This window comes from Homalodisca vitripennis, chromosome 1 (genome assembly GCF_021130785.1).
Source record: "Homalodisca vitripennis isolate AUS2020 chromosome 1, UT_GWSS_2.1, whole genome shotgun sequence".
Taxonomy (NCBI): domain Eukaryota; kingdom Metazoa; phylum Arthropoda; class Insecta; order Hemiptera; family Cicadellidae; genus Homalodisca; species Homalodisca vitripennis.
Window position 1 is genome coordinate 128,164,318 of NC_060207.1, and position 115,364 is coordinate 128,279,681.

Consider the following 115,364-nt stretch of genomic DNA (forward strand, 5'->3'; position numbering starts at 1 on the left):
TTTTCCTCCTGGTATGGCAAAAATGCATGCGATGGGTAGAAGATAATCTAAAATGGGAGGTTAGTAAAACAAGTTTACAACAACCTACTTCAAACCACACCCTTACAGTTAAGGATATGTACAAATTTTGCAAAGAGAATATTAAAGGTATAACATTATAAGTACCTAGTACACATTGAAACACTTCAGATTTGATAATTATCTACCAATAAAAGGTACAAGGAGGTTTCATAAATTTCTTAGCATTACAGAAAACATAATTAGGTGCTATGTTACGTCAGAAACAGTGATTTATGAAGATCATAGTATCAGTAAGATTTCTTCAACTACAGTAAGAATAAATGACATTGTTGCACGCGTTTATGATGAACAGTGGTGGCTTGCTGAGTTGAAAAAGTAAGTTTGGAAAAAATAGTGTATATGTAAATTTTTATCAATCAGCTGGACCACGAACATCATTTAAAAAAATCAACCAGTGATAGTTTGGATTCCACTAAAGAATGTGCTGAGAAAACTTTGAATGCTTGAACTTACCACATCTACTGTGGTAGATCATATTTTATTTCACAAAAGCTGTCAGAAGAAATAAGTGTGTTACTAAAATAATTACATGAGTTAGAATAAGGTGAGGTACTTCAACGTAAGTTATGTATGTGTAAAGGTTTCAGATATTTTATTTATTATATTATATTTAACCATTTATATAAGTTCATGCATTGATAACACACCTGTAATTTATCAAACATAGCCCAATACCAACTTTATTTGAGTAATTTTCATTATTTTAACATTGCATTAATTTTTTTCTTTACTTTTGAAAATTCATAACTTTGCTCCGTCATATATTTAAGTTGAAATTCTTACACTACTTTAGAATTTTATATGCAGTATAAAAATAAGATTTTGATACCATGTCCCACAAGATATATAGAAGAGATCTTTCTATAAAACATGGTGTTGATTTCAAAGCTCTAGCATAATCCAATCCAGAGATAATCAATTTAACATTAATGTCTGCAAAGCCAAAAATCCCCGGATCCTCATGAACCAAAAATGGCCGTCACGCATAAACAGTGAAAGATAAAATTCTTCAAAAATTATTTTTGAATCTCATATAAAACGTGAATGCTGGAAGTACTCGAAGTTGCACTCATAGTTAAAATCAAACTGAGAGACTCAAAAGTTAAGTGTATGGTAAAAATATATAAAAAATTAAAATATTTAAAAATGGTTTTAAAAGCAACCAATTTAGTTTTTATTGGATCACTTCATATGGACTGACCCAAACGAAAAAGTTATAATAGTATAACTAAACACTTATATTTGTACCTAAATTAATTGCGGCTACCAGGCCTGCAGAGGGTCATATAACTACTACCTCAATGGGTTAATCTGTCTATGTAATGTTAATATAAAATGTTTATTATGAGCTTCGATGATGTTTATTATCAGTCAAGTAAGAGAAAGAGTGCATATATTCCACACTGTTTACTCCAGGTGATCTGTTCATTCTCAAACATGAAGAAGTACTTATCCTTTGATGTAATTACCGCTTACACGTAAAATCTTCTCATAGGTCTGATATTTTTATGGCTTCAGAGATGTTTACAGTTAATTGTGTCCTTGACTCCACCCAGCTTGTGAATTTTTCTGCAGTACTCTGCTATTAAGAAGAATCCTTCAGCATTGGTGTTCTTCAGTTCATCCAACTTGCAGCCATATTTAGCTAGGATTAGTATGTGAGGACTTGTTTCCTTTAACAAATGTTTTAGCCCCATTAACCTTTTTTTCTAAGCTCCTGATATTTTGGTGAATGGCAGTTAATTTGCTAGCTAAACGTGCTTTGCTAGAATTGTGTTAAAAATATCTGGTTTTGCATTTTGTGGTTTTTCTTTTGGCAGGAAATAAAAATGGTTTGGTGTGATTTTGAACATTGGATGTCTTTTGGCACAGGGGTAACTGGGATGTTGAAATAATCCTCTCAAGGTTTGGCAAAGTGATGTTCACATTGTTTTCTTGTCCTCTCTTTTTGTTACATCCTCTGTATTGCTGGCTTTTGACAGTGACAATGAGCGACATGTCTTCAAGAGTTTGTTTTTAAGTGAGCTATTTCGGTCGGAAATGTGGGATGTTACATCATTGGAATGAAAATATTTGGAAAAAATTATCTTCATATTGGTGAATAAGAGGTGAATATAAATTGAAGCGTCTTCTTGACGGTTTTAAATGAGATGTTTTTGACCATCCGGCATATAGTCCTGACTTAGCGCCGAGTGACTATCACCTTTTTCCCGGAACTGAAGAAGATGCTAGGAGGGCAGAGCTTCCGAACAGACGACGCGCTGCGAGACGCCGTGAAAACCCATCTCAAATCACTGGCGGCAAACTTCTATGAAGAAGGTATTAGGAAGCTTGTACCCAGGTATGAAAAATGCCTCAATTTAAATGGCGATTATGTTGAAAAGTACATAACTAATAATGTACCTAACTTTTGATAATAAATTGATTTAATTACTCTCCCTAGTTTTATTTTTATACCACATCGGAAGTTGAAAAAACAACAGCCCTCATATAAAAGCATTTTTGCCTGGTTTTCCATTTGGTCTAACCTGAGTACAATCTCAGTAGTAAGCATTAAGGATTGAGGTACTAATGGAGAGATGCTTTCTCTTGAAGTCTTGATAATTTCTTTCATGCACCTTATCCTTTTGAAAAATCAGTAGTCTTCTCCAGATGTTTAACTGTACCACGACTGGATACTGACCGAGTAAACATGCGTGCTAACGCAACAGTGGTCGTGCTGATTCGTTCACTTTCCTTATGGTAAGCAAAAAGAGGTTATTACCTAAATGGCCCTCACTTATTTACTGGCTCGATTTATTCTGTTGTATATTTTAGTTTCTTCACTATTTTTGTATACAGCATTGTTACCACGAGATATTTAAATGATCAATTTGTTTATGTGTTCTGCTGTAAATTATAAATGGAAGGAATAAAGTGATTTATTGATTGCTTAGGGTCATTATTTTATGTGAAATGTGTTATGTTAAGCGCTATTTTAAAATGTTTGAGCCAATAAAGTAGTTTTTTAGGATAGTAGATTTAATAAATGTTTTAATATTCTTGTGTAAATTAATTAATAGTTATTATAGTTTTAATATAGTCAGTGTGGTATTAATCATAAAAAAGAGCAGCAGTTAAAGTTGAACGCAGAGCACAAAGGTTGACGGGAAATTGTCATCGGCAATTCCTAGATCTGTTGGAGTTCCTCAAGGCAGTTGCTTGGGACCCATTCTCTTCCGCATATATACCACAGATTTGAAGGATCAGTTGATATACTGCTCGCTAAGTTCTTATGCTGATGATTCACAGCTGTTGTCTTATCGAACTGGTGAGTCAGCTGAAGCTGCACGTAACGTCAACAATGACTTGGAGAGAGTAAAGAGGTGGTCAGATGATCATGGTCTTCGGCTAAACTTCGATAAATGTTCTGTTTTGTTAGTAAATGGCTCATATTTGAATGGCCAATCAGTAAAGTGCATGGCTGAAGGTTCTATCCATGTGGACGGTAAGCCTTTGTCTTCATGCAATACTTTGAAGGTTCTTGGCATCACTCTTGGTTGCCAACTCGACTTTTCTTACCACGTGAAATCCATATGTAAAAATGTAACAACCAAGTTGAAATTTATATCTAAGCTAAGCACAATACTCTCAGTCTCTTCTAAATTAGAAATTATAAGATCAACTATTTTCCCATTAATAACCTATCCTCTTCCAACCTTTGCTTTTTGTTTAACACGGGAAAACGTGATGGTTCTCACCTGCTTACAGAATAGGGCATTGAGATTTGTTTATAGTTTGAGGAAGTTTGATCACATAAGCGAGTACCAATTAAGTGCTGGGGTAATGTCGGTGGAGAGTTGCTCCCATCTTCAAACCGTTAAGCTGATTCATAAGGTTCTTCAGACGGGAAGGTCAGAATATCTTAGGAGAAAGCTGGTTTTTAGGTACGAGGTGAGTCAGCGCTGTACTCGACAGGATGGTCTATTACACCCACCAAAGACAAGTTTAGAGACAGGGAAAAAGGCATTTAGATACCTTGGAGCAAAAAAATATAATGCTCTACCCACTGCAATAATCTACCTCAGCCTCTTAAAATTTAAGAAAAGTGTTGCAGGTATTTAAGTGGTGTCACTCGTAATTTTATTATTGTGTGATCTATGTATAATGTATTTTATATACTTTGACAAGAGTTTCATGAAAAGCAGAGTTTGTACTTTGATGAACGCTCGACCAATAAAGACATTTTTATTATTTATTACTAAGTATTTACATATTTGTCTTGCCTGAAAAGCAGTTATAGTAATAGCCTTTTAATTCAATTTAGTGTTTTTAATCCAAAATCTCAATTCCAAGCTAAAATAAACAAGATGAAAATTAATTCAAGTAGTATAATCCTCCCAGTAATAATGTAAGTGGTTTTGTCCCCCTAGTGACTTTGGAACTAAAGTGGAAATTTGAATGTTTCAGAACTCGTTGAGAAATGCGTTTCAGAAAGTAGGAAGTCCTGTGTCCATATATATGAGTCCACATACTCCTGGCACACCATTCAAGTGGGGTTTTGTTGAGTACGCAACATTGGAGTAAGTACTGGTTTGTTTTCCAATTATGATCATGTACTTAAAATGTCATTGCCCTTGGTATAAATAAATAAAATGACAATTCTATTTATTTCCATTTCTGTAGAACAAGAAAAAGATTTTATATAGTGTTAACATAATGTTTCTGCCAGTTTTAATTCAAAATTGAGTGTAATTTGAATTTCTTATATATTGTTGAAATAGTGGTTATTTTAAATTCGGTTCAGGTTGATGTGGAATTTTTATGTCCATAGTGTAAAATAGACAATACAAAATTTATTGGCCATTAATAATTTTCAATAAAATTACACTTGGCTTCGTCAAATATTAAAGCTTAAATTACTGGCCTATTCTAAGATTAAAAATCCTTATAATCAATCTCACAGTTAAAGAAATATTATATAAAGGCCTATTTTTAAGCCAAAAATACAATTTATTACTGAACCTGACATGGTATTTGAACAGCAAAAAGTAACAAAATAAACATTTGAATGTCCAAGGTTGTATGGTAATTCATGGTTTTACTTAATCTAGCTCTATCTACTACATTTAACTTATCTTTATTCCTTGTATTCTAGTGATAAATATAATTTCTTTTCAAAACCACATGTGACCTTTTCTTACATCTACTAATACCTCATAAATATACAGATTTATAACAGTTAAAACACCAATATTATTACAAAGATTTAAAATGATCTCACAGAGGTGTATCTGCTAAGATTCTCACAGCATTCTTTTGGATTATTAGCACTTGATCAATACCTGTACCATTACCCCAAATTATAGAATCACATCGTAATAATGCTTTCAAAAAATGTAAGGTAGGCTATTCTTATATACATTTGTGACACTATTTTTTTTAATTTACACAATAAATAAATAACCGTAGATAATCTTTTACATACATTCTCAATGTAATGTTTCTAAGAAATACTGTTGTCCATTATTATTCCTAGTAACGTAATAAAATCTTTAAATTCTATCATAGGCCTATTAATATCCTTAAGAGTTATTAACAATTGTTTTGTTTTTTCTGCATTTAAATAAGGATCATTTGCATTATTCCAGGTAAATGTTTCATTCATGGTGGTCTCTACCAAGTCTTTTTTAAGTAAAGTAAATCTGTGTGATTATTTAACAAAGCGGTATCATCAGCTTATATAGTAGTACAACTAGAGACATTAAAGCTTAAATCATTAATAAATATAATAAACACAAAAAGCCTCAACGCAGATCCCTGTGGCACACCGACCTTTATATCAACCACATGGGAGTAAGCTCCATTTACCATGACAACCTGTTTGCGATTTGCAAGATAGGATCTTAACATGTTCAGATTACTTGCTTGAAACCCATAGAATTCCAATTTATCCACCAGTAGATCAGTCTTAACACAATAAAATGTTTTTCTCAGATCACAAAGTGATCAATAAGTAGGGTGCATTAAGAAATGTTTGCATAAAAGAGTAGCCCTCCCTTTCAAATTTCACAGTTATTAAAGAAATGGGAGATTAAATGATAAGGCAAATTTACCGAAAGCAGGTTTTGTGTAAGAAGAAACTGTGAGAAAAACCGTCTGTAAAATTGTGACTGAAACTAGATTATGTATTGATGGCTGATTAATCAGTTTTTTGTTTTATTCTGTTCTGTTTCAAAGTAAAATTGCTGAACATTTTAAAATGATTTACTGGGGGGGGGGAAAATTAGTTAATAATTATATTGAGAATAAAAAACAATGTTGGAATAATTTGCTTGTTGTTTAAACACTTATTTTGAAATAACTGTGAATTTGTACAAAAGAATCATACAAGAAGCATAAGAAACCTTTTATTAATTTACTAATAGTTGTAACTAGAATAAGCACTACAGCAAGATGTATGGTTTAACCCATTTGCCTACTTTGACCACCTAGTTGTTGAGCTATTAAATACTTCACCGATACCATCTCGCCACCAGTAGTTCACTGTTTTCTCACAAGATATCAGCGCTATTGAGTCTTAATTTACTTTTGTGTGTTGTATGGAATAATGGGAGTAGAATAATTTTACTTTGTAAACTGGCAACTAGCAATTGGGGAAGGGGAATATAAACAGATGATCAGTTTAGTGACAGCTAACTCAAGTACATAGACAGACAGTGAGTGTGAAGAATGGTGTGACGTGGAGTAGCAGTGAAATTAATAGATATATTAGTAATGATGGATCTACTTTAAGTGACTCTGACAGAGTGATGTGAAGTGGATTCTAATGATGTCGAGGAAGAATGCAACCAATTTGGTGATTTAGAATTTAGTGAAGATTGAATTGGAATAATAACAATACCCATTCTGATCGATTTTTAATATTAAATTAAGATAAACACATTTGGTATGCACATCAAATTCAAATTAAAGGTCTTTACTTGTAGAGTCTAATGTAGAAGTAAAAACTTTTAATTTGATGTGTATACCAACGTATGCTTACATTTAAAATTTTCTTCTGACTCCTCGTGGGCCATGCCTGTGAGGAAGTAGTAGGTCACTGGATATGTGTTCTTTTGTCCAGTTAAGGTCAGGACACACATAACCGCACCGTGCTTAACACGTGAGACGGCCAAGTGTCAGTGTGGGCCTGGCTCAGTCACTGTGAATCCACACATGTTAGTATGCTGTCCGAGCGCAAAAATCTCTCTGTTTGTACTAGGGCATATTTCTTTTGGATTTTAAAGTGACAGGTGCTTAAAGTAAACGTTTAGCATGTTAAAAAGTAGTGACTTAGTCATTTTGTAAATGTTTTGATTATAACTGTAAAATTTATACTAGAGTATAATGTTTTTTCATACTCTCAAACCTTATGACTGCAAATAAAATATTTTAATTTTAAGAGTACACTATAGTTAGAAGAATAAAATAAGTATGAAAGGTCATAGAAACATTTCAAAAATAGGCCCTACAAAATACAAGAAAGATAAAAAAAAATTTTCAATACATCCAAAATAAATATAGCTTTCCGAAAAATAAATAAATTCTTGTTATTTTTAAAGAACCAACGATGGTTTGGTGTCGGTGCAAAAATGTGTGGACTAACAGGTTGAAAACTGTGCTGCAATTCTTTCACCATATTACAGCCGACACACGGCTGACTTGTGTGTCGGGCGTGGTGTAGATATGTGTGTCCCGGCCTTAAGTCTATCAACTATTGTAGTTCTATCTTAAATCGTTTCCAAAAATATTTAACTGTCCCGGGACTTTTGGACACCTTATATATATATATATATATATATATATATATATATACAGGGTGTCCCAGAACTCTCTACCAATATTTTCAGGTATTATTCCTGGACTAAAGAACAAACCAAAATTTCGTATTAGAACTTTCAAAAAACTCAATCCACCCCCCCCCCCCCCCACCCCCCCCCCCCCCCACCCCCCCCCCCCCCCACCCCCCCCCCCCCCCACCCCCCCCCCCCCCCACCCCCCCCCCCCCCCACAGTGTATTGTCGTGAGTCATAGTTTATGTCTTACTAATTTTTCTACAAATCTTTCCGACAAATACTGAAGCAAATATTATTATAAGGTAATCTAAATGTGAATCTAACTGTTAGTAAATAATCAAGAAAACTTTAGTTTCTTACTGAATGAAGTAAAGGCAAATGCAAGCAATGTGAGGTTATCCGTGTGTTTTGTTTTCGTATTTACACTCGCTTTGTTCTTTCTTCTCGACTTTCTGTTGATATTCTTTTATATTCTTTACTTATTATTTTCGCGTTTAAATAATATGGTAGATGATATCAAAAGTGATGCAATTCGCAATCTTTTATGCTGTTTTGACTCCAAGTCGGAAAGTGGACAGAAGATTTTGATACACACCTGGGACCAAATATTATTATTATATGAACGATTCTAAAACGATAATGTGCGAGATCCTGTATATGATTCAGACCATTGTGCTTTAAAAATTACCACACTAAGATGAATCTACCTGAACTAACAAGCTATGTAGCCAAAAATTTTTGGATTTTATACATAACATTCAATATTTTTTAATAATAATAATTTTGAAAATAAACTTTATATTTGTATACATTTAAAAAAAGTATGTATCTCTATTTTTAAAAAGATATATAGTATGAGTTTTATAACATAATTACTGTAATAACACAGAGACTTTTTAAAAGCATCATAAAACCCCCAGGGAGCCAACGCCGAAAACATGTGAATTAAGGGCCCATGGTACAAAGTGATAAGAATATAAAATAAAATAGCTTATGCTCTCATTTAAGATTTTCTTAGCTGACTCCTTGTGGGTTAATCCCATGATATGATGATAAAAAACAACCACTCCTTTAGATATAGCGAATTGATGTGTAAAGTTTTACTACTTTCATGGATCAAAAAATATATTGATTCACTCATACTTTTATTGACAGGCTACTGTGTATATATTTTCTTTGCCCAGCTAGAGGCAACATTTTTTTAAGGAATATATTTTAGCCTATAAGGTTTATTAAAATTAAACAGTAAGAAACAAATTTTTTAAAATTATTTCTGATTGCACAGCTGTATTTCTACTGATTTATTGGTACATTCGGATTTGTCAAACGTATTTTACTTACATATGTCAACTATTGACGAGTTTGTGAAGGTTATGTATTGATATTGTCAGTATGAAATTAGTTTTTGATATGAATGAACAATATTGTTTCAGAGATTATCCGTCTTACATTGAGATTGGGAATAGTTCTGGATCAGTTTGGTTTGTTGACCTCCAGAATCGCTTTATTCTTTGTGACATTGAAGTATTTGAGCATGAAGATTTTCTACACCTTAAGCGATTTATGTTGTGTTTAATTCCTATACTTGTGAATAGTCCATAATTTTTTTAAAACCGTATTTTTAGAGATAAATTGGTTTCCCTGTTAATCGTTTTGCTGGTTCCCAGTGGTATGTAACGTAACACCTGACTGCATTTTTCTACAGGAGTAATCAGACTTGGTCAAGGCTCAGTGGCACTGTATGACAATGTTTGTGACTCAGGTCGGAGCATTGTATTAATATGACCAAATCGGAGATTTACAGTATTCACAACAGCATAATCATGTGATATTGTTATACATTTCAGTAAAAAAAATTTGGATACTAACTAAAACAGTAAACAATTAGAGTCTAATGGCTTCACTATGAGGCCAAAAAGAGAAGCATAAAGAGAATGGATGGTCACACAATACTGATCTGACCACAAATACAACCAGAAGTGGAACAAATATCATCATCGCCAACAGAAATGTACAAAAATGCAACAAAAAAAATCATAAACAAAACTAAATTAGTTCATACAGAGAATATGCGTTTTCCTTCCCATAACATAATAAGGTAAACATTCTTAAATATCCAGGAAAATCTACAAAACTACTTAATACAAATATGTTTCTTTTTCTTAAACAGATTATACAATGAATATTTACACTTAATTATAGTAAAAAGTAGTGCGTACTATTCAGTTATGATTATATTGAACTGAGTCATATAATATAATTCAATGAGATTTGCATTTAAACTCACACGCTCAGTTTAAAATACAATAATACTGAAAATTACATTCTTCTCATTTAGTTCGATTCCATTTTAATGAAAAACAGTGGCGATACACATGTATACGTGTGTTATTATTAAGGTTTATGCCCCATCAAATTTACAGAATTTTTTAGAATAAGATTGTATTTTTTAAATTTGATCATCCCTAACTTGAAGGTTAAATAGATATTGTTTCTTCGCTATCAGATTTAATCCAGACATTATTTTTACCAACCGGTTTAAAGTTTTCTAATTAAAGTGATAAAAATTATTTTGTGTTTAAGGCTGTAAGAATTGATTCAAAGGAAGAAGGACACAAGGATATAATGCAGAACGACCTCTTTTCAGTAAAACCTTCTCTATAAGGTAAGTTTAACAGAAATAGAAAATAATGCCAAGATTATATTAGATAAAAATAAGGGTAAATTCAACTCTTAAAGATAAAACATTGGAGTAAATTAAAATGAAATAAAGTTTTTAATGAACATTAAAATACTTTCCAACAAAACCTTAGTTCAGATAAAATTTTGAAATTTTTAAACTGCCTTTGTTTTTGTCCAGTAATTAACTTTAATACCCAATGAATTCTTATATAGGACTCGGAACTAAATGTTTGGATAGTGGATGTAAACTCCTATGAAAGAAGGAACTCTACAACCAGAAGAAACTGAACTCTCTCAGATACCTGTATCAGTTGAAACAATCCAACCAACCGTTCCCAAGCCAAACTACTGCTGAAGTGCCAACCACCAACATTGGCCCACCCATCTACTGAGAGTCGACAGACAATACCAACTATCGTTAATCAAAAATGTCCTCACAAAACCCACAAAATATAGGCATTTTCCCTTCTTTTCTACCAAGAGATAAATTTTCAACTGTAAGAATAACAGTAAGTATCCAAGTAAAATTCCACACCCCTTTACTTTTTGTATTTCCAAAAATAATCTTTCCTTTTGTGAATGAATAGATATTAACAGGGTAGTCACCTAACTGGAATAAACCGGGATTTTAACAAACCAGGAATATCTTTATAGAATTAATAACAAAAATTTTACAACATCACTGGTAATTTTTCACAAGGGATGAGTTCCAAATACTTCCAATACTTTATTACCAATATTACCACAGTTTCTTCTCACTTAATAAGATACCAAAAGGAACACGTGCTTGAAATGCACTTGGAAAATACAATTTTCCATGAAACTATGACTAGTGAAGTGTCTAAGCGAAATTCTGATTCTAGATAAGTCTATTTAACGGGAACAATCAGCTATCTGCATGTGTGTAAATTACAGATTGCCAACATATGTTTTATTGTTGTACTTTTTGTATGTAAAATGTAGATAGATAACCCAAATTAACAAATTACCCGTAGTTTTTAGAAACAATATTTTGGTTATATTCCTTATTGTCTATATTTATTTAGCCCCAATGTCGCGAGTCTGCTGCGTCTAATTATAGATAAATAACTGATTGCAGTATGCAAATTAACAATTGCTGAAACTTTTTTAATTCTTTGTTTATTAAAACTATCTAGAACCATGCAATAGCAAAATAAGTCTATTAAATAAAATAAAAAATTTGTTTACTTGACTGTATTTTTATTTCTATATTCGCTAGCGTAAACTGCTGTATCAAAGTATGGACATCAGCCGCTCGGCCAGTAAACAGATGATTTGGAAATTTTATTATATCATTACATCATATTTTGTGATAGCTATATATTAAAAAATAGACTAATAGGCTAATAAGACTAAAGAAAAAAGTTGAGATATAAATTTTCCTAATTATAAGTAAACTTGGTTTGTTATTTTAAATGTTGGTATTATAACTAACACTAATATATTATATGCCAATATCCCATACATTTTTATGTAAATGGAAATATTTTCTGGAAGCCCATTTTATAATCTGTGCTTATATCCTATTTAAAAATGGAAGGAAGAGTTTATGACTTTCAGTTTTAAAATATATATCTGTCTCTTAGAACAACACAGAAAGGAAACTTATTAAAATTATTATGTGTCAACATGATGTTATGTTGACACATTAAAAGACAGCATATGACTATACACAAAGGATCTTAAAATAAGTGGTAATTATGAATCATTATTTAATTTTTTACTACCACTAGTAAAAATAGTTAGACCAATTTGTCAATACAGTTGATGACGAAAAACTGTACATCGTGACCCTTGGGTGATAAGAGTTAAATATAGTATTTTTTCAGTGTGTTTATATTTGTGAATATTGAGTTTCAAGCTACAGTTCACCTCACCACTTAGTGCAGTGGAGCTGAAATCTGACCCTGTCACAGACATAACTCCTGGAATCTGGGATGTCATAAATCGTCTGAAGAGATAAAAAAAATTGGTGATTAAGTTCCAATCAATTGTGTTGGCAATCAATTATTTTCTCTTTATGAGACAATGATAATAATTTCGTACACCTAGAGTAACACTATATTTTGTAGTCTACGTCTCTAATGTCAAATCAATGTAAAGTGCTCATTTAAATCTTCATTTACACCCCGAAATTTTTTTATTTATTATCAGACGAACATGAATTCCATAAGTTCAAGTCTATGACCATCAGATTTCAGATGCTGCACTAAGAGGAAGGTGAACTGGAGCTAAACTCAAGATTCACATGAATCAATGCTACTTCTACCATACGTTATGTGTTTATATTTTGAGATTTGAAAATGGACTAGAGAGTCAGTAAAAACCTAAACTAACAAAGAATTTTGGTTGGTCTCCTTGATTAAGATATATTAACGCATAATAATTTTATAGATGCATTGATTTTTACAATGTTTGATATAATTATGACAATGAAAAACATGTTATACAAATTCATGTATTTTATTTTTAATTTCTTTGCATGAATGATTTTAGTTAAAGTATAGTTCTTAAGCTTTGTATTGTTTTATGAACTTACGTACACAGTAAATTGTTTGTATAGAATAAAATGTTATGCTTGCTCTAAATACATTTGTAGATTTGAATTTAAACACATTACTTAACTGAAACTTTTAGAAAGATGTTCTCAAAACACATAATGTGAGACATAAACATTTGTAACTTGTCAAAAGTTTACACAGCAGACAATAGACGAATCTTCTATAATATGTTTATTAATTACTACAAAGTACAGTGGTACAGGTGTTCATTACCTACGGTACAGCATCAATACTATTATAAGGTTTCAAACTTATACTGATTTTTCTTCCTTTAATCTTATCCTTTATAAACTAAATAACATTTAGTCAGTAAGGCTTTAATAGCTTTTTTAACCCTCTAATTAATGTTAAATTGGGTAAATGCAAATTTGTAGACCATACCAAGAAAAGGAAAATAAAAAAGTTAAATTTTGAAAATATAAAAAGACTTAGATGATTCATGATGGTATTGTTTTGTAAAACTTTTGCAAATTCAATATTTTTGTTATATAGTGTAGAATGTAAGCTTTTGGATGATATATCCATGGCTTCACACGCAACCTTCAAAATCGAAGTCATTATAATACTTAGTAAAAGCACTAAGGATGAAATATGATGTAGTCCTTTGAAATTTTTCAAACGTAAGTAAGCATACATCAGGTACATATTATTTCAGTGTTCATGCTTAAGAGAATCAGAATTTAACTGACTCTTATTATATCTTATTTTGCACATGTAGGAAAATTGTTGGTTGGAATTAGTTATATATCCAATGCCACAGCTGAGTCTGCCTTGTCGCCTCGATCAAAAATACAAATACATGTCTCAGAAACCTACATTGGTAAAAAAAATTACTTCAATCCTTGTCATGTATTTTTGGTCTAAGCTATTTCCAGTGCCATAGCAGTTTGCCTTGTCCCGACAATATGTACATTCATAGGTCTGAGAAGCCTACTTTAGTTAATAGGTGTCTACTTCCGACTGTACAGAATCATTTATGGTGCCACAGTTGAGATTGCATTATTGCTCCGATCAAAAAACCATATGCATATGTAGCTCCTCTTGGGAATCTACTTCGGTCAAACAGCGACTACTTTCAGTTCCTGTAATCTACTTTCGATCTAAGTTATTTCCAGTGTCATGAGTTTGCCTTATTGTCCCGATGAAGATAAGATACATACATAGGACTGAAAAGCCTATTATGGTTTAGGAAGAAACCCTACCTTCTTCCCCCCCCCACCCCCCCCCCCCCCCACCCCCCCCCCCCCCCACCCCCCCCCCCCCCCACCCCCCCCCCCCCCCACCCCCCCCCCCCCCCACCCCCCCCCCACTCTTCTCTATTTCCTCCTCTCCGTAAGCATAAATTAACAACTCAAGTGTATCAATATGTGACTTTTGAAACAAAACACAGAATTTAATCTCTCATCACTGTTTACAAATTGCTTTTTTTCAAAACCGAGAAGGTTAACTTGCAGACATACAAAAATACTCTCCACAAGTAAACAATGGCAACTGAGCGATACCAACCCTACAGATAATTTCTGCGCAGAAGTAGTACCAACTGCTGCAACACAAATTTCCTGTGAATTGCACGCTGGGTATATATTTAAACCGATTCCGAGAATTTTTTGAAATTACGTCCTGTATGTAACTAGCATATTTTACATGAATACCTGTGAGTTAGCTAATAACTTAGCATCAACAACAGACAATATTATTTATTTATAAATTCATGGAGAATTGTAAAAACGTCACTAAACTAATAATACAAATTGACATTTACAAAGTTTAGATAGTTTACAAATCTCTTTCAAGATACTCCTCAATAGTGTATAAGAGATTTTGAAGCTGCCACTTCTTAACTTCATTCTTGAAATCTTTTGCTATACACTTCGTGATGTCGTCTGTTAAGTGGTTCCACAGCTTTATGTATGAGAGCTTCTTCTAAAACAGAGCCAGTTGGTGCACAGGAAGATGGAAGTTTGCTGCACCTCAAGTGTTGTAGTCATGGATTGCTGGAACTTCTGGGTAGCCCGATATCAAAAACAAATGTTGTTGTCCCCAGAATATACAGAGTTACAACCGTTAGTATTGACAGATTGGTAAAGGATGGGTGACAGCTCTCTCTCAGTTGCAAATCAGCAAGTGCCCTCACTGGCCTCTTTTAGACCACTAAGATGCAATTTTAGTTGCCTATTGAAGATTTTCTCCACACTAAGAGACCATAGCGGAGATGGTTTCAAACAGTGCATGGTATGCTGTTTTACTTGTTTTTTTTTTAGTCTTGTTATAATATAGATCCCCGTATTCAGTTTTCTACATAAATTGACAATATGCGGTGTCCAGTTTAGTCTTGGTCCATTTTCACTCCCAAGTATTTTGCCTCTGTTGCCACCTTAACACTACCTAGCTATTTGTTTCTTTTTCCTGTCCATTATGATTTGCTGGATCTTAGCTTCATTGACTACCAAATTGTTGTACTGGCTGTTCTGATTTGCTGGACTTTATTATGTTGAGTATGTTAAAATTTCAACCACCATCTTTCTATTGGTCAAGTAGCTCTTAAACCATTCTGCTGCAGTGTCTTTGTATGCTCAAGGAGGATAGTTTTGTCAAGAGTTGTTCATTGTCAAGGGTATCAAAAGCTTTGCTGAAATCCAGCAGTAGTGCAGCAGTTGCATTTTTTCCTTCTAATTGATCAATGATGTGTTTAATGAAGCTAAGCAGAGCAGTAAATGTTGATTTTTTTTCTTAGTGAATCTATTAATTAATGGGTCTAACTGTTTCTGCTCTTAAGATTTTACTAGTAACCATATGATTCTACATCAGCTTTGTTCATGATTAACACGTTAGCTGCCAACCCCGAAAAATACGTTTTAGCGCTAAAGCGCCAAATTTTTAAAAGATAAATTGTTGTAACCTTTTGTTATTTTTCTCTTCTTTGGTTACTAATAAACATGATTTTATGATTTATGTATATTTATTACGCTTATAAAGTGTCGTGCACATTGGCCCGACAGAGCTTTTTACAAGGCGATATATTACATAAATCATTTGCCGTCGGGCCTATTGGCCCGACGCCTGATTCAGGGATATTCCGTTTTGTTGATGTGCAGCCTGAATAATTCCCGCGCTTTAGTTCTCTGTCTGCAATTGCATCAGCTTACTTCTAACCCGCCTTTTCCACATAGCTGAGTGCCAATTGACGCGTTTTGTTACTGGAATCCTACATTGTGTTTTTTTATAAGTAATGTTTCGATAGTTGTGTGCGTGTATACTATTGATCGGTAAAAATGAGTGGCGATAATCTTCTTACGGATGAAATCGAACGTATGATTGAGAATCCGTCTTCTCCGGGTGATTTGTTTGCCGAAATAAGTGATGATGACAGTGTGGAGTCAATGGTGGTTAGTGATATACCGGATGACACTGATAGCGACCTAGACTTTATTCCTGGTACTGATTCAGAATATTACTCTGACGACAATCAAGAATCAAACGTAGAACTTAATTCTACTGATGCTAATGGAACAGTTACAGATATCACAGGTACTTCTTTGATTTCTACAAACGCCAAGGACAATGATTTGGGCTGGGAAATGTTTGAGGGTAAGCAGAAAACGTTTCAGTTCACTGAGACAACAAAATTTAATTTTTGTTTACCGAACAACAGAAAAACCAATAGATTTTTTTCGTCATTACTTGACAGATGAAGTAGTTGAACTTATGGTTGTAGAAACTAATCATAATGCAAATGAAGTAATTTCAAAGCTGCGACTAAGTCATAAGAGTAGGCTAAAAGACTGGAAAAATACCAATCATGGGGAAATGAAACAATTTATTGGCCTTCTTTTATATATGGGTTTAGTAGGACTTCCAAGAATCAGTGATTATTGGTCAAAAAACCCTTTCGTATAAATTCTCAGTTGTCCGAAAAATAATGAGTAGAAACAGGTTTCAGTTACTCTTACGTTTCTGGCATTTTAACGGTAATGAAAACCTCAAAAGAGATGGGCGAATAGGTAAAATAAAACCTCTGCTTCTAGCACTAAACAATTTATTCTTCACTTTGAAAGTAGCAGAGCAAGATTTAGTTATTAATGAAACTATGGTGCCGTTTCGTGGTATACTAGGTTTCCGGCAGTATATTCCTGGAAAGGCCCACAAGTATGGGATAAAAATATTCAAGCTGTGTGATAAAACGGGTTATACTTATGCAGTAAAAGTATACATGGGGAAAGGTAGTGTAGAAGTGACAAAAGACAGATCTGTTGCGACTAAAGTGTTACTGGAACTCATGACAAACTTTTTAAATAAAGGCCACAATTTATATACAGATAACTACTATACATCAGTAGAATTGGCTGATGCTTTGTTGTCAAACAAAACACATCTTGCTGGTACCGTGAGAAAAAGTCGTAAAGGCCTACCAAAAAACCTTTTAAAACAAAAACTTAGTAAAGGTGAAATGGTTTGCTCCGAAAATAAAGATGGTGTAGTTGTTACCAAGTGGAAAGACAAAAGGGAGGTACACATGCTTTCCACATTCCATAGGCCGGAGTACGTCGCCCTTGACCAAAAAAAAGTTGGAGGGCCAAATGTAATGAAGCCATTAGTCATCGTTGACTACAATAAGGCGAAGGTTGGGATAGACGTATCCGATCAAATGTCATCATATAACACTGCAGTACGGAAGACAATGCGTTGGTTCCACGAACTAGCTGAAGAACTTCTTCTTGGAACTGCAGTGGTAAATAGTTGGTTGGCCTACAATAATTTTCTTAACCACACTACATCTCATAATAAAAAAAAAACAAAACTTAGTCTCTATCACTAAGTTTAAAGAGGAATTGGCCTGTTCCTTGATGAACGTGCAGGAAGAGCCACGCATTCCAAATGTGACCACCACTACTGGGCACCACTACCTGACGTCATCTACTTTTGTTGGTGGAGGAGTACTAAAACGCCGACAAAGAAAGGTGTGCAAGTTGTGCTACAAAAATGTATCAGAGGAAAAAGGACGTAAGGTAGCAAGAAATTTGACACAAGTAACTACGTTTTGCAGTGAATGTCCAGAAAAACCATTTTTGTGTGAAACATGCTTCAAAATTATACACAAATAGTATATCTTCATTCATCTTTTGTATAGGGTAATTTTGTATTTACTTATTTTTCTTTACTTATAAGATTGAATTATTTGGTGTAAATAGTAAGGAAAGCAAAAAATATGAAAATAAATAAGATACAACTTTTTATTTACTACATTTACTTTTTGTGAAACTTATGAAATAAATCTCTTTTTACTGTAAAATAACAAATCATATATTTTATTCTTCCTGACAGCAATAATAAGGCTAAAACCTTATTATTTTATATTCTAACACCGATAAAAATACCCGTCAAGCAATGTGGCCCGACGAAAATGTCCAATGTAGCAAGCTCATTCTTATCACTAATAACGAAAATAAACACAACAAACAACGTTCTATTAATAACAGAACTCTTCATAGTTCAATCAGTTTCAGTTAGAGTCGTCAGGGTGCAGCACAGGCACGAAGGTAATCAAAATGGCGGGTACCGTCATTGTTGTGCTGTCGGGCCACTTTACCCGACGTGCAATCTCTTAAAGACGTAGAGCGTCGGTCCATTTGGCCCGACGTGGCAGCTAACGTGTTAACTCTGAATCGGAATAATATAATCTCATCTGGATAACAGTGTGCAAGTGGGGGATTGAAGTAGACATATACTTGATAACAATCATGATTATAGCGGCCAAGCCTCGGGTGGCTCCCAGTAAAAAACTAGATTACTCCTCCTGATATGTAACACTAAAAACCTTCAATTTTATATAACATATTGTTTCTTATATACTTTAATCTTTTAATTTTACAAGATCTTAACTTCTAACACTTTTAAATAAAAAGTCTTAGTAATCATAAATTACCTTAGGTAAAATTAGTTTTCCTTTATTTTATAACAAAACTTTATTACAGTAAAACAAATTTACAAATTGTATTGTAATTTATTTAATTTATTGGAAGGGTCCCCCAACATAACATGTAAAGATTAATTAATAGTAGTTAATAGAATTAAAATAATTTTACAAAATGCCTCTGTTTAATGCCATAACACCCATTATAAAAATATTTAAGGTGTGCCTTATTGCAAGTGTTTTGAAAAAATTATAGTTTCAACCTGATGGAATATTTTTATTTTACTATACACTTAAAACTGTTTATGAAATAACAAAGCTAAGTTTAATTTATACAATAAAACTATAGTAACAAATATATATATTTGAAGGGTGAATCATACCATCTGACTGCAATGTATAGCGGCTGAACTGAAAAACATACCCTTGTTTTAATGAAACCCGCCTCCCCCATATTTTGACTGCAACAAATTCGGGAATATAATTGTTAATACCCAAAAGTATCCCAAAATGGCACTTTTGGATGGAGTAGGAGTACTCTTTGAAAGATTTTCAAATGTAAAGATAAATCAGGTTGTAAATCATTTCAAAGATCCTTCTAATTAATCATTTTGAAAAAAGTTTTAATTTCTTTTGCTTTCTGTATACATAGTGAACTAAAACGTCAAAGTTTCACAGTTTTATTTACTGTTAATCGAATAAAAAGTTTAGCAAATCCAAATTTTTATCAAGATTATTAAAGCAGTCACTTTTGAACATTAATCAAATTTGTAAAAGTTCAAATTTAGGATATTTAAAATTTATAAGATTGAAAAAAATTAAAATAACAATGTATGCCTATTTTACAACTACCAATACCTGTATTAAAAACTAAAAGTTTTTGTATTTAAACTTAGGCTTTATCCGACGGTTGAGAAATGTCACCAAAAATACAAACGTTTGACATTTTGGACCACCCTTGTAAAGAAGAAGTTAAATAAATTAAAACCTTTTCTCAAAATTATCAGCGAGACCTTCAAAATGAGGTACTGCTCAACCTAACTATACATAAGAAAATATCTCACAAATTACCCACTCCCCAAAGTACCATTTTGAGATGTTAAAATTTATGTTCCAAAATTTGTTGGCATCGAAATTGGGAGTTTCGGTAAAACAAAAACAAAAAATAGGTATTTCAGTTCAGCCGCTACACATCGCGGACGGGTAGTCTACCTCACCCTGTATAGTACTTTCAACAATGAGTGCATACATTCCATTTTACTCTTTGATGCAACACCTACAGAATGGGTGTGCACAAAGTAAGAAGCAGAAGGTTATGATATAGAGGCAGTAGTATTACTCACTTGTGCAGTAGCATGTGTTGGAGCCAGAGTTGGTGTCACTGGATTAGACCGAGTCCCATTTGTGGGGAGGTGGACACCATCTACCTTTACAATCCAGTAATCGTCCACCTAATACATACAACATACTGGTCAAGTATCCAATTTACTTTTTTGTATTTAGCAGAAAATATGCTATGTACAAGAGGATTATGTAAGTAGCATGTTGCTATAACTTTTAAAATAAATTATTAGGAAATGGGTATACAGTCCAATAATTTTACTTGTATAGTTTTTTTTATATTTTTTTAACAATCACTTTAATAGAAAGGTTTAAAGATATTGTAATACATTACCAAACTTGTGCAACTATCCAATACATATTAAATAATAAGCTATCACAAGAATGATTTTTTAAACATTTTATATAACTAAGAGAATAAATTATTTCTTTGCTCTAGTGTGCCCACACATTTTGTCTTTTTGTGAATTTTGTCTAATGAAGTGGTTAAAGTAAAAGCAAAAAATACAAATTGTAGTTGTTAATTACAATTTAATTGATAATTATAATTAACATAACCATTTATAACTGATTGCAAATAGTACTTTCATTTTTGTTTGTTTTATAATTAAATGTTTATAAATTTGGTTTGGATCCTAATTAAAGGCAATGTGAAGTGATTCAATCGTTCAATTCATACTTAATACCAATTTATAGGGATGTATTGAATAATTATAATTGAATTTGATCATAATTTCAATAATGACATATTTCAGTTGGATTTTATTAAATAAAATATAAATATATATATATATATATATATATATATATATATATATATATATATATATATGATATAAATTTCACTTTATTTAATTATATTAAAACTAACTGAAATACTACAATCAATTAAAATAACTAATAACACTGTTTGCTTAAGTAGAATTGTATATTAAATAAGGTCAAGTCAGCCTTTTTCACCATCATTATCAAAACACTAAGAGTCAAGCTACTATTTCGTGTTGATGTACTGGAAATTTATCTGAAAGCTCAGAGATTGTGACATATCAATCTTCTCCAACTGTTTCATTGAGCTTGTCAAGAAGTTCATCACTCACCACTGATGTCCTACCGCTCTTTTCTTCATCATGGATGTTTGTTCCTCCACTTTTAAAAAAACAAACCCATTCACATACACTCCTTTCACCCATGACATTAAACCCATAAATGGTAAAGTTTCCTATTAAAAGCTGCCACTGAATATTGTTTTGCTAAAAAATCATAATTACAGCATGCACTTCTCATTTCAGCAGGAACTCAATTGCCGCACACATTGTGAAAGTTATAGAAAATGACGAGAGCTCATATGACCTCCTTCCTGCTGTGGCTAGATGCCAAATGAAATGCTACACATGCCATTTTATGTGAATTTGTACCCAAATGGTGATTACTTTGAGAATAGCCATCATATTAAAATGACACATCTGTAACACTTCATTATTAAATAACATTGTTTGATTTCAAAATTATATTAAAATAAAATATTTATAGGTTAAAATTTATGACATATTGCTCATCATACAATTTTAATATATAGGAATAATAATAATTCCATTATCTGCAGCATTTTGTGTAGCATTGTATTGCAGAACCCACTTTATCCGTAAGGCAACTACTCTGAAAAATAGTAAGATGCTCATTATGTAATTAATTAAAACTTCAACCTAATGTTGAATAAAACAAAATTAAAGTTCAAAATCAAATAAAAATGTAAATTTTTTTTTTTTTTTTTATTTTATTTTTGTAACACATAATTTTACATAATCATGGCCCCACCAAGTCAACATGACTTATCGGTGAGGTCCATAATGAAAACCTAAAAAAAAGCAAGATACAAAATTACAGTTTCATTAATTATTTGTTTTTGATCAGTTTATAGTTCATGCTTTTTCAAGAAAATGTTATATTGCTCTTTGTGTGGCTGTGGTGCTTCTATAACTCCAGATTTTTATAAATATTGGCATTTTATATAGCATTAAGGGGGATAATACATACATTATTCAGAGTATAAATAGATAATAAATTATATAACTGGATATATAAACAAAATATATAAAATATTGCCCATCAACAAATAACATTCTATAAATAGTTAAATATAAGCAACAAATCTCTAAACATTCAACAACAATAACAAAAATATCAATAAATAACATGAACCATCAAACAACAACAATAACAATAAATATTTAACATTATATACATCCTAGTTTTTGACAAAATCTGGTTGATCACAGAAGTAACGAAAAATTTACCCACTCATTCACTTCATTTGTCTGTGCATGTGTGTGTGTTTAGATGTTAGTGTAGCTAGATGTAGTTTTAGATGTAGTTCATGCTAAGTAGTCAGCTCAATGTGTGTCGTAGTAATTCCATCTCTGCACTGCCTCTCTAAAAACCCTGAAGTTTCTCAAGCTTTCAATTTCATCTGGAAGTAAGTTTAAAATAATATGGAATATAAAACTCTGGGTAACCTCTCACCAAACTTTGTGGCCATTCTCGGTATAGAATATTTTGTGGAGAGTCGTGTGTTGAAAATCCTTGTTCTTTTTATTTTGTGTTCATTTTTATTAAAAATTATCCATAATATTTCTGTATATATATAACTGTTTGGGATTCATTAAAGTTTTAACCATTTCATTGTTTCCAAATAGTCTTATCAAACACCTATTTTGCAAATTCTTTATAATGTTTAAATGGGATGTAGCAGCTGCACCCCAAATACCAATACCATATCTAATGTTGGATTCCACCAGCGATTGATATGCAACCATCTTTACCTTATTTATTGGTAACTTTATCACTCAACGTACATATAGCAGCAACACAAGGATTCAACCTTTTATGAAGATCATAAATGTGTTCATTAAATATCATTTTCCTGTCTAGAGTCAGTCCCAAGTATTTGAATTTATCCACTAGCCTTATATTATCACAGTCACAATTAATGTTAATATTAGATTTATGTAGACAGTCACAACCATGTAACTTAACAATAATTTCTTCATTGGCTGACATGTTCTTGGGGGCAAAAAATGCATCATGGCTGTCTTCTGTCCGTTTATAATAAGTTTTTTATCATGTGCCCATTTAGTTAAAATTTTAAAAATCTCTATTTAGTTTCTCAGTTGCACTGCCTAATTGTCTATGTCCACTTATAATTACTATATCATCAGCATAGGCTAAAATTGTGCAATCTGTTATCAGCTCAAATAAACCATTTAAATAAATCAAAAACATTATTGGTCCAAGTAAACTACCTTGAGGCACTCCTAATGTTATTGGTTTTTAAATCACTATATTCATTTTCAACTTTCACAGTTAAATTTTCTGTTTCTTAAATATGATTCAAACCAACTTAAAAATATTCCTCTTATACCTATTCCTTCAAGTGATTTTAACAGTTCTTTGTGTTCAATTGTATCAAATGCCTTACTTAAATCGATGAATAAGGCGAGTGCATGGCTTTCTACTATTCATAAAACCATTTACTTTGTTTGCAAATGATTTTAAAGCGTGTTCAGTTGATTTATTTTTTTGGAACCCATACTGGTTGGGGTTCAATATGTTGTTTTCTTTCAAATATTTATTCAGATAATTCGAGGACATACCTTTCAAATATTTTTTCGATGGTTGGCAATATAGCTATAGGTCTATAATTACTAAATTGTTTCTTATCTTTACTCTTATATACTGGCCTTATTACAGAAATTTTTAGGCTATCAGGGAATACTCCATTTTGTAATGAGGTGTTTATCATTCTAGCTATCACATGTGCAATTTTTCCAGAAACATATACAACATCTTTAGCTCTATTTTGTCACTACCTGGGGACTTGTCGATTTTTATAGTATCTATTATATCCCTTATGGTTCTATAACTGGCAACGGGTATATAAAGATATCCATTTACATCATGATCTCTATGGCTTATCTCGCTATTTGGCCTATAGGGGCATGTATGTGTTAGGTTTACAACTCCATTTAAAAAGTAGTCAGCAAAACCATTCACTATATCATATTTGTTCCTTGTCTTGCTCATAGCATCCATTATGACTTCATCTACATTTTTCTTTTTTTTCCTTCCAAGCAGTTCATTCACATTGGACCATAATTTTGTGGTATCCCATTTAACATTTTCCAAATTGTCGGTTATAGTAACGATTTTTTGATTTTTAATAGCATTATTAACTTTATTTCTAAAATATCTATATATATATTCCTATTTCTCAGATTAGTCGGGTCACCTTTCCACAACTTTAAATAGCCTATCTCTCTCTTGTGTCATTTTAATTAAATGATTATTCATCCAGGTTTTCATTCTTTTAGGTCTAGTGATTTTTAGGTTGACCTCCTTCTTAATTAAACAATCATTATAAACAGAATTAAATTTGTTTGTCAATACTTCAAAGCTATGATTTTATGTTCACAATTGTATCTGCTACGATCAGCTCATTCCAATTAATTTTGTTTAATTTAGATTTAACTAGGGCTTCATTGTACTTGTAAATATGCTTTTCAACTCTTTCTTCACATCTTTCCCATTCTAATTTCAATGTGATTGGATAATGGTCTGACATTTTTGACAAGATGATTCCAGTTTGAATTAGGTTTGCGTTGCTTCTCATATATATATGATCCAGACATGTTGCTGTTAAATTACCCGCTCCTCACTTCTTCTCGAGTGTTACAGAATATGCCTCTCTGAAGTCCCAAGGTCGACCAAAACAGTCTCATACTGCAGTGTGCCATAACATATTATCATTTATGTCTATGTTGGTATCACCTATAAATATTAAATTGCTATATGATTTTAATCTGGTTAATACTGTTTCAAGTTCATTCAGTGTTGTATTGATGGGTATACCTGTACTGGAAGTTGGTGGTCTGTAAATAGTGTGGATGCAAAATTTATCTGCGGATTGTGTACTTATAAATTCTAATTCCAGTGTTAAGGATTCATAAGGTTTGTGTGAATATTTATTGGTGTGTATTGTAATTTTTTTGAATTGTAAAAAAACCATCAACCCTCCACCCACTTTATTATGTCTTAATTTGTAAATCAATTTATAATCCAGGTAATCTAAACTGAACAAATTTATTTCTGATTCATTACAAAAAATTTCAGATAATATTAAAAACATCAAACATTTTTATACCCAAGTTAAATTTCAACTCAACTTGAAGACTATCCCAATGCTTCCTTAAAGACCTAATATTTACATACATTACAGTGAGATTCTCCTTTCCAGAAGTGCCGTTATCAATTTAATGTAAACCACTCACTAAAACCATCATATCTACCTGTAACCACCCTATCATCCTTAAAGTTGTCTAAATTTGAGTTATTTATGATGCTTCAACAACAACAAAAAACCAAAAATATATACATGCAATAACTTACTTTGCCCCACATTTCTAATGAATAAAAATGTATACACTGTAAACCTATTGATAATAACATAATCTAGCCTATTTCTAAAAACATATATAACTAACATGAAAGTAGGCCTAGGTCTGTTATATATATAGAACAAAAATAAAACTACGAAGCAAGGCAACGGTACAAATAAAATAATAATGCATAAAAATGTGTGCAAAATTGGAAATATTCAACAACCATTAAACTAAATAAATAAACAACAATAATAACAACGCATAACAAAACAGTTCCAAAAATAATCAACGAAAATATATAAAGAGAATGAATAACAATTATAGATAATAAATCTTAAATATAACTTATCGATGTGTGCAACAAATACTAAGCTTAACCTATAAATAAAGATCTGTACTAACCTATAATTTTGAGGAGTTTTAGAAGTGCGTAAGCCCAGGTCTTCACGTTGATATAACATCAATTATTATTTTATTCAAATCAGCCCCTAAGGGCTTAATTTTCTTAGATCTTCCCTGTTTTTAACAACAATGACATTTCTATCACCCTCCCTCTTTCTGACCAAGACTTTGCCACCCTGACACCACACAAAGGCAAACATTATGCAACTTAGCTTTTTCCTTAGTGTCTCTAAGTAGGTTACGGTTAGAATGGGCACAGGTTTTCATTAAAGTTATACTCCTCTTATTTTCTTTATCTTTCCGGCCTTCAACCAAGTGTCTCTGTCTTCCTTTGAGAAAAACTGTATGAGGCAGTGTAGGCGGCTTTCCATCCTCCTGTGCTGTAGGCGATGAGCACGGTGAATAATACTTTTGTCGTAAGGCACCTCAATTGACTCCGCTAGTTTACGGACCGTTTCTGCAACATCTTCATTCCTAGTCTCTCCGTTGCACTCAAGGCCGTGGATCTCCAAATTACACCGACGACCATATTGATCCAATTCGGCGATGTCACTCTCCAGTCTTAGTACATCTTGGTCACGGTCTTGTGCTTTCTTCTTGAGGCATTCAACCTCCTTTTTCAGAAGAGAGTTTTCTTCTCTAAGACCTTAATTTCATCTAGCAACAAGTCATATTTTGATGACAGAAATGAAATTGACTTTTCTATAGTATCCAAGCTTGACTGAATGTTAGGCAACGTATTAACTTTTTCCAAAATAGCTCTTGATACTCCTAGGCTACCAACCTCAACAGAGTCTTTTGAGGTTATGTTCGACAAGTCTTCCGTAGTGGGTTAGAAGCAACAGAATCATTTCTCTTCTTAGATTTTCTACACTGTTTGACAATTCCAACTTTCTTGCATCACTTTGTTCATGGATTTCCATGTTTGAGACTTGACAGAACAGTCTCCAAAGTGGAATCCTCTACTGCAGCTTTTGCAGACAGCATGGTCCCTTCTTTTGGCAATTTTTTATCACAGTTGCCACAAATATCTGCACCTTCACTTGACATTATATTAAACTGATATCACTTAAGGTTAAAGTACAATAGTTGTAAAAAGCACCTTCAAATAAACGTGAAAATAAACTTTTTAATTTGGAAAGTTTAGGTTAAACAAGCCTCTGCAGCCACAGCCACCAGAATGATGTTAAAACAATTAAAACAAAAGACCCAATGTAAATGATAATATTATTAAAATGAAAGATCACCAAATCTAAAATGAATCTTTATGTTAATGTGCTTATGTTTACTTTGTTCACACAGGACAGCTTGCTCAGTGTGAGGAACATGGGAGTCTGAGGGTGGCCAGGAGTAATGTTTGTTTCCGAAATATGCGAAGTGGCCTTGTGTTCACCTGTCACCGGGCATTCTAAATATGTCCCATAATGCTGTAGTCAACAAACTCTCATAATAAACTAGTGTGTACCAGACACACGCTGAGCATCATTCTCGTAGCCTAGATAAAAGCTGATTGTGTTGGAACCCTCCCCTACCGGTGACGTTTCGCTGCTACCGGCAGGCCAGCAGCGAGCCCTGGGATGCTAGTGTGACCTTGTCTTGGTAAGGAGTGACAGCTTACAGACTAGCTATCTCCTACATTCTCCTCCAATTGTACAGAGATTCCTGTCGAAACTTTACACCACCACCAGTTCACTACACTTGATGTCACAGAGTCCCAGGCAGCAACAGAACTGGCGTGATGCACCGTTTCTGTATGTTACTGCTTCTTCTATGCCGCTTTTACTGACCGTACTCGATTTTAAAAATACGTCTCATGATTATCTGCGGTTTCAATATTTTTTGGCTTATCTTGGTTAGATTTATTTTTTATTGAAGCAGCAATCAACCATTTTTCATTTCAGTAAAATTTGTCTTATACCGTTTGAGTGAAGAGATTCTAAGAATATAATATAAGACATATGATGAATTGATCTTCATCATGGTAAGAAGTTCATGAAGAAGAAGATGCTGCTTGTAGTAAATATACCGCAGTCCATATTGTTGCTCTGCTGGGGACAGTCCAACGTAACACAAGGCGCTGAGCGTGTCCCAACATGGAAAAAGCTATCTGTAGACTTTTCACACTAAATTCTACCAGTGGGATCCATATTCTAACATGTTACTATTACTGCTGATGGTGGTAATAATACAATTAATTGTATAAATGTACCGTATTTCACCGTGGGTAAATCAGCGCTGAGTTTTATGAATTATGACTCAGCTCAGTTGAAGAAAAAAACTTCAGGAAGAAACATAATTTTTTCAATGTATAAATCAGCATTTTTTTCATACAGCCTTTGCAGGTATCAATCAGGTTCAACTGGCTTTTTCACACAATGGGTGTCGACAAACTCTCGTTATAAGTGAAACTTGCAACCGACCGCTATATTACTTATCTCTCATCTCAGTAAATGGACTCACCTAAGCCACATGATTCTACACCGCCTGCACGATGGACTATTAGTTAGTTAGTTGATTACTAAGAAATACTTCATTTTGTGACTTGTTCAATTTTTTTCTATGCATCTTCTAACTTTCTTGCAATATCCTGGATGTAATGGATTAGGTTAGATTACCTGTCAGATAGCTCCTTTATTCGTTCTAAACGTTCTTCTGTTGATGTGAAACAATCTGAACCCCAACAGAGTAGAGTTTCTACCGATTAATCAGCTCTGAGGCCAAGGCCTCTGATGCTACAGTTGCTCTCCGTGATATCGACCGATCTTCTCTCAGATAGAGGCGTCAGCGGCTGAGTGAACATAGTCACATGATGCCGACCTTTGTGTTTACTGTTAGTTAAAGTTAGAGCGGTTTTCTGTTAAGAATTTCCTCTCGAAGTAAGAAATATTCCCTTCCTATATCTTCTGTTTTATGCCTTATCGAGATAAAATTTTGTTTAATTCGTCCTTCAATAGCTGTGGAGGAACGAAGAGGGGTCGAGGGGTATGGATGTCTTGATGGTAGTCAGGAGTAATGTTTGACTGAGACAGCTCAATGTGTCGGTAAACAGTTCTGGATTGGATAAGTTTAATCTTATCCCATCGCTATTAATTATGTATCCATGTTATTACTTCAATTTTCCAATTATATTAGATTTTTTAATTTTGAATAATTTAGATTCCAATATTAAGTACTGTACAGATATTTATAATTAAGTTTTTGAAGTTGTAGTACATTATTTGCATCTACATTTTTCCATACAGAAATCCCGACAATAACACATTTTAGCAATCAGTAATTTGCTACGCTCTTTTCCATGAATAGACTTATTTAAATATTCTATGCACACAAAAATCTGCTTTGAAACATCCACTAGTCGTTATTCTGCAAAAACATGATTTTCCATGCATATTTAAATTATTTCCGTTGATTTTGTTCATCATTTTGAAATAAAATACTTTGAAAATAATGGTATCAGAATCGAGTGAAAAGAATTGTGGTATTGAGAATTCTCTGAGAATTGAGATATTGTGTATCTAAATAACCCATTCCCAATATATACACAAATAAGCTATTTCATGTAATACAGAGTGTTTCAAAAAGAATATTGATTTCGAATGCATAATTTGTTTAACACTAAGACATATGTATGAAACTTTACACACATATTTACGAACCTCTCACATTCAGATTACGGATGTTCAATATATACTCCATCATCTGTAGGAGTGGTGGTACATAAACGTTATCTGTAACGAACCCCACAGAAAGAAGACACAGGGTGTCAAATCCGGTGACCGTGGATCCCAGGTGAGACATGTCAAGTCACCAGCTCCCTGACAAATCAATCCAACGGTTCGATAGAGTTTCATTCAGATATTCACATATTTGGCGACTACAGTGAGGGGATACCCCATCTTGTTGAAAAATGAAGTTGTCTTCATGCAGCCTTGGAAACAACCAGTTTTGTAACATACCAAGATACTTCTGATCGTTAATCGTGTTTCCATCAGAGAAGAATGGGCTATAAACAGATGATCGGACTATCGCACAAAACACATTGACTTTGGGCGAATCTCCTATATGTTCAATGGCTGCATGTGGGTTCTGTAGGTCCCAAATTCGACAATTGTGTTTGCCCACCTGACCACTAACATGGAAAGTCGCTTCATCACTGAAAATGATGTGTTGTGCGAAAGTGTTATTGTCAATAGCATCAAGAATCTCGTTACATAATGGCAAACATTTGTGTTTGTCATCAGGGTGCTGAGCTTGTAACGGCTGTAACTTGTATGGCTTCATAATCAACCAACATCTCAAAATGTTAAATTGTTGTTGTAACACCCAACTGCAATGACGTGTTAAATTTGAAGGACTATGTTGGAAAGCAGTTTGAATTCATGCAGCATTTTCAGCAAGAAGAAGAGGCCAGACCAGGACTCTTTCCTTTACATACATTTCCTGTATCCACAAACTTTCAATACCATTAGTGAATGGTCCACCCATTCGGAGGATCAATTTAGTACTTCAACCTGAAATGTCTTTGCACTGAAATCACAAAATTGCACTTTGTAAACTCGAGAACATAAAATGATTTCTGTTGTGAAGTAGCCATTTCATGCTTATGACAGTTACCAAGCAAAACAGAAGAGAACTGACATCTAGCGGCTATAAATATAAACTAGACTATGTACTCATTTCTCCAGTACCTAAGCTACGATCTATAGTCTGGACAAAATGATCCTATGTAAAACATGTATTCTTTTTGAAACACCCTGTATAATACTATTATTTATTATTTAAAAACCAAAACAAATATTTTATTATGCTGAAGCAGGTATTTAAGGGGGTCAGTGCATCCTATCCCGGTACTTGTTAACTTGTGTTCCTTTTTCAAGAAAACTACTAAAGATAGTTGACTTCTGTTTTTTTTTACTTGAAAGATCAGACCTTCTAACATACATGGAATGTTTTAACTAAAATTTGGGCATGTCCTGATTTTTTTAAATTTAATAAAATAAAGTATTTAAAATTTTTTTATAAAAATTAAACTAATTAAAAAATTTTTTTGTCAATTAATTAAGATCAATTTTTAATTCCAGTGGTGTATCTAAGTTATATCTATAAGCAAAAAAAACTTCAAGGTCGTACCATCATTGGCTATTGAGAAAAAGGAACAATAGCGTTAAAAAATATAACTTTTGGAAAATCACAAAAATATGAAAGAAAAACACATTTTATTACATCAGGGTTCCCACTCAATCTAAATACTCAAATTCACGGCTAATTCACGGTTTTCACGGTTAAAAAAATTAAAATTCAAGGTCGGAAAGTTTTCATAAACAACGTTACCGGTACAAACAAAATCGTGTTGGAGAGGGGCGAAGTTGAGACGTAAACACTACAGACGCGGCAGAGCGGTAAAATACAATATAAAACTTCTTCCCATTTGACTAACGATGTCATTGGTCGTGCAGGAATTGACGGGAAACGTCTAAAAGAACGAAATAAACAATAGGCTTCGGTTACGACGCAAGCAATGAGCGGCGAGCGCTCCGATTTTATGTGCGATTTGCTACATAATGAATATAACAAGGCATATTATTTTTACAAAACATCATCATAACAGTCATCAAAGCAATGACAAAAGACAAATTTCATTATAATTAGCATGCACATAGCTCATAATTTTTCTTTAACTTACAAGTTTGTTGAAATCTGAAGAGAACTTTGTTGACACAGGTTAGACAAGATGCAGGGTGACAGGATTCGTGTTGGCTAAGGCTAACTCGTTTGAGTCCATGAATTACACTTGCGTGATTATTAAATTATTTTCTTGTTTTAACACATTATTATTATTATTTCGATCAATTTCTTCCACAGGAAAATTTTCACATAATCACAGGTTCACATTTTAATTAGTACATAAGAAAAGGCAATTTTATTGAAATTAAAATAACATATAAACGTTAAATGTATAAAAATTATATACAACTTGTTATAAGAAAAGTTATTTGGTACCAGTTTATACAAAAAAAATTATATTTGTACACATAAATAAAGAAATTGATAAAAATGTCTAGAATAAAAAGTGAATTACGATTTGCACTTTTTTGCTAAGTTCCTGTATCTTATCGTCTAACTCAGCTGCCCTTTTCCTGGCGTCGGACAAAACCTGGAATTTTTGTGCTTCCAATTCTTTTTTTTCTATTGCAGCTTGCTTCCTCTCTTTCTCAGAATTAATTTTGTCTTTCATTTTCTTCTCGTTGTTTTGCCAAGTGCTCCGAGTAGTGGGCGTGGGAATTTTTGGCAGCATGAACTAATTCATTAGTGATTTCCATTGCCTCCAATCCTCCTGCTGCTGATACGCCGTCACAAACTTTTCTCAACGCGACTAAACTCTCCTCCTTCAAGTTTTCCACTATACACTGTTTGTTGACAGAGAAGCCTCTTTCAACAGAAGAATTTCCGTGAGAAAGTGTCAGAATGAGTTGAATGAAAAGCTTTTAAATCTTTATAATCAATTCTCACAATAAGAATAAGATTGGAGTGCCGAGCTAGGGGAAACAAATCTTTCATGTTGAGACATGAAACCAGCTGTTGTCCGAGGATGGGGGAGTGGAGTACACGATGTACCCCTCCCCTTCCACTCTCATTGACAGTAGACAACAAAGGTTATTTTTACCATAACATCCTGCACCACATTACAATAAATGAACCTTGTACGATATATTTTTCATCTGCATGAAATGATTAATAGCGTTAACGTAGTCGTATGGAACCCGACAAAATTATACTTGGACGACTTCCTCGATTTGTAGTTTTGTAGTAATAAAGCTTAACACTACAAAGTTACTTGACGTTTGTTGTTTTCCTGGTTAGAAAAAATGCAATGGTTTTTTTTCTAACGTTTTTATAAACATGACGTTTCATTTGTAATATTTTACTAATACATTATACAATTTAAACACACATTCACCATAAAAGATTTAAACCGTGTACACTCGTAATATCCATGCAGCTTAGGAATCATAAAAAATATTATTGATAAGGAAAACGCATATCACTACCGTTTAATATCTAAAGAGATGAAAAATTAAAATTGTTTTCTCAAACGACCTTACTGGTAATTAAAACAGTTATATAGGCCTATAAAGTTATGGTCTCCGCTGCGTTAATTGATATGTGTCGTGTAGGTTCTGCTCCGTCACATTATTATACTATTTATTTACGCAAGACCCTAAATTAATTCAATTTAATTGTCCACCATAAATTAAAATTTTTTATAATTAATTACATTGTGTTAACAGTCATTACACACAACGATATAGATAATCGTACTGAATAAGCATTTTTCTCATTAATATTTAAATAAAATAAGGGATTTAATAGAATGAAATTAAGTTAAAATGTAATTTAAAATTCCTTACATTAGATTAAGGATTTGTATACTTTTTTAATTTTATGAAAACAATAATAGACTATATCTGATACAATAAAACTCCAATACGAAAAGTGTTTACATTAAACGACAATCTATCAAGTAATTAAATTGTGTTATTAATCTCGCGTTCAATCAGAGTAATGCCTTGTTTACAGCCAGCGCGTAGCGTAGCCAAGGCCCGGAACCTGGCGACAGACAAAGACAGGCTCACGTGATTTGAGCCGGGAAGCGTCATCTCCCACCGGCCCTTCCTTTTCCTCATTTGTTTATAAACCATATTATCAGTACAATCGCTCAGATAGCAGCACCTGTCAAACTTCGTGTCTATCCCCTACATTGCGTGCTACTTTTTTACTTTGCAATAGCGAAGGTCAACTTTCCATATGATCGTCTGACGACGACCCGTGTTGATTTTATTTATTCAAAAGTTGTAGAGATTTTCACGGTATGTAAACAAAATTCACGGCTTATTTAAGGTTTTTTTCACGGTGAAACGAAATTTCACGGCTTTATTCCCGGTTTTTCACGGTTTTCACGGTCGGGTGGGGACCCTGTACATAGAAAGGTAAATATTTACATTAGTATTTTCCTGGTGCATGTGATGGTTCATCCCCCTCTTCCTCTTCAAATTTGTCATCTAACTTCCTTTTGAGTAAATTTTTGCCTTGCCCTATTTTCTTTTCCAGTTCATCCTCCGCCTTCTCAGCCTTCCGGATGCGCTGTTTGTCCAGTGTTCCCATGGTCCGAATCAGATGATTTCCTGGTTTTAGGCCACAGCCCGTCAATATTTTGCAGATCCCAACTCCTCCATCATTAAAACTACACACTGCCAAGTTTACTTCTAGTTTTAGTGTCCTTAGCCGCACAAAAACTCTTTTTGTGATGTAGCTCCAAATAATATTGTTGAAGGACTCATTTGTATTTTGAGTCTTTCCCCTCAAACATCTAGCCAGTAAACTCTTGACTGACAAGTCTTCAAATATTGGTTTAATAAAAGACATGATGTCAGGTGGCAAGTGGAAGTGTTTGGTATGGTCGTAAGTTTCCTTCATTTTCACTGTCTTGTGGTACTTACACCACGTCTCATCATCATCAGGACACAGACCATGCTATGGATCTTCATTTGAAGATTTTATATGGTAATATTCTCCCCACACAGCATTATACATATCATCAACTGTTTTTAAGCAGTTCCTCCTGATGGCTAGTCCATAATAATTTTGGATCATGAGCACAGCAGCATATGTCAAGTGCCCTTTACCTCCTATATACTTTTCGTTCGGAAGCTTTTTTGTTTTTACTTTTAGAGCTCTCAGTCAGCTGGTAGAAGCAGACCAGGTTTGGTTAGGTTAGCCAACACGACAAAGAGGAATAGTACACCCACAAAAACATAGCACTATATTATGATATAATAAGCAGCGCGACATCCGTAGCATGTGAGGACGGTTTTGCTCGAGTTATAGCTGGAAAACAGCTGACATACTCTCCTAAAATTGAATGTTTTGTAACTTTACAGTTAAATTAGGTTCAATTGTTATATATTGTTGGAAACAGGATATTCTAAATTATAAATTTGGAAGATAAACCAATTTTGGAAAAAAATTAAATTTTTAGATGCACTGACCCCCTTAATAGGAATGCAGAATTAATATGATATAGCTTTACTTGTTACTGTGGTATATCTTTCTTGTTAATGGTTTAAAAGATCAAACATTGTTAAAAAAAAAATTAATGCGGGAAACATGAGGAACATCAATACTAACACAATATTTTTCAAAACTAGGAAATAAATGTAATAATGCCATACCTGCTCTATAGGCTCTATTGTCAACGATTCTCCTAGTTCTGTCTCCAAGTAGTTCTTCGGGGTTTCATCTGCCAGTTTGATTTTTATTAACTGAAAATTACAAAATAATTACTATATATATTTAATTTCACACTACAATAACTTTATACAGGGTGATTATAAAGTTCAGCCCACACTAATTCTCATTTTTCAACAGTTGTATAAAAATAAGACACCTGATAAGGATCTAGGAGAATGTTGCCAGGTACAGCAAAACCTCTGATATTCAGAATAATGTGGTACCTGGTAATCCGGATAAGATAATTGTATTTTCTGATATCCCTTTAAACTGGTGTAAAATTGGTACAATACGGTCAATGACTATATATATATATATATATATATACATTGTACATGCTCATATTATATATGGGCAGAATGCCAGAAATTAACTTAAAAAATCATACTTAGGCTAACAATAGTTCTTAGAATTAGAGAATAAATTTTTAAGATTAGGGATCACATTGGTTGATATTCATAATAAAATTTGTGACCTATTTATGGTGGAATTTAAAAGATATTTTAAGAATATATGAACAAAAACAATAAAGACTAGAAATTTACTAAATGTTATTACAGGTATCAGGGTGAAATGACTAATGATGTGGATACTTATCTTAAAACTTAAAACTGTTTGTTGCGATGTAACTGATAAATCTAATAAAATGGATCAAATGTCTTCCAGTGATGAAAGAAATGAAGAAAAAAACACTATTTTGTGACAAATGCACCTTTGCATGCCTACAGTGATTTGAGCCTTAGACTAGGTCTAGAATTTGGATATTACTGTGTTACAATAAAAAAGTATTTACACATTTTAAAAATACAGCTGTTTTTATTGATTTGAATTTTGTAGTTGAAGCTGATGAGTTGACTACTACATCTTTGAGACAGACAGTTATTTTGTTTCTTAGCATTCATTGCAATCAAGTATTTGTTTTGTTTTCCTTATTTTATTTTGTCTATATTTTATCTCCTGGGAAAGAAAACAATTACATTAATTTACAATTAATTAATACACTTGTAGCTAACTTGAACTGATAACAAAAGGCAGAGATGGATGGAAATGATTACTTATTTTTTTTCCTTTGAAAGGATGTTAAAATGCTTTTTGTGCACACTGATAGGTTTGTTGTCCCCTCAATAGTGCCGGACTCCAGCAGTCTCCAATTGTCCCTAAAAAACCCCTCCTCACCGAGGACACTAATCTGGAACTGTTTAGCACATTATTTTGGGCTATGAAGCCACTAGGGCTTTCCTCGTTGGGGGAGCCGAGAGACTTTCCTCAAGAGAGTTAAGGGCGATCGAGGTTGACCTTTTTTGCCTAAAGTACAAACTGAACATAGTGCCTTACACAGTTCTCAGACGTGGATCTCAGCTCCGTACAGGACAGATTGTACTTATGACATCAACAAGCGGCGTTTGCAAGGAAGCGGGCCTCTGACGTTGAGCATAAGCCTGCCCCAGGGCTGCTACAGAGTCAATCTTCACCCCAAGATACTTGGTAGCAGGCTTGGTCTCCAGTTGGACATTGCCCATTTGCAAGGGAACACGGTGGAAATTCTCCTCTTCGTAATGACCACTATCTCTGTCTTGCTGATGGCCAGAGACAGACTATGGCCCTGCATGCACTTGTGGACTCTAGCCATAACCAGGCTGAGCTCCAGTGTTGCCAAAATTTCTCGCTGCAATCAACGCAGCAACGTTGTCGGCATAGCCAATAAGGAGGCTCTCTTCTGGCATTTTCGAGTCTCAGCAAGCTGTTTTAGACACATTAGAGAGATCGGACCAAAGATTCATATCCTGTGGAGCTTCGGAAGTGATGGAGACTCGACCTTCAGTGGTATCATACAGCAGGATGCGATCCGTCAAGTACGACTCAATGATTCTCAGGAGATAAATAGGAAGGTGTGCTCTAGCGCCCACTGCATGTCACTCCACCTGGCAGAATTAAAAGCGTTTTTCACATCAATTATTACGAGGAGGACCAGAAGGTGCGACCAGTGGTTGTGGTCCTCCGCCCTCCACACTGCCTGCACTACCTCCTGGATGGTGTCGATAGTAAACCGTGCTGTTGTGGTGACAAGTTATCTGCAGCGACGATCACTTAGGTCAGTCTGACATGAATGAGCTTCTCCATCACCTTTTCTCAACGTGTTGAGCGTACACAAGGGACGAAATGAAGAAGTCCCTGGTGCAGCCTTAGCCTTGGGGATCATGACTAGGAGAGCCACCTTCCATGCAGAGTAAAAGACACCATCTGCTAAACACGCATTGAAAAGGTCCAGGAGAAATCTTGTATTTACCTCCACAATGCGCTTAATGACCTCAGAGGGTATGCTATCGAGGCCGAGCGCTCTTCTGTTACAGAGAGATCGGGCAGTGGCGGTAAACTCATCTTCCCGAAAAGCTGGGAAGGCTCCAATATCTCCAAACTGGTTGCACTAAGTGGGAAGGAAACAATCTGTCAAGGATAGCGGACATGGCTTTAGGTTCCGCTGGTGGAGATCAGATACCTAGCTTCTGGGTTACAATTTTGTAGCCCATACCCTACGGGCTATCACATTATCGATATCCTGACACAGCTGTTTCCAACACCTGACTTTACTCCAGTTTTTGGCTCCACAGAGTTCACGCTTGGTGGAAACACCGCCCTTTTGAGAATATAGAGTCCTGACCTGGCAGCTATTTCAGGACGTAGTGGCCTCGAGAATTAGTCTCTAAAGAACCCCACTAACTGCTCTGGCATTAAAGTCGCCGCAAACAATGGCCCTCTCGGTTGAAACCCACACTCCTCACCCAAACGAAACCATTACTCGAGCTGGTTACCAGGACAGGTACCTTTCCGAGGTCAAGAATCTAGACTGCGACGGTGCCAGAAGGCTTTGAGAACCACTCAAGTGAGCGACGGTGCCCCACTAAGTAGCACGAAGTCAGAGCCTCACTCAGAGGCAAACCGGTACAACAGACTGTTTGCTATTTTGCTCTTCTGCATGTTCAATTGATGAACTCTTTCTTCTGAGACCTGAGCTTTTGGAGCGGTTGTTTATAAACCTCCCAGCGACTAAATCCAGAAGGAAGTCTCACCTGTTCGCCCTTCAAGCCGACTTCCGAACGCAGGACGCAAGACTCAGTGGCGGTGCATGTACTGCCCTAGTGGTCCTGGCCACCGCGCTTGTAGCAGATACTACTCCAGTCACGACCGCTGCAGCGATTAGCTACATGATCAAAACCTAGGCATTTAAAACACCTGGAGGCCGTGTACATGCTTCTTTTTTATGAGTTCTTGGAGACGAAAACACTGTTTTTTTAAATTTTCCCCATTCTCACGAAGATTCCCGTCTTATTCCCGGTTTTCATGGTCGGGTGGCCACCCTCCAGGGTAATGATTGTAATCTTCTGTACACGAAAATTGGTCTTTGATACTAAGGTCTTTATTCGGATGGTGTCACTAAGGACAGATTTGACAGCATTTCAACCTCCGCCTCGGTCGTGAGTTTGACCAGGTCCCTCATCTCCAGCATCAACGAGTTCAAGGACGCGGACTGTCGCGTTAACACCCAAGATGGATTGAAGGTCAGCGCTGAAATTGGACTTACTCCCAGTGGCTTCCCTGAGCTCGACGAGAAGATCACCGGCATGGGTCTTCCTGAGGCCCTTCAGTATCGCGCCCCTCTCATCAGACTTCGCCTTCTGGCAGATTTCCCCCAGCACATCGGCATAGGATTTACCCTCCGAAGGGCTGATTAAAAGGCCACCCGGATGTTTCCTGAGGGTCTTTTTCGTAGGTTTCTTCTTCTCCCTTTTGCCAGCTTGATCTTCAGGTTGCTGGTGAGGGGGTTTCTTCCTGGGCTTCCTTCTGACAACCTTGGACTAGGTCTCGGTGTCCGTCTCCGCTGGTTCTTCTGCATTCTTTTTTTTATGTACCTCAGACTCGGCATGACTCGAAGCTGAGCGATTAGATGCGGGGGTTAGGGGGCGCTTCTGCAAAGACAGTGAAGTCTGCGTCAAGCAGGAGACCACCTCACAGGACTGCCACGTCTTCCTAAGTTTGAGGACGTGTTGAAGGCTGGTTTCAAGTATAAAGATACACTCATACACCTCCTAGCTGATGTTTTTCTGTCAAAGAGTCGCAGCCTGCATCACCACCAATGTGCTCAAACATTTGCGGAGATGACCCTCCTCCTCCTCCCTAGCCATAGCAATGACAACCTTGTAGGGCATTGGTTTTGCTGACGCCCTCTCCTGGGGGGGGGGGGGGGCCTGAAACCGCGGATTGCGCAGTCACCGAGGAAAGCGGTGTTTCGCTAAGACTCACCGTCCGGTTGGTGTTGACAGGCGATCTCAACACCCGCCACCTGCGTTCAAAGGGATTTACAATCTCCTCAGCATTTCTAACTGGAGTTGGGAGTTCCTCCTGTCATGAAGTATTTGGGATTAGGGAACCCCGGGATGGTTCTTGTACCTATTGAACCTTTTTTATTAAGTAAGCGTCCATAATGTCTGGTTTTACCCCCAAGATTCGGCAATTCTTCCACCCTCCCCCTACTTTAGTCAAAGTGGTCAGCTGCAGTCGCACTTAATCTGCGCTAAACTGCCCCCAAAACACAGGCAGTCCCGATGAACAGTGGCCTCAGCAGAGCCCCCCCAAGGTATGACCCTTTTCCCAATATCAAACCGGCACTACTACGACTAAGGAGATTTTCGCCGGCTGATAGGGCAGCCAGATCATTGCTGGTTAAGTTGACCTGGGTCTCTGTACTATCTGGCAGCATGGGAAGTGCAATAAAACCCCAGTTTTTAAGCTGTACCCCCTGCCCAGATGTCCAACATCACAAGGCTGAATGACACAAAGCTAAGCCCACAAATCGACTGGAATGATATGGTGTGGAAAACCAGGCTATTGCTATTAGTCAGAACATGGAATTTTGAAAAGGATGCGAGCAAAACAGATAGCAACTCCCACCCTTTTAGTCGCATCTTATGACGAGCAGGAATACTGCAGTCTATTCAAACCCGGAGCCACACAGGGGACTTATAAAGAATAATAAGTAAACTAATAAGTAAAACTTTTCATAATAATAATAGGAAGAAGAGCAGATTTTTTTCTAACCAAGTATTATACAATTGATACTCAAGTAAAAAACATACTTACAAATGGAGGAATGTCCTTTAATTCAGTTGGAATTGTAAAAAGTTTATCTGCAGTTGTTATTTCAGAGTTGCCAAAGTCAATGTACTTTACAGTGAGAGGATTCAAACAGATCACTTGCACACGACTCCTGAAAAATACAATGTAGTAGAATTTTCAATTCATAAAATAATTATTAATCCAATTAGTGGTTGAAAAACAACACTACTATGTGTTGAAGTTGTAGTTCTCCTTTGTCATGAACTATGAATGTATGAAAGAAATGCACTCGACTCACCACGCGTAATCAAACTCTGCCACACACAAGTCGCCAAGAGCAGGGCTGCCACTGATAGGAGACCAGTTGGAGATGGATTCTAGTTTACTTGTCAACATATTAAACTGACTTGCTGACTTAGTGCGCTGAACATAGAAGATATACTTCATTGTAGGCTCCTTGTAAATGATAACTACCTGGAAAAGAAAATAATATGGAATTGAGTTTTGTAAATCTTTTTTAAACCATTTCAATTTCTTCTATTACTACTGAAAATTGACTTGAACCTATAAAGCAGTTTTAGTGCACCTCCTGCTGTACCCTTACTACAGATTTTGTTTCCTGTTTCTGAGAGTGTACAATAAGAAAGTTAGAATCATTAACTCTCACCTGTTATTTGAAGTTTATTTTTGATGATGGAAGGATTGTGAAGGAAACAGGATTTTTCCGGACATTTGCCATAGTTCAGTGAAACAAACAATCAGTAACACTACGTTTTGAGATGTGGTGCAATATGATCTCTTCTCAGGTAAATTTTATATGGTAATTTTTAGGTCCCTGGTATGAATATAGATATATTCTTATTTTGAAAATTCCTCTGGGCTACTGGTCTATAAAGCAGTGAAAGATCCCATCATGGTCTCTAAAGTTGTAAAATATTAATTGAAAGATCCGGTCAAATGTAACAACTGTTTTGTGTAAACAATATTTTATGAAAGCACAACCATACATTTAATTAATTTAACCTATATTTTCAATCTGTTTACATTAAAGAGTGTAAATTTTCTAAGGAGTAACATTAGTTTTCACAATTTTTTTTTAGATTTCAGCGATTAGGTAAGTACTTATCTACCTTAGAAAATGTCCTAAGACATAAGATAGTCACAATTTGATTCTGAAGAGTCCCTTTGAAGCAGTCAGCAAGAAATATGACAGATGACAGTTTGCTGGACTGTGCTTTTTTAACTAATGTGCCAATTCCTGCTCTAAATGATCTAAATGATGATATTAAACATATATTCAGTTTATAAAGAAACAAATATTAAGTAATAGATGTAGTAGACAAATTTACTATCTCACTTTTACTATAAATTTAAAGACTCTGTTGACAGAAAGAAGTAGGCTTCTGTAATCTGTTACATCTATTTTTATTTTCTTCATCGGGAAACAAGGCAAAATCAAATATGGAACAAAAAATACTATGAACAACGTAAATACAATGGCCAAAATGACAGTGCCAGGTTACAATGTATCAAAGAAAGAGTGACAATTCTTGCATGCAGTAATGCCATGGCAAGTATGAGAATGAAATTGGCTATGATAAGCAAGTTGAAAAATCCAAGAGCGTTTAATAATATTTCCAAAAATGCTTTACCAGTGAATTATTAAAATTAAATAAATGCTTGGAATAAGTCAGAAATTAAAAAAAAAAAATTGTACCACAAACCTAACAGTTTTTGAAACCTAAAAATTTTCCACAGAAAGCAATATTGCTACTCGACAATGGTAGGTGCCATCCTGATGAGGATAAACTTAAAGATAAGGAAATAAAGCTCATGTTTTTGCCTCCAAATGTGACTTCCTTATATCAGGCTATGGATCATGGAACCATAGAGGCAATGAAGAGGAATTATCGAAGAGACCTGTTTTCTTCTTTAATTGTAGCTATGAACCAAAGACAATACATGGTGTAAAAATTGCTTCATCTTAATTCGAAAGACATGGTTTACTATGTGGCCCAATTATGGGAGGGTGTTGTAGCAAACACCATTGCTAAATCTTCGAAAGTTTTGCAAAGATTAAGATTCTTAGTGTGGAAAAATTTACAGAAGGAGACCGAACCGGACAAAACTAGTCTACTTCCATTTTTACAAGTGCCAGGTTGTGTAAACACAGCAGAAGAGGATATGAATGAGTGGATTTCCCAATACGAACAATATGAAGTGACAGATAAAGAAATAGTGAACATGACTAATGGATAAGGAGAAGAAGACGATGAAGAGGATATGATGTTGGAGTTTCACATAGCAAAGGACACAAAGCTTCAGAAATGGCGTTAAAGTATGCACAGCAGCTGAAAGAAACATTGTCTACCGAGGTTTTACTTTTGAGGAGACTGCAAGATTTGGCAGCCAGAAAACAACAAATAGTAGGATAACAAAAGACAATCATGAACTTTTCTATCCAAGCTTAAGTTTAGTTTTGTAGTTCACTGCACTGTATGTGAGTGCCTACTGTAAAACATGTTTTATTATATTCCCTTAAGTGCATTTTGATGTGCAAATAAATTTAAAAGCCCCCATACATGATTCGACCATTCCGCAAACATGCCTGTCAAGGCGTCCGATGCCGGATCTGTCGTTCCCACACACTACTCGACCTGTCTGACTGTGAATTAAAAAAGACAAAGAGTTGTTTAATTTTTACGATACATTTAGAAACTTTTCTGAAACCCATCTTAGTTATCTTTTAACAGAAGTAGGTTTCTCAGAGCTGTGTATGTATGTATGTATATATTCTTTTTTTTATCAGGAAAAAGGCAAAATTAACTCTGAAACCGAAAACAGAAAAATTAACTAAGACCTGAATAGATTACAATTGCCAAAAATGTACACTTTTGAATATATTTTCTTGATGGTGGAAAGAAGGCAAATGTGAATTTGACGTCAGAAATATTATTCACTCTAACCATGAGTCCCCAAACAGGTGCTAACCCTACAAAATTGTGTGCAAAACAGCGGGTAACTGCTAGTTAACAATAAAAATAAATAACAAAAATACAAAATTTCAATTGTTTAATGGTTCTGCATGTATCTAAATGGTTAAGTGTTGAATGTGCACAATTTTAGGTAAGATAGTAGGCTAAAAGGCAATCTCAATAATTAAACTGAAATTTTCAGGATTTACTATGTTAGTAAACTAGAAACTACTATGTTAAAAGTAAAAGTAAAAAAGTAAAGAATGTCTTATTTTACCAGGCGAAGTTAGGGCTAAGAAGCCCTCTCTAACACTTAACCTGGGGACCAACGGCTTAAAGGTGACTCCCGAACCACCACCAATGGCCGAGCAAGCGGGCCGCTTGCAAGGACAGGATCACTCAGCGGTCACCTGTCCAAGCAGCAGCCACGCTAGGCGTTGCTTGATCTGGTTATCTTGCGATAACCGCCGTACCCACTACACTGCGCCATTGGCGCTATGTTAGTATTTGGTTTAAATAAGGTGATGATAATTTTGATGAATTTTACAGAGTTCCCACTCAATCTTAATCATCAATGTCACGGCTCTTTCACGGGTTTTAAGGTACTAAAGTATTAATTTCACGGTCGATAGTTTTTATAAACATTACGAATAAAAAGAGAAAATGATTGTGTTTTTGACACGGAGTGGTTGATTTCAGTATCTAGTGCCAAAACGCGCCACGAACGCTTGTAGTGGCCTAGGACTTGGCGTATGTTGCCGGTTCTCGCGTCTCAACTCAGCTTAAATACAGGCGTGTTTAATTTCTCAGACGCGGCGAAATGGTGAAACTATTTAAAACTTTTCCTTATATCACTAACGATGTCAACGATTTGTGCAGAAATGAACGGATGCATCTACAAAATGTGAATTGATTTTTAGATCTTGGGTATGACACAAGCAGGGGGCGGTATGCGTCCAACGGTATGGTTTGCTAAATAATGAGCATAAAAGGGGATAAAATTTCCCGCTTGTATCATATCAGAGCTCTTACTATTAATCGGCCCGTAGAACGGTTCACACGAGCGAGAATCACGCAAGCCTAATCGCGGCAACTCGCGACGATCGGTCCTGACGCGATTTAGAGCGATTTCACACAGGCCACAAAACGCCGACAAGACACAGATAAGGCTGTTGGCTGTGGCAGCGATAATGCGGGACCCTTTTAGACGGCCAAGACAAGTTTCGACGTTTTACTACGACTCAAGTTCCCCTTCCCCGCCTCACTCAGCAGTAGACTCTTGATGAAACAGCATCAATGAAGCATATCTTTTCTAATGCTTCGCTGTTTCGTGATTTAAGGCAACACAGAAGAGACTGAAAAGTGGCAAGACAGTTTATAGTTATTCAATCTTGAGTTCCAGTATCTATCTAAGTCAGTTTTACCTAATGCTACTGCACTCAGAGCTTAGGAAAGACGCCAGAATTTTTTAAAATTACTAGCCAATGTCGGAAAAAAATCATTCAACGAACAAGTGTGGAATACTACCTTGTTTCTTGGTTCCACAACAAAGGATTACACCCTACTTCCATTATGCGTACTAAGTTTAAGTCGCACATTTTTAACAGTAAATCAATGTTAATATCATCAGAACTGAAATGAAACACGCCTGTATTCAAGCTGAGTTTAGACGCGAGAACCGGCAATGTTATAAGTGCCGAGTGTTGGACCACTGAGCACGCTCATAGCGCGTTTAAGCACTACATATTGAAATCGGTCCCCTCAGTGTGAAAGCACCAATGTTCATCCATTGTATACAACTCCATAAGTCTAACAGGCAAGCAGTCAGCGATAGAGAACGAAAAGCTGAGTTCTGTGTTTTGTGGCCCGCGTAAGACCTGCCTAAGTAGCGTATTGTATCTCATTATGGAACGGTTTACAAGAGCGAGCGCGACCCGGCCGATCGCAGCCGACTGCAACGTGCAGGCACGTCGATCGCAACAACTGCCCACCACTACAGGATCGCAGCCGACTGCAACGTGCAGGCACGTCGATCGCAACAACTGCCCACCACTACAGGGTCGCAGCCGACTGCAACGTGCAGGCACGTCGATCGCAACAACTGCCCACCACTACAGGGTCGCAGCCGACTGCAACGTGCAGGCACGTCGATCGCAACAACTGCCCACCACTACAGGATCGCAGCCGACTGCAACGTGCAGGCACGTCGATCGCAACAACTGCCCACCACTACAGGATCGCAGCCGAGAGCGGCGACGACGTAGATACAGTTGGAGGAATTTAGCTGTGCTCGTGCAGCCCTAATAATACCCTTTCTAAAAACGAACGCTATCTGTGTGGCGGGTTGCGTTTGCGTGCTAGCCGCTGAGATGAAGGCGCAAGAATCTCTTAACGACTTTAAACTCACGATTTCGATTTGCCGATTAAAAACAACAATATAACAACTGAAAAAACAAGGATAAGTCCTATTGGTGTTATTATTTGGTATTCTCTTATTATTTAATTTACAATCACTTCAATAATATTTAATTAATTTAAATGCTAGAATATAATTTTCTAATAACAAATGTTACTTACAATGATTGTTTTTTCATTGGAGTTCTTCAATTTCACTCAAGTTGTCCTCCTCTTCTGGGTCACTGTCACTGCTGTCTGTATCCAAACCAACTGATATAATAAGGGATTCTATAATATTATCAATCTGGGGTTCTGCGGCTGCATAGTCCCTTTCAATTTTCTCTACGTGCTTGCACTTTACTGACCACTCTTCTGCGCCCATACTTGATATCTTGTCTTCGCATAGAGCTTTAGCTTGATACATAGTGAAAGATACAACCCTTCATTTGAGCCATTTGACCAAGTTTTGTTAGATACGTGAGACGATAATATATAAGATTCGTCTAAATAAATTATGGGGCGTTTTTGCTCCCTGTAATTTTTCAACGCTCTCAAGTATGTTATCCTCTTCTCTCGAATTTCTGGCTTTTTAATTAATAATTTCCTATTGTTTGCCGTCCTTCTCCAAGTAAATTCCAGGTCCTTTAATACCCACCTAAAACTTTTCTCACAACCCTGGAAATATATTTTGTCCCTTAGCGCCTCCCTCAAAAGTTTTGCAGTCGGTATTCGATGTTCTTCAACATGCAAATTGTCAACTATTCTACGTCGTTGACGGTTTTTGTTTGGTGTAGTAAAACTTGCCTCACACGTGTTACTAACCTTCAACTTGTTAAGTTAACTGTTTATTTTAGTCACAACTCGCTCTGACACTCCAGTTGCTGCAGCAGTTCTTTGGCGAGCCTTTGACAACGGAATTTTAACAGTTTGATGGTCTGCCTCTTTCTTCATAAATGTATAAACATTACTCACAATTTCGCGAGCCTGACTATGAATAGGCTTTTGACTTTAACTCAACAGACATTATCGGTAAAAGCGAAGCACAAGCTACACTCAGCACTGTCACAAAACAGATTGATTGTGGCGAGTGTGATGAGTTATTTGGGCCAATACGATTCCTGAAAGGAGGGTTTTAACCATGAGTCAAAGGAAATGTTTTCGGGACGCAGCGCATAATGCTACCCCACCACCCCTCCCGCCCATCACCACACACTCCAGGTCACGCGCACAGCTAAAGTCCTCGAACTGTATGTGGGAGCATTGGAAGGATTCAGATGGGCTGCCAGTCGATCGCTCATAGTGGCGGGCGCTCCACTCTTCTTGTAATATGAATGACGGTGTGTTCGACGTAGAATTGTTTTTAGAAGAACAATCCCACCATCTTGGACATCACAATTATTAATGTTTCGTAGCAATAAATATTTGTTTTTATATTATTTTTATATAAACATAAAATGTTAGATATCATAACTGATATCGAAACACTAAAATGTTGAAAACTACTATAAAAAATTTGCATGTTTTTAAAACTGAAAACAGTAAATTAATTACTCCTGCAGTCAAGTATGATTGTAATCCCATTAAAATTGTACTAAAAATTTATAAAGGTGAATGTTAAAACAACAAATATTTACTTAAAAAAAAACAAAAAGGTAGGTCTCATAGTTGATAATGACTAATTACTTTCTTACGTCCCATGTAAGTATTTTAATTTCAATAATTTTTATTATCAAACCTTTTTAGTAGATAATATTTAAATAGGATTGAATGTAGGAGAAATTTACTCTTTTAGCCAATTAAAAAAGAATAGTTGGATTTTTTTATTAACTAATTAATTTATATGTTAGGATAGAATAAATCAAGAAGTTTATATTTAAATAAAATTCTTTTAACAGCAAATACAATAACATTTATCACGCAAATTAGTACCGAAATTTAGGTGTAATTTGACATGCTCCCCTTAGTAAATTAAATGCACTTTTCTTGTCATGCAAAACTACTAACACTGGTGAGAAAATCTACTTTTAAAGTACTATAGTTGTAAAATAAATAAAAATAATAAACTGTCAGGTAAACAATTACTGAACCTTAGAATCTCTGAACCTTAGAAAGTATGGGTATATTTTTCTAAGGTTACATATCTGATTATAAGTGGCAAAAACAATCAAATAAAAATAAATAGAAGTTTTTATTTAGTGGTAGGTCCACATATATCATATTTAATATTGCAAAATAACCCTAAAAATATTTACATTATAGTGTACAAAAAGTAGGCTAATGTTTATACATAACTGAGCATTTATGGAAGCCTCTTCAATCGAATCCACCCAGATCCGTGAAAATTTGCACGCCCACGAGGTTTACTAGTAGCCAGTGTGAACCGTTCAATGCTCCCCCCAAACACGTCACCGGGACTTCGAAACGGATGCGATCTAGTAGTAGTGGCGGTTGTTAACGATCGTCGCTCCTACACGCAGCGCAGCGGTCAGCAGCTCGGGCTCGCTCGACTAAGCCCCTCCAGTAAATAGCGCCAAGAACGATCGCCACGATTAGGCTTGCGTGATTCTCGCTCACGTATGAACCAGGCCTTACGAAAGAGTCACGGTGTGATGCATGTTCATTCATTTAATCGCATATCAAAGAGATTTTCACGGTTTGTACAATAAATTTACTGCTTATATTTAAGAGTTTTTCATGGTGATGAAATTCATGGCTTATTCCCGGTTTTCACGGTCGGGTGGAGACTCTGAGATTTTTTTAGGTAGAAATTTATTTGAAGAAAATTAAAAATGAATGGGTTCAAGATGTATGTAAAATGCTGTGCACACTTTAAAATCAAAGAAACAAAGGGTGGTTTCAGTTATATTTTTTATAATTAAAAATTAATAAAATAATTAAAAACTAAATATATACAATATTTTCCATATGGCAAATGAATAAGTCCATCATTATATAAATGTGACAAAACGTTGTTTATTGATATATCTTTTCTATTATGTAATAAATATATAAATGTATAGTTCACAAAAGGTCCAACATAGCACATAAGAATATTCTATCGACACGCCTAATGCGTTGTATTTATTTCACTAGGATATTTTGTTTGCATTCATAGGAGGGGATAGAGAAACAATTGGTGGCATGAAGCATGTTAACCGTTAACAGTAGCCTCCATGTGAACAGAGGAAATATCCTCAGTCTCTAAGTGCTTTCAAGGAACTCTTGTCAAACAGAACTGAAAACAATATTGTGCATCTTATATTAACCTATTGATTTGTTGTTTACTGAATAAATTTGTCACACATCGAGATATCATCCATTTCTGTTTACCTACACAGGGAGTCCACCAGTCCATTCTAATGGTTATTTTCAAACGCATCACACCCAGGCCAAGTTTTAGAAATTAGCACTCATTCTGATGCTACAATATTAAATTATACTGCTTTTCATAATTGACATATTAGATTTAACTATTTTTACTACTATAGTGTTAAAAAAATTTATAAACTAGTTTTTCATAGATTTTGTATTTTATATTTGTTTATAAAATACAAAACATTAAATCCTTTTATTAAAATTTTAATTGAACACTAAAAAAGGTTAACTTTCATTATTAACAACAACTAATAATTGACATGGCAACAGGATTTCAGAGTTTTCATTGTTATCATTATAGTTTATCGTAATGTATTGTTGATTTGTATCTTTTTTGTGCATGCTTAACATAGTGTTTTAGGTTTGGACCACTGAAGAAGAGAACCAACTGTTTCTGGCGGGAAATATTGTGCTTCTACACTACTTTTCTGCATTTTGATTCTAAAGTTTAGCAGGATGGCTCATTTTTGTACATTTTCTAGTTGTTATAAATAACATTTTAATACTCACAACTTCCTTTTTTCCAACTGTTAATGGAGCAGTCACTGCAGTTGTTGCCTTTGTTTTGGGAGTCTGAAAAGCAAAAGATTTGGATTGTGATTTACTTGATCCTTTATTAAAATAAAAATAACTAAATCCATTGATACCTTTAATCCATTGATATTGAGGTAATACTCCTGGATGGATTTAATTAAAAATGTTAGAATCATAGAGGTTGTTAAATAGTATGAAAATATATATTTTTATATGCAATGTCAAAAGCTTTATTTTTAAGGCTTTGAATTATTATGTAAATTGATTTTATAGAGCAACTCTGCTTAGGTAAATCTGCTCTCCACCATGTGATGGTATGATGAAGAATTCTACTAAAAATGACAGAAATTACAGCCTGAGGTTTTTTCCGATATTAGGTAGCATTTAAAAACATTTCATACAAGTTTGTGTTTTATCACCAAGCCTCTGAAACCTCATTGTTGACAGTCCATGTTTTCATTAAGTTTCAAGGTGGAACATTATATTCAGAGTTATGAATGATCACGTCTAACATAGATTCTCTCTCGGTCAAACTGTCACTGCCGTTCAATACAGTTATTGTAAGGGTTGTTTACATTCCTCCTGGCCAAGTTCTCAGTTCCTACACAAATTATGGTAATTCCTTTGATTTAATAGATGTACATTATAATAATTTTATAATCCTTGGAGATTTTAACATTCCGACAATTAATGGCACTGCCTTTGATTTTTCGGTTGCTAAATCTTCAACTAACATTATTAACAATATAATGTGTGAACATAACCTTTCTTCATACAATAACATTTTAAACTGTAATGATTTAACTTTAGATTTGGTGTTTGGTGTTATTTAACTTTAATTTACTGTAAACTTAGAGACTATGATTGGGGACTTATGTACAGTCTTACCTCTGTTAATGAATGTTTAGATTATTTCTATAGTGTATTGTTCTCTTGTATCAGTCAGTGTGTTCCACGAAAGAAGGTGAGAGTTCCAAATAAATATCCAGTATGGTTTACTCGTGAAAGAATTATGGATTTAAAATTAAAAAAACAAATGTGCTAAAAAAAGGAAGTACTCTCGTCATCATAATGAATTATTTAAGTCTTTAAGAAAGACTGTTAAGGATAAAATACAAGTAGCACATAGAGATTACATTTCTTCGGTAGAGAATAACATAAAATTAAATCCTAATAATTTCTGGTCTTTTATCAAATCAAAACGAAATAATGACCATTTGAGTGTCAGTGAATTTTAATAATATGTTTTGTTTTGATGATAAATATACTGGAGATAATATATACCTGATGCTTTTCTAAATAATAAATATATAAATAGTAAATATTTTCTTTCTTCTTTTCTTTTCTTTCTTTCTTTTGCAAGTTACTTTTTATCTGTTTATGACCCACAACCCTCCTGTTACAATCTGGACCAGTTCATTAGTATTCAATCCTTAGACAATTTTTTTATACCCAATTTTAATTCTAGTGATGTAGTGAGTACCATAAGAGAGCTGAAATCAAAAAGGTCTTGGGACCCAGATGGAATTCCAGCGTATATTGTAAAAGGTTGTGGGGAGATATTAGCAAAACCACTGTTTTATTTTTAATCTTTCACTTTCGTCATGTGTGTTTCCGGACAAATGGAAGGAGGCCAAAGTTACTCCTATTTTCAAATCTGGAGAAAAAAATAAAATTGAGCATTATCGTACTATTTTGTTGATAAATTCATATGCAAAGGTTTATGAGCTTCTTTTGTATAAGCGGATGTTTAGTGCAATCAAGTCTAGGATTTCCTCTGAACAACATGGGTTCTTACCCAAACGCTCTTCAGCAACAAACTTAATGGAGCTTTCTTTGAATATATCAGCTGAACTTGATAGTGGCGGTAGACTAGATGTAATATATACTGATTTTTCAAAAGCATTTGACAGGGTAAATCATGATATTTTGCTGCGCAAATTATTTCTCTTAGGATTTTCATTTAATTTTTGTATATTTATGGCGTCATATTTACAAAACCGAACTCAGTTTGTGTCAATGTTAAAAAAATCTTCTTGTGTTTATACAAGCTCCTCGAGTGTTCCTCAGGGCTCAAATTTAGGACCTCTCTTGTTTTTAATATTCATTAACGATCTCCCCCGTTGCTTTTCTGACTGTAAATGACTATTATTCGCTGATGATCTTAAATTATACAGGCCTATAAAAGATGATTTTGATGTTAACTTATTACAAAATTCTTTAGACCAGTTGTATGTTTGGTGTTCGACTAATAAGTTGGAATTGAATGTAAACAAGTGTTTTGCCATGTCATACTCACGGAGGAAGATTCCTGTTTTTAACATTTACTTCATAAATAATAAAACTTTAAAAAATTTTTCTAAAATTAAAGATTTAGGTGTAATTTTTAGTTCTTCATTCTGTTTTAATGATCATGTCCACATGCTGGTGTCGATTGCATACAAACTTCTGGGCTTTGTCAAGAGAAATTCAAGATATTTTCACAATACTGAGACAATTATGACTTTGTATAAAACTATGATAAGAAGTAAATTAGAGTATTGTTCTGTTATCTGGAATTCAATAAATGTGTTAGAGTGTAGCAATTTAGAGATAATATAAAACAAATTTCTTAAATTTTTATTTTACAAACAACATAATTATGTATGTCCTTACGACATGTCCACTTCTAATTTAAGGGAAATGTTTGAGATTAAAAAATTGTCCATAAGAAGGGAACTAGCCTCAATAAGCTTTTTATGTAAGTTACTTAATAATTCAGTTGATAGTTCGTATTTGTTAAGTCACATAGGTTTGCATGTACCACAACATATATTTAGAGAATTTAATTTATTTGCTTTACCTAGATGTAGAACAGTTTCTCATTATAATTTTCCTTTGTACAAGACTCTACGGTTTCTTAATTTAAACCAATTAAACTTAGATATTTTTAATGATAATTTGGAAAAGATTTTAAAGATATGCAGCAACCTTTTATTTTGATTTAATTTATTGTTCATTGTAGAAGTGTATGTGTACAATGTAGCAAGTTGTTATTTTTATTTAAATTGTATAGAGTTCATTTATTTATGTTGTGTAAAGAAATTTAAATATTAATTTGTGTAACTGCCAGCAGTTTAGTTTAGTTTAGTTTGTTATGTAAAGTTCATATTAAGAGTACATTAATTTTAGTTAGGATGGCTGTTTTGGGAATAATTGAAGGTTTTGTACTTTGTTTGTGCTATATCATGTCCTGTAGCTGTCATGTAAAATTGAAAAAATAAATAAATAAAATATTTATGCTTGTCCAAGCATGATCCCTTGAAACTGTATCAGACATTCTCATCTACAATCTGTGGACTAGAGGGCGGGTCTCAGAAACGATTTTGGGAAAACAATCATGCTACCACCCACCAGTGAAAAGAACCCAGCAAACATGTTCGCCTTAGGTTTAGTGATGCATGCCTGAGCATATCCAAAGAAATATTTGGAGGTTACCCTAAATCAAACCTAGCATAGAATGAGCACATTGACAATTTCCTCAGGAGAGCAAAATGATCTTTCATTATCCTTCATCAACGATTTGTTGGATGTCAGCACAACAGACTGGCAATAGAATAAACTCACAAGTTTATAAATACTTGTGATCATAGTATTCACTCAGAAATCTAAATTGACGCGTTCTTTATGAAAGCCCTGACTGTGTAGTGCCAAATCAGAAGTTTTCAATTGGGCTACTAGTGAGTTAGGAAGACAAAACTAGAATATGAGGATATCAGGATCTAGCCATCACACTCTCAGCTTTAATTATTGCTTGGGTCAATGTGAACTCATGTCTCATACATGATGCCTACTAATTAGTATTGCAATGTTTTGTCAAGACAAGAAAAGGAAAACATTAACAATATACCTATACATAAAATGACTGAACAATTTAAATTTATTAAAAAATCCTAGAGATCAGGAAAAAGAGGACAGTTGCTGTTAATATCAATTTTTTTAAATGCTGCATGTATGTAATAGTACATGGTACTCAAATACGACAGCTGTCCAGAAAGTAAGACGTTTGACTTGGTACAGCAATGGACACAACTAGCGCCACGATCTTGGCATTAGAGTGTTCACTCAGTACACAACCAGCTGAGGTATGTTGTGCATTGTGCTTTATATACAATGGAGTGTTAAAATGAGCACTGCAATTGAAGATTTTGCCAGTTGCAAAGTGCAATCTGTGATAAGGTTTTTGTTGGCCAAAAATAACAAAGCAATTAAAATTTATCGCCAAATTTGTGATGTGTAAGGTCAAGGAACAATGAATGAAATCCGAGTGAGGCAGAGGTGCATTGATTTACAAAAGGACGAACCAGTGTTCACAATAAGCATCGCAGTGATAGGCCTTGTGAATGGCCGCAGTGAATTGGTTGTGAAGATCAACAAAACAATCTGTGAAAATCATAATTTCCCTATTACGGAAGTCTAAGAACATTTCTAGCTGTGTTGACAGTTTGAAAGAAATCAATGAGAATCATTCCCTGAGTGTCCCAAAATACAGTAGCCTGATTTTTCTTGCTGACAGCGTTTGCAAACACTTCCTCAGTTTCTTGGGCAAATGCATGTGTCCCCATTCCATCGACTGAAGTTTTGTTTTACAGTTGACATGCTTTACCCAAGTCTTGTTGCCAGTTACAATACTTGATGACTTGAATTCCACTTTTGTCCTAGTCTTCCATAAATGTTAGTGCTGCAACAAGTCTTTGTTTCTTGGTCCTCCATTAAGATTTTTGGAACCAACATAGTAGTGTGTGGTAATCAAGTTTACCAACCACAACTTCATGACTTTGTGAAATTGTTCTGGGAGTTTCGTAATTGTGAAATGACGATTTTCATAGCTTGTTTTGACCCTCCGGACTACACCCCATTGATCTCTAAAGTTGTGGCAAATCCTATCTTGGTCTCTAAAGTTATATTACAGCAAACAAATCCATATGTTTAATTAATTAATTTACCATATGTTTAATTTATGTTTTATATTTTTGGTCTTGAAAGCATACAGTAATCTTGATAGTAAAAACACTTATTTTTCAACCATTTCTGCAACCGCTACTAAGCACAGAGTAAGAAAATATCCAGATAAGAAAATTAAAAGATTTAGTTAATACATATTTTTAACTATAGATTTGAGCAAATACAGGGTGCAGCAGAAAGAATGCCCTGATTTTAAAGATGTGATGTTTCAAACAAGAATGGTGTAGAGTGGTGGGGATAGTGTTATTCGACTGCTGTGTACGTGCTATTTTCAGTGGTAGCCATGTCTTGGTTGATTGTGCATGGTTCTCTTGTGCTCGAGTGTGCATCGTGCTTTCGTGGTCGAGGAGTTTATTAAAAATGGCTGTTCACCGATAGGTAAGCAGCGATCGTTCTACATCCACTTTGCGCTTGATAGGAATGACCCCGTTGCTGATAAAAACATTATTTACACAAGAACTCAGAATTTAGAGAAACAAGTTCTGCGATTAAAAAGATCTTCTGGCCTCATATTGCAACAAGACCTGAAAATGTCGCTTTGGTAAGAGAATGAATTCAGCAGTCACCACAGCGCTCAGCGCGAAAACACGTGACGGGCCAACACATGTTGGATCACAGCATTTGCAGAATTCTCCACCGAAATCTGAAGATGCATTCAAATAAGCTTGTGATGACTAAGGAATTGAGTGACATAGAGACTTCGAAACCCGAACAAGATTGTGTCAAGACATTCTTACAAATGTGCACTACACAGATGTCATCCTTTTTTCGGACAAAGCCCATTTCCATCTGTCCGATGCACATAATAAACAAAATTTTAGATATTGATTTGAACATAATCCCCGAGAATTTCACCAACGTCCTCTTCATAGCCCAAAAGTAATTGTTTGGTGTGCAGTTTATGGCGCAACTTCATACACATCTCGTCGAACTCTTGACACCCTCAGAGACATGTTTCCTGGACACATATTTTTATCTCTACGAGGTGATATCTTGACACCTTGCGATTTCTTCCTTTGGGGATACTTCAAATCTAAAGCGTTTAAAAATCATCCCAAAACCGAAGATGCACTAAAGGAAGCGATAAAAAACGAGGTTGCTGTTATTCCGCCGGAGGTGACAAGCAGAGTAATGGACACCTTACAAGAGAGACTTAATGAATACATCAACAATAAAAAATTCCAAATTATTAATTGTAGGTTTTTATAGAAACCCAATAGCAAATAATGAATCAGAATCAATTGAAAAACTCAATAAAATGTTTGAAATTTTATTAAGAAAAAACTATAACATTGCTGTTTTAGGAGACATAAATATTGATGTGATGGAAAACAGCAGAAATGCTAGGGATCTAAATAATATGTTAACGGCTAATGGGATGAGGTATTTGGTGGATTTTTCCCACTAGAATCACAGATAGATCAGAAAGTACGATAGACAATGTGTTTACGAATATTGAAAAGAAATATGTTTGTGTTTCAGGGTTGAATACCCAACTCTCAGATCATGATGGTCAGCTATTATTTATAAGTTCAGATAGTAATATCTCTAAACCACCAATAATAAAACTAGAATACTTAAGATTGTTTTCTGAAATAAATACTCATTAGCTTCATACAATCATTAGAATGTGAATCGTGGATAGGGATGTATATGTCGGAACCTGGACTGTAAATATGATATTTTCTATGATTTATTAATGTTTTACTTTAACTCTCATTTTTCCTAGGAAGTTGTGTAGAAAACAAGGGAAAAATAAACCATGGATAACTTATGATCTGAAATTAGAAAAAACAAAAAATAATAGAATTTAGCCAGTTAATCAGAAATTCAAAAAATAAATGTATGTCTTCAGAATTAAGGAAGATAAATAAGTCTTATAGAAAAAAAGGTTTACGAACATAAAAAGAATCATTTTAATGAAAGGCTTAAAGTCTCTACTAATGTAAGTAAGACTATTTGGGAAATTATTAACAATGAAGTCAGTAATAAAGAACCAAAAATTAACAATATTAAGATAAAAGTAAATGGTGAAACCATTGACAATCCTTTGAAAGTTTGCGAAAATTTTAATAACTATTTCAGCAACATTGTAGAAAACAGAATTCTCCCAAAATTAAATTTTGATACATCTGACAAGCCCTGTTTTACTGAAAATAGTCATGTTGTTAGTACAGAAAAATGTTTTCGATGTAAGCCGATTGATGAGGGGGAAGTAGAAAAAATAATTAACAATCTAAAAAAACAAAAAAAGCAGTGGTTTTAATGAAATATCGATGAGTCTAATTAAGAAGGCAAAAAAAACCATTAATTAAACCAATTACTCATCTTATCAATTCATCTTTTATTTTAGGTAAATTTCCATCAAAATTAAAAAATGTCTAAAGTTATACCTTTTTACAAAAAAGGAGACAGAAGGAATGTTGAAAATTACAGGCCAGTATCACTCTTACCTTCCATTTCCAAAATATTTGAGAGAGCTATGTGTAATCAACTTGTAGATTATTTGGAAACAAATAATTTAATTCATAATTGTCAACATGGTTTCCGTAAAGGGAGATCAGTGACGACAGCAGCCACTTCCTTTATTGAATCAGTAATAGATGCTTTGGATTGTAATAAAAAAAACTGTTGGACTTTTGATAGATCTTAGCAAAGCTTTTTGATTCTATTTCTCACTCCAATTTACTAGAAAAATTATACAAACTAGGCATTAAAGGCAAAATCTTATGACTGGATTAAATCCTACCTTGAAAACCGTAAACAGTTTGTTGAATTAACCTATCTTGATGGTAAAAATATCGTAAATCATTACAAATCTAAATGCAAAACTCATAAAACATGGTGTCCCTCAGGGATCAATTTTTAGGACCAATACTATTTGTTTGCTATTTAAACAGATTTTCCAGAACTCTGTTGTTCAAGTGGCATTTGCTTATATGCAGATGACACAAGTATTAATATAAATGAACTTCCTGGAATGATATAGAAATTAAATTGCATAAAATATTAACAGACCTTTCACAGTACTTTACCAAAAATAACTTATTGCTTAGTCTTGAAAAGACTAATCTCATCTCCTTTCAAAAAAGAAACATTAAAAATAAATCTGATCCAAAAATCCGTACAGGTGATTTTGAAATTAATCAAGTAAATGAAACAAACTTTCTAGGTTTGAAACTGGACTATAGCCTCAGCTGGGACGCACATGTCCCAGAAGGTTTATGTCAAAAATATCATCTGGTGTTTATGCATTGAGCAAATTAAGACACCTATGTGATCATAATACACTGAAAATCGTATATTTTTCTTACATTCATTCAATTATCAGTTTTTGGAATCTCCTTATATGGTGCAACTAGCCAAAAAAATCTTGATTCTATTCTAAAAAATGCAAATAAAGTCTATTAGAATTATTCAGAACCTGAAACCAAAAACCTCAGTTAAAGAACACTTTTCAAAATTAAACATTCTTACAGTTTATGGCCTTTATGTTTACGAAGTAATTGTATCTTTAAAACAAAGATATCATGATCAAATATTTAATAGTGATTTTCACATGTATAACACCAGACAAAAGTAAAGATTTTGCCATTCCACTCATCATTCGGCATTTTTTTGCAAGAAAACCTCAGTATGCAGGAATTAAATTTTTTAACAAAATTCCAGAACATATTAAGGCTGAACCATCATTCAATAAGTTTAAAAAAAATACTTAAGGATTACCTAACAATCAAAGTATTATACTCTTTTAAGGAATTATAAATGCAATAAAGTAAAATTAGCCTAATTTTAAGAAATGTTGAATACTTAAGTTAATGACACTATTCAATGTATTGACTGTAATACTTATGAATAAAGAATTATCTGAATCAGAATCTGAATCTGAACAATGAAGGTTGGCATTTAAGTAATGTATTGTTTAAAACCCATACTTGACGGCTGTAGTTCAATGTAAATGTAAATGGCATTTTGTATACTTCATTTTATTAAGATGTATTTTTTGTATCTTATAAGGTTTTGTTTTTATTGCCTTCTAAAATAGGGGAGTTCTTTCTGTCGCACCCTGTATTAAGTGTGCAGTGTTTGGTAAGTAATGTAAAATCAAAGAAAAGGTAACTATCTAACTTTTACCATAAATTTAAAACCTGTTATAAAACCCATCTTATTATATAAGTACGGTTCTAAGACCAGTGTATATATATTTTCTTAGGAAAACAAGGGAAAATCATCTATGGTAAAAAATTCTAAGACCTGATAAATTACAACAGCCATAATAAATATACCCTTTTTCACATATTTTCTAGACAGTGGCAACAAGGCAATCTCAACATTGCTGTCAGAAATATAATTCACTTGAACAATAAGCTGAAATATGCAACTGCTAGTAATGTGATAAAAAGTTCAAAACTCAATTATAATTTTTGTATAAATCATTGTATTTTATTTTTCTGTCAACAATTAAAAAAAGAATATTTTATAGCTTCACTCTTCCATAATAAAACAAAAACGGTTCCATTATGTAAATTTTTGTAAATTTTGTGTAACTCTAAAAATAACTGCTTGGGAGTGTGGGACATGTATAGATGTCATCCTTATACAAGCACCTGGTACGCATGGTGTTAACATTTCAAAATCAACAATAAAATTAATATACACAACTAAAACAATATGCTCATAATAAAAGTTAACAGTAAATAACTTTTATAATTTGTATAAATAAGGTTCTAAACTATTAGTTGAAATATACTGAATTTGCACAAAATACTTCTGTGTTATTTTCATCTTAATCATACGGATGTACATATTTTCTTCATCAGGACAAAGAGGCAAACTCTAACTATGGCACTTGAAATACCTTAGACCGGAAGTAGATTACAATTCCTAGTAGTATATGCTTCTTGACCCAAGTAGGTCTTAAAAACCAACATACTTATATATTTTCTTGATCAGGGCAATAAGGCAAACTCAACTGTAGAACCATTACTAAATTAGACTGGAAGTGAATTTAACTGGCTGGAACTGCCAGTTTTTGATGTCAGTAACTTCTTAGTCATACAAGATATTTTCTTCATTGAAACAAAAAGGCAAACTCTAACTATGCCACTTAAAATATCTTAGATCAGAGATAAATTACTAGGGCTGGTAGCAGACACTTTTGACCCAAGTAAGTACTTGAAAACCTACATTTATGTTTTTTATAATTTAAATAAATTAGACCTGAAATGAATTTCATCAGCTGGAACTGACTCTTTTGACTGCAGTAACTATTCAGTTGTACATAAGTTATATATTTTCTTCATTTAGACAAAAGGGCAAACTATAACAATGGAACTTGTAAAATCTGATATAGAAAGTAAATTAAAAGAACCATAGTAGATGATATTTGATCGAAGTTGGTTTATGTTGATATATATATATATATATATATATTTTTGTTCTGGCACAAGGCAAACTCAACTATAGCACTGGAAATGCCTTAGACAAAAAGTGAATTGAAACAGACAGAAGGTTACACTTTTGACCAAATTATTTTAGAGAAATACGTATTTATTTTTTATAGAACAAAATCTAAAATAGAACCAGTCAAAATTTTATTTAACTTTTGAATCTCTCAAGCATGGATACTGAAATAATATGTACCTGATTGATATATCTACTTCTTTAAAAAATATCATAGGGCTCCATCATATTACGTCATAAATGCTTTCACTAAGAAGGTTACCACTTTTGATTTTGAAAATTGCGTATGAAGTTACTGGTAACTGCTAAAAAAAAATGAACACCAAAAAATCTGAATTTTATTTATATATAGAATACACAAATTGGGATTTTTACTTATATACTATAATAATAATTTGGCACATAACTTAGTATATGTCATCTTTGGCAAGAGTGCAGTATCCGATAAAAATTAATTACGTAATCAAGTGAAAATGTAAAAGGGTTACTCACAGAAAACTGTCGATACTATTTAGGAAAATACCTTATATCATCAATTTATATTCAATTCGACTAACTTTATTACATTCACAACCTCCTTAGAGGCAATGGTTAATATTTTAGTTACTAATGCTTGTATATATTTTAGCTCTTTGTCACATAATGTAATGCAATTTAAGAGTGCACTCACATATACACCAAAAAAAAATATATAATTCTCAGAATTACTCTTTAGTCTGTTGAAGTTTTCCTTAATACATGTTTAATATAAATAGTTTAATCCATTAAGTAAAAATTAATGCGTAAAAAGGAGAAAAATAGTAGCAAGCATCTAATATTATACATAGTAAGCATGCGATATTATACAATATCTAATAAAAAAGATTCAACTTTTCTCTCTAATGTTGGACTGAACATGAAGTAATGAGTTTTCAGTACTTACTGTAGAACTTGTGACAGGTGTGTTACCAACAGCCAACTGCTTGGTGGTTATTTCACTAGCAGTCTATAAAAGAATAAAACAACCAATGAACAAAACATGCAATTTTAGATTCACACAAAAACTTTTAAACACAATACATCTAACAAATGTCTAAAAATTGTTTAGCAGTGAACAAAATGAACAGAAGAAATTTAAATTTACTGGGTATTTAATAGTTGCCCCAACACTTGTATCTCCTTCTAAATAGTCGCCATTTAATACCACACACTTGTTCCACCGCCTCTGCCACTCCTTGAAGACGTGTTCAAAGCCCTGCTTATACAGAACCTTCAAAATCTCCTCTAAAGTCTTAATTTTCCAACTGTGGTTACAGTGTGTGCATCGCAAATTTCGACACGATTTTGTTTCTGAACTGGTGTTAACAGATGTGGTATCCAACGAGCACAGACACATGACATATTCAAACGATTATGTGTAAGTGTATGGACACTGCCAATTGATATATCAAGCATTATAGCAAGCTGTCTAATAGTCAAATGTGGGTCAGTGTGAATCATAACACCCCAGTGTTGATTGTTTCTTCCGTAAGTGCAGAAACAGGGGTGCCATATGCCCACCTTCCAACTCACATGATACCCATCCATTTTTAAAGTTTTTATGCCACCTAAAACAGGTTCTTTCACTCATTGCATCAATACCAAAAGCTTTTTTCAAGTCGCTGTAAGTAACCGTAGCACTCTTCCCCAGTTTTACACAAAACTTCATCGCATATCTTTGCTCACGAAAATCAGCCATAGTAAACTTTAGAGGTAAAAATTAGCAACTGTTTATTAATTGGTTGCCATGACAACAATAAATATGCAATAATGTTAACAGCTGATATGGTTGTTGCTAATACTTCAATGTTTCATACCAACTTGAGAAAAAAACGAATTATTGTACTTTGTTTGTTTACATGTACGCTACTGTCAGTCTTTATTGAACACCCTTTGTAAGAGATGGTGATCTGTGGGAAATTTTACAACACTAGTAAATTACAATTATAAAATAAAATTTGGGATGGGAAAATCCTTTAAATTTGAGAAAAAAGAGAATTACTCAAAATTTAAATAAAGCCTCTTTTTTATCCGCCCATATTCATCATTTAAAACCCAAACTCAGCTATTCCACGTTTAGACTTTGCTTCTCTGTTTGAAGTTTGTTTTTGATAGTGGAAGGATTGTGAAGAAAGCAAGAATTGTACTCTTGTATGATTTGTATACTTTAACCTAGATTGTAGTTATGTGTTAGGCTAGATATTCACCTGAGGAAGAGATCAGATTACAGGTCTTGAAACATAATGTTACTGATTTTATAAACTTTGTTTATAAAAGATTTTCAATAGTAAAGATAAATTTAAACGGTAATAATTATGTTATTTACATGTTCCCAAAAACATATCTATTAATAACTTGTTTTAATATTTGAAAGAAACGTTTTTGGTGGATGAAAAAGATTTAATATAATTACACAGTTTTTGTCAGCTGCTATCATGTAAATAACTTCAAAACACATGCTAATATTTGTAAATATTTTCACAACTATCATATCAAAGGTGGTTTTTCGTTTTAGGATCGTAGGGTGTTTTTAAGTTAAAAAAATAAATATCCTATCAACTAGAGACGGAAATCCACACACTACATGCCTAACCTCATTGTTCATCTGAGTTGACTGAGACTTCTACAAATTATATTATTTCTTAAATTTATTTTATAAAGTATTTGAAACAGATTGATAGAAAAAAGATGTGATATATTCATTTAGCAGGATGACAGTTCTATGTATCATGATCTTGCTGCAGTTGATGTGGAATTGAATCAATAATGCTTAATTTTGACATTTGCAAGTGATGCTATCATTTCCATTGTTTTGTAATTGTATAATTTTATTAAATTTGATTTAAATCCCTTTCCTTTAAAACTGGAGAACGGAGAACAATAAAATTGTGACATTTTGTGACAAAAAACTCTAACAGTAACAACTATAAAGTTGTGAATTTGTAATGTAAATATTGGTATAATTTTTACAGTACAACACTTTTCTCATTCAATATCATAAACTTATTTATAATTGTTATTATTATTACATACAAATAATTTAGGGTTAAATGGAAATTACTACAAAGGAGTTATACAGCACAAACAAACTACAGTACAAGACCAAACTTTGCTACATGGAATCAAGATTATATCATGTAACACAGAAATTACAATACATTGTCTTTAGAGAAAAATTCAATATTGATTGTTTTGTACCCCCACACATAAAAAAACAGATATACTATCTATAGACTAATATTGTACACTCTTCCTACAAAGGTTATTAATATTTTTTAATAGTCTAAGTTTACCGGTGGCTCAGATAATTGGACTTCTATAGTACAACAGCAAAATAGATGTCTATGTGTAGAACAACAAAGAATACTGCATTCACTTCCTTCAAAATAATATCTCATGAAAATATTATAAACCGATTCTGAGGGAGTTAAAGAGACTCAAAGATTAATAACCATAAAAAACACTCATCAATATTTGAATTGGTACAACGATTTTCATCAGAAAGCGTCCTTTACCACAATTTGCAACTTATAAGTCTAAGCAGACACAAATTGCAATGTCCTTTCAGAGTATTATACTGGTTTAAGGATAAGAATTTTTAGTAAGACAAATACATGTAAGGTATGTATGTTTTAAGCTGGATATAATATTTGCCACGCAATCCCAAGAATTAAGATGGATAATTAATTAGACTACTTCTTTACAGGAGACTTGTTATCTCACATAATGTCCAAGCAACAGTTAACTGACTGGTGACATAAATCGCAGTCAATAATAAAAAAAGCCAATTTCAGTATGACAAATCATAGTAACTCCCTTTTGAGAAGGAAAGGACTTTTACCAGTGAGCAGTATAGCAAAAGGTATAATGCCAATTCTGATGTATATATTGTGTGACCCTCAAGAAAACCCTAGCATGTCTTCTGCTCTCCCGGTGCTTACCTGATACTTGGTAGCTCCGTCGATGACCAGTAAAACCGGATTGACTGCGTCATTTTACAAAAACTATATACAAATTAAAATCATAAAACTATATAAATCACAAATCACAATGGCGGTGGATGCAGAAAAAACCCACTGTCCAATTCTTTTAGGGAATAGATTGGCCTCTCCACCAAACAGCCCCTCAGATGTTTCTTGAACTTCCCAAGCTCAAGATCTCGCACATACTCCGGCAGGGTGTTAAAAAGGTTAAGAGCTGAAGTAGGGAAGCTCCTCTGAGTCACAGCGAGCCTACATCGAGGCACTTCCAGCTGGCAGGCCCCATGAGTGCAGTGATCATGCACCTGGTTCCTTCTGTCAAATGAATCTATGTTGTCCCGTATGTAAAGGAGGGAGTCAAGGACATACTGGCCATGCACTGTGAGAATTCCCAGATGCTTAAAGATGGGCCTACAGTAATCCAGGTGGCCAGCACTGGCTATCACCCTAACAACCTTTTTTTGTAGTAGCAGGATGTCGTCGCTAGCGGAAGAATGCTCCCAAAGGAGGAGTCCGTATATTATAAGACTGTGGAAAAGGGAGTGGTATGCCATTAGTAAAAAACTCCTCAGTTACATTGTATCTCAGTTTGCAGAGCAGGCAGACCACTCTAGACAGTCTTGAGCATACCTTGGAGACGTGAGCATTCTCCATAATGTTGCATGGTCGCACATTTCTGCACAAACACAATTTTTGTGTTTTAACTTGTTTATTGTACTTGATATTTCACTGCTGGTTTACATTTTGATCTTTACTAGTGTTCCTAAACCTTACACAGTAACATTTCTGCTGCAGTTAACATGATAAAAGAGTGTGATTCTTGATGATTCCTCGATGGTCAGTGATTCAATGACAATGAAAAAGTGAAAAATAAAGTCATAGATTCAACTTTGTCATAAAGGCATTTTTTACCTCAGATTCAAAAAACTGTTTAAAGTTGTTTGACAAATATTTGAAATAGAAATTATAAAGAAAAATAGATAAAAGGTTTCAAACTAGAACAAAGAACACTTAATTGACCCAGTATTTTTTATATTATTGAAAAGGGATACATTATTTTTAAAATACCGCTCTTTGGTTTAGTTTTAGGTGCATAATAAACATGAAAAATCACATAAAGATTACTATTAAAAATAATATTTTAGAAATATGTTTTAATAATTTTACTCACTTGAAGAAAAGCTTTTTCTTTTTGGATAAAGTCAATGCCTGTAGTTGGTTTTTCAAAGTTTGTTGCAGCATTAGTTTCCTTCATAGAAAAAGAAAGCAAGAATCACAATTACAATAATAATATTATTAATAATTACATCATGGAAAGTCATTTATTTCAAACAAATTTTGTGTTGTGTAGTTATATAATAATGGTAATCCTAGCAGATATTCACAAAACTTTCCCAAAAGTAACTAATTCAAAGGTGGGTTAAACTACTGAGCTTATTATTATTTAAAGAATTTATTCAATGTTCAATAAATTTCATTTTACTACAGATTAATAAAATGATAATTTTTGTTTAAACATATACTGTATTAGGTTTTAAAGGTTCCCAATTTTGATTTTACAATTTGTGTAAACTTGATATGAGTCCTTGAAGATTCTTAAACTACCATTTCTACAAACTTTATATCTGTAGTAAAGTGAAACAAACAACTAAAGCAAGTCCAATATAGAACTGATTTCTTATTCAAGAAACACAAAATTACAATTAAGCTCTGCAATAATACAAGCAAATTTCATATGGAAATTTGGCAAATCTAAATAAAACAAATCACTACGGTAAGCACTGCTGTTTGTCCCCAGAAAATCTAATGGGTTTTTTCTCAATGTGAATAGTACGCTATATGTGAAAATACATTTTGTAATCACTTTATTACACATGATTTTTAGTAAAATATCTTTGCATTTCATATTGTTGGCAACATATAACACCCGGCATTTAAGTTGGTATAAGAAACAAAATCATTTCCAGGTATGTCCTTAAAATGTTATATGAACGTTAGTAAACAACCTAATAATCAGCTAAGATCTTTGTATATGTGAATAAGGGCATTATTTATTTCCTTGCACATTAGTGGACCAAATAAAAATATTTAAGGGTTATACATTTTTTTAAATGCTTAAAATATAAAATCATACTCGCCTTCAGCTCACTGGGGGTTATGCCTTCAGCCCCTGGATAGGGTGTTGAAAAATTACGGGACAAGAGGGATTTGGTGATTAGTTGAATTTGAAGATGAGGTTTGCCAGGGGTTAAAATTTAACCGTATACTTTTATAATTTTCCAGATTTAACCAAAGTTTTTACTTTGAGGACATTTTGTTGCTTTACCATTAGATACGACCAAATGTGACTGGACCTTCTTTGTAGGAAATTTAAAATAAAAGTCAAATGATTCTGCCATTGGATTTGAGCTATGACCTAAAGTTTTCTTTGTACAAAACTTGGGATAAAAGACTGCACAGGTCAGCTGTTATGATTTTTAGAGTGATATAAATGTATAAAATTGTGACTTTCAGGAGTTTTCTTGTGGTTTGAAAATTCAGGTGTAAGAGGAATTAGGAAATTAGTTTATTTCAAAGATGAGGTTTGCCATGGAGTTTAAGTAGACAGTACTGATTACATATTTTCTGGATCTAAACAAATGTTTATGGCTTAACTGTTAGTGATACAACAAAAAGTGACTGGACGGTGTTTGTAGAAAATTTAATACTTATAAACGGTTTGGCCTCAGATTTGAGTTACGACTTCTGGTTTAGCTGGTACAGAGCTTGGGAGAAAAAACTGCACCAGTCAGCCATTCTGAATTTTTCAGAGTAATTTAAATGAAGAAATTGCTGGCTTTCAGGCGTTTTCTAGTGGTTACACGGACTAGTCTGGAATTGTGCAAAATTTTCAAGTTTCTAATATACCAGGAAGCAGGCTTGACTTAATATAAACTAAATCAGTACAACAGGGGTTTTAAAGATAAAGGTGTTTTGGTTACCTGAAGAATACTTAACCAGAGACATTAATCTTCATCAGCCAAATAAGTGTTGATCAGGTTGTTTTATGTCACCCATAAAATATTCTCAGGGAGTTTAAGGTTACCGGAGTTTAAGAACAGGGGTTTTTATCCTTCAGGGAGTTGAGTTAATTATAAGAATAAGTAAACCAGGTGAATTGGTTCATCAAAGGATTGAGTTTAATGAAGAGTAATATTTGTCAGCAGAATAAGTTGATCAGTGGGTTTAGTTGATACAGAAGATTATCTAGCCAAAATAGGAAATTCCCAGCAGGGAGGGGTAATGTTATCGGGGGATAAATGAAAATGTGGTTTTTTCCTGAGGAAAGTTGTCTGTGCTATGAGAAGAAATGTACAGTAATTTGTAATAAAAGAATAAGTCGATTAGGGCGTTTAATTCATTCTTTCTACGACAGAATTTTGAGAATGAACCACTATTTCATTAAATTAATTAAGGGAAGCAGGTTACTTTTATTATCCCTATCTCCACCAAGTTAACATATGTAACCATCACTCAAAAACTATAAAAGATACAGGATTTAAACTTTGCATGCATTGACATTGACCCTTTATACATCTTTACATAAGGGGATTTTGTAAAATGTACTTTAGTTTTGTATTTATTATTTTCTATAATGTTGAAAGAGCCTAAAAATAACATTGAACATTTTTTGTTTTATTCTTGTTGTAAGTTATATTTTTACAAACCCTCCAGTATATAGTTATGTTATACAGCAAGGATATACAACAAAAAGTCACTGGACCTTTTGTAGATTTCATCATTTTCTAGTTGTAAAACGTTTTAGATTTAAGATAAAAACAATAGTTTGGTCATTATTGAGCCCAGAAACAACATTCTTGATTTTTCGTCAGATTCAAGCTAGCTGTGACAGTTCAGTCTGTAGTTATTCCTTGCATGTGGTGGATGTTTTAAGCATTTTTTCAGTTACTATTTTTGCATTTACAATATCGTGATGTATAAAATGTGGACGATATTGTGTAATTAACAATGGCAGTGCCTAAGAAAATCATCACTAGACAGGTATTTGAACGCACAATGTTTGGTACACTGAAAGATTTACCTTTAAATAAGCTACCTACTGGGGAGGACATAATCTGATGTTTGTCACATGAGAGATATAATTTGACACTTAAAAGCAATATTAAGAGTCAATTTTTCACAAGTAGCTAACACAGTAACTAACAAGGTAATTAGTTTGTATAAGAAGGCATCCATTCCAACAGTTAGTGATAAAAGAATAGTGCAACTTCTAAATGCATTACATGATAAATACTATCATTTAAATGAAAATCACTTAACCCATTGCGGATCACTGACGAGCTGCACTTGTCACACAGATGATGAGCTCAGGTCGCAAAAGCAATCTGCTTTTAAGTTTCCCTCCAAATAGTTCTATTAATGTCTGATAGATTGGGCAATCGTCTTCACTTGTTAACTAAGAGTGTGTAACAACGGTCTACATTCAGAGTTTTCAAAAGTTTTATAAATATCCTACAGATCGCAGTTGTATGTCGAAGTTGAAAAATCATTCATATGAGTTTACTCTCTGCTTTTTAGCGCTTCTGATTGGTTGTTTTCCTCAGCTGTTATTATAATAGTAACTAGTATCGTATTTTATGGTATAATTTACATGTCATAATATGAGCTGATCGAAATGGAAAACTCGTCTGAACTTGATCGATATTTATTACAATAGTTCATAAACAATATATTGTATTTAATTATTTTGTTTTTAAGAATATAGATGGAGATAATTTTATAAACCGGAATCCAGTTCAACGTAGATATGAAGTGAGTACACAATAGCGAGCGATACGATGTGGCGCACCATTGCTGTTCGTTCGGCTACTGACCGTAAATTAATTTGTGCCCGCTGGTGCCCGCACGCCAAAACAATACGATCCACAATGGGTTAAACATGATAAAAATAAAGAATTTTGTATAAGAAAACTTGGCAAGTTCAAGCGCAAATGCTCATTACTATTTGATGTTGCAGCTTGCAAATGACCTATTGTTCTTAACTGCAATTGAAATAAGACTCCTGACCTATGTCAGTGCAACTGTACTATCACTTCTATTTGTGAGAAATCAAATAAGATACCATAAATTGAACTAAAGTTTATTTACTCACTGTGACTTAACAACAACCCAAGAATCGTTTCCAGAGAGCATTTTGCACAATGCTACATGTTGTAATAACCTAAACAATGTTACTGGTACTGAGATCAGTGTTAAGAGTACTCCTATTGCCTTAAAATTATTCCACCAAAACATAAATTGTTTATCCGCAAAAATTGACCCGTTGGAAGTTACTCTAGATGATATATAAAACCAGACATACTAATCATTACAGAACATAAAATGAAAAAAGATGAAATTACCAGGCTTAATATTCTAAATTATAGCACTCACTCCTACTATGCTAGGTGCAGTATGAATGGTGGAGGTGTAATTATTTTGGCAAAAAACACCATTAAAATTAAAGAAATAATGTTGCCTGCAATAAAAAATGTATTATGTGATCAAATTTTTTAGCTATGTTTAGTTGAGGTTTATTGGGGTAATTTAAAAATATTATTAGACGGTATCTACAGGTCTCCAATTAATGTAAATGTGAATATATTCCTGGAAAATCTGAATTCGGTTTTTAGCATTCTAACTAATAGGTATTAGTTAGAATGCTAAAAAGAATGAGAGAAAAATGAGGGGCGGTTGATTGTTTTTGAGAATAAAGTTCTCCGAAAAATATTTGGACCAATATGTGATGAAGGGGTGTGGCGAATAAGAAAAAATAGAGAATTACGCAATGTATACCAAGATCCAGATATTGTGGCTTTGGTGAAGGCAAAGAGAATTAGCTGGCTGGGACATGTACATCGGAGACAGGAGGGCACAAGGTTAAAAGAGGTCTACCAGGCGGCGGTACCGGCAGGAAGGCGCCCTTTGGGTAGGCCAAAGATAAGATGGTGCGATCAAGTGGTCGAAGATGTGACCCGGTGTGGAGGGTCTGTGGATCTGGCGGAAGACAGGGTGGCGTGGAAGAGGCTCATAGACGACGCAAAGAATCGACTGAGATTTGTTACGCCCCGGCAGTAAGTAAGTAACTAATAGGTATAGGTATATAGTGATATGTGGAGATATTAACATCAACACCTTGACAAATAATTCTTATGTGAAAAATCTAAAGCACCTATTAAAACAATACAATATGAAATACTTAATAGACTTCCCCACTAGGTCAACCGGCACTACTCAGTCAGCAATAGACAATATTATAACCAATCTCAAACAATCACAGATTCAAGTTGAGTGTGTGAATGCAATGTTGTCAGATCATGATGGCCAATTAGTTACAATACTCGATTATGTATCTAACTCAGTGCAACAACAAAATTATTCATTCAAGTATTCCAGGGTATTTTCTGATGAAAATATGAGAGATTTTAATCTAGCATTAAGTTTAGAAACATGGACACAGCTTTATAAAGCTCCAGATCATTTAAAATATGACACCTTTATCCATATCTTTTTATATTACTTTAATACTTATTTTCCAATTGGAAAGGTCAGAAATTACTTAGGTAAAAAACCTTGGGTTAGCGAAGATCTAAAACTAGAAAAAAAGAAACTAATTACTGAAAGTAATGCTGCCCGAAGAACAAAATCGCAAAGAGACATTGACAACGTAAAACTTAAATATAATACTTTTAAAAATAAAATTATTCAAGAAAAACAAAATTACTATACTAATAAAATTAAAAGATCTAAAAATTGTCAAAGAGACATTTGGAAAATCATTAACTATGAAACAGGTATTACTAAACCCAATACGAAAAATATATACATCAGGCACAATAATAAAATAGTGTGGGGTGCTTGATATATTAAATATTACAATCATTCTATCGGTAATTATCTTTGAGAAGAGACTTATGAAATGTAGTAAAATGCACCCCACGCTTTTTACTCTGAATTAATTTATTCTGTTAATAACTTAAATTTTATTATAATTTTATTTTGAGGTGATTGACTATGAATGATTGTTTTGCCTTCTACTACCGTAATATAAACTCTTTGTAATTAAAAATTATTTTCTATTTTTAGTTTGGTTAGCTATAAAAGCGTGTTTTTTTAGTTTTTTTAAAACTATTATTTATTTTTCATTTTTTAGTTCGATGTATCAATTAGTTTCTTGTGGAAATGTGGTATTTCTTACGAATCATTCCGCAATCTCATCATTTCATTTAAAGCTTCACTATTGCATGGGGTATTTCCTGTTAACTTAGAGCAATCAAGTTCTTCAATCCGAATACCGTCTAAAGACCTTACACGACTAAGTGCTACATAGGCTTGTCCAGCAGCAAACAATCGCAAGCCTAGATCAAGGATGTCGGGTCGGACAGGTTTTTGCCCTCTTGGTGCGTTTTTGTCATCGGTGCCCCATTAAAGGTTCTGTCCTATTAATAGCTACCAACGGGGAAATAGCAACCTGCATCGCCTCAATATGACTCCTCGAGCTTGCACTTAAGATGTCGGCTCTGATCCCTGGAGACTCGAAGCTTCGCAGTTCTCTTTAGAATTTTATTGTCGTAAAAATCGAAGGCTGGCATCTAAGCTACCAAAGAACTGTGGATGTTTGAAACACCTTTGCCGGACTTGAGAGTTAGGTATGTGAAGTATTTAATAAACGTAATGTTTGCTAGTATATATCATTTATCATTCTTACTGAGCTGTATTAAAGCTATTACTTATTTGAGATATACTATTATAAAATGTTACACCCTTAACTAAGTTGAATTTTTCGTATAGTAAATAATTTTTATCATATAATTGCTATATTCTGATATATATAGTATATATATATAAATATATATATATATATATATATATATATATATATATATATATATATATATATATCAAACATACACATACATAATAAAACTAATGGTTATTGTAGTTCAGACTTGAATATACCCATATTTTGGTACATTTATTATTTATATTTAATTTATTAGCTATACATCAAAGTAATGTGTCAAATAACTAAACTGTATTTGTTCAACTTTATTTTGTAGTAAATAAAATTGAAAATGCAAGAAAAATTTGGAATATTGTTGAAAAGGAATTAGTTAAAAAAACACTAAAGGCTTTGTCTGATAAAAATACTATGTATGTTTCTGTAAAGCAACAACTCAAATTGCATGGATCGTGTACTTATAGATCTGGCTGTCAAGGAAACCACTGGAAATGGCAGAGACTGGATGACTATTGTAATATTACTATATTAAGAGAGTCAAGCACATCCGAGCATACCGAGACGAATGGAGACTTGAACGCTGGGTTAGCGCAGATCGCGCGCTAGCTTTATCACAGAGGATCTATAAAAGAATTTATTAATCCTGGCGGTCCTTATAAGGATAATGGAAAACTATGATCAAATTATTGCATTGTCATCGGTCCTTGATACGTATGCAAAGTTTCAAATTAATCAGACTTCTGGAAATTGGTGAAAATTATGCTCAAAGATTCCGTTACATAGATACAACCGAAGCTAATAAAAGCGTGTTAAAAAGGCGATCAGTTTGATGCAGCAAATTATTGGCCACTTGCAATGCTCCCAGTTATATCCAAAATATATGAACGTGCAATGTCTAACCAGCTGGTTGACTATTTAGAAAGAAACAAATAACTTGATAGCATACAACATGGGTTTAGAAAAAGTAAATCTGTAGTTACAGCTGCCACTGATTTCATTGAGTCAGTGATTGATTCTGTGGATAGAGGGGAAAAGGTAATAGGAGTATTTATGGATCTCCATAAAGCATTTGACAGTGTTAGTCATGCTAAGTTACTAACTAAGTTATCGCAGTTTGGTATACATGGGAAGGAGTCCAACTAGCTAAAATCATATATACAAAACAGACAGCAGTTTGTGGAAATACATAATCTGAATAACAAGAATAATTTAACTAGTAAATATAATTCTATTTTAAAACAAACTTCTTATGGGGTTCCTCAAGGATCCATTTTGGGGCCACTTCTATTCCTCTGCTACCTAAAAGGAATTCCAGAGCTAGATAAATTATGCTTATACGCTGATGATGCCACTCTAAGAATTACTGCTTCATCTAAAGAGGAAATAGAGGAGTTTGCTTTCCTCAGCCTATCAAAAATAAATCAGTTTTTTAAAGAAAACAACTTAATTTTAAATCCAGATTTTAAAAACAAGATATATGGAATTTTGTACTAACCAATGCAGAAATAAAATTAATCCTCATATAGAAACAGATGAAGTGGCTATAGTTAAGGAAGAAGAAGTAAAGTTTTTGGGTTTAACGTTACACAGTTCACTGACATGGAATAAACATTCAGAAAAAATAGTTTCAAAAATTAACTCTGGTTTATATGCTCTTTGCAGAATGTCAAAATTATGCTCACAAGAAACTCTAAAAACGATTTATTTTTCACATATCCATTCGCATATTATATTTGGTATCTCATTATATGGATCCACATCAATAAAAAATTTAAATTCAATTTTAGTGATACAAAAAAAAGCAATTCGTGTCATTTTAAAACTTAAATGGAATGAAAGTGTGAAGGATCACTTTCCTCAACTGGGTATCATGACAGTTTACAGTGCATATATACATGTATATATATATATATATATATATATATATATATAAAACTATAATGTCAGTGATGAATCATACTCATAGCTTAGGCAAAAGTGGTGAGACCCATAATTATAATACAAGAAATAGAAATAATATGGCAATAGCTTAACATAACTTACACTTTTTCTGTAAAAAACCAATATACATAGGAGCTAAATTTTTTAATTTGCTGCCAAGCAATATAAAATTAATAGAAAATAATAAATTATTTTAAAATAAACTTAAAAGCTACCTGACTGACCTGCCGTTGTACTCCTTTTCTGAATTTTATACAATTCACAAAAGTTTTTACAATCATTAAAATTACATTGTATTATATTTCGTTAGATACTGATGTAAATCATATTTAGTAAACTTAACCATTTACTTTCTTAATCATGTGACGCCATTCATGTACACCATGTGTAACAATCGAATAAAGATTTTTCTGATTCTGATTCTAAATATACGGGATCGGAAAAATTGGAGGGGTGGACTTGAGTGAAACCAAGAAACATAATACTGTTAGAAAGAAAAACTTCGTGTCAGCATTTCAAACCAATACTCCGAAGTTAAAGTTTCCTAAATTGAACAACAGGATAGTGATGATGATGTATCCCTGTGCTCACCAACTAATAATGATGATTGCAGTAACAGCAACCTAGAATTTTTACCTGAACTTCCAAAAAAGAAATCCTTTGTTTGGCAAATAAGAATTAACCTTAAGTCTACTGCATTGGTTAGCGATCATTCTGTTGTTTACGATCGTGCTACAGCTGCAATAGCCTCTAGTGTTTGCTGCAATAGCTACAAGAAAATGTTACCACAAATTGCAAAGTAATTTTAACTTTTGTTATAAATAGACTGTAATATCCTGTTTTATTATTTACTTGAAAGTAAATATAAAAATGTGAAAGAAAAAAAAATGTATTTCTACAATATTGTAAGTTATAATTGTATGGATGGGTTTAAAACATGTAATGTAATTATATAAAGCAAGATCAGGAGTTCAGGTCATGAGGGAGTTTTAAACAAAGGCAAATGAGACTGAACTGGCCAACTGATGTTTGAAAGGTTTGGTGCTGGACCACAGAGAATACAGATATTATGTAATATCAAGAGGTGATTTTCATTCCAGCAATAGGTTTGACTCAACAATTTACTGTGTATCTTTAGTAAACAAAAATGGTGCGTGTGTTTTACTGGTAAGGAAGTAGGAAGATCTTGAGGGAGTTTGTGTAAGTAGAAATTATTTGCTACATGGCTCTCTTGTTCAACCAAATTGTTGTTTTTCAAGGATTTTGTTTGAATCTTTAGTATTTGTAATTTTTAATGCAAAGTTTTACTTAAACTTTTTAATATTAAAATTTAATTACACAAATACCTTTAAATAATTTATTTTTTTAATATGTTTTCAAACATAACGTAATGTGTAAAAGCCTGTATGTTTCGGAATACAGGTCATAGCATTGAAGTTTCAAGTCACAGAAAAACAATATTTTTTAATTCTTTGGTAAACTTCTTCTTTGATAAAGTTTTCGAAATTATAGAAAAACATAATGCTTTTAGAGCTTATAGCATTTTTTAGGTGTGAGAACATGTGTTAATATCTTAACATAGTAAAAAACTTTGACTTGTTTATTTTTATTAGGCCAGAAGTGACATTTTAATTTTAGCTTTTTATTTTAAATTTTATTAATATATATTATTATTTGGGTCAGATTAATTAATCTTTTATTTAAAGATTTAAAAAGATAACTTTTAATTTGTTTTTGAGTTTAACCCTAGAACTGTTAATCGACATAATTATGTCGGTTAATGCCGCTTTTTTGGTGTTAACCGTCAAAATTTTGTCGGTCAAACATTCCCTCGTATAATTACTTTTTATAATATACTCCGGTAACGTATCGATATAATTTATGCACCATTGGATTCGGGAAGAAAAATGCTAAGGAACAGATGAGTTTTATTCCTCTTTGTATTATGGTTATGACGTAGCAAGCTTGTTATTTTGAACGTAAAAGAAAACGCGATGCCGTTTGTTGTGACCGCCATATTGCCGCTGCCGTTCTGTATCACTTTCGTGCCGAGCTGTGGATATTTGTAAGTTTTAATAGTTTTACGCGTGTTTTAGTGTCGTATTTAATGTGTAGTGTGTTGTTTGATGTCGTAGTAGTGCAAACATATATATTTTAGAATAAATCAATTTCTATTTACTGAAATATGTTTGAGAAATTACCGGCTTTGTGTAGGCTATGGCAAAATGACTTGGCTAAAATTCATTTCACATAGTTTGTTATTGTTTTCACTTACTAAACGTTATTTATAGCACTCTTTTAGCTCTGAAGTAACTATTTATTTTTGGTAAATAGATAGTTTTCACAATAAAATATATATTTCCTGTAATTTCTTTGGTTATATATAATAACTGTTTGGGTTATTCTATATTTTTTCAATATCTTTAGTTATATTTATAGTTTTCTAACTACATAATATTTCCTATTACTTATAAACCATAAATTTATAAATTTTGATATAGTACAAGCTTTAGAAACTTTTTTATATTTTGCTGAATGAAAATTTTTTCGCAAAATTTTTGAATAATGGCAAAATTTAACTCTTTTTACTTTTCAAAAAATAATTTATGGTAATTATTTCATTACTACTGTATATTCTATTTTATTCTAAGTAATAAAATATGCAAAATAACATGTATTCATAGATAAATGTATTAGCAAAAACTTGTTTTACCAAAGTCTTACGTGTACACCCGATTTTCAGAATTTATACGCATCGCTGCTTTTTGTTCTATAGCTTTATAATGCTTTCATAAATGTGTATAATGTTTATGTTTTTCTGAAACTAGATAAAATTTGACACAGAATGGCTATCTCACTTATAAATATTTCTCACTATAACTTCATTTGCTAGGTATGGTCCCCCCCAAATTTAAGAAATATTTTTCGTAAATTTTATATTTGATTAAAAAAAAGTGTTTATTAGAAAATTTTTGATGGTTAATTTTACAATATAGTGCAATTCTACGTTTAATTCTGAACACAAAAATATATACTCTTATTTATATTGCTTTTATTTTATATTTTTAATAATTTTTTTAAAAAAAACCTTGCGCGAAGCTCCAAAACAGCCCGACACTACAGGATGAAATGACCGCCAGTTCTAGGGTTAAATTACAGGAAAGTTAGTTATCTAATATCTGAACATGCTTTTCTATGGGCATTTTTATAATTATGGCTTTGTGATCATTTGGGTCATAGATAAAGATTTAAAGGGAAAGCTCTCCTCAAACATATACATTTCTTAAATGAATAAATTTGAACTAATAAATAAGAAACCAAAATATTTTACCAATATTTATTTGAAGCTCAGAATGAATAAAACATATGACTGACCACTAGTATAAACAAAACTAATGTAATATAACATCTGAGCACATTCTAACTGATGTTTATTGTATTCCTGTAAAAACAACAAATTACCAAATCTTCCCGGGAGCAACCAAACACATTCTAACAGAAATGGTTTACTCCCATTTTGCCTTCTAGTAGTTATAAATTAATAATTAACTAAAATTACGACACAACAAAAATATATCAAAATACATATAAAGGAAAGCTTCTTCATCTAGGGATATTATACATACCTTTACCTGAGTGTCCCATTTCTCATCATCCGCATCCGTTTTGGAATTTAAATTGGTATCTTTTATGTTTCTTCTCTCGTACTGATTCCTCTGCGCCCCACCTCTTTGCTTTTGTCCACCACCTCTACCACTATCATTGTTGTTTGCCTTGTTTGTGTTGTATCTAGATCTTCTTTCTTCAAATAAGTTTCTCGGTGGGTCTGAATTGGACTGATTGTTCTTGCGACTGCTGTTATGACTTCTTTCATCTTGGTTGGCTTCAGCGAACTGATCAATGCATCTGTCTGTGAAACGATTTTGCAACTTGTCATTAGACTGTGGTCTATCATCAAAACGGTTTGCAGCTGATCTAAAGCCATTGGTCACGTCTTGTCTCATCTTTCTGTTATCACCAGCTCCACATAGATCAGTTCTACTGCCACTATTACTCCTTGATGATCTGAAAATAGAGATAAACTTGTGAAAGATAATGCAACATTGTTAACTTTAATTTATTATAATAGAAAATAACATAGTGTTCTTACTATCACAACTAGTTATGTAAATATCATTCATATTATTGGACAAAGTAAGAGTACGTTACACTAAGTATCTAGTAACAGGCTTCGTTAAGATTGTATTTCAAGCCAATTTATTTTAGTCTTGAAATGTCCTTCAGTCAAATCATACGGATAAGACATTTTCATATCCTCCTGGAAGACAAAAGGAAATTGTCTTAACTTACTGAGTGATAGGATTCAATAGCGCTCAGTCACATTCTATGATTGGCCATGCACCATTACAAAACTTATTCTTGTCTATGTAGAAATAAAGTTTCATGCAAAATTTAAGTCTGCAGACAATTTTATTGAGACATTTTGGAACATGATAAATTCACGGTGGATTCTTGACAGAGTTGCCACTGCCAAGAGTGCATTTATTTAAATATTGTTTAAATAAGACAAAAATATTCATTGAGTTAGGTTTCTTAGCAGTGTTTAAATAAAAGGTACTAAAATGCAAGAGTGCATTGATATCAGATTTTATCACCAACTTTTAACCCTTTCAACGCCAGATAATTTTGGAATGTTAGACAATAATGCCAAAGGTATTTTTGCAGGTGTTATCCAAAAGTGCCGTGATATTTTTAGCAATTTGCATACGGTTAAAGAAAAGCATAATGTGTTATTTATTGGCGAATTTTTATAATTTTTGTTTTGTACAAAAAATGTGTATATTAACACTAAATATACTCAAAAACTTCTTATACTACCAGAAACACAAAGGATAACAACAATAAAATCTAAAAAATGTTTTTCTTTTTTAATTTTTAGTTTTGACACTCAAATAATTATTAAAAGAAATTCTCAGACTCAATAAAGTCAATCACACTAAAGAACCCTTTATTTTAAACATATCCACTAATTTTTATTAAATTTTCAACCAAAATTATAGCATTCTTTAACGCCTCTCATTTTTTTAAGAGGAACTAAAATTGCATATTTTGATTAGCAAATGTCCATTTCCTTTACTGATTTTACTACTTTTCTTATGAGTGATAGCCATAATAACAATTAATTATATAACACTGTAGAATAGAACAAAAAAGAATATGCCTAACATGATTTTAGCTATTTACAATTATTTACATAAAAAAAGAAATATCAGTTACAAAGTTGTCATTTGGGTACTCTTCCTCCATTACTCAGGGATCTTGAAACATTCATTTCACTACACGCCTAAATCACAGAAACATTAGACTGATAACAATGAAAACAAAGCGTCTCAGCTACAAAGTCATTGACAACGGGCCAACTTGATCGTTTATTTTCGTCCTTGTTACTGATTGATCAGCTGTGTTTGTGCATCATACAGCATACTTAACGGAAAGTACATTTTTTATTCAAATTGATATGAAATATGAGTGAAAATATAATGTATTATATTTCTAATATATTTTCTTAAAAACATCCAGTAAACCGGACGTCAGCAATTTATGCATATTTTTAAACATCCGGTTACCCAGACGTTGGCACTGAAAGGATTAACATTGACTTTCACTATCATTATATTTCTTTTTACAGTATGAATAATCAACATGTGATAATATGTCACATGTTAAAATGTCCTGTGCTTATTCTCAGCTTATTTATTCTGCTATTTTCTCGTTGCCATCATTACCTATAAGACAATGTAGTAAAAGTATTTGTAGTATGTGTGTGTATTTAGTATTTACTATTTTATGGAGTAAGTATTTAAATATGTAGTATGTAGTGTTTAGTATTTATGTGTTTAAGTAAGTATTAGCAAAATCCCATGGAGTGACATGAAACATCATTGAACTCAATGTTGCTAAATATACAAATGAATATTTAATTTAATAGAGAAAATTAATTTGTCACAAATGCCCCAGTACACTAAGAGCATTAGTAAGAAAAAAACTTACGTTTTACAAGTTCTTGAATGAGATGGCCAGTCTTTAGCCTGACAGTTTACTGAACAATAGAGGGTGAAGCAGTCAGCACATCCCATGAAGGTCCCGGCACCGCACACTACACAATTGTCCTTGGGTGTAATCTTGGGCTGTAACACAATAACACCAGCCTCATAATCTCACCAGTTCAAGACATAGCAGTCATTACATTAAATGAAGGTCCAGGCACCACAAATTACATACTTGTTCTTTGGTATAATCTTGGGCTGAAAACCCTGTCACACAACTAATGAGAGATTTGGTGGCAGTGGCAGTAGAAGTTGCAAATAATGGGGAAAGAGGTGGTAATGGAGGCTGTACATAACTTTGTTTTAACCTAAATATGGTTTAAGCCAAATCACCAGCAATCCAGATTTTATATCATTCTTAAACCTTTGGAGAATGTCCGACAATATTAAAAGTAATCCATTAATACCTATACGAAAGTATTACAAATACTATTGTAAAGGGATTTGCAGAGGTTCAGAGAAGTAGCTATATTTTAAGAACAATGTCATACCTACTACTATAATTTGATAGATTATAATATGAGCTTTCAGAATATAGACGTAATCTACAAAAAATATGGGTATAAATTTGTACCATGAAGGATATTTTAAACTTAAAGTATTTAAAAATTTTCAGACCACCCCGTGATAATAAAAAAAATTATAACTTTAATATATTATATACAGGAAATATTTATGTAAACTAGAAAAATTGTGAAGTAAACGAAAAATTATCTACTAACATATGGACATACATGCAGCAGACAGGTGGCATTGCATAAACATAAACATAAAAGAGATTAAGAAGTAAAGAGTAGAGCAAAAACACATTTTAGTGATCAGTAACGGTTCATCAACCAATAATTAACGACGCAATGGATCTCTGCAGACTTGAGTGTTGAATCCCTTCAATTGATTCTTGCATCTCAATCTTTATTGAAGGTTCAATGGATTTGAGATTAAGGATTAAGCTTAAACATATCACTAACCCCTTGCAACTCCCAGGCAAATAAAAAAACTAACAGGAGTGGTCCACCGGGGGGGGGGGGGGGGGGGGGGGGAAGTGGTAAAAGGCATAATAAAACGCCTAATTCAGATTAACCTCCATGATGCTAAGAGCGTAACTGACATCTTGGAAAGGACGTTCATCTCAACAGGACTGGATATCACCCTAATGCAGGAACCGTGAGTCAATAAAGGAATCATCAGGAACCTAACGACTCAGGTTGGTAACCTTATATATGATCAAACAATTGAATTTGATCAGGCAAACGTGACATATAGGGTTCTTAGATCTTCTAACTGGAGGGGATATAGAGAAACCCTACGAGAAGAGTTTGTCAAAATAGAACCATATCAGAAAAATTAGTCAGAACTTGAAGGGTCAGCTCAATCGGTAGAAAATGCCATAATAAAGACCTGTTAGAAAAACTGTCCCGTCAGAAGCAAAGGGCTAAAGAAAAATATGTGCCTTGGTGTACAAGGAAGTTAGAAACACTTAAAAACAAAACTAGAAAATTCGTCAAATGGGTAACAAGGACAGACGAATGGTTCCTATATCATAATGCCCTAAATTAATATAAGAAAGAAATAAGAAAAACAAAAGAAGAACCTGGACAAACTTCTGTAAAAAACATTACCTGTTTACCAGAGGATGCCAGACTTAAAAAAACCTCTCAAAACTGACAACTCAAACCCTCTGAAGGTCTTTACCAAAGACTAATGGTAGCCTAACTGTGAGTAAGGAGACATTGGAACTGCTGCTGAAAACGCATTTTCCGGGTGAACTCTTGCCGCGAGATTTGAATTTCTATTCTCTGGCGGGGGAGAGGAGCGGTTGGAAGGTTGTAAAGTTCAGACAACAATCAAAATCAATAATAAAAAAAGGTGATTAGACTTAATTCCTCACAAGAACATGGTAATAATGCAGAAATTCCCTGAGGTAGATATGATAAGCTAAGTTTCTGAGATTATGGTTAAGAAATAATCCTTTAAAAAACCATATCTCGTCTCTATTCAAAATAGAGATGAATGGAGTAGAAAGGAGGCATACTCTTCTAAAGATGTTCTGAAGTATTATACAGATGGATCGAGCCTATACTCTAGGACAGAATTTGGATTATATAAGCCATAGCAAAATTAGCAGTGTCCCTGGGAAAACATGCCATGGTCTTCCAAGCGAAAGTCATGGCAATAGAATCATAAACTAGAACCATAAATGAAGCGAAAAGGAGCAGAACATTTAATACTTTCAGTAAGAATGCACTAGCAGAACTGGAAAAGAGGAACAAAGTTACAATTGGCTCGGTTCCGGGCTACGAAGGTATTCATGGAAATGAAAAAGCAGCCACTTGCCAAAATAGGCACAGAAAGCCTTCTGGTAGGGTCAGAGCCAGGCTGTGAAGTAGCCTTCCCCTACAGGAAAGGTCTAGTAAAAAAATTTGGAAAAAGATTAGAATCTTAACCTGGAGAAAGGACTCCAGGTCTTAGAGAAGGAAAGGTCTTAGGTAATTTAAAATGTTTATCTCTCCTTATGCAAATGAATAGTCAGCATTCATTGAACAAAGTAAGGAGGATATTTATGACTAGTATTAAAGAGAGAGATTAGAGCACTCACATCTTATAAGCTTCTGTAAAAGCCTCAGATTCTGAGTGCCTAAATCATTTTACTAAGGGAGGTAATTGTCAAAGTAAATAAGCCAATGTCCTGAAAGGACTACATTCAGAGGCTCTTGTCTGCAGGAAAGTTGTTGAAAACTATTAGTTGATTGGAGAAATAGTGGGATTTTCACGTCATCATCTAACCAATGCCACTCTTGACGACAAAAACTGACGAGAGCAGGGAATTCAGCCGGCCAATTGTATAGAATTAACCTAGATAAACTCAATTACACTAGTGCAAACATCTTTGGATAAAGAGGCACCTGGAGAAGCTCATGAACACATCGTTGACTCTGTAAACAATTTAGCATCATCATCACCCTCATGTTGCCAACCTTCATTCATAGCTTCACATATCGCTGCATAAAATACAATGTTTAGGATTAATCAACACCTTATTAAAGGAGCTGTCAAATTATTTCTAGATACCTATAGGGGAATTCCCAGCTTATTCCCAGGTGGGTGGCCTCTCTATTACAGAAAGCATGTGCAATATTCAGACTATCAGAAGTGAATAAAACTTCCTGTTTCCTGATTGGACTTTTCCGAGGAGTGTGATTATGGTAGATGAACTGGTGGGCCTCTATGGAGTCCTTACGGAAGTCCAAGTTACAAAGAAAGCTTCTGAATAGAAAGTTTTTTGCAGCAATTTCTCTTTTTAGAAATCAACTTTTTGCTTTAAGGTTGTGCTATCATCTGGGATTTGTGAGGCCTGACATTTTCTGCAGCACGGTCTCATGCAATCTTTAAGGCTTCAAAATGGCTGGTAGTTTATTACCTGACCGTGTGGAGCACTTTGACAGGCAGCAGCTATAACTGCATTAGTAATTCTCTTCAGAGACTCTTCTATATCATTAGTTACTAGGCTAGTTACGGCAGCAAATTTCTTAATTTTTTTTGTGTCTTTCTTTTCTCTTTGGACAGATATGGGGCAAAAACTTTACCATCAAAATATTGTAATTTAATTTTATTGTATTGTATTGTAATTGTATAGGAGCAAGGATAAGGACACTGGAGGCAATTTATGAGTGTATCAGGACTGCATCAGGCTTTGATGTTGTACCAGTGTGCAAACTAAAAAGGTGGGTCTTCCATCTGGCATTGGCATATATAGATTCTCATCAGTTAAGTTTCCGTAAGTTCTCCTCTCAGGTTTTGTCCGGTTATAATCCCATCTGGTAAATATAGCATTCAGATCATCACAAAGAATGCAATGTTGATCCCAGGTATTTTCTAGCCAGGTAAGTGAAGGGTTATTCTGTTGCAGGTTACATAAAGAGTAATAATTTTCTTTTTCCATATATTGAACTCGACAGCCTCCATTTTATTAGGCTGGCTTAACGCTATCCTTAACAAGATTGCACGGTCAGATTTGACATTGCAGCTATCAGAATTCCTTATGAGCATTATCGGGTAATGGGGAGAACATACATCTGATAGCCAGGAACTTGGAATTTTGTGAGATTTTTGTGGCTTGGCCCCCACCTTTACTATTGCGTACATATTGGTATAATTATTTTTTTATATGCAGCTGGAGCTCAGTGAACTTTGCATTAATCAGTCCTCTAGGATTCCAGTACAGCATTCTGAGTGTGTCTTTTAGTGGTGGTACCGAAATGATAACTAACGTATCTGAGTGTATGGAAAGAAAAATTCCTTTGATAAACCATACTATGCCTCTACAGAACGTAGATATAAATGGAATACATAGGAGGCCTACAGAGAAGTTCTGAAGTTTTATACTGCCTGGACTCAAGGGCATGGTTTGGTGTATATAAGGCAGGAGCCAGACTGGCAATTCCCTTAGTCATAGGAATTTAAACATGTACCAGTTAAAATAGAAGACCTAAAGATGCAGAATATCTCATTCTAAGAGACAGTTAAATAGACTGCTTAAATGGTGCTGGACACGTAATATTTTGACTCAAAGGTAATATGGGAATGCAGTAATGTTCTAATGGAACTGGTGAAGAGGAACAATGCTGTATTTAGCTGAATGTCAGATCAAGAAGGCATTCCTGGGAATTAAACAGCGGATGCCCTCACCAAGATAGACTCTGAAAGCCTGTTGGTATCCACCCCCCCCCCCCCCCACCCCCCCCCCCCCCCACCCCCCCCCCCCCCCACCCCCCCCCCCCCCCACCCCCCCCCCCCCCCACCCCCCCCCCCCCCCAATATGTATTTTTACCTGATAAAGCTAATAAAATAGGTTTCAGAACTGTACCTGTAGTAGTTTTTGAGGGATTCAGGGTTAAATGCAAAAAATTGGGGCACGAAACAATGTTTTTTTAAGTTTGATGTACAATAACTTTGTTAAATTGGTAATAAATACATAAAATCAACAAACATTAATTGTAGAGAATTTAATTCTGAGAAAATTGATATAATCAAAGTCTAAAATAAAACAGAAATAAGTACCAAAAAATCGATTTTATTCAGTATAATACATTACTAGCTGTAAAGAAATACCGTACGGTATTTAGTTAAAATAAAACAAAAACAAAATGTTTGTTCCTTAATGATGAGATAAATTGAGAAAACAAGATTAACTGTTAAATAAATTTGTTTGTAAATAAAAATATCATGTTTTATTACGTTGTATTTTTTTTTTAATAAAAATTTACATCAAATGTTCGAAAATAAATGAAGCAAACATTTTCCCATTACTGTTTACTAATCATCGAAATGCAGTTTTTTGTTTTATTAATTTCTAAGTTGGTAACGCACGAATAACAGCTGATCAACAATGGTATTCTGTACTGTTACGTTAGAACTGTGTATTAGTGGTGTTTTGCAAGCTACAGCAGGAGATCGGGTTCTGTGAATCGTGTTATTAAATGCAATTTTTCTGTGAGTTATAATTCGATTGTTTATTCAGCGAAAAAATGCCTTACTTATTTACATCAGAGGAATACGCTGATATGGTTTTTATTTTGGGTTACTGTAATGGTAATGCTAGAGCTGCTGTAGAAGAATATGAACTACGTTACCCTAATAGGAGGATTCCAGATACCAAAACAATTTCAGGAACTTTTCGTACTCTTCGGGAAACAGGATCACTACCAAGTACTAGAACCAATTATGAACGAGCTGTCCAACTTGATGATGATATTGTTATTAATGCTGTTCATCGCAGTCCAGGTGTAAGTACACGACGTATTTCTAGGCGGATAGGAGTTTCGCAGTCAACGGTGTGGAGGTCACTTAATCGAAACAAATTTTATCCGTTTCATAAACAAAAGGTTCAACATCTACAGCTAGGGGATGGTCCGCTTCGCTTGGAGTTTTGCAACTTTTTGAATATTAATAATCAACTCTACAAGCGTATTTTGTTTACGGATGAGGCACAATTCACTCGGGATGGTGTCAATAACTTGCACAATGAACACTCATGGGCAGAAGAAAATCCACATGAGGTAGTGGAACAGAACTTTCAACACCGATTTAGCGTCAATGTCTGGTGTGGCCTTTTGCACAATCGGCTGATTGGACCTTTCATATTACCTGGACGCCTAAATGCTGAGTTCTATTTGCATTTCCTTCAATAAGAGTTGCCGCAGCTGTTAGAGAATGTTCCTTTACATCTCAGACAAAATTTGTACTTCCAGCATGACGGAGCACCTCCCCACTTTTCACGTGCCGTTTCTGCTTACTTAAATCATCAATTTCCTGGACACTGGATTGGTCGTGGAGGGCCTCGCCCTTGGCCACCAAGATCACCAGATCTATCTCCATTGGATTATTGCATCTGGGGATGGATGAAAGACATTGTATACAAGACAAAAGTGAATTCTCGTGATGAATTAATTGCCCGTATTATGGATTCGGCTGTGCAGATACAGGGAAGTACCTGGAAAAATTAAGGAATACAAAAACGTGCTGCAAAATGCTCATTGATAATGATGGCCTCATTTGGGTCGAACATCTATTATAAAAAGGTGCGTACGGTTGGCCCAATCTGATTAATTTTGCTTAAAAACTGAGTAAAGTATTATACTGAATAAAATCGATTTTTTGGCAACTTATTTCTGTTTTATTTTAGACTTTGATTATATCTATTTTTCTCTGAATTAAATTCTCTACAATTAATGTTAGTTGATTTTATATCATTTATTACCAAATTTAACAATGTTATTGTACATCAAACTTAACAAAAAACATTGTTTCATTGACAGAATTTTTTGCATTTAACCCTGAATTCCCCTCATTAACTACTACAGGTAGAGTTCTGAAACCTATTTTACTTAGCTTTATTCAGGTAAAAAATACATAAGAATCCACGATTTTTCTTACTTAATTAACCTATTCCAAAAGTTCAGTATGGCCTTTATTTTAATCTTTACCAGGGGAATTCAGGCGAAATCTTTCGCTAGCTGTAACATCGCTAATCGAAAGCCGTTTTTCGGACCTGATGTTTATATAACCATTTTTTCATTTATTTGTTACTAGTACATAATCGATGTGCTGTAGAAAAGTGGGGGGGGGGGAGAACTTCATGAATCCACCCTGTATATGAGGATTCTATGTTTGCTTACTGTTTAGAACATAGATAGTAATGTCAAGTCGAATTCAGAATGTCAAATCTTCCCAGAATAGGTTGATCTAACTTAAAGTTTCTTTTTAGTGAAGGTTACTACACTTGTTTTAAATGGATTGATCCTAAGACTTCTCCCCCACAAGTTTTTTTAAACATCAAAGGCATTTTGAGTCGTTTGGTGTAAACACTTTACTTTTATACCTCTTTTTTTCTCTTAGGACAAAAGATTATCCACCACCAAGGCCTATAAAAAGGGGGGGAGCAGTACCGCTAATTGATGGTAATCTTTCAGAGCAACAATTGTGGCAGTTTCTCTCCGTGCTTTGCTCTAAGTTAACAACTATTTAAGAGGGCTACAATTCACTTGAGAGTGTCTGGAGGAATGCGTATCCTTTTCAATTCTGTCTCCATGGAGCCGTACATTGCCCTATCGAAAGTTCCTTCTATATCCATAAAAACATTAACTAGAGCTTGCTTTATTTTAAGGTCTTTTACTTCCTCCACAGACTGTGGAAAACAGTAGTTGTAGATTTTGCTTTGACATATGCATGTTGAAATAGACTAAGTGTGGTATAACGTCAAGCTTTTCATCCCTTATGTGTCTATTTATAATTTTTTCTTTTCCAATATTTTTATTGTGAAGGAGATAAGGCTGATTATCCTGTATGTCAGGTTGAGAACAGTCACTGCTTTTCTTCAACACAAACACAGCCAATGCCGCCCTTTGCAATGTAGCCAAATGCATAGCTACTCCTACAGAGGTTTATTAGATTATATAAAAGAATATCTAACTCTTCTTGTAGCATGTCCAAAAAAATTCACGGGTAGTATGTGTCCAACAGCAACTGTAAAGTCTCCTTCGTATTCTGGTTTAGGCTAATATTTACCTTTATCACTGACCCTGAAGAGTTATAGTAATCTGTTTGGAGAGTTCTTTTGTAGCCTAGCAGCCTCTGATAGACCATTTATATCAAATTATATAATTTATATAAGAAGTTTCTCCAATCTCTCCTTTTCTTTTTCCTTAATTTCAGTCAGTACAATTTGATACAGATCAATGTCAAATCATCTTTATTTACATAAGCTTAAAGTTTAGTAATGGCATCATAAAATACAATACTCAAAGCTTTAATTTTGGTTGTCTTGAGTCTTCCATTCATACAATTCTTTCAGCGAGTAGTATGGTTGGTTCTGTAGCCAGCTCTTGAGACTGTTAAGTAGGTAAGTTTGCAAATTGTATGTTTTAATGAGATATCTTGTGGTGTGTATGGCAAAAATTTTAGCAAGTAAAAAAGTAAAAATTTGGCTTTTGTCAAGCGTTGTATAATGGTCCGGCAATAACAATCTGATTTTAATTTGATTATTCAAAGTGCCTTTCTGTAGTATTCAAAAAATGGTCACCACAATCAACTCTCCCTACCACTGTGTAATACTTGGCCTCCATTAGATTTTTTTGTAAAAAGGAATGCAAATATATTATAAATTGTGTTTTGTTTACGGATACGACATTAAGAGCTGTAATGCAGTTAAAAAATTATGCCTATTGTTTCATTTAAGGATGAACGTTCACAAACGAAAAGCGAAGTAGCTGACTATCCATGGTTACTGATGACCTCATTGAACAAATCAATCATATGGTTAGGATAAATTTAAAATTCACAATCCCAGATCTTTCACGGTTTTTTTACACAGATTATAGAACTCAAGTGTATAAAATTGTGAGTGAAACACTCGGATATCGTAAATTTTGTGCATGATGTTTACCCAAATTCTGAAACTGATAAAGTAAACAAAGATAATGGGAACAGCTCTAAACTTTCTTACCTGGTACCATAAAGAAGGTGAATCCCTTAAACCCTCATTCACTGTTGATGAAACATGGATTTCTCATGTCAATCTTTAAACAATCAATGTCCAGGCAGTTTAATCAATGGAGTGGTATCATATCTCAGTTATCGCTAAAACTCATCTGTGAAAAATTCCATTTTCAATGGTAGATATGTGGACAGGCAACAGGAATATTTATTCAATAGGTATTGAAGAGCTAGTACTCAAATACTATAAACTCTTCAAAGTTGAATGAAAGCTGTGTTGAAAAATAGCTGTTCTTTCAAGTATATATAATAAAAGAGCCATAAAATTTACATGTCTTATTTTATTGATCAATGCAACTTAATACCCGAACAACTCTCGTAACATTTAAATATTACACTTTATTTTTAATACAACTACTGAAACACTATTTTTAAAATCTAATCAAGATATTGATCCTAAAATATTCATTACAAAAATGATCTGAAAAATTCCCTTATGATGTTTACTGAATTTCATTTTGAGGTTTGGACATGTCTGTTCTCCAGCCTTCCCCCATCCCAGCGGATTAACGAATACTAAATACAGGCATCTTCTCAAGAATACACGTCAAAATATTCCACACTCGAATAAAAATATTTTTCTTTTCAACAGAACCCCTGAAAAAAAACTAGTTAGTAATATCAGTAGATTTTTTTTATAAAGACTACAAATACATTCTAGAATAGTGAACACGAACATTTTTTTAAACAAATTTAATGATTTCATAGTACTCAGCTTGTATATGATCGAAAAAGCATATTAAAAAGGGACTGTATATACCCTACACATTTACTCTTTTCAGAATTTCAAGTCATGAATATTCGCCAAACAGTACAATCCAAACCCTCTTATATTTTTATTTGTTACAACAGGCAAGAAATATTCTCTAATATTCCTTATCAGTATTACACGTGAATCAGAGAATATTTTACATTGCGCATCAGGTGTATCGTAGATTGCCTGTAGAAATAATTGAAACGGAGAGTGACAGTGTCGCTGTGTACAGACGGAGGGTCCATGAGTGGCTGTTTGATTTCTCCCTTCAATATGTTTCTTCTTTTTTATGATTTTGTTGTTTTCCTTTTTTTTTTATATTCATATTTTTACATTAGTTGTATACCTTTATAGTTCCTCCACTCCTACTAATTAACTTCTTTATTATTTTTTTTGTAACTTGTTAATACAACAGTTAACTTTGATTTGCTCATATTCGTAACTTCTTTTACTATTTACGTTAGTACTTGTTTTCCAATATTTAATGTTAGTTTACAATTTATTTATATATAATATTGAAATAATAAGTTCTAACCGTTTATTTCTATTTATAAACAAACAATACATTGTTTGTTTGGTTTCTTGTTTACCAATATTTGATGTTAGTGTTCAATTTATCTAAGTATAATATTATTTCATCTAGCAGTTTACTTTCAATTAATTATAAACAAACAATACTTATTTCTGAGAAGCTTAAAAGTCAACTAAAATAATTCTGTATATGAACTCCTCTCTGCACACAGGCAATTGGTATATGCAGTGAGTAATTCCTTGAGTAATTGTGTAATTCACTATGTAAATTTCAATGGAAAATAAATTTGTTTGATTTGATATTATTACAGCTACCGTGCAGAGCCACGAGAGTACAGCTGATTGGAGTGGACAAAGTGAACAAGACCGAGATGACAAAAGAAAGTCAGGCTTATCTAAATTTGTTAGCAGAGAAGACACTTAAGATAGCAAGGATTGTAAGTAACTTACTCATTCCGTTTATGTAAAAATAGTTGATCTAATATTGCTTTGTCTTTCCACTCACTATAGTACTGAACTGATTTTTTTCACATAGTAACTAATACATATTTGAAATTTTAGAAGTAAAAGAAATAGTTCCTTCTTTTTTTATTGTTGTTTTTTTTTCTAGGAGTTCAGCTGTAAAGATGATATGTGTTGCCTTGATTGTAGCCGATAGTAGGAGAGTCTGTCAATGAAAAACTAGCACAACTTCTCAAGCCCAAAATCTTACTAGATTTGAATGGTTAGTATTACTAGTGTTTATTAATAAGCACAAATTTAGTACTAGTACTGTTAGTTCAAAACTTAGTGATTTTTAAGTAATCCAAAAACTTGGTATTTTTTACTATCCATTTCCATATAAAACATTATAAGACATAACATTTAACATTCTCTGAATTGTAATAATAACTCATTTATCTGTGCAAACCAGTTTGTGACATATTCTTCTTTTTTTTTACCCTAAATTAGATCATTCGGGGGTAGTTAGTAAAGCTTGCAAAATGCTAGGGTTGGACTTCTCTGTGTCTAAATACGACTTCCAGGAGTCCACTACATTTGATTTTGATTTTATAAAATTCCTAATTAAGTCTTTAATTAGTCGTTTGTGTTAAAAGTTATTGTAATTAATTGCATTTTATTTGACCTGTTTTAAATAGTATTTTATATTTAAAAACATGAATTTTTAGAAAAGAATTTTTTAGCAAATAAATTGTTTTTATTGTTAATGTAATATTAACCCTTTTAGTGCCAGACAAAAAAATCAAAAGTTGGTCTGAGAAATGCCAGTGGATTTTTCACATAATACTACTGAAGGATGCCAGGCCTATTTCAGCCGTTTTGCAGTGTTTTTACTAAAAAAATTGTAAAAATTACAAATATTGAGATATTTTCCTAATTTTTTAATTGTTTTGCAGTAAAATAAAATTTCCTTATAAAAAATCTATAAAACAAATAATACTAAATGTAATTAACTTTAAAAAAATTTTAAAAAGTAGACATTTTACTTACAGTTTTTTTATATTTTTCCAGTTTTTCACATGAAAAATAGTACTTTAAATAAATTATTTTCACTATAACACATACTATCGCTTGAAAGAGAAATTAAAACTAAATACACACATAAAAAGTTTTGATTAATATTTCAAAAAACCAAAAAAATCATGTTTAATTTTTTTTAGAAAGTTTACATTTTCACTTTTTTGTGTTATTTACACTATTTAGCTTCTTTATAAAGCTTATAATATTTTCCGGTACTTTGAGATTATACTTACCACACCAGTATGAAGAACACAAAAATATAAATTTAATAGAAACAAACATGATATAAACAAAAAAACAACTCTTGTAATTACAAAATTACAAACTTACACAAGCATTTCCAGGTTATGTGATCGGTAATTGTTGTCGCTGTTATCTTTCTCGAGAATCCCGATTATGGCAGGCCGCGCGGCATCACACATGATTTGCACGGTACATAATTGCCTTTCCATTACAATTCAATTTATATTTCTGATCAGCCCCTCTAGAATTTGATATTTTACTGATAGGTACTATCTCGAGGGATGTTTTTCTTTCGTTGACATGGCCGGAGGCACTCGCATTTTGGGTGGCGGAATGTGATCAAGAATAAAAACAAGTTTTGAGTGTTTTTTCAATAAAGAGTTTAGTTTTTAGTTTGGTAATGTTTGTTTTTGTTGAATTTTTGTGTTTGGAGAAATGTAGAGGTAAAACAACGGAAGTACAACAAAGCGACGTGACTCTGCAATCACGTTATCTACTAGAACCGCTTGACTTTGACCTCTGTCTGAGGATGGGGAGGGGTTTGCGATAAGACAATTCCTGTTTTATATTGACGAAATATTGTTTTATGCTAATCTAGTAATCAGTAGAAGCAAAATGTCAAATAACGATTCATGTCTGGGTGTGGTCAGTATAATCCCAAAGTACCTATTTTTCCACTATGAAACCATTAAAAACTGTCTGAAACTACTTTCTACTTAAAAAATAATGTACACTTTGTAAAATATCAACAAAACAAATTTACACACTTTTGTACATAGGTATTATAGTTAGGCGGTAACACAAATATGGTGAGGCAAACATAAGGGATGCAATCCTTTTTTACAGCGTTTGCACACAAATGTGGTTTTCATTTTTATTAAAGTTTACTTTTTATGTTAGTAAAACATTGTTAGTAAACTATTGTATCAACAAACAAACACTGTGGAAGCAGCAACACAAACAACCAAACACAGAGGTCAGACGTGAACTATCAGCTGACACAACTTTGTCTGATGCAACAACCACGGCCATTTCTATCATGACTAAACACCTGACTAACCTTACGATATTACTATTATTATTTTTTTTATGTAGATTGGTTCATTCTGATTGTTTGTATACCAACAAATTTAGAACAAGTTCAAAAACTATTTGCGGTATGACTTTTACTCCGAACGTCCGTATATACGGACGTCGGCATTCTTCGGTAGTTATTCAAACGTCCGTATATACGGACGTTGGCATTACTCTGTAGTTTTTTTAAACGTCCGTATATACGGGACGTTGGCACTAAAAGGGTTAATAAATACATAACGTTAATTGTTTCTTAGCCATGACAGAAAAATCAATATGTATAATTTATTTCCAGTTGAAATAAAAAGTTTTGTTTTTGTCCCATTATTTTTGACTTGAATATTCCTATTAAAGTAAATTATCACTTACGTGTAAAAACACTTTTTCAAAATTCAATGTCGATAAATACCTTGTGGATATACAAGGGCGGTTTGATAAGTCTGGATAAATCTGTATGAAAGAGGGAAATTTTTGGAACCTGCACTGTTGTTGATAAGCCTGATATTCCATGGATATTACAGCAAGTTTCGAATGCCAGCTGTTATTAGTTAAAAATAACCAATGTTACTTTTGGATCAATGAGTTTTTTTAAACCCTTTGCGTTGCCACGGCGACGAATTACATCGTCGCCAAAAAAAACCCTTGCGAACAAGTTGCCACGGCCGACGATGGATCGTAGAGCCGACTTACTGTGCGACCAAAGTGCCAGGGGGGTGCGGTACGATCCGTCGTCCGCCGTCTTGTTATCGTAATTTATTAACTGCGTTATATATTTTTCATGAATTACCTTTTATCACAACCAATATTGTTTTTATAATTTGTATACACTATACCTGCCAAATAGATAAATAATAGTTCACATGGTACTTCATTATATTAGTGAAGGTTAAAAAAATCACAGAATAATAGAAAGCAACAACAAGACTGGCGTGGTGATCAAGCCGGTACAGCGCGTATAACATCGTTGGCGCGGTAAACAACGACATACTTCGCTAACGATATAGTGATGCGTAATATCTAAAATAATACGTCTCAGACTCTTTCACACTGGTTTGTGTTTACTAAATCGGATTTGAGGTTTAGGATCTCTAAAATGAGATTTTGTTAAAAATTTGGTATCCATCCTGTGCGTGCGTGCTTGCGTGCGCAGTTGCGCGTTGTGCGGTGATTGCTGTCCGCGCAGCGCTTGTTGTGTGTGTCGTGCTTGAGTTGTGTGTACACTACAATGCTCTTTTGGCGAAAATATTTGAAGTGGGGGGGAAACATATATTAGAGAATACTTTAGAACCAAAGGATAAATGTAAGTAATGCATTAATAATTTTTGTTTTAGTGTTGTGTTACCGGTACTCGTTTGAAAAAAAAATGATTTTTTCATTAATGATAACATAAATTTTCAAGCATTGTTATGTGAACTATAGTAATTATGTAAAAAAGCTTAACCATTTATATTTTTTTCACAATTAAAACAAATGTTATTAGAAGAATATTTAAACCCAAAATTCTTTCCCATAGTAAAATTGTTTTCCTTAATTGAATTTGTCAAAAAAAAATAAAAACTAAAAAATAAAAAAACATTGCTTTATACATTTTTGGTTTTGTACATGCCAAAACTAATAATTTATTTATTATGTTGTTTCATTTTGTTTTGTAACATATTTATTGTAATACAATTATTCTAACAAACATTTTTAATAACCTGTATTTCATAAAAATAGTATGAAAAATCTAAAAAAAATATAATTGGTTTTTTTCCGGAAGCCCGGTAATACTTCTTATTTATTATTCCCTGGCATTTTTCGCATATGGACTTGCAATATAGTTGCTAGTGCAATTTCTTTTGTACTCAAATTTTTTGCCTTGTGGCATTCAAAGGGTTAAACGTGGTCGGAGAAGAAGCAATGCTCTGGTCGACCGCGTTTGAATTCACCACACAGGAAACCATCGATTAAGGAGCATGATAGTGATAATGGGAAGATTGATAGATTAAAAAGTTCGCATAACATAGCTAAACATTGTAGGCATCTACTCAGCTGGAACTGAGTGCATTTCATCCTCCATGAAAACTGGCCATTGAAGAAGCTCTGTGAATGTGATGGTGGTCGCGCCATGCTTACTTTAGATCAAAAACCGAAAACAAAAGAACATTTCTACTCACAGAAATCATCTGACGACAGACTTTTCAGGCTCAATCCACAGGAACTTTTTGCGCAAGATTCATGACTGTTGGATGAAACTTGGATCCACCATTACACTCCAGAGACCAAGCAACAGTCCAAACAATGGATTAAAGAGTGGGGAGAGGTGGCACCAAAAACAGGTGGAAGGACTATCTTTGTCAGCTGGAAAGATTGATGGTCCCCTGTATTTTTCCCCCCCCCCCCACCCCCCCCCCCCCCCACCCCCCCCCCCCCCCACCCCCCCCCCCCCCCACCCCCCCCCCCCCCCACCCCCCCCCCCCCCCACCCCCCAATGCCACTAAAAATTTTGTGGATCGAAACAAAGCTAAAGTTTCACCTAACCAATTAAGGCAAATTGTCACAGTATTTATGTCCTTTGTGGTGTCACATTCCAACAGTTTGGGAAGACTTATTATAAAGCTACAAGCATTCTTCTTTATTGCCTAAAAACTATTTGAATGTTTGATTTGCTATCTAAAAACAATGAGAGATTTGCATGAAGAACATAAGTCTCAATCTATAAATAAAAATTAATAAGAATTACACCAAGAGATTAACTCATTATTCCTCAGTTTAACATCACTTGCATGAAGAATAAAAAATAAACAAAATTTTCTATGTGGAGATGAGACTCTGATCTGAGCATTGATGATAATGTACTCCCTTCTTGTATGCCTAAAAAAAAGGAGAGAATGACAAGTTCGTCAATTTTTTTTGTTATAATTTATAATTATGTTGAAGGAAGACTTAAAAAATAAATTATCTGCTCATACATCTCTTACATCCCGATTTCTGTTGATTTCAAAACTTGTATATCTTTTATTTACTACTATAATGAACACAGTAAAAAGCTTTGTGAACTCTTTAATAGAATTAGAGGAAAGTTTCATAAATTAATGTATCAATATAAAAATTTAACAGAGAATACTTAAAGTTTTGTGAGAATTAAAACAGATGCAAAGTAGAAAAATTCTGGACTTTGCCAAGTTTGATTAAATTTTTGTTGAAAGAAACTTCAAGAAGTTTATCATAACATTTACATTACTCTAAAATTATAATCTGTGCAGCAGCAACCAACTGTTCAACTGAAAGGTAATTTTCTGTTTTGAGAAAAAGAAATGTTTACATGTGGTCAAGGGAATGCGGTGAAGAACTGATGGTACAGGGGCACACAGTTACTAAATGGAATTAGTATGTCACATGCCATTGATGTTTCTAAATTATCGTTATTTGTATCGTAGCTTAAAATAAATTCATAAGATAACTAAAAGATCCTTATTAAAAGCATTTTAATGTTACTTTTAAATACTAAATAGCTATACCAAAACACTCAGCTACCCAATATTATTTGTCAATGTTTCAGAGCCTCTTTGAAGATATCAACCGGGAAGTTATGCTCGGTTCACTGATGGGTGTGCTGTTGCACAGTTGGGGAGATACGTCAGTGCTTGTCACGGCAGTCAGCAAGACTAAACCTACACCATCCTCCTTTCTCCCACTGGTGGTGGACTACAGGCAGAAAGCTGCTGCAGCCGGACGTATACCGACAAACTTTTTAAGAGACGAGAGCTAGGGCCATCAGAAACAAGAGGTTCTAACCAGTCGATTAATTGATAGATCGTTAAGGCCACTTTTTCCAAAAAACTACATGTTTGATACTCAGATAATGTGTAATTTATTAGCAGTGTGATAGTATGCACCACGCTGATGTTTTAAGTATTAATGCCGCGTCAGCTGCCTTTGAGTTTGTCGGATATCCCTTGGAATGGACCCAGTGGGTGCTGTACGTGTAGGATTATGTGATAACGAAGTTAGTTATCAATCCCACACGTAGGGAACAGGCCAGCAGTGATTTGAATTTAGTGGTTTCTGCAACCTCTCAAAGTTTAGTTAGTTGTGATGCTGGAAAGGTTCAGCTAATAATGATTTAATCAGCAGGATTTTCTAAAAGGCAATCAAAGCCGGTGTGAAAGAGTGCCAGAAGATAGTACAGACAATTTTCCAATTGCAGAATAGCTGTGGTAAGCCAATAGCGGACGTATGAAACAAAGTCAGAGCCAGACAAATCTGTGGTGGAGTCTGTGAGGGCACTGAGTGAGATGCGACTGCGAGAAGTGTTCCAGGACTACGAGCATGACAAGCTGTCACGAGATGAGGCTGTCAGGAACATTCACAATGACGTGTTAGAGAAGATAAGGTTAGGAATGGAGGCACCTCCAGATCAAGAGACACTGTCCAGGATATTTGGTAATAATGCAAGAGAAACATTTCGAGACTTGATATTTGAAAATAATAAGAGGTAAGTTTGTTTGTTAGAAAGTTACTATGTTGATTTCTAATTTAATGCTGTAATAAAACCATATGTCACAAAGACCAGGAGTTAGTTTTGCTTTGTAATGTTTGACTATATGCTCATCATCTATCATACATATGAGAGATTGCACCCACTTTCTGAACACGTTAACACAATGCTTGTACTTACCTTTTTATTATTTATGACTTTCCGTCAATGGAAATATAAAGTAAAGATGTCTTATTTTACCAGGCGACAATACTTAACCTGGAGACCAACGGCTTAAAGGTGACTTCCGAACAACCACCAACAGCCGGGCAGGCGGGCCTGCTTGCAAGGACAAGATCGCTCAGCGGTCATCCATCCAAGCAGCAGCCAGCCTCTTAGAATACACTAATTTAAATACATAAAATTCCGTCTCCTAAAAAGCATATTACAAGTAGATTACAATCTGCTGTAAAATTTACACTACACCAGTAGTAGTAAGTGAGTTACATAATTCTCATTGTACACTTTTAAACATAGAAAATAAAAGAATTATTTATACTTCAAAACAAAGTATGTCTAATTAAAGAACAATTTGTAAAATTAAACTTGAATATATTATAAGCAAGTAATTGTATTCATTATTTTAAACTTATATCTCCGGGAATATTGTCAAACTGGGTGTAGAGGACTAAAAATTTTCATTATTTTAAAAACCGATGTTGGCAAAAGATGAAAACATCTCAAGGCCACATGAAGAAATACATAAAAAGGTATAAGAGAACTCCCAAGCTGCTATATTGTGAAACACTAGAATATTAACAAATTCCATAAATTGCGGTAAAATGCCACAAGTATGTCCTTCGTATTGATATAGTAAGGCCCAACTACTTGGTGGTGGAATGTCACAACACAGGGTGCCAAACTCTAATGGAATATCAATGACATCAAGAACGCTAATGGAATCAAGAACATTTAAACTAGACAGGGTGTATTTCAAAACTAAAATTATCTCAAAGCATTAATTTTACTCTACTCATTGACTTATAGAAGACAATGCAATGTTATTTTGTTTGTTATAGGCTAGGAAATAAAGAGCCTATTATCCTATATGGTATTGTTAAACTAATTTTTAATTAAATTAATAATAGACTTATAATAGTTTAAAAGATTTTGTTATAGTAATAGTTTCATTGAATGTATAATTCTCGCTTACAATTTATAACACACAACTTTAAGTGTTAAAATAAATAATTAAAACTATATTTATTTCTTATTGTGAAGCTTTATATAAGGAAAAGACAATTAAAGTAATATACGAATATTCCATTTCAAATATTACATGTTTTTCACTAATTAGTAATATATATTTCCCACCAAGTCCTCTGATAACAGCTTTTGGAAAAGTTTTGCATTTTCTGTAGAGAAGTTTCTGCATGTATCAATAATAAAATTATCTGTCTGAGATGAATGTTTTGCATTTAATAGCCCCAATAAATGCCCATCATGATTCGATAACAGGGTAAATGATACCACTTACTTTTGTTTGTTTTCCTCATGGAATTGGTAAAAATATGATCCAAAGCAGAAGGATAAAATATCATCATTCATTACTTGTAAGGTTTTGCTTGTAATTTTGTTGAGCTCAGAATAATAAACTCCTCTTCTTACTGACTTTTTTCTTGAAATGTAAGTATTGCCCATGTTACCATATAAGTGATATTTAGTCTTTCTATATGCACAGATTTCATATTATGTTCTGTTTAGAACAACAATGTTTGGTTGTAATTGATTAAGGACAACTTCAAAAGGTTCCATGCAGTTAGATCAATTTTGAATGTTTTGATGTAATATTTTAATGATACAAATTTAGGTGATTTTGAATAATCAATTTGTTGAATATTACTCATATTAAAAGAAATTAGATTATAGTTTAGATTTTGCAAGGAGTTTTCCTAAGGAAAAGCAAGGGTTTACATAAAAAATTAGTGAGAGTGGTACATCTTTAAATTAAAGTGAGAGTGATAACAACATTTGAGTGGCCATGGTGCAATAATACCTAACACAAAAATGAGTGTGGCAATTAATAAATAGAAGAAGAACCATTATAAGTTAACTAAATACATATTCAACAACAACTAAATTTATCCAAAGAATAAATAATAAAATACAGAATATAAAGATAGCAAACAGTAATAAACTGTAAATTGAACAACAATACAAAAACATGAATAATAATAGTAAACAAATAACAAAAAGTAAATTATTATGCTATGACACAATGGTAAACTTAAGTTTGAAAACTAGTGTACCGAATATCGAATAGTACTAAATAACAAACAATAGGAGCTTCAATAAGCTGTACAATAAATAACATGAATGTAATAAATAATAAAAATGAAAATGTTGATTGTCTAAATGATTTTAAAAGATAAGTGGAATAACATTTGTGAGTGGTAAAAAAATTATTAAGGGACCGCACATCAAAATATTAACCCAATTACATAAAAAACCCTATTAGATTGACTGCGTAGGAGATATGAATTAACTTACATGCAAATGATATCTGTTAGTTAACCACCTCAAACATTATTGCCTAGCCAGTTACTACAGCCATGTGTCATGCACACACTCATTCTTCTGGCCCAGAGGCAGAGGATCAGCACAGTGTTCTGCTGTTGAATATAAACTCTTTTCCTAGTTATTTACGTACATGATATCATTAATGAAACCGTTTCAGTTGACCCGAGTTCAGTTAGTTAATCCGAATTTTTTAAATAATCTCAATATTTATTAAGGTGAAGATTTGTAATTTAAATTATTCGCACTCTGATTTTGTTTTATATACTGACAGAACATTTTCAAGGTAAAATGAATATGCCATTGGTATCATTATATAAATCAGCATGAAATGAATTAGCTATGAATTTTATACCATAATATTCATTTGTGGATTATGTTGCTTTAAATCTGCCTTGTTATTTATTATTAGAATAAATAAAATAGCTTACTGTTACCTTTATTTTTCTTCATTCATCAAAATTGAATTATATTTTAAAGAAGCTAGATGCTAGATCAATGCATTTAAGAGTTTTAATTTTTTTAAAGGAGACATAGGAATAATTTATAGCAAGTAATATATAGCAAATTACATGTGAAATATATTATAGACTATAATCTTTAATATTGGTAACAGTGCACATGTACTAAATATAACATATTGATTCAAAATATAATTGACAATTTTATGTTTGCAATTTATTTTTCAGTAGTAACGTGAGAAATATATGTATACAATTAGTTACATTGAGGTGCAGTTTTCTACTGCATAGTGAACGATTATGAGACATAACATTCCACAACCATGTAGCCAAGTCTTAGCTGCCACAGGCATAATATTTTCTTATATTATTAACATCAGTTTTCAACGTGTTTAGGAAATATTATTATTATTTTATATCATTATTACTTTTTAATTTTTTTGTTATCTTAAAAATGTCATAAAAGTAAGAGCACAAATATCAGTCTGTTTGACTGGATACATATAAAATTTCAATGCTTACTATTTTTATTTGTTTTATGTTTATTATTTTTGCTTTTCATATCCTAAAGATTTGTAGCCTTTAATTGGGCTATATTGTTATCGCAAGTATATTAGAGAAAGATCTTTCCTTTAGTTACATATCAAAGTATATTCATTTCATGATGGTCGACAATTGTCAATTCTTAGAGTGTTGTTTGGATCGGTCATGTTGGCCATAATGTTTGTACTCTATATTTGGCACCAGATTGTGATTTGTCTGTAAGATTTTTTAGTGACAAGGTTGCAGTTGCATTATTGTCAAGGTTTATTATATGAATATTCAGGAAATTTTTATTATTTGTTAATAGTTTATTTTTGTTATGCATGGTGTGTCTGTTCAGATGTGATGGTCGTCGCCCTAGACCAACTGAGGGCGATCAGCTGTTGAGGTGGATCTATACAAACCTCTCCATGGCTCAGCACTGTTCCAGCGAGGCCAGACACAAGTGTTGTGCACCGTAGCGCTTGACTCGCTTGAGTCGGCTGTTAAATCTGATCCAGTCTCTGTACTTCTCAGGTCAGACTCAAACCGTTAATTATAATAGATAAAAGGGAGATTCTTTCAAGAACATATGGAATATATAAATACCATATAACAAATACCACATCACCATTGTACACCACTTGTACCTTCTAACTGTGTTATTATGGAGTTATTTATTGTCAATGTTTAAGTTTATTTTTACAAACAGATCGTTAATTAAAGTCTACTCTATTTATCAGGGTTATTTGAAGGAAAAATGGTTTTATATATATATATATATTAAAAAATAATTTTTTATGTAAGGTAAAATAAAAATGTACTTTACATGGTACAGAGTGTGTTGTATGTGAAAATTGCGGTGAATGATTTATCTATCTCCTTCTTCTTTTTTACTAAAACAAGGTAGAAATACTTCCCCTACATGTGGCTGAAAAATTTTCATATACTACCTTTCTTCTCATTTGTCTTCTAAGGGGCGGCCTATGCCATGAACTAAAGCCTTTGAGGCCTTTTGCACACCCTGGAATTATACCATGAGGCCAATCAGTTTACAATTTTTGCAGTTCTACAAACTGGCAAAAAACACACATAAAGTCTTCCTGGAGAAATTCACCAACCTTGTACAAACTTTTCATAGATGGCATAGCACTATGTCTATCTTTCCTAAAGTTGCAATATTTCGATTATTTTATACACAATTTAAAAAAACTGTATGTCATTGTGGTTTTAATGAAATTTTATAAAATGTAAATATTAATATAATTTGTAAAAATATATGCTTGCGTATTTAAGTCATTTTAGGTTAAGATTTCTTATTGGCCACCATCTGAATAGATGTAATATAATATTTGCTCTATAAATAGTTTGAAATAGGCTAACATCTATGCAGAATTTAGTTAATAAAGAAAAATTAGTTATAATAAAATAACACACACAAACAGAATACCAAAATATAATTTAAAATGATTTTACTGTACCTAAAGGAACAATCTGACAAGAGTTTGAAACACGCTATAGAACACATTCACACTCAGAGCTTACATAAGCTGACTATGCTGCAGAGCCCAATATTAGCAGTGTTAACATCATACAGTATAGTTAAAGTAGTATTGAATAAATATTCACTCCCCAGAGCTAACAAGCTGGACATGTACTGCTAGTCACTAGCCCTAGTCACTAGACAGTGTTATACATCATACACGTAATAGTTAAGAAGTATAGTGAATTGAATAACAATTCATATCTCCAGAGCTAACAAGGCTGAACTGTACTGCACAGCCTAGTACTTAGACAGTGTTTAACAATCAATACAGTATAGTTAGGAGTAGTGGATGAATAACATTCACTCCCATCCCAGAAGCTAAACAAGCTGACTGGTACTGCACAGCCTAGTAACTAGACAGTGTTTAACAATCATACAGTAATAGTTAGAGTAAGTGATGAATAACATTCACTCCCAGAAGCTAACAAGCTGACTGGTACTGCAACAGCCTTAGTACCTAGACCAGTGTTTGACATCACATACAGTATAGTTAGAGTAGTGAATGAAATAACATTTTCACGTCTCCAGAAGCTAACAGAGCTTTACTGTCTACTAGCAACAGCCTAGTACTTTAGACAGTGTTAAACATCATACAGGTATAGTTAGAGTTCTGGTGGAGCTGATGAATAACATTTCACTCCCTCCCCAGAAGGGGGGGGCTAACAAGCCTGAACTGTCTACTGCCACAGCACGCCAGCTTCTAGTACTAGGCAGTGTTTTAACCATCATTACAGTATAGTTAGAGTAGTGATGAATAACATTTCACCTGTCCACCAGAGCTAACAAAGGTCCTGTGGACCCCTCCTGTAGAACTCGTGCAGCAGCTTAACTGCTTGGGGAGCTAGTGTTTAATCATTCGTAAAGTATTTCCACAGGGGTTCAATCTTTGCTGAGTATGTGGGTGGCTAACATGTGGCACATGAGCTGTGTCTGCCACTATTTCCATTTACTTGGGTCACACTCCTTACTGGGGCATTATTTTACTTCTTTTCCAAGTAGGATCCAACAACATGCCAACCTAGCCTTTATTTCTTATTTGTTTTTCAAACTCTAGGTGACATACTTTTACTAGTCGGAAGAGCCACAGGTTACTTTGGGTTCTCTTTTATCAGCCTCTCTTTAACCCTTTGTTCTCTTCCTCACCTCTTTTTCCTACCTTTCTTCTTTCCAGGAGATATTTTCAGAAGATTGATTGGCTCCACTGAGGATGATCTTGGGAGTGCTTAATGTCCGTAGAGAAACTTCAGACCTCTTCTGATGATGGGCTGTATGTACATGTCCTGCTGATGGGTCGCTTCGGGATATGTCAGGGGCCAACCACTTTGGTCCTTGATAAGTTAGTGCAAACATAGACGCGGAGGTTGGACTCTGCATTGCCATAGGAAAGTCCCAGTCCATCCTTGTATTCCAGGACAGGCAGAATGGAGGCAAGGCCTCAGGCAAACGGGGGTTAGGAACATTTGTTGTCTAAGGGTACACTGGTTCCTGGTTACTCTGGCCTGCTCCTTGTCACGTGAAGCAACGTATAAAAAAATGTATGTGTCCTGCAAATAGATGTTCTGAGGACAAGGTTTCTTCAGGAAAAGCAGCTTGACTCAGGAAGTTTAGTCATTGACCTCCCTCATGAAGGAGAGCTCTGCGCAGCTTACCTCGGTGGACCGGAGAAGGGCTCAGAGAAAAGAAAAGAGGGAGGCAAAGGGGGAGAAGGAGCCTGAAGTAGACTGTTAGGATATTCAAAGTTTTTATTCTGTAATGATAAAATCATAATCTTAAGATTTTTATAGCTGAAGGCTTCACAAATGAAATAAAACATACTGTGATACAGTCAAACCTCGTTTAATTCGAACCTCTTTAATTAAAAACCTCTAAAAAAACTAAATTATTTTCTGTTCCCTTGGAAAAACCTCCATTATTAAAAAAAAGAACTTCTACAAATCGAAGTTGACCTCTATATTTTGAATAATAGTATTTTCTACCTCTTACATTTTGAAGTGCTACTTCTTAAATCTTTACAATTTAAAGACTGATAGCTGTTTACAATACAATGCATATGTACTCAACAGGCAAGATTCCAGATGAAAACACCATTTCCTTTGTTTAAATCGGCATCGGGACTCAGGAGTCAAGTTATATGCTCTTCGCAGAATGTCAAAATTATGCTCACAAGGAAATTCTAAAAATGATTTATTTTTCACATATCTATTCACATATTATATTTGTATCTCATTATATGGATCCACATCAATAAAAAAATTAAATTCAATTTTAGTGATACAGAAAAAAAGCAATTCGCTGTCACTTTCTAAAAAACTTAAATGGAATGAAAGTGTGAAGGATCACTTTTCCTCAAGCTGGGTATTCATGAACGGTTTTACAAGTGCATATTATATATAAGAAAACTATAATGTCAGTGATGAAACCGTACTCATAGCTGTAGGCCAAGAGTGGGTGAGACCCCATAATTATAATACAAGAAGAAATAGAAATAATATGGCAGTAAACTCCAGAACATGAAACTTACCACTTTTTCTGGTTAAAAAAACCAATATACATAGGAGCCTTTTCAAACAAAAATTTTTTTAATTTGCTGCCAAGGCAATATAAAAATTAATAGACTAAAATAATAAATTATGTTAAAAATAAACTTAAAAGACTGATTTGACTGGAAATGCCGTTCCGTACTCTTCCCTTTTCTGAATTTTATTATATTACATATTCACAATAGGTTTTTTTATAACCAATCATTAAAATTACATTGTATTATATTTAGTTTAGATACTAATGTAAAACCTCACATATCTAGTAAACGAATAAAAAACCATTTTACTTTTCTTAAATCATGTGACGACGCCCGAATTCACATGTACACCCATGTTGTATGTAACAATCGAATAAAAAAGATATTTCTCTCTGATTCTGGAATACGTTAGCTACAAAATCATAAGGGGCTGAGTTACTTTACAAAGATATTAAGTTGCGTTGTGTGTATAGTGACATAATGTGCAGCTGAGTAATGTGCAACGCACTGTGTGTGTGTGCGTGCGTGGCGGTGTGTGTTGGTTAACAACAATGAAGAAAGAAAAAACAAAGAAACTAACACAGTAACGGCAAAGAAAGGCATAACAAGCATATCTACATTTTGCTGTAAATGTTTTCTTAAACAATCAAGCGATATTGATGACCATTGAACTAATGTCATTTGACTTTTATAATGTTTGATGTCATTCAAAACAATCAGTCTCTTTATAAGAAACACAGTAACTAACTTAAAACATGCATTGTATGACACTTTAACAGTACTGTATAAATTTGTGACCGTCTGTAATTTGAAAATCCTTCATTATATACAACCTCTGAAAAACGAAACCTCTTTAATTCAAAAACCTCGAAAACAGTGTTTCCCTTAAACTTCGCATTTAGGGTGGGTTTGACTGTATATCCATCACATTAAACCATAAGCTTTCTTTAAAAAAAAACAATAAGATCCTCATTAGTGAAAGGCAGAGTTCTCGCAGAAACTGGCTGCACAGATAAAAGTTTTCTGGGCTTACTGGCAGTAGAAATTTCCTCTTCCGTTAGCAAATGTTTATTAGGACAAGAGTCTACATCAGTATTGGTTCTATGCTTTAAGATCATTATCTCTAATGAAACCAAGTTAATTACGCAGAATATTTACCACTTGACAGTTTCTGTGAATTATTATTAATAATTCAGTGACAAGCAAACATAGATTGGGACAGATTTGATACATGAATGATTGAGGAAGGACAAGGGTATAACAATTTTTTTTCTAAGAAATCAATTCTTACTATTGTACAACTGCTTTTCTTCATTGCTAAGTATACAAATATTGGAAACTGCCTTGGGACTTGATGTAATGGTACGAGTCTTTTCTACTAAGCTCGGAAATAGGCAATTGATGAAATCACTTAGTCCACTATGATTTCGCATGGAGTAGTTGATCTGCAGGAACCAGGATGGATTGCTATGAGCTCTGTATAGACCATTCTGGTTGCATCCGAGAACAACACAATCTGTGGGGTTACTGCAGATTACTCCCACACTTATCACTGTTTTACATATTGTTTTTAGCCAGCCACCTCCGTACCCCAATGGTTCAAGGTGTATTGTGATTGTGGCGGGATATGAAAAATGTCTTTCAACAAGGGACTTACCTCAACGCACAGATGACATGTTGGGATATAACCCTTAATCAGTTCTTTCAAGGCGTTATTTGTTCGTTCTTTCGTTTTTTTTGTTTACAACCATAGCACTTAATATTGGGACTTGGTATATCTGTTTGGTATATCAACTTATAATATAAACACTTTTAATTATTACAAACTATACTTCAGCGCCTTTTTTTCGACAATTCATTTGCAGCCACATACTTTTAGTTTTTTAATTTCACCTGATATTCATTTTCATTATTTAGTATATGCTTCAGTTCCTACCTCCAGGTCTTAAAAAATCCCACTATCTTACATTAAGTTTTTTGGTTATTCTATATAAGATGCCACACTGGATTTTCCCCAAGGCTGTCACCATGACATAATAATAATTGTTATCTATGACCATCAGGATTTCTGTGTGACACTGATGTTATCGTTTTTAATAGGTCGTAAATTGAGTTTTCTTATAGATTGTTTTTTTCTTCATTCAAATGGGGAGATAAAGTCTGTTTCAGTTTGCTACACACTATTTTCTATTTAGTTCTAAATCTATTTTCATCATATCTGTAATGGTTTGAAATAAATTATTTGTTTTGCAGTTTAAAATTGGTTAGATTAAAAGCTTCGTCTTTTATTTTCCTTGGTAACATGAGATTTTAGCTTCGAAATCAGTTATTATTGCAGGTTTCAGTTTAAAACTATTTTCTTCCCCTTTTCTTCAGAAACCAGTTTTTAAGATGAAAAAATTGATTTCTAGCTTGTTTATTTTCATCATGGGAGAAACTTTATTAATTGTTTTTTTGATTTTCTACTTCTGTTCAGTTAAGAGTTGTGTTAATTTCATAATTTAGATCTACTTCTACATCTCCCTCTTTGCTGTTGGAGCTCCTCACTCCCTCAATTCTAAACATCAAAACAACAATTCCGTTTATTAACATATACAAGTTGGAGTACAGTTTTGGTCCATCAAAAAATAAATCATAACCTAACACTTAATACTGTCTTCATATGTTAAATTTCACTTCAGTTTTCTTCACAATTGCTCACAGTAGCAGCTCTCTTTGTTCTCATTATACAAGGGTTATTACTGAGTGGATATATGCATACAGATGTAAAAACTAAAAATTCAAACTCCTTTAACAAAATTAATAAATGTTGCCATAAATTCCAAATGAATTAGTAATTTTAAGTTTAGTTTAATAAACATTCAATTATAGAATTAAATTTATATAATCTCAACTCATTCATTTAATATCTGCAAATTACAATTATTTAAAAATAAAATTGGAATTCATTGTAGAAAAGTATTTATAAAAAATCCCCCCCCACCCCCCCCCCCCCCCACCCCCCCCCCCCCCCACCCCCCCCCCCCCCCACCCCCCCCCCCCCCCACCCCCCCCCCCCCCCACCCCCCCCCCATTTGATTAATTTTGATATATTTAATTTTTTATTTATTATTGTTTGTATTAAAATTTGAGACAATTTATAAATAATTATTCCTTAATTATTTAATTATTACTACTAATAAATTTCTAAATAATTTCTAAATAATTATTCCTTAATTATTTAATTATTACTACTAATAAATTTCTAAATTAAATTAAATATTGAAATGAATGTGAGATAGGTGTATGAAATGAGTCATTACAATATCCCCTCAGAAATCATGTGAAATAAATGAACGTGATTTCGATACAATGACGAATGAATAGCAAATGATACATATAATAGATGTGTGATACTTAAAGAGAAGGATGAACCACATTAAATGAGTGAATTAATTGATTATCTTACATACTATTTAATAAATTGAATTAACAAACAAACAATAGGGAAAAAGGAGAACAAAATTAAAATTAAGTTTTTTAGTATACAATAAACAAACAATAGAGAAACATTAGATCAATGGCAAATATTTACTCAATGTCAAAGGACAGTTTTATTTTTGGAAATACACATTAAATGAATTGTGTACCGAATAGCGGTATACTTTTTCACTCACAAATTATTATCCCCTCCTGATAGGAAAATGTTTATATAGTATTGATTGAAAGTGTCTATGTCACTGGGTGTATAGTTACACTGTTTATTTGGGGAAATAGTATTACTTTCACACAGGTCCCGACGCGACAACTTCAGTATCTTCTGTAGCGTTGTTGACCGAGTTTTTATATGGTTTCAAAGCGGAGATATGATAAGGTCCATATACATGCTCTTTGGATAAATCAGAAATTTGGTAGGTCGATTTCCCGAGGATTTCTTGAATTATGAATGGTCCTTCTTACACTTCAAATAATTTTGATGTTTCACCAGCTATAGCTTTAGAAAGGTGATGGGACTTTACCAATACTTGGTCATTAATTTGGAGAGAAACTGGTTTTCTCTTTTCATTTATTTTATCAGATCTCTTCTTTCTATTTTCTTCAAGTTTACGCCTTGCAATCAGTAGTTTGTGTTCGATTGGCACTTCTTCAGCTAGAGGGTTTGATACATATTTTTCCCAAAATCTGATATTTCTTGTTCCAAACTGTAGTTCGTTTGGTGTGAATCCAGTTGATTCATGGTAAATTTCATTAAGAAATTCATTTATAACAGGTACATATTTCACCCATGTCTTATGATTCTGTGAACAATATGTTCTGAGACAACGCTTTATTTCTCTAATTGGCCGTTCTGCCAAATTAAAACTGGGGTGATATACTGGAATGTATATTAATTGTATGCTGTGGGATTCAAATTTTCTGATCCATTCGTTACTTTTAAATTGGGTTCCGTTATCTGATTGAATTCGTTTAGGAAGACCGTAATTAGGAAAGTGATGGTGAAATAATTTGTGTAATATACTTCTGGTTGCTGCTCTTTGCAGTGGATAAAGTTTAACGAATTTGGTAAATATGTCAATAACAATTAACGTGTATTTTGTATTTCCTACACTAGTCGGTAAGGGACCTATGATGTCAACTGCTAACTGGTCATTCTTCTCTCTGCATTTAACTCCTTTGGCTTGACTGTTGAGTGGATGGTTGTTGATTTTGCAGCGCTGACATTTATCACATGATGATAACAGTTGCCTGATTGTTCGATGCATATTATTGAAAATAAAATTTTCACGCAGTAACAGGATACATTTTTTTGCGCCGCAGTGTAGACAGTAGAGATGGCATTCTAGTATTAGTGGTTTAATTTCTGATTCTGGGATGACTATAAGCCATTTGCCCTTAAATTTTTGTAGTAAAGTGATGTCATATAAACGATAATATTAGTATATAATTGTTGAAATTCATTTGTTTCCATAGGTAACTGTAAGATTTCTATAAGTGGTTGTAGTTTAGGGTCTTGATGTTGAAGTTGAGGTAAGTTTCTGAGCTGATCTTGTAGATGTTGGTCGGGAATTCTCTCGATGTAATGAATAGATAACTCAGTGAGGTTGTTTGCATCGCTTGACATGTGTTGTGGGGATATACGACTGAGAGTGTCAGCAGTAATGTTGCCCGTCCCTTTGCAATGGATTATTTTAAAGTCGTACTCTTGTATAGCCAATATCCATCTTGCTAATCTATTGTTTAACAAACGGTAGGTTTTCAAAAAGGTTAAGGCGTGGTTATCTGTAATTACTGTTAACTTAACACCCATAACAATGTATCGACACTTCTGTAGGCAGTGGATTATAGCCAATAATTCCTTTTCGGTTGTGGTGAAACGATGTTCTGCTGGTTGTAATGTGCGTGAAATGAACACAATTACGGCTTTTTCGTTATTCTCTTTGATTTGATATAGATGTCCGCAAATTTCAAATTTAGACGCATCGGTCTGTAAGTAGAATTCTTTGGATGGATCGGGGTGTGTTAGAGTGTTAGTTTTTATGAACAGCTGTTTAATTTTATTGAATGTTGTATCATCATCTCTAGTCCAATGAAATGTAACCCTCTTTGACGTTAGTCGTAATAGTGGCTGGACTGTTTCAGAGAATTTATGTATAAATTTATTGTAATAATTGATACATCCGAGGAATGCTTTTAATTGTGTACGACTTCTGGGAGTTGGGAAGTTTAGAATTGGATCAATCTTACTGTTATCCATACAAAGGCCTTCATTTGTTAGAGTAAAACCTAGGAATGGTACAGAACCTTTACATAATTGAGATTTTTCAAAGTTTATTGTCATGTTGGCTTCAGCTAGCTTTTTGAATATGTATTCTAGGTGTTGTAGATGTGTATTGAAATCAGGGGAAATGATACATATGTCATCAACGTAAATTGCTGTGAAAGCTTCTATCTCATCATCAAACACGTTATCAAGAGCTCTTACTAGTGCAGCTTGGGAGGTAGAAATTCCAAATGGTGTGACTTTGTACTGGTAGGTCTTGCCTCTAAATTGGAATGCGGTGTATTGACGCGAAAATTTTAGTAAGTGGGATTTGCCAATATGAAGCCGTTAAGTCTACACTGCTTATGAATTTTGCGTTTCTACATTTACTCAGAATTTCGCTAACACTGCGGTTACATTCGTAATCTGGTTTAATTATTGCGTTTACTTTTCGGGCATCTATACACAATCGAATTTCTCCAGACTTTTTAACTACTGGGATGATAGCATTTACGTAGGTACTTTTGCTTCTCTCGATTATGTTAAGGTTCTCCATGCGTTGAATCTCAGCTTGTACAGCGTCTTGGTATGCTTGAGGTACTGGATAGGTTAATAATTTAAAACTTTCAGGACTTTCTATATTTAATTCGTGTTCATATTTAGTGCAACATCCAGGTTTGTCTGAGAAAACGTCCCTATATCGGTATAGTAGATTGATCAAACATTGTTTCTGTTCTTCATTTATTTAGTTATTAGGGATTAGAGTTTTCATTATATCTTCCCTCGACATATTATCTTTGGATGATATATTGTGTTGTGCATCAATGTAAGCATTATTCTCATTATTAATATTGTTGTCTTCCCATTATTTTATAGTGCCATACTCATTAAATGTTGACATTGAGTCATTAAAATTTTCCCTAAGCATAACACCTTGTTGAGTGGTGATTTCACATAAGTGCCCTTCATTTATTGCCATTACAAACTTAATTATAACATTTGTATTGTTTATTTTCATATTTATTGTATTTTTATTAAAGTTTAGCTCTGCTTTCCATAATACTAGCATATCCATTCCTAAAATCACTGGTTTGACAAGATGCGGTACTATAAGGAATTGTATGTGAGTAGTCTCGTCAGCTACCGTGACAGGTACATATATGACTCTGTTGATTCGTTTTGAAATGTTTTCAATAGCAGTTTTAATGATAGTATTGGCTAGAGGCAGTTCTTCAAATGGCTGTAATGATTGTTGGTTATCTTTAAACCAAGACTCTGACAAACAATTAATAGATGATCCGGAATCAATTAAGGCATTAGTTTCTACATTATTAATTTTGATGTTAATTTCTGGACATCTTATTTGTATAGGATTAGTTATTAGTGGATGTTCTATTTTTTCATCAAAAAGAAAATCTTCATCACATATTATGTTGTTAATTTGAAATTCACTACTAGGGTTATAGTTTTGAAGAATAATTCTGATTTAAATATCCGAGGTCGTTATTTTCTAGCGCTGTAGTTTCGTATTTTATTCCTGATGCTATGTTTCCTCGGTTCCGTTCTACAGCGCGCAGTCGTTTCCCGCCGCTGGAAAGTCTTCGCTGCGGTCGTTGCCGGTACGAGAAGGTGGCTTTCGAGCATTTTCTTCCTGCCGCACGATAGTGCATACTTGTGCCTGTTCTGTGGTGGGGTGATGTCTATCGTTTCCTGGGTAGTAGTGGGTATTCTGTCGATTTTGGCAGTGGTCTTTGTATGGTTGTGTCTTACTCTTGAATTCATTATCAGTACGACTGTTGTATGGGTGGTAATAGTTCTTGTTATATTGGTTTCGATCATTATAATATTGATTTTGTCCGTGATATTGATTCCTTGGCTGATATGCTCTTTGTTCAATGTTATTATGTGGTGTGACTGGGGATTGATGAGATTGGTGAGGTTTCTGGTGTGTTGGCTTATAACCAGATGAATTGTGATTTTGGGATGAAATTATTTTGTTCCGTTTTGGGGCGTCTCGGATGTCTTCTCGTTGTAGTAATCGTTCGAACTCTTTAATGGTGTTAATGTTTTGAACGCTCCGGCTGTCCTGAATAATTTATTCAAACCGTTCCAATAAAATGGTGACGATTTCTTCTTCGGTTATTGGTGGGGTAATCGATTGTAGTGTGATAACACGCTCGGTGACGTATTCAGCACGAGTTAATATTCCATTATTCTTGTAATGTTCTGATTCTATTTTTGCACGTATGCCGCGTTGCACATCACGACTCCAATATTTCGTAGTAAATTCGTGTGCAAAATCCTCCCAGTTTTTAATATCGTGTTTTATTCATTGGAACCATCGTGACGCGTGACCTTCGAGACTACTTTCTAATATGTCAATGAGATGTTCAGTGTTAGATGTGTGTGTGTGTGAGTTGCACACGACCTATATTTTTTTCGTAATACCTTCTAAATTTTTGTAAAAATTCCATTGGACTGGTAGAACGTCCGTTGAATTTTGGTACCTGTCTGTCTACAGAATCTCCTCCGGTACAAATGACTTGCAATGGTCCACATGGTTTCGTCTCAATTTGAGATTTAGATTTTATATTTTCTAATTCACATTCACATTTATTAATACACTCGGCTAGATTGTGTATTCTATCATGATTGTTTTGGATTTGTGGTTGAATTTCATTTATAATGGTATTGATTTGTATTTTATTTGTTTCCGCGTTTTCATGTCGTACTTGGTCAGTAACATTTTTTATTTCAAAAGCAATTTTATTTTCTAGAGTTTGATTTTTGTTTTGTACCGATTCTAATATCTTGGATTGTTGGTTATTCATCTGTTGGTTTACAAATGTCTTATGTTCTTCAAAAATATGATTTAACTATTCACCTCTAATGCTGTCAGTGGATTCTTTAATTTTCAGGTCTATTTTTTCACGGAATTGATCTTGATTGTCCCTCATAGCGTTCAATTCATTGCGGAATTCAGTTTGACTATCTCGCAGTTCATTAATTTGTCCCTCGAGTGTCTCCCTACAAGTTTTGATTTCATGGCTAAGTTCGATTTTAGTTTTAGAATTACAATCACTTATTTCGTTTATTTTTGCGATTAGGTTTTTCGTTTAACTCAGATTTAGTGTTAATCAAATTTTCATTAAGTTGTCTTAAACCGGTCATGATAGCATGAAGAGCTGTCGATTGCGATTCGTTAGCGGTTTGCTTATTTGACCTATCACTGCCAATGGCATCAACTGATTGAGTGTAATCAGAATGTTTCAACTATAACGTTTAGTGTTGAAGGCGCAGTAGCTCCATCTTCACGTCTCTGCAGGGAATCAGGGAAATTTTACCGCGTAGGTGTTGGTAGCACTGTTTTCATTCATCCGTGATTGGTTGTCGAGCGCTGTGAGAATGTTGACTTGGTCAGCGCGAGGAATTGTGGGCGTTTGTTCTGCTTCTTCTCTCTGTCCGTTTTCGTCTTCGATACCGGGATTAATGGCGTCTTTGTTTAAGTTTAGCATTTGGTTATTTTCCATATTATTTGTTGGAAATCTTATTACCGTTTAGGGTATCTTAAATTAAAATCATGGGACATTAATTGCGATAAAAGATAGGAATAATATTATAGGACTAATGTCTTGTTAATTAAATGTCTAATACGGTGTTATTAAATAACCTAATCCTATAGCCTATTGACAAACAATGAATAAAATGTCAACTGACTACTTACAGTACTTATATCTAGGCTACTCTTACGCTCTAGAAATTGTCTCAAATCAAAGATTATTAATATTTCATTAAGCCACTACGTTGGACGCCAAATTTGTAATATTTAATACTATACACTTTAAATAAATGGTTAAAACTTAATTTGTATTCTGATGATTATACCTAGAAATAATAAATAACTCAGTATGATACAAATGTGAACTTTAATGATGATAAATTAATTGACATACAAGTTTAAGTTTTGAAACAAGATGGAGGATACAATAATGGTAAATTTCTTTTAAATACAGTTCTTAAATTTTAGGGCGGGTGGTCGTGCTGGCTTAATGAAATAGAAATATTAGGTATTGTTTTTAACCCTAGAACTGGCGGTCATTTCATCCTGTAGTGTCGGGCTGTTTTGGAGCTTCGCGCAAGGT

The 115,364-nt window shown here is 33.8% G+C and overlaps 3 protein-coding genes across 3 annotated transcripts in view; 2 read left to right on the forward strand and 1 right to left on the reverse strand.

Moving 5' to 3' along the window:
• Nucleotides 1-4,761, forward strand: part of LOC124371244 — a 21,502-nt gene extending 16,741 nt beyond the window's left edge. The window contains exon 4 of the mRNA XM_046829584.1: nt 4,531-4,761. Coding sequence (XP_046685540.1) covers nt 4,531-4,647 — 117 coding nt within the window. The 3' untranslated portion in view covers nt 4,648-4,761. The remainder of the gene's footprint in view (nt 1-4,530) is intronic.
• Nucleotides 4,762-20,380: 15,619 nt separating this feature from the next.
• Nucleotides 20,381-83,210, reverse strand: LOC124353077. The gene is made up of 10 exons (XM_046802894.1): nt 83,201-83,210; nt 80,170-80,335; nt 77,745-78,183; nt 65,569-65,646; nt 61,322-61,384; nt 49,909-49,971; nt 40,950-41,125; nt 40,676-40,802; nt 35,482-35,571; nt 20,381-20,524 (listed from the first exon to the last, which is right to left on the reverse strand). The coding sequence occupies exons 1-10, from the start codon at nt 83,208-83,210 to the stop codon at nt 20,387-20,389; spliced, it is 1,350 nt and encodes a 449-aa protein (XP_046658850.1). The 3' UTR covers nt 20,381-20,386.
• Nucleotides 83,211-96,917: 13,707 nt separating this feature from the next.
• LOC124371255 (polyribonucleotide nucleotidyltransferase 1, mitochondrial-like) lies at nt 96,918-101,974 on the forward strand. The gene is made up of 2 exons (XM_046829592.1): nt 96,918-97,876; nt 101,780-101,974. Exons 1-2 carry the CDS (start codon nt 97,677-97,679, stop codon nt 101,898-101,900), a joined length of 321 nt encoding a protein of 106 aa, XP_046685548.1. The 5' UTR covers nt 96,918-97,676; the 3' UTR covers nt 101,901-101,974.
• The last annotated feature ends 13,390 nt before the right edge of the window (nt 101,975-115,364 follow it).

Bases quoted from the DNA above. Each gene is read 5' to 3' on its own strand.
- LOC124353077 (XM_046802894.1), bottom strand. The intron at 78,184-80,169 runs GTAAGTTTTTTT...CTCTATTTTCAG, and splicing joins CATTCAAGAACTTGTAAAAC to ATCATCAAGGAGTAATAGTG. The intron at 41,126-49,908 runs GTGAGTATTAAA...TTTCTTTTCCAG, and splicing joins CAGTTGGAAAAAAGGAAGTT to GTAGTTATCATTTACAAGGA.
- LOC124371255 (XM_046829592.1), top strand. From the start codon at position 97,677: ATGCGACTGCGAGAAGTGTTCCAGGACTACGAGCATGACAAGCTGTCA. The intron at 97,877-101,779 runs GTAAGTTTGTTT...GTGTCTGTTCAG, and splicing joins ATATTTGAAAATAATAAGAG to ATGTGATGGTCGTCGCCCTA.